This window comes from Hyla sarda, chromosome 6 (genome assembly GCF_029499605.1).
Source record: "Hyla sarda isolate aHylSar1 chromosome 6, aHylSar1.hap1, whole genome shotgun sequence".
NCBI lineage: Eukaryota > Metazoa > Chordata > Amphibia > Anura > Hylidae > Hyla > Hyla sarda.
The window spans coordinates 244,958,958-245,103,136 of NC_079194.1; the positions used below are offsets into that span (position 1 = coordinate 244,958,958).

The window sequence follows — 144,179 nt, forward strand, 5'->3', positions numbered from 1 at the left end:
GGACAATCTGAAGTGCAGGAGCTCTGATGACCGGGGATGTCCCCGCGAAGAGTGTGGAGGCATGCTGGAAAGCATGGAGCATTTCCTGCTTCATTGTCCCTTTAACACAGAGGTTTACACCAGGGTGGGCGCTTCCATTGGTTGGCCTCGGCTGGCCAGTCTCTCCTATGCGGAATGGGCCTATGGGGCATTCAGAAACCTTGGAGGCTGGGACCGGTGCACTTTATTCCTAGTCAGCTCAGTGATCAGGTACTACACGTGGAATGCACGGTGTTTAGTGTCGACGCAGCGTAAAATCCTCCCTGTGGATGTGGTGGTTAGGAACATTCTCGGTGACCTGGTGAAGGTGCGTTCTCTGGAGTACGAGAGGCTGGGTGCTGGCAGGGCCTCTCGTCTGTGGAGGGGCTCTGCCTTTAAAGTGCCTTAGCCCATTGTCTCCCCCTGGTGGTGGGCTGATGCTGGCACATTAGTCTTTTTGTTTTGAGCAGTTGGTTTATGGTAATATAGGGCTTGCAGGCGCTGAACTTGAGCTTTAGGGGTTTGTTGTTTGGCTTATAGTGTTATATGTATTTGTTATTGTATTTATTGTTGTAGTCTATTTGTATACTTATGTATTGTATATATTGTTAGTCTGTGTATATTTTATGTAATGTATATACTGTATATATTGTGTGATGCCACCTGGGGTTTGGGTTTAGTTTAGGTTGGGTGGTGGGTTAAAAGGGGGGAGGGGGTTTGTATGGGACTTTTATATATACAGAAAATCCTGGACTGGTTCATGGACGTCTGGTAACATGTACTGGGGGCATGGGATGCGGGACCAGCTCAGGGCCAAAAAAAAAAATAAAAAAAAAGTGGTGTTATTTTGTTTGTGTTGGTTTTTTATTATTTTGTATATATTATTATTGTTGTTGTTGTTATTCTTTTTGGTATATTACTGGTATTGGGTTTTTGGTATTGCAACTGGGCCAGGAAATTCACATTTAGTATTAGTGTATATTAGTGTATATAGTTTATTAGTATGGTATGGGTATAATGGGTATTATAGGAATATGTCTTTTGTAAATATTGTATATATTTGTTTGTGTGCAGGAATGAGTGTGGGGTGGACCGGTGTTGTATTTTATGCTATGGTGTTTGGTTTTACGATACGATATATTGATATGTTCTGTCGGATATGGTATGTTTATGTTTTGTAATTTTTTTTATTGTTATGTTTGAAATTTTAATAAAAGATCTACAGAATATAACTCAGGATCAGTACAGGATAAGTAATGTAATGTATGTACACAGTGACCTCATCCGCAGAATAGTGAGTACAGCTCTGGAGTATAATACAGAATATAACTCAGGATCAGTACAGGATAAGTAATGTAATGTATGTACACAGTGACCTCATCCGCAGAATAGTGAGTACAGCTCTGGAGTATAATACAGGATATAACTCAGGATCAGTACAGGATAAGTAATGTAATGTATGTACACAGTGACCTCACCAGCAGAATAGTGAGTGCAGCTCTGGAGTATAATACAGGATATAACTCAGGATCAGTACAGGATAAGTAATGTAATATGTGTACATAGTGATCTCACCAGCAGAATAGTGAGTACAGCTCTGGAGTATAATACAGGATATAACTCAGGATCAGTACAGGATAAGTAATGTATGTACACAGTGACCTCACCAGCAGAGTAGTGAGTACAGCTCTGGAGTCTGGCCACTAGAGGGAGCATCTTCCTGTGAGTCTGCTGAGTGTGGAGGAAGTCGTTTGCTGGATTGTTTGGTGTGTGTGCGCTCTGACCTCTGCCGTGTCATCTGTGCCGGACAGCGTTCTTCCTTCCCCAGAGGGAGAGCGTGTGTTCAGGCATGAGCGAGGAGAGGAGAACCCCAACACCTGCCCCCCGAATCAGGTCCGCGGGGGGCAGGGGGAGCCAGCGACCAGGTGTGGAGGGACCAGCGTCAGGAAGTGCATCAGAGGTCTCCGGGTTGAGGCGCTCTGCCAGGAGGTGCAGCGATGCATCTCCAGCCACCCCTGAACCCGTAGAGACAAAGAGCAGCCACAAGGCTGGCCCTGCAAGTTGTGGGACTACAAGTGCAAGAAGTTCCGGAAGCACAGGTACTGTGACAACAAGGCCTGACAATGTGGACTGTGATACTCCTCCTGGAGCAAAGCTAAATGCCCACGGATGTGTGGAGGAGGATTGGGGGATGCCTAGGGCCCGGGAGTCTGGAGTCCCCCATAACTCTCGTGTGGCAGAACACATCCGTGGATATGAGGAAGCAAGGGGCAGCTTGTATAGGCTCCAGGAGGAGGTACGGGAAGCAAAAGCCCTGATGGAAACTGCGGCGAAACAACAGAAAGCTGAGCTGTCAGCCCGGATTAAACAGCTGAAAAATGAAATAAGGATACTGGAGAAGAAGAGAACTTTTATTTTAGAGAACAGCGGGCCATTTAGGGAAAAACTTTTAAATGAAGACCGCTTTCATACAATGGAGAGAGAGAAGCAGAGACGGCTGAGGGGGCTTCAGCCACGGGTGGAGGAGGAAGGAGACGCTGCGGAGGCCGATAATGTTGAGCCAAATCCACCCGGGGGTTGGCAACATCTGACCCCATACAGTGGGCTCCCTGCAGGGCAAGTGGCGATGTCATCTGGCCGTGGCTCTGGCGGTTCGGGGGATGAGAGCAGCACCAGTCACCAGGGAGGGGCGCTGATGGCCCAGATCCAGCTCCTGGAGTCCCCAGGTCGCCTCCAGGACTTCACGTTTGGGGATGAGTTACCAGAGGAGGCACCTGGGGGAAGGAAAAAGAAGCTAAAGAAGACCAAGCTCCAGGAGCAGGTAACATTTGTATATACCCCCCTCCCTGAGCCCCCCGGACTGGCCGTAGGGTCAGCTCACTGTGTGAACCCCATTTCTCAGCCCAGCCTGAGTTCTGCTGTGGACTCAGTGCAGGAGAGTGGGGAGAGTATGGAGTCTAGTGTGGCGGTGAGCTCCATCGCTGTTTGTAGTAACAGTGGTGGAGCAGACAATGTATCGGCTGTGAGGTCGGACAGTGATATTTGCCCAGCGATGGGCATGGATGGCTCTGGCACATTGGGCTGCTCCCTAACGGGAGGGGGGGCGGCTTTGTGCCAGAGTCAGCTGCGGGAGCTCCGGTGGCTCTGAGCGTTGGCACTGCTGTTCCTTTGGAGCAGCGGTGTCATGGTGAAAGAGCTGCTGGGGCCAAGATGTCTTCGCCTCCCAGAAAGACTGGACTAAAACCTTTATTTTGTATTGGCGCCGCTTATCCAGAACAGCGGCGCCCAGGAGCAGAAAACTCCAGTACTGATGAGGCGGAGGGTACCAGTAAAAACAGGGCTGGGGCCACTAATAAACAGGCTAGGCAGGCTTCCCGGTCCTTGTATAAAGGACCGGTGACCTGTCCTGTGGTGGTGGCTCCAGCTCTGGTACCCAGTGATGCTGATGGTACACTATCTGCACCAGAACGCACCGGTCCAGCCAGTATGAATGAGGAGGTTAATGATCTAAAGTTGTTGAGCTTCTGCTGAAGTTGGGCTTTAAGGCAGCTGACATCTACGCCTTGATACATCCTCATGGTACCCCTGAGTTCGATATCAGCTTTGTTCGGCCAGAGGGGCTTGAGCTCTTCTGGTCGAATTATGAGCTGCTAAAGAATGAGCCCGGCTGGCGAGACTTTGCCATTCAGGTGGTGTCTCGCCAAAACAATGTCAAGAAAGTGACCGTTTTAACCCGTAACGAATCACTTTCTTGTATTGACATCATGACGTGGCTAGGTCGGTATGGAGAGGTGGTGGAGGTCCCAAAAAAGAACAGGGATGAATATGGCATCTGGTCAGGGACCTGAACGTTTATGGTCAAGCTTAAGCTTTCAGGAAACACCGTTACCCATATACCATCTGCGACCTTCCTCGGAAGGGATCGTATCCAGATCTTCTACCAGGGTCAGCCGAAGCTCTGTCACAGATGTGGTGACCCCACACATTTTAGTGCCAATTGCACTGTGCAGAAGTGCACTCTGTGTGGGGAAATAGGCCATCTCGCTGCATCTTGTGCAGAGATTAGGTGTCACCTGTGTGGTGACTTAGGTCACCCATTCAGTCGCTGCCCTCGTTCCTTTGTCAACGCGGTTGTTGCCCCAGTGGGGGTAAGCCATGAGGTGAACTCTGCTGGGGGGATGGCTGGTGGGGATGAAGGGGTGCAGGGGCCAGGGAAGAAAAGTAAGCAGAAGACGCCTGCCCAACTGAGGCGTCTCAAGAAGCGTCAAAGGGATAGGGAGATTCGGGAGTCACAGGAGCATCAGCCAGCTGAGGTGGCTTCTGATCCTGTCCCTGCGACCAGTGTTACTGCTGAGGCCCTGGGGGATAGTGAACTGGATGAGGAGACTGGAAGGATCCACAAAGAGGAGGATACTGTCTCCTCGCTGTCCTCCCATGGTGAGAGCGCGGATGAGGACAGAGGGAGATGGGCAGAAACAAAGCGGGGTACTCGGAGGAATAAGAAAAAGGGAGATTTAAAATCTTCTCCCACCCGCCAGATGCCAAAGGAAGGTACAACTGACCCCCCTCTGATTGGTCTCTCCAACCGGTTCCGAGCCCTCCGCGACATTTCCTCTTCGGAGAAGGAGGCTGGGGGTGAGGTTCCGGATGTTGCGGTGGGGCCCACAGGGGACCCTGAGTCCTCTCTCCCTGGGGAACCTATGTCTTCAGGGGGGGGGGACTGGCTCAGAGTCAGGGGACGAGGAAAATGTAAATAAAGGGAAAATGGACACATCCATCTCACTAAAAAGGGGTAAACCATCATCTGATGAGGAGGGTGGTGGGGTGGATGGGAAGGATGGTGGGAAAAAGAAAGCTGTCTAACTCAATCACCCTTGATGGCGGCACCCTCTCCGTTGACTCTGGCATCCATTAATGTTGCCAGCATAAAGTCAGATACGGCTCGATTTGCGGCCTATGATTTTTTTGCCCATATTAATGCTGATATTTTATTTTTGCAAGAGACCAGGCTAACAGATATGTCATCTATCTACAAGGCTAAAAGAGAGTGGAGGAATGGGCCCTCCTACTGGTCTCTTGGGGCCGAGCCGTATAGCGGAGTGGCGGTCCTTTTTACCGCAGCGGTAGAATGCCGACGGGTTATCGAGTTAGAAATGGGGAGGTGCCTGATCTTAGATGTCCTCATGAAGGGACAAGAACTTCTCCTTATTAACATCTACGGCCCACAGTCTAAGTGGGACCGGAAGTGTCTCTTTATGAGGATCAAGCCCTATCTTTTTACAAGTCGGCAGGTGGTCTTTGGAGGGGACTTTAATGCTGTCACGAGGCCCCAAGACAGGGGAGGTGCCAGAGACAAGCTGACTTATGATAGTGTCGCCCTAAATAGCATAGCGAGTGAGGCTCGCCTGGTGGATGTCCACATCCGGCACACCCCAGGCCACGCGGGATTCACCTATCATAGGGGTAGTTGTAGGTCTAGGATAGATAGGTTTTATTTAAAGGAGGAGGCCGTCTCTTGTTGTGTCTGTTGTTGAGGTGGAGTTCTCCGATCACTGTTTAATTTTGTTTTCTCTGAATGTTACAGAGACCCCCCGGATGGGCAGAGGCTATTGGAAGCTGAATTCGTCTCTCTTGGAAGAAGCGTAGATAAGACAGTCCTTTGAGGATTTTCTTCAGAGCCAGGTACCATTGCTGGGCCTTTGTAGCAGTAAGTCAGAGTGGTGGGAGATCTTCAAAAAAAGGGTTGCGAGATTCTTCCGCCAGCTCTCAGGCCTCAGAAGCCTAAACAGGTACCGTTTGTACCAGGGCCTGAGGAAGAAACTTGAGCACCTTGTCTCGACTGGAGGTAGTCGTGATGATATCTCCAGAGTGAAATCCTTGCTGATGAGGTGTCAGTACGATAGGCACGCATCTTTGGTTTTTGAGAGGGATTACGGGAAGTACCGCTCGCCCGACCCTTACAGAAACTGCAAGATGTCAGTGAATAGTAAGGTAGTCTCAGGACTGATTGATAGTACGGGATCCTTGAAAAGGTCCAGATCAGGGATCTTGGAGGTCGTCAGATCCTTTTACTCGCACCTCTTGGGAAGGAAGGATCTAGATCGGGATAAGGTGTCAGCTTTCTTGGCTGAAACCATCCCTGAACTAGGAGTAGACCCCTCTCTTGACGTTTTGACAGAGATGATCCGGGAAGAGGAAGTCAGGATGGCTATTGATGGGCTTGCCCTCAAGAAGTCACCCGGTCCAGATGGCTTAACATCTGAGTTCTATAAGACCTTTAAGGACACTTTGGTTCCCCTGTTGACTGAGGTATTTAATGAGTGTCTATCCTCGGGAACTCTGCCAAAGTCAATGAGGAGGTCAGCGCTGATCATCCTGTCAAAGGGTAAAGACCCGTTCCACATTGAGAATTGGCGTCCCATAGCGCTTCTCAATGTGGACCGAAAGATTCTGGCAAAAGTGCTGTTTAACCGGCTGGTGGAGTTTGCACCCCGGCTCCTTTCGGGGGCTCAGCATTGCTCTGTTCCGGGCCGCAGTACATTTAGTGCTGTGCTCAGTGTCCGAGAGGCTGTGGAGCAGGGTAGGGCTGGCCACTGGAAGGGGTACTTGCTGTCCTTGGATCAGGCAAAAGCGTTTGATCGGGTTAACCATGAGTACCTCTGGTCTGTTCTTCTGAGATATGGCCTGCCGGGGGGGTTTGTTGATTGGCTTAAGACCTTGTACGCAGGGGCAGAGAGTTTCCCGCTTGTGAATGGTTGGATTGGCCGCTCTTTTGAGGTTGGGTCTGGTGTCCGTCAGGGTTGTCCTTTTAGCCCGTTGCTGTACGTGTTTGCAATTGATCCTTTCCTAGGAGGATTGATTGTGGACCGTTGGCGGGGGTGAGAATGGACCTGGCGGTGCCGGATTTGGCTCTGAGGGCGGTAGCGTATGCTGATGATGTCACCGTGTTTGTCTCCTCACAAGAGGAAGGCCAATGGGTGATGTCAGAGGTGGACCGCTACTCGGAGGCATCCGGGTCCAAGATCAACCGGGATAAGTGCGAGAGTCTCTGGCTGGGAGGGGGAGATCCTAATTTTGATCTCCCAGACGCCCTTCCAGAGCCCCAGGAATCTGCAAAAGTTCTCGGCATCGAATTTGGCCAAGGGGATTACCCCAAACAAAACTGGGACAGCAGGCTTAAGAGCGCCGCTCAGAAGGTGGATCAGTGGAAGGGTTGGTCTTTGACCCTCCGGGAAAGGGTTAACCTGATCAAAACATTCCTGCTCCCTTTACTGATATACCTGGGCAGTGTATGCATGTTGCCAGAACCTCTTTGGACCCGGGTCTACAGTGTGTTCTTCCAAATGTTATGGGGGAACAGACTGAACCTAGTGAAGAGGGAGGTTACTTACCGTACAAGGAGACTAGGGGGGTTGTGTATGGTCAACCCTGTGGTATTCCTAGTGAATACCTTTCTTAAGACCAATATAGCAAACCTCTGGTCAGAGAGGGCTCCTCCGTGGGTATCCTCCTGTAGGGGATGGTTTTGGCCTTTCTTCCAGGAATGGGAGACAGGAGGGCAAGTAAAGGATCTTCGCACACCACACGGGCATCTCCCGGCTTACGCTACCCCGGTTCTGAAGGTTATTCGTCGGTGGGGTCTGGGGATGGGGGAGATTAGGACTCTGTCGAGGAAATTCCTTGACAAGAGGGTCCTGTCTTCTCATTTCCAGAGGCCATTGGCGCTCAAGGACTGCCCAAGTCGGGATCTGGAGGTGGGTTTAGAGCTTTTGAATTCTATCAGGATCCCCTTGAAGTTTTGGGACTTGACTTGGCGCTGCTTCCATGGGAAACTGTGTGTGAGGGACAATCTGAAGTGCAGGAGCTCTGATGACCGGGGATGTCCCCGCGAAGAGTGTGGAGGCATGCTGGAAAGCATGGAGCATTTTCTGCTTCATTGTCCCTTTAACACAGAGGTTGACACCAGGGTGGGCGCTTCCATTGGTTGGCCTCGGCTGGCCAGTCTCTCCTATGCGGAATGGGCCTATGGGGCATTCAGAAACCTTGGAGGCTGGGACCGGTGCACTTTATTCCTAGTCAGCTCAGTGATCAGGTACTACACGTGGAATGCACGGTGTTTAGTGTCGACGCAGCGTAAAATCCTCCCTGTGGATGTGGTGGTTAGGAACATTCTCGGTGACCTGGTGAAGGTGCGTTCTCTGGAGTACGAGAGGCTGGGTGCTGGCAGGGCCTCTCGTCTGTGGAGGGGCTCTGCCTTTAAAGTGCCTTAGCCCGTTGTCTCCCCCTGGTGGTGGGCTGATGCTGGCACATTAGTCTTTTGTTTTGAGAAGTCGGTTTATGGTAATATAGGGCTTGCAGGCACTGAACTTGAGCTTTAGGGGTTTGTTGTTTGGCTTATAGTGTTATATGTATTTGTTATTGTATTTATTGTTGTAGTCTATTTGTATACTTATGTATTGTATATATTGTTAGTCTGTGTATATTTTATGTAATGTATATATTGTATATATTGTGTGATGCCACCTGGGGATTGGGTTTAGTTTAGGTTGGGTAGTGGGTTAAAAAGGGGGGAGGGGGTTTGTATGGGACTTTTATATATACAGAAAATCCTGGACTGGTTCATGGACGTCTGGTAACATGTACTGGGGGCATGGGATGCGGGACCAGCTCAGGGCCAAAAAAAAAAAAAATAGAAAAATAAAAAAAAGTGGTGTTATTTTGTTTGTGTTGGTTTTTATTATTTTGTATATATTATTATTGTTGTTGTTGTTATTCTTTTGGTATATTACTGGTATTGGGTTTTTGGTATTGCAACTGGGCCAGGAAAATCACATTTAGTATTAGTGTATATTAGTGTATATAGTTTATTAGTATGGTATGGGTATTATGGGTATTATAGGAATATGTCTTTTGTAAATATTGTATATATTTGTTTGTGTGCAGGAATGAGTGTGGGGTGGACCGGTGTTGTATTTTATGCTATGGTGTTGGTTTTATGATCGTTATATTGATATGTTCTGTCGGATATGATATGTTTATGTTTTGTAATTTTTTTATTGTTATGTTTGAAATTTTAATAAAAGATCTACAGGATATAACTCAGGATCAGTACAGGATCAGTAATGTAATGTATGTACACAGTGACCTCACCAGCAGAATAGTGAGTACAGCTCTGGAGAGAGGTTGGGTGTGTCTGAGCTCCTGTTACTTCCAGACTCTTCCAGTGAAGCAGTGATTTCCATCCGCCCCTCCCCAGGTGTGTGGCAGATACCTGGGTAGAGGGTTTTCCTGCTATGGAGCCCCATGAGGCTTCATCTTGCACTCCCCGTACCCGGCCGGCGGGGGGTGCAAAGGAAAATGCGACGGCCAGCAGCCAGGATGGGGTGAGACGATCCACTAGGGCCCATCGCCATGTGGGGCCCCCTCCCCCATCCCCAGCTGGGAGCTGCAAGGCTTCCAGCAAAAGTTCCTCTGGGAAAAGAAGCTCATCCAGGCAGAGGAGTGGAGTGAAGGCTTCTACCTCAGGCTCCTCAGAACCCCAGCAATGGGGGGTAAAGGAGCCAAGGGAATCCCTGGAGACTTTCGGATCTAGAATCCAGGCAAAGATGGCCCAATATGAACAGCTTGGGAAACAGCTACGAGGTCTAAGAGAAGACATTAAGTTTGCAACTTACCAGGCGGATACAGCAGCCAAGGGTAAGAGAGCAGCGTTCACTGCAAAGGTGAGAGCACTAAAGAAAGAGGTGGAGGAGATTGTTCAGCTGAGAGCAGACATTGTGGCTGGAGCCGGCTTCTTCAGTGAGAAGATTCTAAATGAAGAGAGGTTCCCCAAAAAGGGGGTCTCCAGAGGTGCAGAAAAAGAAAGTCACCAAGATGAGAGTGAGGAGGAGGAGGAGATGGAGGAAGGTGAGGAGGGGGATGTGAGTGAGGGGGATATGTACACGGGTTCTGTTTGTACCACCACCACTGTTACCCCAGACCCCCCACTTACCCTGAGTGCGGACTACATAAACCCGGCTCAGGTGGCCTTACCTCCCTCCAGTGAGGACGATGAGGATGGCAGTGACTGTAGTGATTGCAGCGGCTTGGCAGATGGGGGTCTCCTGCGGGCAATTGTTATGCAGGAGTCCCCCACTCGTCTAGAAAATTTTTCTTTCGGGGATGATTTGGGCCCAGAGGAGAAGAAAAAAGCGAAGGGCAAGAAGAGGAAGAAGACACAGGCAGTGAAGTTTGTCTTTGCTCCCTTCCAGCAGCCTGGGTCGGCTGAAAAGTCGGTTCAGGGTGCTGGGTCCCCCAATCTGCCAGACCCCGTTTCTGTAGTGGAGCGGGGCCAGCATGTAGTGCACCCAAAATGGCCGCGGGTGCTATAGAAAAAAAAGGGCACCCTCCTGTGAGGGGGGAGGGTGTCCAGGCACCAGAAAATAGCGGCAGATTTACCAATTTGGGGGGCGGTCCCCCGATTGAAGCTGGCAGTATAGGTCCTGGCACTGCGGGGCACTCCCCTGTGAGGGGGGGGAGTGTCCGGGTGCCGGACCTTGTTGGTTCGGGGGGCGGTCCCCTAGGTTACACAGTTGGTACCAGTTCTGGCGCGTCGGGACTCTCCCCTGTGAAGGGGGAGGTTCTGCGCCCGTCAGCTGCAGTAAGCGGGGCGGGAGTGCATCCGGTGGGACAGCTCTCGCCAAAATCTATGGCGCTGTGCGAGGGGGCGGAGCCTGTGTCCGTGCCCCAGAAGACTGAACGGAGGAGCTGTGCAGCGCTGATCCTTAAGCCAGCAACCCTTGTACACGGAGCTATAGACCAAGCCAGCCCGGCCTCTAATACATCAAGGGACAGTGTAGGCAAGAGTGAAAGTGAGGGAAAAAATGTGACTAAAAATGGTAATGTGCAGAATGTGAGTTATAGTGTGCATGGGAGGAGTTGTGGTAGCAGTGTGGATGAGGGGGGAACTTGTGGGGTGCAAGAGAAGGGTGCAAGTGGAGTGCAAGAGAGGGGTGCAAGTGGAGTGCAAGAGAGGGGTGGTAGTGGAATGCCAGAGAGAGGATTGGTGGCAGACACCTCTGTTAAGAATAAGGGTGCTGGTTTGGGGTCTGGATCAGGTTCTGGTTCGACTGCCCCCCCGGTAGTGGCTGCTTCTCCCAGAAGCTATGCCAGCGTCACTGCCGGGGGATCAGGGGGATCCCCATCTCCGTCTGGCTCTGGTGGTCACTTGCAACAGCGCCTACTGGAGGCTCTACGTAGGGGAGACAGGTCAATCCATGTAGAGGGGAGGGGTGAGGTTGACCTGTCTTTTTGGATAGAAAGACATGGCTTAGGCGCATTCCGAGAACATAATGGGGAGGTGGTCTGGTCCCTCCCGACATCCGGGCAGGAAAGTGGCCGTAGGAATGTGGTCCGTTTAGTGTGGAGGGGCGAAGATGTGTGTCCGCCACGGGGTAAGGTGGTTGAACTCCTCCTCCAAATGGAATTCAGGGCAAGTGACATCTTTGCCCTGATCCACCCCTACGCTACTTCTGAGTTTGACATCAGCTTTGTTCGGCCGGAGGGTCTTGAACTCTTCTGGTCGAACTATGAGGTGGTGAAAAACGAGCCCGGCTGGCGGGATTTTGCCGTAAAGGCGATATCCCGTCAGAATTTGACCAAGAAAGTGACCGTTTTGACACGTAACGAGTCACTATCTTGCTATGATATCATGACCTGGCTCAGCCGATATGGTGATGTGACGGACATGCCAAAAAAGAACTATGACGAACATGGGATCTGGTCTGGGGCCTGGACGTTTTCCGTCAAACTGAAGCGTTCGGGGAGCACTGTTGCCCACATCCCATCAGCTGCTTTTCTTGGGAGAGACAGAATCCAAATTTTCTACCAGGGGCAGCCCAAGGTCTGTCACAGGTGCGTCAGCCCCACTCACTTTAGCGCAGCCTGTACTGTGCAGGTCTGTGCTCTGTGTGGTGGGGTAGGTCATCTTGCCGCATCCTGTAGGCAGATCAGGTGTCATCTGTGTGGTGTCTTAGGACACCCTTTCAGCCGTTGTCCTAGCGCCTTTGCCCGTGCGACGGTCACCTTGGCTGGAGACAGCAGTAATGTTGCTTCAGCTGGGGAGGGCACGAGTGCGGGTGAAGGTGCAACAGGGTCAGTGAAGAGGAAAAGTCCCGCCAAGCTGAGGCGGGAGGCTAATCGCAGAAGGAGCAGGGAACTGGAGAGTTCCCATGTGGCAGGGGTAGCTTCTGGCTCTGCTCCAGAGGTTAGTCCTGAAACTGCTGAGGCCCTGGAGGAGAATGTGCTGGATGAGGAAATGGGGAGAATCTGTAAAGAAGAGGGCAGCAAGGCCGATCTTTCCGATTCCTCCCACTGTGAAAGTGTGGATGAGGAGGGTGAAGAGAGGCCAAAAAAGAAGGGCAGTAAAGGGAGAAAGAAGAGGTCAGAGCCCTCTAGGCCCCGTGCTACGGATCAGGTCCCAAGCGGAAGCTTACCTGCCCCCCCTCTGATTGATCTGTCTAACCGGTACTCTGTCCTTGAAGACATCTCCTCCCTCTCCATGGAGGGGGGGGTCAAGGATGGGGTGCCTGAAGTGGGGGAGCCTCCAGGGGGAACTGGGCCCTGTCCACATGGGGCAATTTCCTCAGGGGATGGGGCCAAACCAGAGCCAGGCGGAGATGGCGATTTAAAAATGGACCAGTCTGAGTCCAAAAAAAGGTTTAAAGAGAAAGAAGCCTCCTCTTCCGGGGATGAGGGGGTAAAGAAAAAACAGAAATGAGGGGGTTAGGGCTATCTAACTCAATCACCCATGATGGCGGCACTCACCCCATTGACGCTGGCATCTATTAACTGTGCCAGCATAAAGTCTGATAGGGCTAGATTCGCAGCCTTTGATTTTCTCGGCCATGTTGAAGCCGATATTTTGTATCTGCAGGAGACCAGGTTGTCAGATCTTGCCTCTCTGGTAAAAGCCAGGAGAGAGTGGAGGCGTGGCCCCTCCCACTGGTCTCTTGCGGCTGAGCCGTATAGTGGGGTGGCGGTCCTTTTTACCGCTCCTGTTGAATGCAGACGGGTTATTGAGTTAGAAATGGGGAGGTGCCTGATCTTAGATGTCCTCATGAAGGGGCAAGAGCTCCGACTCATTAACATCTACGCCCCGCAAACCAAGTGGGGACGAAAAGATCTCTTTATGAGGATTAAGCCCTTTCTTTTTACAAGCCGACAGGTGATCTTTGGAGGGGATTTCAATACTGTCACGAGATCCCAAGATAGGAGAGGCTCCAATGATCGGTTGGCTTATGATAGCATAGCTCTCAATAGTATAGTTAGGGAAGCTCGCCTAGAGGACGCCCACATCCGGAGCCCCTCAGGCCACGCGGGTTTCACCTATCATCGAGGTAGCTGCAGGTCTAGGATAGATAGGTTTTATTTGAAGGAGGAAGCTGTCTCTTCTGCAGTGTCCGTGGTTGAGGTGGAGTTCTCCGATCACTGTATGATTTTGTTTTCCCTGAATGTTTCAGAGACCCCTCGGATGGGTAAAGGTTATTGGAAGCTGAATTCGGCGCTCCTGGAGGAAGCGGAGGTAAGACAGTCCTTTCAGGATTTTCTTCAGAGTCAGGTACCTTTACTGGGCCTATGTAGTAGTAAGTCAGAGTGGTGGGAGATGTTCAAGAAGCGGGTTGCGGGGTTCTTCCGCCAGCTCTCGAGCCTCAGGTCCCTGAATAGGTATCGCCTGTATCAGGGACTGAGGAGGAAACTCGAGCTTCTCGTCTCGACTGGAGGTAGCCGGGAGGATATCTCCAGAGTGAAGTCCTTGCTGATGAGGTGTCAGTACGATAGGCACGCATCTTTGGTTTTTGAGAGGGATTTCGGGAAGTACCGCTCGCCCGACCCTTACAGAAACTGTAAGATGTCAGTGAGTAGTAAAGTCATTTCAGGACTGATTGATAGTACGGGATCTCTGAATCGGTCCAGATCAGGGATCTTGGAGGTCGTCAGATCCTTCTACTCGCACCTCTTGGGAAGGAAGGATCTAGATCGAGACGGGATGTCGGCTTTCCTGGCTGAAACCATTCCTGAGCCAGGGGTAGACCCCTCTCTTGATGTTTTGGCAGAAAAAATCAGGGAAGAGGAAGTGAGACTGGCGATCGAGGGGCTTGCCCCCAAGAAGTCACCAGGTCCGGATGGCTTAACATCCGAGTGGTACAAGACCTTTAAGGAGTCTTTAGCTCCCCTCTTGACTGAGGTATTCAATGAGTGTCTCTCCTCGGGCACTCTGCCGAAGTCAATGAGGATGTCAGCCCTGATTCTTCTCTCAAAGGGTAAAGATCCCAGCCGTATTGAGAATTGGAGGCCCATAGCTCTTCTCAATACGGACAGGAAGCTTCTGGCCAAGATACTGTTTAATCGGCTGGTGAAGTTTGCACCCCGGCTCCTTTCTGGGGCCCAGCACTGCTCTGTTCCAGGCCGAAGCACCTTAAGTGCTGTTCTCGGTGTCCGGGAGGCAGTGGAGCGGAGTAGTGCAGGTCTCTGGAAGGGGTACTTGCTGTCCCTGGATCAGGCCAAAGCATTTGATCGGGTGAACCACGAGTACCTCTGGTCCGTCCTCCTGAGATATGGCTTACTGTGTGCTTTTATTAATTGGCTTAAGACCTTATATGCAGGGGCAGAGAGTTTCCCGCTGGTGAACGGTTGGTCTGGCCGCTCTTTTGAGGTGGGGTCCGGAGTTCGTCAGGGTTGTCCTTTGAGCCCGCTTTTATACGTGTTCGCAATCGATCCCTTCGTCCGGAGGGTAGATTGTGGGCCGTTGGCGGGAGTCGGGATGAGTCTGGCGGAGCTGGATGTCGCCCAGAGAGTGGTGGCGTACGCTGATGATGTCACCATTTTCGAGGGGGAGATCCCACTTTTGATCTCCCGGACACCCTCCCAGGGCCCCAAGACTCAGCAAAAATTCTGGGCATCACATTCGGCCAGGATGATTATCCCACCAAAAACTGGGACGGTAAGCTACAGGATGCCACTCATAGGGTGGATCAGTGGAAGGGTTGGTCTATGACCCTCAGGGAAAGGGTACACCTGATCAAATCGTACCTGCTCCCCTTGTTTATCTATCTGGGCAGTGTATGTATCTTGCCAGAGGCCTACTAAACTAGGATCTACAGCCTGTTTTTCCAACTGTTATGGGGGAACAGGATGAACCTAGTCAAGAGAGAGGTTACGTACCGCACAAGGAGACTAGGGGGTTTATCTATGGTAAACCCTGTGGTGTTCTTAACAAACACCTTCTTGAAAGCCAACATCGCAAACCTCTGGTCAGAGAGGGCTCCTCAGTGGGTACTCTCCTGCAGGGAATGGTTTTGGCCTTTCTTCCAGGAATGGGAGACAGGAGGGCAAGTGAAGGACCTCCGTACGCCCCATGGGCATCTTCCGGCTTATGCTACCCCGACTCTGAAGGCGATACGTCGGTGGGGTCTGGGAGTGTGGGAGATCAGGACCCAGTCAAGGCAGTTCCTTGACAAACGGGTTCTGTTGACCCACTTCCAGAAGCCTCTGGAGCTCAGGGACTGCCCAGGTCGGGATCTGAGGGTGGGGTTGTATCTCTTAAATATGAAAAGGATCCCCCAGAAGTTTTGGGACTTGGCCTGGCGCTGCTTTCAGGGGAAGCTATATGTGAGGGACAATTTGAAGTGCAGGAGATCTGATGACGGGGGATGTCCCCGAGAAGAGTGCGGGGACATGCTGGAAAGCATGGACCATTTCCTGCTTCATTGTCCCTTTAATATAAGGGTCTACAACCGGGTGGGCGCTTCCATCGGCTGGAGTCAACTTGCCGGCCTTACCTATCCAGAGTGGGCTTATGGGGCATTCAGGAACCTGGGTGGCCGAGATCGGGGCACTTTGTTTTTAGTCAGCTTAGTGGTTAGGTACTACACGTGGAATGCACGGTGTTTAGTGTCTAATCAGCGCAAAGTTCTCTCCGAGGTGGAGGTCTGTAGGAACATCACCGGTGACCTCGGGAAGATCAGGTCTTTGGAGTATGGCAGTCTTGGTACCAGTAGGGCTTCTCTTCTATGGAGAGGGTTTTGTTTTGATGTGCCCTAGGTACTAGACCTTTTGGGTAGAGTACCCTTGTTTTTGTTAGGGACAGTGATGCAGGGACAGGGTTAGGGTGATAGTAGGGTCAGTTTATCTTTAGGGATAATGGTAGGGTGAGAGGTAGGGTGCAGTTAGGGAAAGAATATACATTTTGTATGTATCAGGATTGCCATCCTTCTTCCTGGTGGTGGGCTAATGCATGTGCACCCTAGCTTTTTGTTTTGTTTTCAGATGCTATGGTTATGAAGGGCTTACAGGCACCGAACTTGGGCCTAAAGTGGGTTGTATTGTTTGCTTATGTATGTTAAAGCTGGTTATGGTTAAGTTGGTTGGGAGGAGTTCTAGGTTGGGAGGGTATATTTGTGGGTGGTGGTGGTCTTTTCTTTTGGTGGACCTGGCATGGGTCAGTTGTGGACTGGACATTGAGGACTATGAACTGTATGGAAAAAAACTCTGACCCATGTACAGGAGGGCGGGTGGTGTGGGTGAAGGGTCAGTTTAGTGTAGAATGTTCTTTTATATTTGTAGGTGTGTTTTCTATTTATTTATAGGTGTATATAGTTTGTGTATAGTATTGTACATAGTAGTGTATATAGTTAGTTATGTATATAGTATGTATAATGTATGTAATGTTATTATTTAAAATTATTATTATTTTTTTTTTTTTTTTTTTTAAGTATATAGTATTTATAGTAGAGATAGACATGGCAGTCAAACCAGTTTTGTTTTTGTAGTAATGTTTCTTTAGTATCCCGTTGTGGATTTATTTTCTTTGGTTTATATATGTAGTATGTAGTAAAGATGTGTGTAAGCATGTGTGTATTGTGTTTTCTGAGAAATTTTCCCGAGTTTGGGTATTTTGAGTTGAATTTAATTTATTTATTTATTTATTTTTGGTTTCTTGGGTAAATGTAGTTAATATATGGATATATATGTGTGCATGTGTGAGTGTGGTATAGTGTTATTATTATTATTATTATTATTATTATTAATATTATTATTTTAAAAAAAAACATGGTGTGCAGTGTGAGTGCTTGTTGTGTTTTTTATGTATGATTTTTCCCGAGTTTGGGTGTTTTGAGTTAAAGCAAAATAGTGCTATTTTTATGTTTCTTATGAGTGTGTTGTTTGGCTATGAAAGGTGTAGTTATAATATTTCTAGTTCTAGTAGGAAAGCTGGGCTGGCCGGTTAGGCAGGATTTTTGTTCTTTTATTTAAATGTAAAGTTTGGGTTTATGTTATTTCATGTTGTTGTTTTCCGTTATGGCAAAGTTGTGCTGATTTATGTTTTGTTATGATTTATATTTTTCTAATAAAAGATTTACAGTATACAACTCAGGATCAGTACAGGATAAGTAATGTAATGTATGTACACAGTGACCTCACCAGCAGAATAGTGAGTACAGCTCTGGAGTATAATACAGGATATAACTCAGGATCAGTACAGGATAAGTACAGGGGAGGGAATTATCAGATTATACATGTGAGTGGAGGATAATAATGATTATTATAATCCTCCCCTCACATATAAGTAACATCTCCCGCTCACATGTATAATCTGATAATCCCCTCCTCACATTGTTAATCCCCTCACATATATAATATCATAATCAGATTATATGTGAGGGGATAATCAATGTGAGGAGGGGATTATCAGATTATACATGTGAGGGGGAGATGTTACTTATATGTGTGGGGAGGATTATAATAATCATTATTATCCTCCCCTCACATACATAATTTCCTCCCTTCTCACATTATATAATAAATACCCCCTCACATTACATAATAAATACCCCCTCACATTATATAATAAATCCCCCCACCCCCCACACTATATAATAAATACCCCCCAACACACACACACACACACACGCACACACACTATATAATAAATACCCCCCCACACACACACACTATATAATAAATACCCCCCACACACAAACACACTATATAATAAATACCCCCCCCTCACACACACACACACACTATATAATAAATACCCCCCCACACACACACACACTATATAATAAATACCCCCCCACACACACACACACACTATATAATAAATACCCCCCCACACACACACTATATAATAAATACCCCCCCTCACACACACACACACTATATAATAAATACCCCCCCCACACACACACACACTATATAATAAATACCCCCCTCACACACACACTATATAATAAATACCCCCACACACACACACACTATATAATAAATACCCCCCTCACACACACACACTATATAATAAATACCCCCCCCACACACACACACACTATATAATAAATACCCCCCCCACACACACACTATATAATAAATACCCCCCCCTCACACACACACACTATATAATAAATCCCCCCACACACACACACTATATAATAAATACTCCCCCCCCTCACACACACACTATATAATAAATACCCCCCACACACACACACTATATAATAAATACCCCCCCCCACACACACACACACACACACACTACATAATAAATACCCCCCCTCACACACACACACTATATAATAAATATCCCCCCACACACACACACACACTATATAATAAATATCCCCCCACACACACACACTATATAATAAATACCCCCCCCCACACACACACACACTATATAATAAATACCCCCCCCCTCACACACACACACACACTATATAATAAATACCCCCCCCCACACACACACTATATAATAAATACCCCCCCTCACACACTATATAATAAATACCCCCCCCCCCACACACACACACCTACACACTATATAATAAATACCCCCCCCACACACACTATATAATAATAAATACCCCCCCACACACACACACACTATATAATAAATACCCCCCCACACACACACTATATAATAAATACCCCCCCTCACACACACACACACACACTATATAATAAATACCCCCCACACACACACTATATAATAATAAATACCCCCCCCCACACACACACACACTATATAATAAATACCCCCCACACACACACTATATAATAAATACCCCCCCTCACACACACACACACACACTATATAATAAATACCCCCCCTCACACACTATATAATAAATACCCCCCCCCTCACACCCACACACTATATAATAAATACCCCCCACACACACACTATATAATAATAAATACCCCCCCCACACACACACACACTATATAATAAATACCCCCCCACACACACACTATATAATAAATACCCCCCCCACACACACACTATATAATAAATACCCCCCCCTCACACACTATATAATAAATACCCCCCCCTCACACACTATATAATAAATACCCCCCCCTCACACACACACACACACACACACACACACACTATATAATAAATACCCCCCCACACACACACTATATAATAAATACCACCCCACCCCCCCTCACACACACACACACACACACACACTATATAATAAATACCCCCCACACACACACTATATAATAATAAATACCCCCCCACACACACACTATATAATAAATACCCCCCCACACACACACTATGTAATAAATACCCCCCCCTCACACACACACACACACACACACACACACACTATATAATAAATACCCCCCCCCTCACACACTATATAATAAATACCCCCCCCTCACACACACACACACACTATATAATAAATACCCCCCCACACACACACTATATAATAAATACCACCCCCCCCCTCACACACACACACACTATATCATAAATACCCCCCCCCCACACACACACACGCACACTATATACTAAATACCCCCCCTCACACACTATATAATACATACCCCCCCCCCTCACACACACACACACACACACTATATAATAAATACCCCCCCCACACACACACTATATAATAAATACCACCCCCCTCACACACACACACGCACACTATATAATAAATACCCCCCTCACACACTATATAATAAATACCCCCCCCTCACACACACACACACACACACACTATATAATAAATACCGCCCACACACACACTATATAATAATAAATACCCCCCCCACACACACACACACTATATAATAAATACCCCCCCCCACACACACACTATATAATAAATACCCCCCACACACACACTATATAATAATAAATACCCCCCCACACACACACACACTATATAATAAATACCCCCCCACACACACTATATAATAAATACCCCCCCTCCTCACACACACACACACTATATAATAAATACCCCCCCTCACACACTATATAATAAATACCCCCCCATCACACACTATATAATAAATACCCCCCCTCACACACACACACACTATATAATAAATACCCCCCCACACACACACTATATAATAAATACCACCCCCCCTCACACACACACACACACTATATAATAAATACCCCCCACACACACACTATATAATAATAAATACCCCCCCACACACACACACTATATAATAAATACCCCCCCCACACACACTATGTAATAAATACCCCCCCTCACACACACACACTATATAATAAATACCCCCCCCCTCACACACTATATAATAAATACCCCCCCCCCTCACACACTATATAATAAATACCCCCCCCTCACTCACACACACACACACACACTATATAATAAATACCCCCCCACACACACACTATATAATAAATACCCCCCCACACACACACACACACTATATAATAAATACCCCCCCACACACACTATATAATAAATACCCCCCCCTCACACACACTATATAATAAATACCCCCCCCCCACACACACACGCACACTATATAATAAATACCCCCCCTCACACACTATATAATAAATGCCCCCCCCCCCCTCACAGACACACACACACACACACACACACACACACTATATAATAAATACCCCCCACACACACACTATATAATAATAAATACCCCCCACACACACACACTATATAATAAATACCCCCCCACACACACTATATAATAAATACCCCCCCCACACACACACACACACACTATATAATAAATACCCCCCCACACACACACACACACGCACACTATATAATAAATACCCCCCCTCACACACTATATAATAAATACCCCCCCCTCACACACACACTATATAATAAATACCCCCCCACACACACACTATATAATAAATACCACCCCCCCCCCTCACACACACACACACTATATAATAAATACCCCCACACACACACTATATAATAATAAATAGCCCCCCACACACACACACACACACTATATAATAAATACCCCCCCCCCACACACACTATATAATAAATACCCCCCCTCACACACACACACACACACACTATATAATAAATACCACCCCCTCACACACTATATAATAAATACCCCCCCTCACACACTATATAATAAATACCCCCCTCCTCACACACACACACTATATAATAAATACCCCCCCACACACACACTATATAATAAATACCCTCCCCTCACACACTATATAATAAATACCCCCCCTCACACACACACACTATATAATAAATACCCCCCCCTCACACACTATATAATAAATCCCCCCCTCACACACACACACACACACACACTATATAATAAATACCCCCCCACACACACACTATATAAAAAATACCACCCCCCCTCACACACACACACACACACTATATAATAAATACCCCCCCCTCACACACACACACTATATAATAAATACCCCCCCCCACACACACTATATAATAAATACCCCCCCACACACACACACTATATAATAAATACCCCCCCTCACACACACACACTATATAATAAATACCCCCCCCCCACACACACACTATATAATAAATACCCCCCACACACACACTATATAATAAATACCCCCCCCTCACACACACACACTATATAATAAATACCCCCCCTCACACACTATATAATAAATACCCACCCCCCTCACACACACACACACACACACTATATAATAAATACCCCCCCTCACACACTATATAATAAATACCCCCCCTCACACACTATATAATAAATACCCCCCTCCTCACACACACACACACACACTATATAATAAATACCCCCCCACACACACTATATTATAAATACCCCCCCCTCACACACTATATAATAAATACCCCCCCCTCACACACACACACTATATAATAAATACCCCCCCCTCACACACTATATAATAAATACCCCCCCCTCTCACACACACACACACTATATAATAAATACCCCCCCACACACACACTATATAATAAATACCACCCCCCCTCACACACACACACACACTATATAATAAATACCCCCCCCCCTCACACACACACACTATATAATAAATACCCCCCACACACACACTATATAATAATAAATACCCCCCCCACACACACACACTATATAATAAATACCCCCCACACACACACACTATATAATAAATACCCCCCCCCTCACACACACACACACACACACTATATAATAAATACCCCCCCCTCACACACTATATAATAAATACCCCCCCCCCTCACACACTATATAATAAATACCCCCCCCCTCACACACACACACACACACACACTATATAATAAATACCCCCCCCCCCCACACACACTATATAATAAATACCCCCCCCCTCACACACACACACACACACACACTATATAATAAATACCCCCCCCCCACACACACTATATAATAAATACCCCCCCCCCCCACACACACTATATAATAAATACCCCACACACACACACACACACACACACACACACGCACACTATATAATAAATACCCCCCACACACACACTATACATACTCACATATCCGGCGGTGGGTCCCCTGCTGCGGCCTGGATCCCGGAAGCGGCCGTGTGGGGACTGAGAGGAGCTGGAGACTCTCTCTGCTCCGCTCCTCTCTATGATGCCGCCCGTGACGTCGCACGTCACGTCACGTGACCATCTCCCAGACAGCCATTGCGGTACTGGCTGCCTGGGGATGAGTGACGGCGGCGGCGAACATAAAAAGTTAGCGTGTGGCGCAAAACGCCCCCCCCCCCCGGGCCCCCTCCCACTAACATGTTGGCCGGGCCCCTGATGCCTAGCCCGCCAGGCTTTATCAGGGCCCATGGGGCAAAAGGGGCGAGCTGCTTTTGGGCCCCCAGGAATTACAGGGCCCGGGGCAGCAGCCCCTTTTGCTCCACGGCCGCGGTGATTAGGGTGTGCCTGGGCACACCCGGCACACCCTGTGCGCACGCCTATGGTGACGGACCTGAATCTCCCAAGGTCTCTGAAGATTTGTCTACCTGGAAGATGCTTCAGGATGAGAGCAGAGTTATCGGGGACCTCCTCGACTATTGCCTCCACAAGAAAGTGCATACTCGGGTGCGCAAGGCCCATGGAGATTTCGAATTGAAGCCACTGTGGTGGCAGAGAAACCGCCTGTTCCTGCACAAGGGGTTGGTCTACCAAAATTCCCTAGACCCAGTCTCTGGAGACCGCATACACCAGATTGTGGTTCCCCGGAGGGATGCAGCCATGGTTCTGAATGAAGGAGATTTTACTGGATTGGAATGCGGGGTGACATCGAGAAATGGTGTGCCGAGTGCTCCGTGTGCAACGTGATAAAGAACCCCCAGAGGGAAGCAAGGGCCCCTTTGCATCCCATCTGTACAGAAAGACCGAATCAAATTGTTGCCTTGGACCATGTGAAGCTGGCCCCCACTCGATCTGGCTATTGTCATGCTCTAACAATGGTGGATCATTACTCCAAGTGGGGGGTCGTGGTCCCTGTCAAGGATCTTAACGCCAAGACTGCTGCTCAACTCTTCTATCGGCATTGGATCCAACCGTTGGAGTGTCCCGAATCGGCCCTCACGGATCGGGGAACCGCCTTTGAAGCCCAGTTGTTCCAGGAACTTTGCCGGTTGCATGATTGCAAGAAGCTCCGGACAACGGCCTACCATCCCCAAGGGAATGGACTCTGTGAGAGGATCAATCAAGTGTTCAGAGCAGCCTCTGTCTCAAAGCACGAAGAGTGGCCTCAGCTGCTTCCAGAACTCCTGGAAATCTACAACAACACTGTTCACTGCTCTACGGGGTATACGCCCTTTTTCTTGATGATGGGCCGACACGGCCAATTGCCAAAGGATCGAACCTTTGGCCTACAGGAACCTTTCAACAATTCTCCTCAGGCTTCCCAAGGTTGGGTGTCAGAGCATCGACGAAGAACTGAGGAAGCCAAGGACATCGTTGAGAAGAAAATGGGTGAAGTTCATGAGCGCCAGCAGAAAGATTATAATCGACGGCTCAGCCCTTGCAGCTTGGAGATAAAGTGTGGCTCAGAAAATTTCCTAGAACCCATAAATTGGACTCCCTGTGGGAAACGGAGCCATATACCATCACTGCAGTTCCTTACCCTGAACGTATATGAGATACAAAAAAATGGGTTCGAGCCACAGGTGGTTCACCGGAATAGGATAAAAGTGTGCCGGAAAGAAGATACGCTTAGCCCATCGCCTCCTACTCCTCCTGATCCACCTGCTACTTCTACTCCACCTCCGACAAGGCCTGTGAGAGAGTATGTGCCGGGAGAAGGAATTCATCCCACTATGGATGTTCCTTTGTTCCCATCTCATCAGCCTACCAAGTATTGGGGCATACCGTTCCCAGCTCCATCCAGTCAGCCGACACTGGTCAGTTGCCATTAGCTGTTGCCCCATGTCAACCACCATTGATCGCTACACCCAACCTCAGCCCTGCTCCAGTGACCGCTCCGGACATTGAAGCCACTACTCCATCTGTCTTAAGAGAACCCCTCAGTTGTACCGAAGGAATTGCACCCGTTTCCAGCCCTCCAGCTGGTCCCTCGGCGACTGAAGTTCTCGAAGAATCCTCAAGTGAAGGAACTCCTGATGACTCGGAGGTGGTGTTGGGGCGGTCTCAAAGGATTACACAGGGCAAACTACCCATAAGGTACCAGGACTCCCATTTAGTACCTGCACACATGGTACCTTTGATAACCCACTGCAATGTTCCGCCAATCACTTTCCAGTACCCTAGATTACTCACTTAATGTACTATCTCAAAATTTCTCTAGTACATACACAAAAATAAATAAACATCTCACTTAAGTAGCACTTAAGGAATTGTAGCATATTGATACCCAATTCTTGACACTGTTAGGTACACTTCTCTTCTTTATTCATTGCATGTGTGAGATGCTCTGCCTGACCAGTAGATGTTCTTGCAAATACAGAAAATAAACAGGTAATATTTAGAATAACCTGGATAGGTTGTTTTGAAAGTGCTCTAGGGGTAAGTAGCGTGTAGTCGATAGACCCTAGCAGCCACCCTTACTGTGAACTAGCTTCCGGCTAGCCAGTATACATTTTGTGTACTAACTAACAGGTAACTTATTGATGGCATATAGAATATGTGAGATAATATAAAATGTCTAGTCAGCTTGATGCAAAAGGTAAATAGAGCTGTACTAATGTCTAGTTAGCCTTATATATAGAGGCATATGCTAATGTTCAGTTTAGCCTCAAAATGTATCAAAAGTTTTATAGAGTTGTATAGGAAGCTATAAACTAAGGGATAGATAGCTTCTTTAATTGTCTAGATAGCATTCAATTGTCTAGATAGCATCAAAATATGTTTAGTCTACCTAGGATGTATAGCAAATGTATAGTTCATCCTGTTCTATAGCATCCTGGTTTAGTCCTAGTCCCTCTGTCTTAGGGGACAGACGTTGAGGCCGACTTATCTTTAGTAAGGGGGTTTGTGAGTCCCAGTACCTCATTCTATACGGTACTTATTTCCTTATGGGTCCCCATAGCCAGAGTCCCTAGGACGTAGGGATTCCTGTAACCTAGTCTACCCCTTGTCGCCTCTATTCTAATGTATAATCAGTAATTTATGCATAGGTTAATGTAAATAGCATAATAGATGTAAATAAATGGTTAATTACTTGTTTCCATTGGCGATGCAGGACCTGCGGGTCATGTGACAAGGTGAACTCTATGGTATTTGGCTTAAGGACCTTAGGAGGCCCTGTGATGTAAGCAATCCCATCACACCATGTAAGGTGAATGGCAGACGTTCGGACCAATCAGATTCGCCACGCCCCCTGCCCATATAAGGGAGAGGCGGCCATGTTTCTCTCTCTTACCTCGTGGGCTGTCAAGCCCCAAGACCTGTACAGCAGTAATCGGAGTGAGTTAGGCCCGAGCCTTGCGGCAACGGCTAAACAATTATAATTATAGAGTGTATCACCTCCCAAACACTCTGCAGCATCTCCGGACCTAATACCTCCCCTAAATCCGGACGGATCTGCAAATCTCTTCCTAAATTAAGAGACTTATTGTCTAGCTCAAGGTCCGCAACTACTGCCAGTTGCTAAGTAACCAAAGGACTGTTTGTATGAGACTGTGACTGTGCCGTAAATATTGCAAGCACTTCAGTAAACGTTATTCAAGTTCAAGTTCAAATCTCCTCGTGGACCTTCCGTTATTTTATGCACCTATCGTTGCTGGGAAGGGCGGCGATAAGCCGGAACACTGATTCAGCATACCAGCCCTCAGCCTGGCTTCACGGACTCTAGGGTTAACATTAACCCCTTATATACCTATACCATACCACCACTACCATACACCCCCCAAGGGCTACCACAATTGCTTATATGTTCCAGTCACTAAAAGGATATAAAAGGCAAGGAAATTTATTAAAGGGGTTGCACGAGACTATAAATTTAGTTTTTGTTTTTTTTCCAGTAACAGTGTCACTCTGTTCATGAGCCATGTCTAGTACTACAGTTCAGCCTTATTCAAATGAATGGGGTTGTGTTGCTAGAACAAATGCTGCCTGTGGACAGAAGGGGTGCTGTATCTGGGGAAAAAAAGCATTTTTTAATCTTATACAACCACTAGCTGAATACCCGGCGTTGCCCGGTTTTTCCTTCCTAATCCTTGTTGGACAAATTCACTGATGTGGTCTAATCCTTGTTGGGGAGGAAAATAAACAAAGGAGGAAGCTTTTGATTTCTTATCCAGTCCTCATATATTGTTGTCATATCCCAACCCCACATCCCGACCTCCTATCCCGTCCTCCTGTCCCGACCTCCTATCCTGTCCTCCTATCCCATCCTCCTATCCCATCCTCCTATCCCGACCTCCTATCCCGATCTCCTATCCCATCCTCCTATCCTGACCTCCTATCTCGACCTCCCATTCCGTCCTCCTATCACATCTTCCTATCTCGACCTCCTATCCCGTCCTCCTTTCCAGTCCTCCTATCTCGACCTCCTATCCTGACCTCCTATCCCGTCCTCCAATCTCGAGCTCCTATCCCGACCTCCTATCCTGACCTCCTATCCCGTCCTCCAATCTCGAGCTCCTATCCCGACCTCCTATCCTGACCTCCTATCCTGACCTCCTATCCCGACCTCCTATCCTGACCTCCTATCCTGACCTCCTATCCCGACCTCCTATCCCGACCTCCTATCCCGACCTCCTATCCTGTCCTCCTATCCCGTCCTCCTTTCCCGTCCTCCTAACTCGACCTCCTTTCCCGTCCTCATATCTCGACCTCCTATCCCAACCTCCTATCTCGACCTCCTATCTCGACCTTCTATCCCGACCTCCTATCCAGACCTCCTATCCCGTCCTCCTATCCCGACCTCATATCTCGTCCTCATATCCCGTCCTCCTATCCCATCCTCCTATCCCGACCTCCTATCTCGACCTCCTATCCCGACCTCCCATCCTGTCCTGCTATCCCGACCTCCTATCTCGACCTCCTATCCCGACCTCCTATCCCGACCTCCCATCCTGACCTCCTATCCTGACCTCCTATCCCCGTCCTCCTATCCCGACCTCCAAACCCTTCCTTATATCCCGTCCTCATATCTCGACCTCCTATCCCGACCTCCTATCCCGACCCGTAATATGCGACCAGGTATTATTGAAATCGCTCCAGCCCAACAGAAATTATATGGGAACATACATTTCCCATTGATTTGCATGGGACATCTGCTGCAATCTGCCCCTCTGTCATTGGACTACTATTCCCATCATGGACAGAGTCTGTCCTATGATGGGAGTAGTTGTAGTACAGCAGCGCTGCTGAGGGATTGCACTTGCGCATCCCCCGGCTGTGGGACTTTTAGAACTACTACTCCCATAATGGACAGACTCTGCCCATGATGGGAGTTGTAGTCCAGGGGCTGAGGTGCAGATCGCACCGAGTCATTCTGCAGAGACCCGCTGCGATCCGCATTTATTAACTAAGCCGGCGGTACATGCGTCTACACTGTGCTGCCACTGGCTTCTATATAGACTGTCATAATTCATAATCCCCGCCACCGGGAGAGGGGAGCTGATTGTTCAATAGCTATTCTCCAATCAGAGCTACCGTGTTCCAGCGGGGATTATGAATTATGACAGCTGTATATAGAAGCCGACAGCGCAGTGGAGACGCATGTACCGCCGGTGTAATGAAGTAAACTATGCCCTGTAGCGGAATGTGACCCTCCGCATAGGGACACAGTTTTCTTCTTACAGCCCACTCCCTCTCACTCCACCCCCGATACCCTCCATCAGGGGGATGGGGAGAAACACTTGTATAGATTATAAATTTGGGCCTTAACCCCTTCCCGCTATATGACGTATGCATATGTCTTGAGCGGGATCCCGCGATAGAACGCGGGGTCATGCGCTGACCCCACGTCATATCGGGTCGGTCCCAGCGGCCATCAACGGGCGGGACCCACGACTAATACCGAGCATCATCGATCGCGGTGAAGTCCGGTATTAACCCTTCAGACGCGGCAATCAAAGTTGATTGCCGCGTCTAAAGCGAAAGTAAACTGTGCCGGTAAACTCAGTGGAGCTGTTCGGGACTGCCGTAATGAAATTGCGGTGTCCCGAACAGCTTGCTGAACAGCTGGAGGGTCCTTACCTGCCTCCTCGCTGTCCAATCGGCGAATTACTGCTCCATGCCTGAGATCCAGGCAGGAGCAGTCGAGCGGCGATAACAATGATAAATGTCCGGCTATTGCCAGGCAGTGATCAGTGTGAAAGATCAGTGTGTGCAGTGTTATAGCATCCTATGGGAGGGAAAATAAAGTGTTAATAAAGATCATTTAACCCCTTCCATAATAAAAGTTTGAATCACCCCCCTTTTCCCATAAAAAAAAAACAGTGTAAAGAAAAATAAACATTTGTGGTATCGACGCGTGCGAAAATGTCCGAACTATAAAACTATATCATTAATTAGACCGCACGGTTAATGGAATTTGCGCAGAAAAATTCCAAAGTCCAAAATAGGGTATTATTGGTCATTTTTTATACCATAAAAAAGTGAATGAAAAGCGATCAAAAAGTCCAATCAAAACTAAAATGATACCAATAAAAACATCAGATTACGGCGCAGAAAATGAGCCCTCATACATTCCCATATGCGGAAAAATAAAGAAGTTATAGGGGTCAGAAGAGGACATTTTTAAAAGTATACATTTTCTTGTATGTAGTTATGATTTTTTCCAAAAGTACGACAAAATCAAACCTATATAAGTAGGGTATCTTTTTAACCGCATGGACCTACAGATTAAAGAGAAGGTGTAATTTTTAGCAGAAAATGCACTGCGTAGAAACGGAAGCCCCAAAAAGTTATAAAAGGGCATTTTTTCTTAAATTTTGTCGCACAATGATTTTTTTTTTCGTTTTGCCATGGATTTATGGGTGAAATGACTAATCTCACAGCAAAGTAGAATTGGTGGCGCAAAAAACAAGCCATAATATGGATTTTTAGGTGCAAAATTGAAAGCGTTATGATTTTTAGAATGTGATGAGGAACAAATGAAAATGCAAAAGCGGAAAATACCCTGCATCATTAAGGGGTTAAGGACTCAGACAAATTTATTTTTATGTTTTCGTTTTTTCCTTCCCTTCTTCAAAAAACCATAACTCTTTTATATGTTCTTCCACAGACTAGTATAAGGGCTTGTTTTTTGCACGACCAGTTGTCCGTTGTAATGCCATCACTAACTTTACCAAAAAATTTATGGAGCAAATTAAAAAGAAAACCTCAATTTGGCAAATTTTGGAAGGTTTCGTTTTCACGCCGTACAAATTACGGTAAAAAAGACATGTGTTCTTTATTCTTTGAGTCAATATGATTAAAATGATACCCATGATTACATACTTTTCTATTGCTGTTGCGCAAAAAAAAAAAAAATTGCTTACTTTTTAACCAAATTAGTACGTTTAAAATCCCACTATTTTGAAGACCTATAACTTATTCATTTTTCCGTAAAAGTGGTGGTATGAGGGGTCATTTTTTGGCGCCGTGATCTGTAATTTTTATTGATACCATGTTAGCTTATATAAAACTTTTAATTCACTTTTTATAAATTTTTGGGGAATAAAATGTAATAAAAAAGCAGCAGTTTTAACATTATATTTTAATAGTTCAGATATTTACGCATGCGGTGATGCCAAATATGTACACTAATAATTTTTTTTTTACACTTTTTGGGGATGAAATAGGGAAAATGAGACAATTTACATCTTTATTGGGGGAGGGGTTTTTCGAAGTTTTTCTACTTTTTTGTTTTTACTTTTGTAACTTTTCTTTTTACACTTAAATAGTCCCCATAGGGGACTATTTATAGCAATTATTCGATTGCTAATATTGTTCAGTGCTATTCATAGGGCATAGCACTGATAAGTGTTATTGGTCATCTTCTGCTCTGGTCGACCCGTGGAAGGCAGCAGAGGCAGGTGAGGGAACCTCCATCTGCCGTTCTGGATGGTTGGATCGCCGCAGCAACGCTGCGAGCAATCCGATCATCCATTTCAGTGACCCCCAATTCTGCAGATGCCGTGATCTGTATTGATCACGGCATCTGAGGGGTTAATGGCGGACATCCGTGCTATCAGCAGCCGGGAACTGCAGCGCATGATCCAGGCATCGCTCTGATGCTTGAGGTTATGTATAGGACATAAATGTACATCCTGGTGCTTTAAGTACCACCTCCCCAGGATGTTCATTTACGTCCTGCGTCGTTAAGGGTTTAAACAAAAACCCTGACCCTGGCAAATGGGGGGTTGGGGGGGGGAAGGGTTAAATCACCTATCCTATATTTGTTGTTGACATATAAGTAACATGTGTGCTAAATTTCATGTTAATATCTTTAGCCGTTTGGACATGATGCTGGAACATACACACACACACACATACATACATACATACACACACATTACGTTTTACATATGAAGATGTCAATTTGTCTGACAGCATTCCTCTGTGCTCTCTCCAGTCTGATAGTACTCCTCTGTGCTCTCTCCTGTCTGATAGTACTCCTCTGTGCTCTCTCCAGTCTGATAGTACTCCTCTGTGCTCTCTCCTGTCTGATAGCACTCCTCTGTGCTCTCTCCTGTCTGATAGTACTCCTCTGTGCTCTCTCCAGTTTGATAGTACTCCTCTGTGCTCACTCCTGTCTGATAGTACTCCTCTGTGCTCTCTCCAGTCTGATAGTACTCCTCTGTGCTCTCTCCTGTCTGATAGCATTCCTCTGTGCTCTCTCTGGTCTGATATCCTTCCTCTGTGCTCTCTCCTGTCTGATAGCACTCCTCTTTGCTCTCTCCTGTCTGATAGCACTCCTCTGTGCTCTCTCCTGTCTGACAGTACTCCTCTGGGCTCTCTCCTGTCTGATAAGATTCCTCTGTGCTCTCTCCTGTCTGATAGCACTCCTCCATGCTTTCTCCTGCCTGATAGCACTCCTCTGTGGTCTCTCCTGTCAGATAGCACTCCTCTTTGCTTTCTCCTGTCTGATAGTACTCCTCTGTGCTCTCTCCTGTCTGATAGCACTCCTCTGTGCTCTCTCCTATCTGATAGCACTCCTCTGTGCTCTCTCCTGCCTGACAGTACTCCTCTGGGCTCTCTCCTGTCTGATAAGATTCCTCTGTGCTCTCTCCTGTCTGATAGCACTCCTCCATGCTTTCTCCTGCCTGATAGCACTCCTCTGTGCTCTCTCCTGTCTGATAGTACTCCTCTGTGGTCTCTCCTGTCAGATAGCACTCCTCTGTGCTCTCTCTGGTCTGATATCCTTCCTCTGTGCTCTCTCCTGTCTGATAGCACTCCTCTTTGCTCTCTCCTGTCTGATAGCACTCCTCTGTGCTCTCTCCTGTCTGACAGTACTCCTCTGGGCTCTCTCCTGTCTGATAAGATTCCTCTGTGCTCTCTCCTGTCTGATAGCACTCCTCCATGCTTTCTCCTGCCTGATAGCACTCCTCTGTGGTCTCTCCTGTCAGATAGCACTCCTCTTTGCTTTCTCCTGTCTGATAGTACTCCTCTGTGCTCTCTCCTGTCTGATAGCACTCCTCTGTGCTCTCTCCTATCTGATAGCACTCCTCTGTGCTCTCTCCTGCCTGACAGTACTCCTCTGGGCTCTCTCCTGTCTGATAAGATTCCTCTGTGCTCTCTCCTGTCTGATAGTACTCCTCTGTGCTCTCTCCTGTCTGATAGCACTCCTCTGTACTCTCTCCTGTCTGATAGCACTCCTCTGTGCTATCTCCTGCCTGATAGTACTCCTCTGTGCTCTCTCCTGTCTGATAAGATTCCTCTGTGCTCTCTCCTGTCTGATAGCACTCCTTTATGCTCTCTCCTGTTTGATAGCACTCCTCTGTGCTCTCTCCTGTCTGATAGCACTCCTCTGTGCTCTCTCCTGTGTGATAGCACTCCTTTGTGCTCTCTCCTGATAGTGTAATAGATTTATCTATGTAAAAAATGTTCATATAGGAGGCCCCCCTTCCCCATCTATTTTCCCCCTCTGCTCCTTCCGGTATCTTGGCCCCCACCATCTTGGCCCCCACCATAGTGTGAAGACTGAACAAAAGAGACTTGTGAAACAGTTACAGGAAGTGGAGTGCCATGAGGACAAGGCACATTCCTCATGATATTTGCACACTCCCTAAATGCTAGAACATCCCCTAGCAGGTGCTGGGAACTTATGTTAATGACAAAGGTGATATAAGCTTGAACGATTTGAAATAAAGCCAGTGGACAGCACACAGGGAACGCTAAAGCACAATGGCTCTGTCTGATTTATTTCTCTATGCTTCGGTATATACATTCTGTATACGAATTTGGCGTAAGATGGTTACAAGAACGCTGAGTTAATCTACCACAGATGTCGCCCAATGTCGTGGGGCTGGATTATAGGCCTCATGTGCAGGTCGCAATACCCAGACCAGACGATTGAACAGAGACGGACGCAGATGGGATTTGATCAACTCCAGGCGTACGGTAGGACATACTTGTACCTAGCCAAAAGCACCCATGTCTCCCCTTTGTTTTGTCATGCTGATCTAGCTGACTTACATGTGAACTAACAGAGAAAGACAGAGAAATTCTCGGCCAGCCAATTACCCATGTATAAGTGTTACGCCGAGCGCTCCGGGTCCCCGCTCCTCCCCGGAGCGCTCGCAGCGTTCTCTCATTCGCAGCGCCCCGGTCAGACCTGCTGACCGGGTGCGCTGCGATATTACTCCCAGCCGGGATGCGATTCGCGATGCGGGACGCGCCCGCTCGCGATGCGCATCTCGGCTCCCGTACCTGACCCGTTCCCCGTCTGTGTTGTCCCGGCGCGCGGCCCCGCTCCTTAGGGCGCGCGCGCGCCGGGTCTCTGCCATTTAAAGGGCCGCTGCGCCACTGATTGGCGCAGCAGGCCTAATCAGTATTCTCACCTGTGCACTCCCTATTTATACCTCACTTCCCCTGCACTCCCTCGCCGGATCTTGTTGCCATTGTGCCAGTGAAAGCGTTTCCTTGTGTGTTCCTAGCCTGTGTTCCAGACCTCCTGCCGTTGCCCCTGACTACGATCCTTGCTGCCTGCCCTGACCTTCTGCTACGTCCGACCTTGCTCTTGTCTACTCCCTTGTACCGCGCCTATCTTCAGCAGTCAGAGAGGTTGAGCCGTTGCTGGTGGACGACCTGGTTGCTACCGCCGCTGCAAGACCATCCCGCTTTGCGGCGGGCTCTGGTGAATACCAGTAGCAACTTAGAACCGGTCCACCAGCAAGAAAATTGGTCTGTATAATATTATTATTATTATGGAGCTAAGAATCCCTTATGGAGTGACACCCTAATACTAATCCCTAAAGTTATAACCCAGATCTTACCTTTCTTCATTCCATGCTTTTTTTTCTCTCTCTCTCTCTTTCCATGAGGCTGCTAGTCTCTGCCACATGCTTATTCTGTATGGGGGCAGCCATATTATCACTCCCAGAAGTGAAGTTCCTCCCCCAGCAGCCATTTTAACACACCTAGTCAAGTGAAACATATATGATAAATTAAGAATACACGGAGTATGACCAGTGAATGGATTTAGGTGAAACTGTGTATGTACATGATTATGTCATAATGAAAATACTTGATGATATTTTATTAATCTCTTAATAAGTTTGTTTTCGCACTAGTGCAAGATGGATAAAAAAAAAAAAAGGAAATTTATAAGGAAATGCAATTAACTGCCTGATTATATTATAGGAGTAACGAGAGAAGTTTGGCCAAAGAGAATAAAATAAAACGTTAAATAAATGAAAAAGTGATCACTGTTTAATTAATGAATATTACTTTAAATGGGCACTCTCATTAAAACTATATTTTTGCTATTGCACTCCTTATGGTAAATGAAAAATATTTCTAATATACTTTGTTAAAAAAAATGAAGTTTTCTATGTTTTATTTGTGCTTAAAAAAGCTCAAGAGCACATTTTCCCCCAACTCATACACAGACTTTGGACCAAAGTCCAAACACAGGAAGTGCCGCCTGGAGTGCGCCGAGGGGGGGGGGGGGTGTCCTGCCTCATCCAATCATAGCTCCTCTCACACATAACTGCCATATGCTGTTGGCTGGACCCCCCCCCCCCCTCAGCACTCCAGGCGGCACTTCCTGTGTTTGGACTTTGGTCCAAAGTCCGTGTATGAGTTGGGGGAAAATGTGCTCTTGAGCTTTTTTAAGCACAAATAAAACATAGAAAACTTCATTTTTTTTAAACAAAGTATATTAGAAATATTTTTCATTTACCATAAGGAGTGCAATAGCAAAAATTTGTTTTAATGAGAGTGCCCATTTAACCCCTTAAGGACTAGGCCATTTTATACCTTAAGGACCGGAGCGTTTTTTGCAATTCTGACCACTGTCACTTTAAACATTAATAACTCTGGAATGCTTTTAGTTATCATTCTGATTCCGAGATTGTTTTTTCGTGACATATTCTACTTTAACATAGTGGTAAAATTTTATGGTAACTTGCATCATTTCTTGGTGAAAAATCCCAAAATTTGACGAAAAAATTGAAAATTTTGCATTTTTCTAACTTTGAAGCTCTCTGCTTGTAAGGAAAATGGATATTCAAAATAAATTTATTTTTTATTCACATATACAATATGTCTACTTTATGATTGCATCATAAAATTGACGAGTTTTTACTTTTGGAAGACACCAGAGGGCTTCAAAGTTCAGCAGCAATTTTCCAAATTTTCACAAAATTTTCAAACTCAATATTTTTCAGGGACCAGTTCAGGTTTGAAGTGGATTTGAAGGGTCTTCATATTAGAAATACACCATAAATGACCCCATTATAAAAACTGCACCCCCCAAAGTATTCAAAATGACATTCAGTAAGTGTGTTAACCCTTTAGGTGTTTCACAGGAATAGCAGCAAAGTGAAGGAGAAAATTCAAAATCTTCATTTTTTACACTCGCATGTTCTTGTAGACCCAATTTTTTTATGTTTGCAAGGGGTAAAAGGAGAAAATTTTTACTTGTGTTTGTAGCCCAATTCCTCTCGAGTAAGCACATACCTCATATGTCTATGTTAATTGTTCGGCGGGCGCAGTAGAAGGCTCAGAAGCGAAGGAGCGACAAGGGGATTTTGGAGAGTATATTTTTCTGAAATGGTTTTTGGGGGGCATGTTGCATTTAGGAAGCCCCTATGGTGCCAGAACAGCTAAAACCGCCCACATGCCATACCATTTTGGAAACTAGACCCCTTGAGGAACGTAACAAGGAATTAAGTGAGCCTTAATACCCCACAGGGGTTTCACAACTTTTGCAAATGTAAAAAAAAAAAAAAAAAAATATCTAAAATGCTTGGTTTCCCAAAAATTTGACATTTTTACAAAGGGTTAAATCCGAAAATACCCCCCAAAATTTGAAGCCCAATTTCTCCCGATTCAGAAAACACCCCATATGGGGGTGAAAAGTGCTCTGCTGGCGCACTACAGGTCCCAAAAGAGAAGGAGTCACATTTGGCTTTTTTGAAGCAAATTTTGCTCTGGGGGCATGCCTCATTTAGGAAGCCCCTATGGTGCCAGGACAGCAAAAAAAAACCACATGGCATACCATTTTGGAAACTAGACCCCTTGGGGAACGTAACAAGGGGTAAAGTGAACCTTAATACCCCACAGGGGTTTCACGACTTTGGCATATGCAAAAAAAAAAGAATAAATTTTACCAAAAATGCTTGATTTCCCAAAAATTTGACATTTTTACAAAGGGTTAAAGCAGAAAATACCCCCCAAAATTTGAAGCCCAATTTCTCCCGATTCAGAAAACACCCCATATGGGGGTGAAAAGTGCTCTGTTGGCGCACTACAGGTCCCAGAAGAGAAGGAGACACATTTCACTTTTTTGAAGCAAATTTTTCTCTGGGGGCATGCCTCTTTTAGGAAGCCCCTATGGTGCCAGGACAGCAAAAAAAAACCACATGGCATACCATTTTGGAAACTAGACCCCTTGGGGAACGTAACAAGGGGTAAAGTGAACCTTAATACCCCACAGGGGTTTCACGACTTTGGCATATGCAAAAAAAAAAGAATAAATTTTACCAAAAATGCTTGATTTCCCAAAAATTTTACATTTTTACAAAGGGTTAAAGCAGAAAATACCCCCCAAAATTTGAAGCCCAATTTCTCCCGATTCAGAAAACACCCCATATGGGGGTGAAAAGTGCTCTGCTGGCGCACTACAGGTCCCAGAAGAGAAGGAGTCACATTTGGCTTTTTTGAAGCAAATTTTGCTCTGGGGGCATGCCTCATTTAGGAAGCCCCTATGGTGCCAGGACAGCAAAAAAAAAACACATGGCATACCATTTTGGAAACTAGACCCCTTGGGGAACGTAACAAGGGGTAAAGTGAACCTTAATACCCCACAGGGGTTTCACGACTTTGGCATATGCAAAAAAAAAAGAATAAATTTTACCAAAAATGCTTGATTTCCCAAAAATTTTACATTTTTACAAAGGGTTAAAGCAGAAAATACCCCCCAAAATTTGAAGCCCAATTTCTCCCGATTCAGAAAACACCCCATATGGGGGTGAAAAGTGCTCTGCTGGCGCACTACAGGTCCCAGAAGAGAAGGAGTCACATTTGGCTTTTTTGAAGCAAATTTTGCTCTGGGGGCATGCCTCATTTAGGAAGCCCCTATGGTGCCAGGACAGCAAAAAAAAAACACATGGCATACCATTTTGGAAACTAGACCCCTTGGGGAACGTAACAAGGGGTAAAGTGAACCTTAATACCCCACAGGGGTTTCACGACTTTGGCATATGCAAAAAAAAAAGAATAAATTTTACCAAAAATGCTTGGTTTCCCAAAAATTTTACATTTTTACAAAGGGTTAAAGCAGAAAATACCCACCAAAATTTGAAGCCCAATTTCTCCCGATTCAGAAAACACCCCATATGGGGGTGAAAAGTGCTCTGCTGGCGCACTACAGGTCCCAGAAGAGAAGGAGTCATATTTGGCTTTTTTGAAGCAAATTTTGCTCTGGGAGCATGCCTCTTTTAGGAAGCCCCTATGGTGCCAGGACAGCAAAAAAAAAACACATGGCATACCATTTTGGAAACTAGACCCCTTGGGGAACGTAACAAGGGGTAAAGTGAACCTTAATACCCCACAAGGGTTTCACGACTTTGGCATATGCAAAAAAAAAAGAATAAATTTTACCAAAAATGCTTGATTTCCCAAAAATTTTACATTTTTACAAAGGGTTAAAGCAGAAAATACCCCCCAAAATTTGAAGCCCAATTTCTCCCGATTCAGAAAACACCCCATATGGGGGTGAAAAGTGCTCTGCTGGCGCACTACAGGTCCCAGAAGAGAAGGAGTCATATTTGGCTTTTTTGAAGCAAATTTTGCTCTGGGAGCATGCCTCTTTTAGGAAGCCCCTATGGTGCCAGGACAGCAAAAAAAAAACACATGGCATACCATTTTGGAAACTAGACCCCTTGGGGAACGTAACAAGGGGTAAAGTGAACCTTAATACCCCACAAGGGTTTCACGACTTTGGCATATGCAAAAAAAAAAGAATAAATTTTACCAAAAATGCTTGATTTCCCAAAAATTTTACATTTTTACAAAGGGTTAAAGCAGAAAATACCCCCCAAAATTTGAAGCCCAATTTCTCCCGATTCAGAAAACACCCCATATGGGGGTGAAAAGTGCTCTGCTGGCGCACTACAGGTCCCAGAAGAGAAGGAGTCACATTTGGCTTTTTTGAAGCAAATTTTGCTCTGGGGGCATGCCTCATTTAGGAAGCCCCTATGGTGCCAGGACAGCAAAAAAAAAAACACATGGCATACCATTTTGGAAACTAGACCCCTTGGGGAACGTAACAAGGGGTAAAGTGAACCTTAATACCCCACAGGGGTTTCACGACTTTGGCATATGCAAAAAAAAAAGAAAAAATTTTACCAAAAATGCTTGGTTTCCCAAAAATTTTACATTTTTACAAAGGGTTAAAGCAGAAAATACCCACCAAAATTTGAAGCCCAATTTCTCCCGATTCAGAAAACACCCCATATGGGGGTGAAAAGTGCTCTGCTGGCGCACTACAGGTCCCAGAAGAGAAGGAGTCACATTTGGCTTTTTTGAAGCAAATTTTGCTCTGGGGGCATGCCTCATTTAGGAAGCCCCTATGGTGCCAGGACAGCAAAAAAAAAACACATGGCATACCATTTTGGAAACTAGACCCCTTGGGGAACGTAACAAGGGGTAAAGTGAACCTTACACCTCACAGGTTTTTTGAAAAGTGGGCCATAAATTGAAAAATTAGATTTTTTTACAGTAAAATGCTGGGGTTACCCAATTATTAACATTTTCACAAGGGGTAATATGAGGAATTGGGTTACACATTTTCGAGGGCTTTTCCCCCTGACTATAAAAATACATCCACATATGGGGTAACGTCCTGGACGGGCGCACAACAAGGCTCAGAAGTCATAGAGGTCACTTTGTATTTGTGACCTTTGGCATATCAGTAGCTGACGGTTACATACATTCCGAGGAAAATACAAAAATGAAACACCCACATGTGACACCATTACAGAAAGTACCCACCCTGAGGAATGGGTATAGGGGTAAAGAGGACATTTTTAATGCACAGGTGTTTCCTAAATTTATTTTCCAGGAATGGATGAAGGGTAGCTTTTGAATATTGCAATTTTCAACCTATACTCTGCTTCATTTTTCTGGGAACAACTAACATGTGACTCCGAATTGTCGCCTGGAAATACGACAGAGCTCAGCGAGAACTCTTTGCATTTGAGGCGGATGTTTGTTACGGACCTAACAGTTACATACATTCAGAGGAAAATACAAGAAAGGAACACCCACATGTGAGCCTATTACAAACAGTACACCCCCTAAGGAAGGTGTATAGGGTGAAGTGGAGATTTGGAACAGACGGGTGTTCCCTTCATTTATTTTCCAGGAATGGATGAAGTGTACTATGGGGGGGAAAAAAATTGCAATTTTAGAACTGATATGCCAATTATTTTCCCAGAATGATGACCCAGAGTACAGCCAAAAGTAAAAATGATGCCCGCCCCAAACCCTATACTCTGAATCATCATTCTGGGAAGGGGATATGTGGGGCCGTCCCTATTCTGTTACCTCAAATGCGCAACCCGCTCAGGTGGAGAGAGAGAGCGTTGCGCATTTGAGGCAACTGCAAACCTCCAATGCTGTTGACTCTGTGTCCCATGACCCATTTTTGGGGGACAAAGATATTATGAGGGGCATTGGGAAAGAGGTTTTGGGTTTGATTTTTTGGGGGTAGGGTATTTTGGTATAAAATTTGGAAGATAATGTACCCTGGACTGGTACATTGGAGCCGAATTCTGGGGAATGAAATTTAGGGCAAAGGATGGAAAATTTAGTACTCCATGGAAGTGTGATACTCCCTGAAGCAGCCTATGCAGAGGCCCGGATGATCGGGGCAAGTGTCACACTGAATGGTGGTGTCCCTCCGTCTCCCCTTCCTGTGACACACTCTGCATCTTTTCTGGGTTCGTCCCGACCTTCCAGTGTTGGGGATCACACATGGAAAGTGTTGGCCGGGGACGATCCGGGGACCTAAAGTTCCAGAGGTGCTCTGACCCGCTCTTTGGCGATCACCATAGATGAGGGCCTTTAGAACTACCTCTTGGTACTCCAGGTATGTCCCTGTGTTGCCAGCGTTCTGGTACAGTATAAAAGAGTTGTACATGGCAACCTGTACCATGTAGACCGCAACCTTTTTATACCATACGCGTGTTTTCCGCATGGCATTATATGGCTTGAGGACTTGATCAGAAAGATCAACTCCCCCCATATACCGATTGTAGTCCAGAATACAATCGGGCTTGAGGACCGGTCCCGCGGTACCTCGCACAGGGACAGGGGTGCTGCCATTCCCATGAATTGTGGTGAGCATAAGGACATCCCTCTTGTCCTTATACCGGACCAACAACAGGTTCTCATGGGAAAAGGCACGGGACTCACCCCGGGGGATAGGAGCATGTAGGGAATGATGGGGCGGAAGGCCTCTTTGATTCTTCCGGACTGTCCCACAAGCGACCGTGGATCTGGCGGCGAGGGACGTGAAGAGAGGGATACTAGTATAAAAGTTATCCACGTAAAGGTGGTAACCTTTATCTAGCAATGGGTGCAAAAGGCCCCAAACGATTTTCCCGCTAACACCCAGAGTGGGGGAACAATCTGGGGGTTCAATGCGGGAATCTCGTCCCTCATACACCATAAACTTGCAAGTGTACCCGGAGGTACTCTCGCAAAGTTTATACATCTTCACGCCATACCGCGCTCGCTTGGTCGGGATGTATTGCCGGAAGCTGAGTCTCCCCTTGAAGCTGATGAGCGACTCATCAATAGAGACCTCCCGCCCCGGGACATAGGCCTCCCAAAATCTGGCCCCGAAGTGATTGATGACCGGCCTGATTTTATACAGGCGGTCATACGCGGGATCAGTTCGGGGGGGACATGCCGCATTATCAGCATAATGCAAACATCTCCGAATGGCCTCGAACCGGGAACGTGTCATGGCCATACTGTAGAGGGGTGTCTGGTAAAAGACGTCCCCACTCCAATATTGCCTGACACAGGGTTTTTTAACTATACCCATATGCAGCGCAAGGCCCCAAAAGGTCCTCATTTCGGCTGCATCGACTGGAGTCCAGCCGCCGGGTCTAGCTAAAAGTGAGCCCGGGTTAGCGGCGACGAACTGTTGGGCGTACAGATTCGTCTGTGTAACCATCAAATTAACAAAGTCGTCACTGAAAAAATGACCGAAAAAGTCCTTTTCAGTGAACCCGGCAATGTTAATTTTGATTCCTGAGTCGCCAACAAACTCAGGAATCACGGGCTCGTGGTCCGCTGGCTCAGCCCAGTCAAGTTCTCCGGTACGAGGTACCAGTGACCTTGGCAGGGGGGCTTCACTAGTATGAGCGCCAGGGGGACTCATACTAGCATGGGGCACAGGCTCAAGGACAGAGGAGGTTTGCGGCACCGCATGGCGGCGAGTTCGCCGCCTTGGTGGCTCATCATCTGAACTAGATGATGAGGAGGACGATGAAATAAGGAAGGTGGGGTCTTCATCGTCCTCTGAGATGCTTTCAGAGTCGGAGGCAATTAGGTCATATGCCTCCTCCGCCGAAAACACTCTGCGGGCCATTTCCCTACTCTAATGGGGATACGGGTATGTGTGTGTGTGGGGGGGAAAACTTTATTGGTGTGTGTGCTGCGTGTGGTGTGGTGCGATACTACCTCCCTAACCCGCCCTAACCCGCCCTAGCCTAACCTAACTAAACTAACCCGCCCTAACAGAAAAAAATATAAAATAAAAAGGGGACTTTTAAAAAAAAGGGGGACTTCTAGCGCAAAAAAAAACCCTGCACCAAAAAAATAAGCGTTTATCTAATCAGTGGTGTGCGCACTGATTAGCGCTTGTGGCGGCAGGGGGCGCAGAAGTCAGTGGGGGGTCCAGCCACTCAGCCCAGGACAGTGGCTGGTGGCTTGTTCACAGACCCCCACACAAAAAACCCGAAAAAATAAATAAAAAAACGCTTTACCCCGAAAAAAATGCACCCGCCTGAACCAAAAAAAAAACGCTGATCAGTGATAAATCACCGACAGCGGTGGGACAGGCTGCACACACAGGTACGGTCCGTCCACACAGTACACGCCTGCTACTGGTGGCACGGACCGCCTATGGGTGCAAAAAAAAATCCGCGTTAACCGAAAAAGGTGCCTTTACCACAAAAAAAAAGCTGATCAGTGATAAATCACTGACAGCGGTGAGGCACGCCGCACACACAGGTACGGTCCGGCCACACAGTACACGCCTGCTACTGGTGGCACGGACCGCCTATGGGGGCAAAAACACGCTAGAAAACCCGAAAAAAAGCGCCGGCACCACAAAAAAAAACGCTGATCAGTACTACGGGACTGATCAGCGGCGGGTGGGCTTTAACAAACGGTGGCGGACCGCTCTTTTATAACTAAGAGGGTCCGCACACACGCTTAGTGAAAAAAAAAAAAAAAAAAAGATCTGCGCCAAAAAAAAAGGCTGACGGCAGACCGCAGCGACCCAGCAGGGCCGGGGTCACGCAGCTAAAGGTGCTACGGACCCACGGACACCCACTGAGGTACGCCAAAAAAAAAAAAATTAAAAACTATTTTTTTTTTTTAACCCTAACCTGTCCCTACCTAATCTAAAGCTATCCCTGGGGATTTCTGTGCCAAGGGGCCACAGAAAGGGGGCAAGGGGCACTTTTTTTTTACTGAGGGGATGGTGGGCAGCACGGGGCTCCGTCCTGCACACCAGATCTCTGTGGAATGGTGGGCAGAACGGAGCAACGTGCTCCTAGCCCACCAGATCCCCTCCCATTACATTGTGATTGGTGTGGCCACTTTGGCCACCCAATCACAACTGTACTGAGGGGGTGGCCACAATGCCAGCCCCCAGTACAGTACGGATGGTGATTGGTGGTGTATACTACACCACCAGTCACCATCTATATCCAGGTCACAGGGTCACACGTGACCCTGATGACCTGGAACCGCTGCAGAACGCCGGTTAGTAGTTACCGGCGTCCTGCAGCGATCGCCGGTAAAGGAGGTCCTCCGGACCTCCTCCGGCACACTGCCAGGATGTCTGCTGATAGAAATCAGCAGACATCCGGCTCCGATCCCCGCCCGGCGAGCGGCGGGGAACGGAATCGCAGCGCATCGCTCGTCTGAATTGACGAGCGATGCGCCGCGATCGCCGACATGGGGGGTCATCATGACCTCCCTGGGCGATATGCCCCGATGCCTGCTGATCGATTTCAGCAGGCATCGGGCGCCGGCTCCGCTCCAGATGGTTGCGGGGGGCCGGCAAAACACATGACGTTCTCATACGTCATGTGTCCTTAAGGACTCGGACATGGAGACGTATGAGAACGTCATGTGTCCTTAAGGGGTTAAGCATTTAAAATCAGCTAATGGTTTATTAATTATAAATAATGTGCATTGAAGATGATTTTTTTCCCAATTTTTGAAAGAGCTCTGTATATATTTTTATTCTTCTGTCTGCGTGTGTATACTGTCTGCGTGTGTTGTATGTTGAGTATTTGTAAATGTTGGTATTGAGAAAAAATATATGTTGTCCCTACCAGGGACTGAGGTGCCTTCTAAAATGTAACTTTTAATAGTGTATTTTAAAAATACCGATCCACAAACAAAAAATAATAAATAATAATAATAAATCTTCAAGAAGTGATATTATCACACTGTTGCGACTATTGAGACCAATGACGCGGTAGGTATAGCACCAGTGGTTAGGTACACATCATGCTATAATATTGTAATCCTAGATATGATGTTGACACTATCATATATAGTAATCAAACAATATTTATCAATATATTTTCCCTTCTCCCAACGCGTTTCCATGTAGGGGTTAGAGTATATAGTTATCCCCCACACTTCTTCAGGGGATTAGGTCTATGGTTATAGCAGACTCTGGAGTCAAGTATCTCGTTAGTATGTCACTGTATATGTCTCTTTAAATGGGCAGATTTATCAACCAATGACACCCAGAGGATAACCACCATAAAGTAAACTGCGTCAATAGAGGTCCGGCTCTGTGATTAGCTATCGCGTCCAGAGACCAGGCAGGGCGTTTCTCACCATCCCGGTTAGTGCCTATAATGATGAGAAATCATGGACATCTCCCTTAGTAACCACTAGATGACTTACCCCTCTTTGCTGTTTTTCGTGCATTAGCAAGTGGGTACTTACTGTCTACTGGATCAAATAAAGTGAGAGAGCCGGGCACTGAAAATAATAATAATATGCCCTTATTTAGAATCTCATTCAAGCAGAGTGTGTGGAGCATATACAGAGTAGCCGCATAATAACTAACAAAAAGTAGGTAATAAAATGTTGTCTGAATTACTTACATACAGTTGTTCAAGACAAAGTGCGCATGAATCGCTGCTGTGGCAGCGAGTACCGGAGCGGTGTCCGGGCTGTCTGCGTGTCAGGTGAACACGCCGGCGTCTCCATCAAGCCGAGGCGCACCCTATTTACGTCATTGGAGGCCCGTCCCCATGACGCCGCTCAAGGGGGCGTGGTCCCCGCTCTAGTCCCGATATCGGGATAGATCGGGTTTGGCAGTATTCACATGTTGGATGCGCTATCGGCTAAGTTGTGAACATATAAATAAACAAACACTGACTTAGGCTAAAGACATGGAACAGGTATTAACTTATAAAATAAGATAACTATGCCCAGTATCAAGTCCGTTATGTCTCCATCTGTACAATGTGACAGGCATCTTTATTGATCCAATCCTGGATGTCAGTATGCCTACTCAAAATTGTGACCTTCTCTCTGCATAACACATTGGTTATCAGTATATCTACATGCAGTTAATAATCACATAATAAACCGCCATAAACCAGATTTTTAGTCCTGTATTGATCAGGTAAGTAATAGATACAATCCTGACCTTGATCCAAATTTTTAATTTTTTTTAATTTTTTTTCCATCCTACCCATATTTTGAATGGTGCATTAGAATATTTCATAGAAGTCGGTACTGGAGGACATAGTGATGTCCAAAGTTAGAATATCGATACATCATTTCCAGATCATTGGTAAAGATGGGTACAAGCAAGTATATATAGTATAGTATAAATAAAGTATAGTATAAAGATAGTATATATAGTAATAATACATATTAGTAAATAAATCAACTATAGTATGGAGAGGGGAAAGATTTTATTTATATAAATATATAAGTATATAGAGGGGAGAATGGTAGAAAAGAATTATTTTTGGTTGTTTGGGGGGGGGATAGAACATGTCTCCCTAGGTCCATCTTAATCCCCCCCTCCCCCCCCCCCCCCTTTTTTTCCAAATAGGGTTATCCAGTCCAACAATCATTCCGTGGGTCTCATATTCCCCCCCCCCCCCCCACAAACAACCAAAAATAATTATTTTCTACCATTCTCCCCTCTATATACTTATATATTTATATAAATAAAATCTTTCTCCTCTCCATACTATAGTTGATTTATTTACTAATATGTATTATTACTATATATACTATCTTTATCTTTTTGCTTGTACCCATCTTTACCAATGATCTGGAAATGATGTATCGATATTCTAACTTTGGACATCACTATGTCCTCCAGTACAGACTTCTATGAAATATTCTATTGCACCATTCAAACTATGGGTAGGATGGAAAAAATTAAAAAAAAAAAAATTGGGATCATGGTCAGGATTGTATCTATTACTTACCTGATCAATACAGGACTAAAAATCTGGTTTATGGCGGTTTATTGTGTGATTATTAACTGCATGTAGATATACTGATAACCAATGTGTTATGCAGAGAGAAGGTCACAATTTTGAGTAGGCATACTGACATCCAGGATTGGATCAATAAAGATGCCTGTCACATTGTACAGATGGAGACATAACGGACTCGATACTGGGCATAGTTATCTTATTTTATAAGTTAATACCTGTTCCATGTCTTTAGCCTAAGTCAGTGTTTGTTTATTTATATGTTCACAACTTAGCCGATAGCGCATCCAACATGTGAATACTGCCAAACCCGATCTATCCCGATATCGGGACTAGAGCGGGGACCACGCCCCCTTGAGCGGCGTCATGGGGACGGGCCTCCAATGACGTAAATAGGGTGCGCCTCGGCTTGATGGAGACGCCGGCGTGTTCACCTGACACGCAGACAGCCCGGACACCGCTCCGGTACTCGCTGCCACAGCAGCGATTCATGCGCACTTTGTCTTGAACAACTGTATGTAAGTAATTCAGACAACATTTTATTACCTACTTTTTGTTAGTTATTATGCGGATACTCTGTATATGTTCCACACACTCTGCTTGAATGAGATTCTAAATAAGGGCATATTATTATTATTTTCAGTGCCCGGCTCTCTCACTTTATTTGATCTAGTAGACAGTAAGTACCCACTTGCTAATGCACGAAAAACAGCAAAGAGGGGTAAGTCATCTACTGGTTACTAAGGGAGATGTCCATGATTTCTTATCCTTATAGGCACTAACCGGGATGGTGAGAAACGCCCTGCCTGGTCTCTGGATGCGATAGCTAATCACAGAGCCGGAGCTCTATTGACGCAGTTTACTTTATGGTGGTTATCCTCTGGGTGTCATTGGTTGATAAATCTGCCCATTAAAAGAGACATATACAGTGACATACTAACGAGATACTTGACTCCAGAGTCTGCTATAACCATAGACCTAATCCCCTGAAGAAGTGTGGGGGATAACTATATACTCTAACCCCTACATGGAAACGCGTTGGGAGAAAGGAAAATATATTGATAAATATTGTTTGATTATTATATATGATAGTGTCAACATCATATCTAGGATTACAATATTATAGCATGATGGGTACCTAACCACTGGTGCTATACCTACCGCGTTATTGGTCTCAATAGTCGCAACAGTGTGATAATATCACTTCTTGAAGATTTATTATTATTATTTATTATTTTTTGTTTGTGGATCAGTATTTTTAAAATACACTATTAAAAGATACATTTTAGAAGGCACCTCAGTCCCTGGTAGGGACAACATATATTTTTTCTTGATCTATTGCCGAGAGGTATTATGTATTAAACCTGGGTATATGTATGGCCAAACTTTTCATACACTAATATTTCCAGCCTAAATGTTGGTATTGTTACATGTTACATGTGTGTGGTATGTCTCCATGTAGGCACTGATTGCTCAAGAATTTTTGAGGAATGAACAAACTTAAAGAAAGACAAAAAGCCAGACTCATAGTTACATAGTTAGTATGGTTGAAAAAAGACATACGTCCATCAAGTTCAACCAGGGAATTGAAGGGAAGGGTGTAAGTGGATAAGGGGAAGGGATGCTGTTTTATAATTCTGCATAAGCATTAATGTTATTTTGTTCCAGGAATGTATCTAACCCTGTTTTAAAGCTATTAATTGTTCCTGCTGTGACCAGTTCCTGAGGTAGACTGTTCCATAAATTCACAGTTCTTATGGTAAAGAAGGCGTGTCGCCCCTTTAGACTAAACCTTTTCTTCTCCAGACGGAGGGAGTGCCCCCTTGTCCTTTGGGGGGGGGGGGGGGGTTAACCTGGAACAGTTTTTCTCCATATTTTTTGTATGGGCCATTTATATACTTATATATGTTTATCATATCCCCCTTAAACGACTCTTCTCAAGACTAAACAATTGTAACTCCTTTAATTGTTCCTCATAGCTAAAGTGTTCCATGTCCCATATTAGTTTAGTCGCACGTCTCTGCACCCTTTCCAGCTCCGCAGTGTCCCTTTTATGGACTGGTGCCCAAAACTGAACAGCATATTCCAGTTGAGGCCGTACCAATGCTTTATAAAGGGGGAGTATTATGTCCCTGTCCCTCAAGTCCATGCCTCTTTTGATACACGACAATATCCTGCTGGCTTTGGAAGCAGCAGCATGACATTGCATGCTATTCTGAAGTCTGTGATCCACAAGTACACCCAGGTCCTTCTCTACCAATGATTCTGCCAGTTTAATCCCCCCTAAGACATATGACGCATGCATGTTATTTGTACCCAGATGCATAACTTTACATTTATCCACATTAAACCTCATTTGCCAAGTGGATGCCTAGACATTTAGTCTATCCAAGTCATCTTGTAACTTATGCACATCCTCTACAGACTGTACTGTGCTACAAAGCTTAGTGTCATCTGCAAAGATAGAAACAGAGCTGTTAATACCATCCTCTATATCATTGATAAATAAATTAAACAACAGGGGGCTCAGTTCTTAACCTTGGGGTACACCACTAATAACCGGGGACCAATCAGAGTACGAATTATTGACCACCACTCTCTGGGTACGATCCATGAGCCAGTGTTCAATCCAGTTGCAAACTAAAGTTTCCAAGCCCAAAGACCTTAACTTACCTGTCAGAGGTCTATGAGGGACAGTATCAAATGCTTTAGCAAAATCCAGAAATACTTTGTGGTCGTGGCTCGAAGAGCCGTGAATGAATAACCTAAGGAGAAAACATGATTAGGATGACTTACCGACCTAACCTTGAATTCCTATGGAACCTGGAACATAAGAAGAAGTAAGGAACAGCGGTTGAAGTGTGCCCAAAGTATCGCGACCGTGGGTACGCCTATAGAGGGCAAAAGGTCAGAAATAGGGTGCAACTTGATTTTATTTAGTTTACAGAGCCAGTATCTTAAATACATTTGCCATTTCCATTGAAGGGTCAGGCACATAACGGTCAAAGCAAGCAGAACTCCAACGACCCAGCTTCTTGATCACGTGAGCTGGAACGTTGTGTCTAGAAGCAGCCGAGGCCACGCCAATTCTGAATGAGTGCCCTGTGATGCCCGCAGAGTCTTTACCCAACATGGTGATGAGTGACCGGACATGTTTGATGAACTGTGATGACGTTAAAGCCTGGCCACCAAGAGGTAGAAGAGCACCGTCCGCCGCTCGCCCCGACTACATGGCCAGTAAGGCCGATAGGCCAGCTACCAACGATGTGGCATGGGAAAGTAGCGGACGGACGCTCCCCACCTGCAGGTCTTGGTGGCCAGCAGAGAGAGGGTGAAACCTGAGCCACTAGGCGACCGCTGGCCCAGGGTCAGGCCCAGTGATCTGTGCCCGAGACGCGTGAACTCACCGGGCCTGAGAAAGCCATAGAAAGCGAGGTGAATGGCCGCTTTGATGACGGTACTTAGGTGGTAACCGAACGGGTGAGTGTCTAGCAGGGTGCACATGGCCCTGAAGAGGTCCCCGGTGACCGGTGCGCGGGAAGGGGACCTGTGAAGTGAAGAAAGTGACACACCTCTGAGAGCAGCCTTGATGGCATGTGCGGAAAGCAGGGACGGTGCGTAAGGGTGCAACAAGGACCTGTGGTGCTGAAGACCCGTGAGGTGCAGCTTGATGGTATTGTGGGACAAGTGTAAGGAGGAGTGGCAAAAACCAATGAACACTAGGGAAGAATGCACCGAGATTGTGGCAGGCAGACCTAAGTTGTGCATGAAGGTAGTGAAAGACGCCAGAGCAGAATCGTTAGGCCCGAATCGTGCTGGGTGCTATGGAACCTCAGATTAGAGCGATAGCCACTGCTGAGTAGGAGGCTAGGCCGTCAGTTGCTGGAGCGGGGGGACCGTGGTTCCGGTTCGATCTGCTCCTGGTAGTACCTGAAAGAACAGCCTCAGGTTAGCTCGGGACAATGCGTCAGCTGCAACATTTAACCTGCCCTCAATATGTTCGACTGAGAAGTGGAAGTTGTGCTCTAATGCTAGCAACACAAAGTTCCTCACGAAGCGCATGATGTGGGGGGACTTAGAGCGCCCTTTGTTTAGTATATCGACCGTGGCCGTGTTATCGCATATGAAGCAAACAGTCGTGTTACTCCAAGACCGTCCCCACACTGCAGCGGCCGCTACAATGGGATATATCTCGAACAGTGCAGAGGTTTCTTTGAAACCGGGAATGTTGCCGATCTCTGGAGGCCAATGACCTGCCAGCCACTGATTCTCATGTATAGCTGCGAACCCGAGAGCAGAAGCATCGGACCGCACAGTGGGGGACAGTTCTGATGCTCCAGGAGTAAAGAAATACACCCCATTCCATTTGTCTAAAAACTGGTCCCACATAAGTAGATCTGCCATGGCTTCATTGTCAATGTGAATAGTCTGCCTCTGGCCAGAGACTGAGGGGAGAAGTCCAGGAGCCTGGAAATGAATGCTCTCCCCTGAGGGATAATCCTCATGGCGAAAGCCATCATTCCCAGGAGGCTTTGAAGCTTGACCTTGGAGGCCGTACGACACCTGGAGAGGCTGTGTAGTCGCTCCCGGATTCTGGCAAGTTTGTCCTGTGGTAGTCTCGCTTGCATGTTCCCGGTATCCAGGATGATACCCAAAAAGACAAGCTGGGTGGAGGGACCCTCTGTTTTGTGTGGAGCGACAGGGACGCCAATCTCTTTGAACAAAGCCAGCAGTGAGGAAAGGTTACTTGGAGTATGTTTGGGGTGTTCAAGCAGCAAGAAATCGTCCAAGTAATGTATGGTGTCTTGGCAGTTGGTGACGTTTTGGAGTGCCCAGTGAAGGGCTGTGGCCAACTGATCGAAAAGCCACGGGCTACACTTCGCGCCAAAAGTGAGTTTGGTGGTGAAGTAATATTTGTTTAGCCATTTAACCATAAAACGTAGTGCCCCCGTATTTATGAGCCATCTGGATAACTCTGTGCAGATACAGGTCTAACTCGACCCAGCGGTTAGGGCTGACCGAGCAGATGACATCCCTAAAGAGGCCAAATGCAAGGACGAATTCCGTGACGTTCAAGGACCTGTTGAGCCTGGCGTCCTTGCTTTTGAATGTCACCGCCAGCTCACCACAGGCGACAGTCTTGGCGTCCTTGATGTCTGTCGTAGCGATCAGGAGGGACGCAAGGTTGACATCCTTGCCCTCTAGGATCTCTTTTTTAATGGGCGCCGGGATGAGATGCACTGGGGTGATGTTGGGTGGGAGTTGTGGCGTACCTGTAGGCGTAGCCTGTGAGGTAGAAGCCGTGGGAGCTGCCGTAGTGGGAGAAGATTCGTTACTCTTGGAGGTGTCCATAAGGTCCAGTCTGGCCTGGAAGCCACTGACACTAGGACGTCTGCCATCATAGTATGAAGCTGGGACAGCGAGGCGCTTGACGCCTGAGCCTGGACAGCTTCCTGATTGCCCCTGGGGGCTTGGTCGGCAGTGAGCAGGTTATACAGTTCGCCCTTCCTGGCAGAGGCTGGGAAGGGGATGTCCCTTCTCCTTAACTCCTCCATCAACCTGGGAATGGTCCATACTCGGTATGACGGCATACTGCCTCGGTCCAAAGCCCTGGTGGGGGTCTCCGGAAGGGAGAGGGCATCCTCAATGTCCGAGCGATGGGACATACCTCTAGCCAAACCTATCCGGGCCAGTGAAGGGTGCCGGTGGGGAAAAGAAAAATGACTGATGAATTTGCAACTAACTCAACTTCACCTAGCTACTAGACACGGGAACTGACCTGCTGCTGTCCTGAGCTGTAGGGACAACGCGAGAGCCTTGGCGGCATGACCTGATACAGCTGTGAATATTATATGAGACAATTAGCGTGGTGTACTGAGTAACAACTAGAGGGTGTGGGTGGCGAAGAGAGTAATTACTGTAGTGACTATGTGTATGCTGTTTGCGCTGAAGAAGAGTCAGAAACGGCACACGCAGAGGACCCCGCTGAAGACGTGTCAGACAAAAGGTGATCCTCCGCCTAGTTTAATGACATGTTGCGCTGAATGCGTCAGGTACAACATGAGTGCCATGCCCCGACTGAAGCAGAGTCAGATCGAGAGCCGAGTGGCAGGTGTGTGTGAGGACGTGCGTGGCTGTGACGGAATGTCAGTAGCAGCGTCATGCGTGACATCGGGGAGTATACCCGTGGATGTCAGAAACGTGGATCACGGGACGTGAGTTTGTGGGTTTGCACGTGTGTATATAATATGTATTTCCCCCCCCCCCTTTTTTTTTATTTTATTCATTTATTTATTTATTTTTATTTTTTTGTACCTTGAGCTGCAAGCTGAGAGGAAAACGTTGGAGGGACTCTCTGTTTTGTGTGGAGCGACAGGGACGCCAATCTCTTTGAACAAAGTCAGCAGTGAGGAAAGGTTACTTGGAGTATGTTTGGGGTGTTCAAGCAGCAAGAAATCGTCCAAGTAATGTATGGTGTCTTGGCAGTTGGTGACGTTTTGGAGTGCCCAGTGAAGGGCTGTGGCCAACTGATCGAAAAGCCACGGGCTACTCTTCGCGCCAAAAGTGAGTTTGGTGGCGAAGTAATATTTGTTTAGCCATTTAACGCCATGCCACTGCCAGAGGTCTGGCCTAATAGAGAGTAATTTAAAAGCATCGGTTATGTCTGCTTTTGACAACCAGGTGTTCCTCCCTAACTGCAGGATGATTTGTATGGCCTGGTCAATGGATGAATACTTCATTGAGAATTCCTCTGACGGAATTAAAGCATTGATGCTGGGTATGACAGACGAATAAGGAGCGGAGAGATCATTTATTAACCTCTTTTTATTATTGAACTTCCCGGTAGCGAGCCCCAGCGGGCTGACTCTCCAAGTGCAGAAAGGAGGCGTGTCAAAAGGACCGATCAGGAATCCTTTTTCCAGCTCTGACATGATCAAACTGGACACCGCCTCTGTGACACCAAATTGTGACATTCATAAGTACACTGTGGGAGGGCGACCAAGCCTGTGTTGAATCCGTCACAGAACCCAGCCACCAACCAACTGACCCAGTTGGGATCAGGGTGACAGGCGAGGACCCCGGCCAGGACCTGCACCTGGACCATGCCTAGTCACACCTGAGAGCCCTTCTGGGAGCAGATTGAGCTGGGGTGAGCTCTGTAACAGGTGAGACATATGTGTAGGAGTCTGCAGTTGCTGTATTGACAGGAGGAGAGATTGAAGTTGTTGCAGATCGGGGATTTGCCCAGGAACCTCACCGGCCTGCCCAGCCTGTCTAGAGCGCCTGAGTTCCTCTGAGGAGCAGAGGCGTGGGGGCTGGGGCCCCTGCTGGAGCTAGGCTCCCCTGGGTCGCTGCTCCTAGGACACCAGTTGGCTGAGTGGGAGGTGAGTCCGCACACAGCGCAGGACGGAGCTTTCATGCCTGCGAAGTGATCGCAATAGAGCTCCATATCAACGACCCCCCAGTTAGTTGTATAGTTGAATTTGGCATAAGCTGCCGCTGCTTTGGCCGATTAGGATTTATGGTAATCATAAAACGTAGTGCCCCCGTATTTATGAGCCATCTGGATAACTCTGTGCAGATACAGGTCTAACTCGACCCAGCGGTTAGGGCTGACCGAGCAGATGACGTCCCTAAAGAGGCCGAATGCAAGGACGAATTCGGTGATGTTCAAGGACCTGTTGAGCCTGGCGTCCTTGCTTTTGAATGTCACTTCCAGCTCACCACAGGCGACAGTCTTGTCGTCCTTGATGTCTGTCGTAGCGATCAGGAGGGACGCAAGGTTGACATCCTTGCCCTCTAGGATCTCTTTTTTAATGGGCGCCGGGATGAGATGCACCGGGGTGATGTTGGGTGGGAGTTGTGGCGTACCTGTAGGCGTAGCCTGTGAGGTAGAAGCCGTGGGAGCTGCCGAAGTGGGAGCAGATTCGCTACTCTTGGAGGTGTCCATAAGGTCCAGTCTGGCCTGGAAGCCAGCGACTGACACTAGGACGTCTGCCATCATAGTATGAAGCTGGGACAGCGAGGCGCTTGACGCCTGAGCCTGGACAGCTTCCTGACTGCCCCTGGGAGCTTGGTCGGCAATGAGCAGGTTATACAGTTCGCCCTTCCTGGCAGAGGCTGGGAAGGGGATGTCCCTTCTCCTTAACTCCTCCATCAACCTGGGAATGGTCCATACTCGGTATGACGGCATGCTGCCTCGGTCCAAAGCCCTGGTGGGGGTCTCCGGAACGGAGAGGGCATCCTCAATGTCCGAGCGATGAGACATACCTCTAGCCAAACCTCTATGGGACATACCTCTAGCCAGTGAAGTGTGTCGGTGGGGAAAAGAAAAATGACTGATGAATTTGCAACTAACTCAACTTCACCTAGCTACTAGACACGGGAACTGACCTGCTGCTGTCCTGAGCTGTAGGGACAACGCGAGAGCCTTGGCGGCATGACCTGATACAGCTGTGAATATTATATGAGACAATTAGCGTGGTGTACGGAGTAACAACTAGAGGGTTTGGGTGGCGAAGAGAGTAATTACTGTAGTTTAATGACATGTTGCGCTGAATGAGTCAGGTACAACATGAATGCCATGCCCCGACTGAAGCAGAGTCAGATCGAGAGCCGAGTGGCAGGTGTGTGTAAGGACGCGCGTGGCTGTGACGGAATGTCAGTAGCAGCGTCATGCGTGACATCGGGGAGTATACCCGTGGATGTCAGAAACGTAGACCACGGGACGTGAGTTTGTGGATTTGCACGTGTGTATGTGTATATAATATGTATTCCCCCCCCCCTTTTTTTTTCCATTCATTTATTTATTTATTTTTATTTTTTTGTACCTTGAGCTGCAAGCTGAGAGGAAAACATCTAGAAGGGAACCTAATCACCGACCACCAACTAGACAAACCTGAGGGGGGGAAAGAAATCACAGAAATGACATTTTGGAAGCATAGTAGATAGCACGGTCTCCAGTAGCGACCGTGAAAATGGAAATTACGAGTGGTACAGTGTGAGTACGCAATTCTCTCCCTGCCTTGAGCTGAAGGGAGCCACTGGTGAGGTCTGGTAGCCATGGGAACTGAGCAACAACGTGGAGCATGCATGAGTTGTGTGCCCGTTGCTACAGAGACCATGGAGGCCGGTGTTTTGAGTGGGCATGAAGCCCTGCGCTCACTGAACTCACTGAGGCCCTGTGCAGGTGGCCAAGGTGAGAAGTGGCACCCTGGATTTTTTATGTGCTGCCCCAGGAGAGCGCATGCATGCCTTTTACCCTCTTGTTTTATAGTCTTTTACAAGCCCTGTCTCCCAGGGGAGACCCGCATATGCAGCAATACCCTAAAACAAAACAAAAACTCCTATTTTTTCCCTGGGCCCGGCGGCGAACGCCAGCCACCGCCAGGCCTGAAGACCGGCGTGAGGGAAAGGAGCAGCGGGACCAGCACGAGGACGCCTCCCCGCCCCGGGCCGGCGGCGCCACCAGGCCAAAGGAGAACCAGGTAGGGGCGGAGCCCTGCTGTTGACCGGGGAAACCCGGACTCCCGGGAGCGGCAGCAAAGCCGGCGGGAGGGCCTGGGAACATGGGGGGAGGGCGGCCCTGGCGAGGAAAGCAGTACCCTGCCCCAGGACAATGTAGACAGGGAGCAGTGGGGTTGGGGATAAACAGGACACATAGAGGCCGGGAACCGGCGCTTACCTGAAAAACCTCCTAGAGGACGGGGGATAGGACCGACACAGAAACCACCAACTAACTCTCCAGGAACGTGAGACCTAATACAGTAGCCTACAAGAGAACTACTGCCAACTATACACACGCCCCTACCTGTGGGAGAGGGGTGGTTTTATACCCCACGCAACTCCCACAAATGCAGCCAATTAGGCTTTCAACATATCCACAGCCATTCCTCTGTCAAGGCTTCTAGTCACATCTTCATAAAAGCAAATTTGATTGGTTTGACAACTTCTGTCCTTAGTAAACCCATGCTGGTTATCACTTATAATACTATTATCCCCTATGTATTCCTGTATGTAATCCCTTATAAGTCCTTCAAACAATTTACCCACAATGCACGTTAAACTTACCGGTCTATAATTGCCTGGCGAAGACCTAGAGCCCTTCTTGAATATTGGTACCACATTCGCCTTGCGCAAGTCCCTTGGCACAATACCAGACACCATAGAATCTCTAAATATCAAGAACAAGGGTACAGATATTACTAAACTTACCTCTCTAAGAACTCTTGGGTGTAGTCCATCCCGTTCTGGAGATTTGCTTACATTTACTTTACTTAACTTACCTTGTACCATTTCTACATTAAGCCAGTTCAGTACATTACATGATGTGTTACCAGCACTGACCTGTCCAATGTCAGCTCCTTCTTCCCTAGTATATACAGAACTAAAGAACCCATTCAGTAGCTCCGCCTTCTCTTGATCACCCGTGACAACCTCCCCATTATCATTATTAAGGGGTCCTACATGCTCTGTCCTTGTTTTTTTTTGTATTTATATATCTAAAAAATATTTAGGATTAGTTTTGCTTTCTTTGGCCATTTTGGCCGTTTTTATTACATTTTTACAAATTTTTTTTTTTAAAGGGGTGGTGACCAGTGACATAGAGGAGTGGGAGAAGGAAGGCGGGGCTAATAGGAAGATTGACAGAACAGCCTTGGTCTAATGAAACAAAGTCACATTAAGTTGAAGGAACTACAAATCTACTGTTTAAACTTGAATGTGTTATAGTACCTGCATACACAAAGTGATATACCTAGACATTCTACATTATATTTATTTGAATAACATCAATTTTAAGTGGATAACTTTATAATGATATTTAGTGTAATATGAAGATGCTGATTGTCTTGAACTTATAAGATAAAAAAAAAAAAAAAAAAAATTCAAGAGCCATGATAGGATATTGGAGAATCCATGGTTAATGCTGAGTCATAAATGTAAGTTTGTTCTAAGTAATGTAAAGATGTAATACATAATGCAGGATATATGGTGACCATACGCAGAATGAAGTTCTACTGCAATAAACCACTCGATCTGAGCTGGTGGTTCAGAGAAGCAGAGTTGAAGGTATTCACTGAGATGTGTAAGATATCTAAAGGTATGACACAATGAGTACGGGTACACTTTAATTATCGCCCACAAGTATGGGCCTATTGACGTAAGAGTGTTCTTGAATCCCTGAGCAAACCAATCTGTAGTTTGTAATTCAAGTATTCAAAGTCCGAGAGCTGCCAGAGAAAGTGGCCATCGTAAAGATCAGAGACACATGAAGGAAACAGCCCCAGAATCCAAGGGGATTGAATGGTGAATGATGCTGCAGCGCTCCTGTTCCCCCACAATGATGGTACAAAGTGTACAGGTGGATGGGCAATGTGGAATTTTCTGGTTAGGTCTCTTGCAGGAACCAGCTATGCATGCTGAGAGAGACCAACGGAAGAAGAAAGGTGGTACAGGGCAAAGACGGCATTCGAAAGAGTTGGTAAGAAAATGTATGCGCCAGCAGCCTTGTACCCCATGGTATCATATATGACCCCATACACTGATGGGAGCTATATGCATAGTAATGTCAGTACATTGGGTCGCCTCAGGATTCAACAATGCAGAAAGAAGGTTTGTACAGACGTCATCATTTACATCTCATATATGACCTATGTAAAAACAATAAAGGTACCTAACCAACACGCTCCATAAACATCTTACCTGTTTCAGAGAATATGAGTAACTTCATCTAACTGCCTGTGGTAGGTCAATATCAGTATCTCCTTGTCTAATTGTACTGATCCCTAACCATATATACAGTAAAGTATACAATTAAGAACCTTTTGTGAAACTGTACCTAGTTCAGATTCTGTAATTGTCACCCATTTCTTCAAAACCTATGCAGGAAATAAGTGAGGAAAGAGATGATTGCATATAATGATCCCGTATAGATGTATCTCTGATAACTGTTAAATCTATGTCTGTGCATGACCATGGTTGTTCCAAAGGGAAAGATAATCACAACGGATTGTTAGGATGTGACATGAATCCAAACCACACTTTAGAGGAAAACGTACAGCCCCTGCTGGGAGTTTTGATCCCTTTGTGTATATTGATGTTAAAGGAGTCCTAAGGGGGGCCCCAGATGAGTTTTATAGCTAGAGGTCAAATAAAAAGATGGAGTTGAGTCAATAATATCCCAGATTTCCGTGAGTAAAATTGATTATATCTCTTATAACCAACTAAGATTAATACATTTCTTGTAAATGCTCTTCAAGGTTAGACCAAACAACTAAGAGTCACATCCGCTATAATATTCCAAAATGGTACGGCATTAGATATGATGTATGGTGTAAAAGGAAAAAGGGGGGTATACAAGATGTTTGGGAGACTTGTTGCGCATATATCTAAGCCAATATAGAACCGGTAAAATAACCATACTCATAATTCTAATAATCTTTCTTTGTTGTGTGTTGTGTTTTGCCTTGCAAAAAGAAGAAGAATTGTGAGACGACCAACAAGAATGCCACGCCAGTGATGACAAATGTGGACTTTGAGATTACAGAGCTTCAATGCTATCTATAACACTAGTGACCCATAGAGACAGCAGCTGACTCCATATGTGTAAAGTCTGAGGCTAAGGGGGTCCGTGGATAAACCATGGGTCGTCTAAAGTACAGTGAAACATTCGAGAAAACACATTGGGGCAGATGAGTTACATAGTTACATAGTTAGTACGGTCGAAAAAAGACATATGTCCATCAAGTTCAACCAGGGAATTAAAAGGTAGGGGTGTGGCGCGATATTGGGAAGGGATGAGATTTTATATTTCTTCATAAGCATTAATGTTATTTTGTTCCAGGAATGTATCTAATCCTGTTTTAAAGCTGTAAATTGTTCCAGCTGTGACCAGTTCCTGAGGTAGACCGTTCCATAAATTCACAGTCCTCACGGTAAAGAAGGCGTGTCGCCCCTTGAGACTAAACTTTTTCTTCTCCAGACGGAGGGAGTGCCCCCTCGTCCTTTGGGGGGGGTTTAACCTGGAACAGTTTTTCTCCATATTTTTGGTATGGGCCATTAATATACTTATATACGTTTATCATATCCCCCCTTAAACGTCTCTTCTCAAGACTAAACAATTGTAACTCCTTTAATCGCTCATCATAGCTAAGATGTTCCATGCCCCATATTAGTTTAGTCGCGCGTCTCTGCACCATTTCAAACTCCGCAGTGTCCCTTTTATGGACAGGTGCCCAAAACTGAACAGCATATTCCAGGTGAGGCCGTACCAATGATTTATAAAGGGGGAGTATTATGTCCCTGTCCCTTGAGTCCATGCCTCTTTTGATACATGACAATATCCTGCCGGCTTTGGAAGCAGCAGCCTGACATTGCATGCTATTCTGTAGTCTGTGATCTACAAGTACACCCAGATCCTTCTCTACCAGTGACTCTGCCAGTTTAATCCCCCCTAAGACATACGATGCATGCAGGTTATTAGTACCCAGATGCATAACTTTACATTTATCCACATTGAACCTCATTTGCCAAGTGGATGCCCAGACAATTAGTTTATCCAAGTCATCTAGTTAGGATGATGGAAATTAGGGAAAGGGAAAATTGGTCATTTTAGGGGGGACTGGGATAGATTTATATGTGTGTATACATACATTTTATATACTGTATATGTAAAATGCCCATTTAGGATGAAGACTCCACATTTCTGTTACTTGTCCACTCCTCCCCTATCTGCTCTCCCCATCTGCTCTCTCTCATATCACCCTTCCCATCGTGTTAAGACTTTGAACAAAGAAAGCCCTGGATAGTTACAGGAAGTGAAGTGCCATGAGGACAAGGCACATTCCTCATGATATTTGCACACTCCCTAAATGCTAGAACATACCCTAGCAGGGGATGGGAATGTTACGCCGAGCGCTCCGGGTCCCCGCTCCTCCCCGGAGCGCTCGCAACATCCTCGCAATTGCAGCGCCCCGGTCAGACCTGCTGACCGGGTGTGCTGCAATACCTCTCTCAGCCGGGATGCGATTCGCGATGCGGGAGGCGCCCGCTCGCGATGCGCATCCCGGCTCCCGTACCTGACTCGCTCTCCGTCGGTCGTGTCCCGGCGCGCGCGGCCCCGCTCCTTAGGGCGCGCGCGCGCCGGGTCTCTGCAATTTAAAGGGCCACTGCGCCACTGATTGGCACAGTTGGCTTAATTAGTGTGTTCACCTGTGCACTCCCTATTTATACCTCACTTCCCCTGCACTCCCTCGCCGGATCTTGTTGCCATTGTGCCAGTGAAAGCGTTTCCTTGTGTGTTCCTAGCCTGTGTTCCAGACCTCCTGCCGTTGCCCCTGACTACGATCCTTGCTGCCTGCCCCGACCTTCTGCTACGTCCGACCTTGCTCTTGTCTACTCCCTTGTACCGCGCCTATCTTCAGCAGTCAGAGAGGTTGAGCCGTTGCTGGTGGATACGACCTGGTTGCTACCGCCGCTGCAAGACCATCCCGCTTTGCGGCGGGCTCTGGTGAATACCAGTAGCAACTTAGAACCGGTCCACCAGCACGGTCCACGCCAATCCCTCTCTGGCACAGAGGATCCACCTCCTGCCAGCCGGAGTGTGACAGCCCTCCTGCCAGCCGGAGCGTGACAGTAGATCCGGCCATGGATCCCGCTGAAGTCCCACTGCCAGTTGTCGCCGACCTCACCACGGTGGTCGCCCAGCAGTCGCAACAGATAGCGCAACAAGGCCAACAGCTGTCTCAACTGACCGTGATGCTACAGCAGCTACTACCTCAGCTTCAGCAATCATCTCCTCCGCCAGCTCCTGCACCTCCTCCGCAGCGAGTGGCCGCTTCCGGCCTACGATTATCCTTGCCGGATAAATTTGATGGGGACTCTAAGTTTTGCCGTGGCTTTCTTTCGCAATGTTCCCTGCACTTGGAGATGATGTCGGACCAGTTTCCTACTGAAAGGTCTAAGGTGGCTTTCGTAGTCAGCCTTCTGTCTGGGAAAGCTCTGTCATGGGCCACACCGCTCTGGGACCGCAATGACCCCGTCACTGCCTCTGTACACTCCTTCTTCACGGAGATTCGAAGTGTCTTTGAGGAACCTGCCCGAGCCTCTTCTGCTGAGACTGCCCTGCTGAACCTGGTCCAGGGTAATTCTTCTGTTGGCGAGTACGCCATCCAATTCCGTACTCTTGACTCCGAATTATCCTGGAATAATGAGGCCCTCTGCGCGACCTTTAAAAAAGGCCTATCCAGCAACATTAAAGATGTTCTGGCCGCACGAGAAATTCCTGCTAACCTTCATGAACTTATTCATCTGGCCACCCACATTGACATGCGTTTTTCCGAAAGGCGTCAGGAGCTCCGCCAGGATATGGACTTTGTTCGCACGAGGCATTTTTTCTCCCCGGCTCCTCTCTCCTCTGGTCCTCTGCAATCCGTTCCTGTGCCTCCCGCCGTGGAGGCTATGCAAGTTGACCGGTCTCGCTTGACCCCTCAAGAGAGGACACGACGCCGCATGGAGAATCTGTGCCTGTACTGTGCCGGTACCGAACACTTCTTGAAGGATTGTCCTATCCGTCCTCCCCGCCTGGAAAGACGTACGCTGACTCCGCACAAAGGTGAGACAGTTCTTGATGTCAACTCTGCTTCTCCACGCCTTACTGTGCCTGTGCGGATATCTTCCTCTACCTTCTCCTTCTCTATTATGGCCTTCTTGGATTCCGGATCTGCAGGAAATTTTATTTTGGCCTCTCTCATCAACAGGTTCAACATCCCGGTGACCAGTCTCGCCAGACCCCTCTACATCAATTCTGTTAACAATGAAAGATTGGACTGTACCGTGCGTTACCGCACGGAACCTCTCCTAATGTGCATCGGACCTCATCACGAAAAAATTGAGTTTTTGGTCCTCTCCAACTGCACTTCCGAAATTCTTCTTGGATTACCGTGGCTTCAACGCCATTCCCCAACCCTTGATTGGTCCACAGGAGAAATCAAGAGCTGGGGTACTTCTTGTTTCAAGGACTGTCTTAAACCGGTTCCCAGTACTCCCTGCCGTGACCCTGTGGTTCCTCCTGTAACCGGTCTTCCTAAGGCTTATATGGACTACGCTGACGTGTTTTGCAAAAAGCAAGCTGAGACTTTTACCTCCTCACAGGCCTTATGACTGTCCTATTGACCTCCTCCCGGGTACTACTCCACCCCGGGGCAGAATTTATCCTCTGTCTGCTCCAGAGACTCTTGCCATGTCTGAATACATGCAGGAAAATTTAAAAAAGGGGTTTATCCGCAAATCCTCCTCTCCTGCCGGAGCTGGATTTTTTTTTGTGTCCAAAAAAGATGGCTCCCTACGTCCTTGCATTGATTACCACGGACTTAATAAAATCACGGTAAAGAACCGCTACCCCCTTCCTCTTATCTCGGAACTCTTTGATCGCCTACAAGGTGCCCACATCTTTACCAAACTGGACTTAAGAGGTGCTTATAATCTCATCCGCATCAGGGAGGGGGACGAATGGAAGACTGCATTTAACACCAGAGATGGACACTTTGAGTATCTGGTCATGCCCTTTGGCCTGTGCAACGCCCCTGCCGTCTTCCAAGACTTTGTTAATGAAATTTTTCGTGATCTCTTATATTCCTGTGTTGTGGTTTATCTGGACGATATTCTGATTTTTTCTGCCAACTTAGAAGAACACCGCCAGCATGTCCGCATGGTTCTTCAGAGACTTCGAGACAATTAACTTTATGCCAAAATGGAGAAATGTCTGTTTGAATGTCAATCTCTTCCTTTCCTAGGATACTTGGTCTCTGGCCAGGGATTACAAATGGACCCAGATAAACTCTCTGCCATCTTAGATTGGCCACGCCCCTCCGGACTCCGTGCTATCCAACGTTTTTTGGGGTTCGCCAATTATTACAGACAATTTATTCCACACTTTTCCACTATTGTGGCTCCTATCGTGGCTTTAACCAAGAAAAATGCCAATCCCAAGTCCTGGTCTCCCCAAGCGGAAGACGCATTTAAACGTCTGCCTTTTCTTCTGCTCCCGTGCTCTCCAGACCTGACCCATCTAAACCCTTCCTATTGGAGGTAGATGCCTCCTCTGTGGGAGCTGGAGCTGTCCTTCTACAAAAAAATTCTTCCGGGCATGCTGTTACTTGTGGGTTTTTTTCTAGGACCTTCTCTCCAGCGGAGAGAAACTACTCCATCGGTGATCGAGAACTACTGGCCATTAAATTGGTGCTTGAGGAATGGAGGCATCTGCTGGAGGGATCAAAATTTCCAGTTATCATATACACCGATCACAAGAATCTCTCCTATCTCCAGTCTGCCCAACGGCTGAACCCTCGCCAGGCCAGGTGGTCGTTGTTCTTTGCCCGTTTTAACTTTGAAATTCATTTTCGTCCTGCCGACAAGAACATTAGGGCCGATGCCCTCTCTCGTTCCTTGGATGCCTCGGAAGTAGAGGTCTCTCCGCAACACATTATTCCTCCTGACTGTCTGATCTCCACTTCTCCAGCCTCCATCAGGCAAACTCCTCCAGGGAAGACCTTCGTTTCTCCACGCCAACGTCTCGGGATTCTCAAATGGGGACACTCCTCCCACCTCGCAGGCCATGCGGGCATCAAAAAATCCTTGCAACTCATCTCTCGTTTCTATTGGTGGCCGACTCTGGAGACGGATGTTGTTGATTTTGTGCGGGCCTGTACTGTCTGTGCCCGGGATAAGACTCCTCGCCAGAAGCCTGCTGGTCTCCTTCATCCTCTGCCTGTCCCCGAACAGCCTTGGTCACTGATTGGTATGGACTTTATTACAGACTTACCCCCATCCCGTGGCAACACTGTTGTTTGGGTGGTCGTTGATCGATTTTCCAAGATGGCACATTTTATTCCTCTTCCTGGTCTTCCTTCAGCGCCTCAGTTGGCAAAACAATTTTTTGTACACATTTTTCGTCTTCACGGTTTGCCCACGCAGATCGTCTCGGATAGAGGCGTCCAGTTCGTGTCTAAATTCTGGAGGGCCCTCTGTAAACAGCTCAAGATTAAATTAAACTTCTCTTCTTCTTATCATCCCCAATCCAATGGGCAAGTAAAAAGAATTAACCAGGTCCTGGGTGACTATTTACGGCATTTTGTTTCCTCCCGCCAGGATGACTGGGCAGATCTTCTACCATGGGCCGAATTCTCATACAACTTCAGAGTCTCAGAATCTTCTGCTAAGTCCCCATTTTTCGTGGTGTACGGCCGTCACCCTCTTCCCCCCCCTCCCTACTCCCTTGCCCTCTGGTTTGCCCGCTGTGGATGAAGTGACTCGTGATCTTTCCACCATATGGAAAGAGACCCAAAATTCTCTTTTACAGGCTTCATCCCGCATGAAAAGGTTTGCCGATAAGAAAAGAAGAACTCCCCCCATTTTTGCTCCCGGAGACAAGGTATGGCTCTCCGCTAAATATGTCCGCTTTCGTGTCCCCAGTTACAAACTGGGACCACGCTATCTTGGTCCTTTCAAAGTCTTGTGCCAGATTAACCCTGTCTCTTACAAACTCCTTCTTCCTCCTTCTCTTCGTATTCCCAATGCCTTCCATGTCTCTCTCCTTAAACCACTCATCATTAACCGCTTCTCTCCCAAACTTGTTTCTCCCACTCCTGTTTCCGGTTCTTCTGACATCTTCTCCGTGAAGGAGATTCTGGCCTCCAAGACGGTCAGAGGGAAAAAATTTTTCTTGGTGGATTGGGAGGGCTGTGGCCCAGAAGAGAGATCCTGGGAACCTGAGGACAACATCCTAGACAAAAGTCTTGTCCTCAGGTTCTCAGGCTCCAAGAAGAGGGGGAGACCCAAGGGGGGGGTACTGTTACGCCGAGCGCTCCGGGTCCCCGCTCCTCCCCGGAGCGCTCGCAACATCCTCGCAATTGGAGCGCCCCGGTCAGACCTGCTGACCGGGTGCGCTGCAATACCTCTCTCAGCCGGGATGCGATTCGCGATGCGGGAGGCGCCCGCTCGCGATGCGCATCCCGGCTCCCGTACCTGACTCGCTCTCCGTCGGTCTTGTCCCAGGTCTCTGCAATTTAAAGGGCCACTGCGCCACTGATTGGCACAGTTGGCTTAATTAGTGTGTTCACCTGTGCACTCCCTATTTATACCTCACTTCCCCTGCACTCCCTTGCCGGATCTTGTTGCCATTGTGCCAGTGAAAGCGTTTCCTTGTGTGTTCCTAGCCTGTGTTCCAGACCTCCTGCCGTTGCCCCTGACTACGATCCTTGCTGCCTGCCCCGACCTTCTGCTACGTCCGACCTTGCTCTTGTCTACTCCCTTGTACCGCGCCTATCTTCAGCAGTCAGAGAGGTTGAGCCGTTGCTGGTGGATACGACCTGGTTGCTACCGCCGCTGCAAGACCATCCCGCTTTGCGGCGGGCTCTGGTGAATACCAGTAGCAACTTAGAACCGGTCCACCAGCACGGTCCACGCCAATCCCTCTCTGGCACAGAGGATCCACCTCCTGCCAGCCGGAGCGTGACAGCCCTCCTGCCAGCCGGAGCGTGACAGGGAACTTATGTTAATGGCAAAGGTGATATAACCTTGAACGATTTGAAATAAAGCCAGTGGACAGCACACAGGGAACGCTAAAGCACAATGGCTCTGTCTGATTTATTTCTCTATGCTTCGGTATATACATTCTGTATACGGATTTGGCCGAGAGTGAGATAGTTACAAGAACGCTGAGTTAATCTACCACAGCGGTCAGGCACAGGGAGCTGGAGAAGGGAGATTGTGATTTTTTGCTTGGGGATGGGGTTCATCTCAACGATATGGGGATGGACCTGTGGGCATTGGACATCCGCGAGGCAGGGGAGGGCGCTGTGGTGGAGTGGCGGAAAGGAGGCACATAAGGAGGTAACTTGCTCCGTTGTGGAGGTAGGAGGATAGGGACTTGGAGGCATGTATGGACATTATGGCAACTGAAAGGCGGTTTTCAGTTAAGGCTGGGGACGGTACCCAGTCTGGTGGTAAATTCCCTGCAGGGTTGGGGGTCTCCGATAGTTGGTGCCCTTGGGCCTGGTGATACACGGCTGTGGGTAAATTAGAGGCCCTCTTTTAATTAGTGGTGCCTTCAAGTCCTTGTCCTGGGGGGCAGGTAAATTAAAGTTGGTATGTTATGATGGTTGTATGATGTTCATATGGGAGGGGGTCAATATTTTGTAAATAATGTTGTTAATAGTTTGTATAATCAAAGTGGGTCTGCTGTGGCCCTTATACCCAATCTAAGTGTCTGTCGTTCTTGGTAAGGTTGGGGGATTGGGTTATTTAGGGCAAGCAATTAGGATATCCCCTAGTCATGTAAATATATGTCCTGGTGTGTTAAGTCCAATGGCATCAGGATGTACATTTGCATCCATTGTCCTTAACCCCTTAAGGACTCAGGGTTTTTCAGTTTTTGCACGTTAGTTTTTTCCTCCTTACCTTTTAAAAATCATAACCCTTTCAATTTTCCACCTAAAAATCCATATTATGGCTTATTTTTTGCGTCGCCAATTCTACTTTGCAGTGACATTAGTCATTTTACCCAAAAATGCACGGCAAAACAAAAAAAAATCATTGTGCGACAAAATCGAAGAAAAAAACGCCATTCTGTAAATTTTGGGGGCTTCCGTTTCTACGCAGTGCATATTTCGGTAAAAATTACACCTTATCATTATTCTGTAGGTCCATACGGTTAAAATGATACCCTACTTATGTAGGTTTGATTTTGTCGCACTTCTTGAAAAAATCATAACTACATGCAGGAAAATGTATACGTTTGAAAATGTCATCTTCTGACCCCTATAATTTTTTTATTTTTCCACGTACAGGGTGGTATGAGGACTCATTTTTTGCCCCATGATCTGAAGTTTTTATCGGTATGATTTTTGTTTTGAACTGACTTTTTGATCACTTTTTATTAATTTTTTAATGGTATAAAAAGTGACCAAAAATGCGCTTTTTTTGACTTTGGAATTTTTTTGCGCGTACGCCATTGACCGTGCGGTTTAATTAATGATATATTTTTATAGTTCGGACATTTACGCACGCGGAGATACCACATATGTTTATTTTTATTTTTTTACACTGTTTAATTTTTTTTATGGGAAAAGGGGAGTGATTCAAACTTTTATTAGGGAAGGGGATAAATGACCTTTATTAACACTTTTTTTTTACTTTTTTTTTGCAGTGTTATAGCTCCCATAGGGACCTATAACACTGCACACACTGATCTCTTGCAGAGATCACTGGCGTGTATTAACACGCCTGTGATCAGTGTTATTGGAGCTTGACTGCTCCTGCCTGGATCTCAGGCACGGAGCAGTCATTCGCCGATTGGACACCGAGGAGTCAGGTAAGGGCCCTCCCGGTGTCCTGTAAGCTGTTCGGGACGCCGCGATTTCACCGCGGCGGTCCCGAACAGCCCGACTGAGCAGCCGGGTCACTTTCACTTTAGGGTTAATACCGCACATCGCCACGATCGGCGATGTGTGGTATTAGCCGCGGGTCCCGACCGTTGATGAGTGCCGGGACCGACGCGATATGATGCGGGATCGCGGGAGACGGCGCAGGACGTAAATATACGTCCTGCGTCGTTAAGGGGTTAAGGGGTTAAAAGGCTTGCCTGGCAATGGAAGTCGCAGACAGTCCCTCTCTCTCAAAGTCTCCCACAATCTGAGTCAGCCTGTCTGTAGGGGGCACCTACTCATTGCTGACTGTAAGGCTATGTTCACATGGCCGATTGTTCGCACAGAAAATATTTGTGCGGATATTCTGCAGGTAGTGGAGAATTTGCAGGTAGTGGTCAGAAATTCGCCATCTCATAGACAGCAATGTATTTCTGAGAAGAACGCGCAGGAGGAACAGACATGTCTATTCTTTCTGTAGATTTGAATTTCTGTGTCAGACATTTCCTCTGCGGCTGCGGAATATTCCTGCGGAATTCTGCACGGATATCCTGCCGTGTTAACATAGCCTAACAATTATTAAAAAGGTGGGCGGTGCAAAGACGTGGGGAGACCAAAGGACGGGGCAAAAGGAGGTTTTGCCTAGGGTGACAAAAATCCTTGCACCAGCCCTCGTGGCCGCGGCCCGAGCTGCTGAACCGGTAGGGTCCCTGTGCCATTTCAATCTCCTGCACATAAATTGTATCTCTTCTATCACTTCCTGTGATGTCACGCATATATAATTAATTATGCAAATTAGCATGGCTGTTTTTTTGGGGGGGGCAAGAAAGGTGGCAACCCTAGCAGACATCCCATTGCATTCTGTCAGTGACCGTCTGTTGCTTTCAATGGACATGATGGGTGTGTGGTGCCACGGGTGTAGTGTAAGGTAGATGCGGGGCAGATGTTATTAACCCCTTCTTGTTGTGACGCCAGGGCGTGGTTTAGACTATAAACAACCGAAGGTTGTACCGCTTATCCTAGGTTAGGCAGAGGCAAGAAGGAGTCCAAGGCCAGGTTAAGGGTAACGGTAGCTTTACTGAGGTAAGACAGATGGTACAGTCTATACAGTTCAGCCAATATCCCAGAGAGGTGACCAGTGACACAGGGGACCTCGCAGGCTTGCTGGGACTTGTAGTGACTTGACAGACTATGATGGAGGCCGCGTTTACTACAGGTGACTTGATTTGAGATGGTGGCAGACAATTGAGATGACTTGACTTGAGATGGTGACAGACAATTGAGATGACTTTCTCAGGACCGACTGGTGGCTGCAGTAATTTAGGCTTGAGGTCTCCAATGCTCTTTACACAGACACTCAGGGCCGGATTAAGAGCATTATGGGCCTGGTGCTGAAGATTGTGATGGGCCTTTTTATTGAAGTATATAAAATGAAAACGCAACACAAAGCTATTTTGTCATGTTTTATGCACACTAAATTACCAGGATAGCTGAATATATGATAGTGTATGGAAACTTTGCATATCTTTATAGAATCTGTTCTTTAGCTTTAAAAAAAAAAAAAAAAGAAAAAAAAAAGAAACAACTTACTTTTATGGGGACCCAGAGTGTCAAAGAGGTGTGGTAGAGGGTCCGCTAATCCCCCCCCCCCCCCAGACTGTAACACCTATCCCATGTGACGTCACATCCACTGCTTCTTTGGTTAGCACGCAGGGGTTGCTTGCCAGCGACATATTGACATTCTGTGCATGCTCCATGAATAGGGATTGTGGTTCACAAGTGGTAAGTCTGAGTTCACACCTGTCAGACTGCTCATCCATCACAATCCCCATTCACAGCGCATAGGGGATGCATGTGTCAAAGAAGGTGCGGAGAAGTGTTGCAGCCCTGTAGCCACACCTCTTTCACACTCAATGCACCCCTAAAAAAATGTATTTTTGTTTAGTGAACTAAAGGATCAAACAACATCTATGAAGATATGTAAAGTATCATACACCAACATCTTTTTTGGCTATCCTAGCAATTTCATATGCATAAGGCTTCTTTCACACTGCTATTAGGACACTGCAGTATGACGGCCCCCGGGGGAGAAAAATTACTGCTTGCGCCGACTTTTTCTCCTGCTAGTCTCACTACAAAATAACGGCGCCCGACTGACCCCATTATAGTAAATGGCAAGGTGACAATTTCTCACCTAGCTTTTTCATGCTCCTGAATGGCATATCTGCTTATCATAGCTCAGCTATTACAGATAGATTTACCTATAACTTTTAGTCTAATCTGTCTATAATAGCTGAGCTATGATAAGCAGATATGCCATTCAGGAGCATGATAAAGCTAGGTGAGAAATTGTCATCTAGCTTTTCTGGGCTCCTGAATGGCATATCTGCTTATCATATCATAGACAGCTTTGACTATATATTATAGGCAAATCTGTCTATAATAGCTGAGCTATTATAAGCAGATATGCCATTCAGGAGCCCAGAAAAGCTAGGTGACAATGTCTCACCTAGATTTTTCAAGCTCCTGAATGGCATATCTGCTTATAATAGCTCAGCTACTATAAGCAAACATGTCATTCAGGAGCAAGAAAAAGCTAGGTGAGACATTGTCACCTAGCTTTTCTGTGCACCTGAATGGCAAGTCAGTTCATGCCTGGTGGACTAGTGGTACCTTTGGGGGAAACTCCAGAGGCAGAGAGGAATGTGCGCCGGCAGCGGGACCTCAGGCAGGTGGCAGCTACAGCACACGCAGTAGTTTTTTAAACTTAGCGGGCGCTGGCCGAATTGGGGGGGGGGGGGGGGGGGAAGAGGAGTCTCCAGGGTTGCCATCAGAAATTTCGGAGCCCCTTACACAGCTTCAGGCCTGGGACCCTCATCACCGCCCCCCCCCCTCCCGATGCCCTACTCTCAGTGCCCCTAATAATGCTCCTCCTTAGTGCCCTAGTGAGTAGGTTAGTGTGTTAGGGAAAGGGTAGGCGGATGGGTGGTGGTGGGTAGGTAGTTTCCCTTCCCCTATTAGTGTTAATGTCCCCATTAGGTAGGTAGTAGGTTATGCCCCTGGTAGGTGGCAGGTAATGCCCCCAGTAGGTAGTGCCCCCTGTAGATAGATACATAGATAGATAGGTAATGCCCCCAGTAGATAGTGCCCCTAGTAGGTAGGTATCAGGTAATGCCTCCAGTAGGTAGTGCCCCCCCCAGCTGAGTGGTGCCCCCAGTAGATAGTGGCCCTAGTAGGTAGTGGTCCCTGGTTGGTTGTGCCCTCAGGTAGGTAATGCCCCCAGTATACAGTGAGTGACCCCAGTAGATAGTTCTCCCATATAGGTCATGCAGGTAGGTAGTGTCCCCCAGGTAGGTAATGCCCCCAGTTGAGTAATAATGCCCCCAGCTAGTTAATAATACCCCCAGTTAGGTAATAATTCCCCTCACATAAGTAATGCCCCCAGTTATGTAATAAAGCCCCCCACATAGGTAATGCTCCAGTAGGCTAAAAATGCACTAGTTAGTAAAAATTGCCCCCACGTAGATTTAAAAAAAAAAAAAAAAAAACATCATAAAAATCCACTGCGCTGAGGCCAGGCTGTCAGCAGCCTCTGGAGCGGCGCAGGACTACTCTGGCCGGCTGCGTAATGTACGTACAGGAGCCGGAAAATGCTACAGCCTGTACGTACATTGGGGAAGATTTATCAAAACCTGTTCCGAGGAAAAGTTGCTGAGTTGCCCCTAGCAACCAATCAGATTACTTCTTTCATTTTTAAAGAGACCTGTGAAAAATGAAAGAAGCGATCTGATTGGTTGCTATGGGCAACTCAGCAACTTTACCTCTGCACAGGTTTTTATTAATCACCCCCATTATGTACGCAATTTGGGAAAGCTGGGTCACTGGCAGTACACAGTGCAGGGCTCACAGTACTTCCCCAGCTTTATGGACTGCCTGTCACTCAGCTTTCCCAGTCTCCTGAACGGAATGTCTGTATGGTGAAGCAGCCATATTGGAGAGATGAAGTAACAGATGTCACACTAGTATTCTGCCATTCAGGAGTCATATAAAGCTAGGGAATGCTAAGAGTACTAGTGTGACATCTGGTACTTCACTACATAAAAACATGTTTTCTTTCCAATGTGGCTACTTTACCAGACAGATATTCTCTTCAGAAGTCTGGGAAAGCTGGGTGACAGGCGGTACACATAAAGCTGGGGAAGTACTGTGAGCCCTGCACTGTCACCTAGCTTCTCCAGTCTCCTGAAGAGAGCCCCCATACACCCATATAGTGCCCCACACAGGGAATACACTGATACATACACATTACACAGATACAGACACATCTACTTTACATGTGTACAATTTCAACACTAACAGACATACACACAGGTGATACATGACATATATACACACACAGGTGATACATGACATATATACACATACATACACACACACGTGATACATAACATATATACACATACATACACACACAGGTGATACATAACATATATACACATACATACACACACAGGTGATACATGACATATATACACATACATACACACACAGGTGATACATGACATATATACACAGACATACACACACAGGTGATACATGACATATATACACACACAGGTGATACATGACATATATACACATACATACACACACAGGTGATACATGACATATATACACATACATACACACACAGGTGATACATGACATATATACACATACATACACACACAGGTGATACATGACATATATACACATACATGTGATACATGACATATACACACATACATACACACACACACAGGTGATACATGACATATACACATACATGTAATACATGACATATATACACATACATACACACAGGTGATACATGACATATATACACATACATACACACACAGGTGATACATGACATATATACACATACATGTGATACATTACATATATACACATACATACACACAGGTGATACATGACATATCCATATACATGTGATACATGACATATATACACATACATACACACACAGGTGATACATGACCTATATACACATACATACACACAGGTGATACATGACATATATACACATACATACACACACAGGTGATACATGACATATATACACATACATACACACACAGGTGATACATGACATATATACACATACATGTGATACATGACATATATACACATACATACACACACACAGGTGATACATGACATATACACATACATGTGATACATGACATATATACACATACATACACACAGGTGATACATGACATATATACACATACATACACACAGGTGATACATGACATATATACACATACATATACACACAGGTGATACATGACATATATACACATACAGGTGATACATGACATATATACACATACATGTGATACATGACATATATACACATACATACACACACAGGTGATACATGACATATATACACATACATACACACACAGGTGATACATGACATATATACACATACATACACACACAGGTGATACATGACATATATACACATACATACAGACACACATGATACATGACATACATACACATACATACATACATACATACACACAGGTGATACATGACATATATACACATACAAAGTTAGGTGATACATGACATATATACACATACATACACACATACATACACACACAGTTAGGTGATACATGACATATACACACATATATACACACACAGTTAGGTGATACATGACATATACACATACACAGACAGTTAGATGATACATGACATATACACACATACACAAACACACACACACACACACTTACTTTTAGGCAGGATTAGACAGCTCCAGGGGGTTCCACATCTGCAGACTCCTTACTTCACCTCTGCTCCTAGCTCCACTGTGCAGCCTGCAGCCCTCCCCTCCTCCTATTCCCCGACTGCCGACCCGTATACAGCAGGAGGCCGGGGATCTTACTGAGGGATGGGGGAGGGGTCCGGGAGAGAGGAGAGGGGCCCAGATCTTCCTGCCTGTACGTGTGGGGAAGTGCTGAGCCCCAGTGCAGAGACCAGGGAGGGCAGAGGGAGGTTACAGGCCTCACGATCAGTGGAGCATAAGGGGAAAGTGACAGCCGGCAGCCACAGCCCCTGTATATAGTAAACCTGGTCCGGGCCTGTACTGCCCTGATGGCGGCCCCTACGCTACCCTGACGTCACGTGGGGCACGCAGGTCACGCAACCAAGTCACCACCAGGGCCGTAGGTAAGCCTGTGGGCCGGTCTGGGACATCGCAGGGCCAGCCTTCTTTCACTGTTAATATTGTTGTCGCAGGCTGCCGGGCCTATTTTAACGTAGGGGCCTGGAGCTGCCACTCCATCCGCCCCTACGTTAATCCGGCCCTGCAGACACTGGAACACTGGACTGCACTGGACCTCAGCAGGAGATAAGAGATTGCAGCCCCTCCCCCTATTATATAAGGGGCTGTTCAAGGAGCCCATAGGTCACTTGGGGGGGTCACCTGGTTACTGGAGGGGTTCTCTGGGTAACAATCATGTGATAAAAACTCTTAAGGGTACATTACACTTATAACACATAACTACACAATACAATGGGGTTTGCTGCAGGAGAGCCCCGGGGACATGCAGGGACTCACAGGGCAGAAGGACAGTACGGGGGCACATCCTGTAATGGGACATGACAGGTGTCACAGAAAGAAAGCCGTTCACTGCGTCATCTTGGTCATTAGATCGGTCAGCCTGGTCCCAGCCGGAGTGGCTGTGGTGCAAAACTGTGCAGCTAGGAAACCACCCCCAGTAAGTGCCCGCTGCATTCACCAGCACAAAAAGCCATATATGCCAGCGGAAAGCCTCCACATAAATGCTGAACGTGTTGTACGCCTCAACTATGCAAATATATATAGCACAGCCTGCAGCCTGTTCACACCTATTGTGAAAACATTCATTTCGGCTGGGATTACACTTGGCGTGTTTGTCATAAAAAACACCATGCTCGCTGCGGGCACATGTTAGGTTGGAATCAATAGGGTAATATGAAACACCAGACACTAATGGGGGTTTCTTCATCCTTTTATGGTGTTTTTAGGCTATCAAATCTGTGGGATGCCGAGATCATGTTTTATTATTATTATTATTATTTTTTTGGGTGTTTTGGGGTGTTTTCTATTTTTTTTATAGAAATCCTTCAGTCACATGATGAAAGAATCACATGACTTGTAATGAGAAAAGCCAGAGGAGAAAAAAAAAACACCAAAGAAAAAACACTTCCTATAATAATAATAATAATGATGATGATGATGATGATGATGATGATGATGATGATGATGATGATAATAATAATAATACACTTTGGGACAGATGTATGAAAACCTGTGCAGAGGTAAAGTTGACCAGTTGCCCATAGCAACCAATCAGATCGCTTCTTTCACTTTTCAGAGGCCTTTTTAAAAATGAAAGAAACTACCTGATTGGTTGCTATGGGCAACTGGTCCACTTCTCCTCTTCCCAGGTTTTGATAAATCTCTAAGAACCCCCCCCCCCACCACCACCACCACCCCAGTGTTTTTAGCAAAAATATCACAAAAATAGCTGAGAAGAGAAATGAGGGGGAAGATTTTGGTGTTTTAAAAAAAAAAAAAAAAAAACATCAATCAAGAATTGTGTCTGTTCCTAGGCTTAGGCTGTGATTAAAAACAACATATAAATGGCGTTTTTCAAAGTGTTTTTTTCCCCCCTTTCGACAGACGTCTGTCCAGCTATTGCAAAGCTACAACTCCCAGCATGCCCTGACAGCCGAAGGCTGAGAGTTGTAGTTTTGCAACAGGTGGGCAGCCACAAGGGATCGGTGTTGCAGTATGTCAATCTAGGGCCATGGTGTCTGATCTTGAACTGGCAGCCTGAGCCACCACCACTTTAAATTAATGGCTTCCGGGACGTCTGACTAGTGAAATCCTTCGCTCCAGACCGCAACGTCAGAGACGTCACTCGTCAGACGTCCCGGCGGCCAGCGCTGCTCATTGAGCCTGCCGGAGCAGCACTGGTCTATGTCAGAAACCTATGGGCCCAGGCTGTTGGGGCCACCAAATGGTATTACATATACAGAATGTCTGGTTAGGAGAAACAAATATAATGCACCCACAGGGAGTAGCGCCATTTTAAAAAAAATTGTCAGAAACCTTAGATAACAGTCATACAGAATATATTAGAAAACTTTTTTGATTTTCAGCCAATCAGAGAGCAGCACTACTGAAATAGAACTCCCAGGAGGTAACAGCGTGTCACACATGTGATGTCATAACCATTGTCCACCAGAGAGCAGCACTGAGCAGAAATAACACTGCTTCTGTTCATTCTTCATCAGTGAGGGGCCGGTGCTGGACACTGCAAAGACGCGGGAATGCAAAGTCATGCACATGACTGTGACTGGTAAGTGTTACATTGTTTTGTCCAAAAGGTCTTTAGTGCAGTTCCATGTGTATTTCTATGATAAACATGTAAATAATTTATCTTTTTTTTTCTTATCTTAGATGCACTATCTCCAGGACATGGAGTAGCATTTCCGGACCTACAGCAAGACATTGGATGAAGGCACAGCCCCAGAAATAACACTGGTCCTGTTCATTCTTCATCAGTGAGGGGCCGGTGCTGGACACTGTGTAGGGACGCGGGAATGCAAAGTCATGCACATGACTGTGACTGGTAAGTGTTACATTGTTGTGTCCAAAAGGTCTTTAGTGCAGTTCCATGTGTATTTCTATGATAAACATGTAAATAATCTATCTTTTTTTCCCCTATCTTAGATGCACTATCTCCAGGACATGGAGTAGCATTTCCGGACCTACAGCAAGACGTTGGATGAAGGCACAGCCCTAGGAATCACACACATACACAGACACATTTGCCCAAATTATAGAGGTAACCTCCTTTAGTATGCCCAGAGGAAGGGCAATACAGTAGCCATGGATTCCCTACAGGTTTCCTCCCCTCTGGAGGTTTTTCCTGTCCTGAGTATTAGTTACTGTACGCTCTTTGTGAGTGATGGGAGGTTACAAAAAATCCCCTACACAAACATTTTCATAAATTATAAATAAAGTTCCCCTTTTTTTAAACTGTTCTTGACTTGTTCGACTCATTTATTTATTTCTGTGTGTGAAAATAGAGTTAGCAAAACATGGATGACCAAAGCTGCTCTCCTGCACGATCTGCATAATGTGGTGCAGAGAGGTAACTGGTGCTGGGTGGTGCAGCTTATGAGGCAAGCGTAGAACACCCAGCAAGTTCCATGCACAAGCCTTTTTCTGATGAATGGGACTCATGCAGGGAACTTGCTAGGGGTCATACGGTTGCAAAGGATCAACTTTTGGGTACATGACTGTCCTTTAAAGGGGTACTCCGCCTCTAGATATCTTATACCCTATCTAAATGATAGGGAATAAGATGTCTGATCAAGGGGATCCTGCTGCTGGGACCCCAGCAATCTCCATGCAGCAACCAAAATTCTAAATAGTATGTTTAGATCACTGGTTCCTGTGGTGGGATTCGTGACATCATGCCACACCTTCTTGTGACATCACACCACCTCCCATAGACATAAATGGAAGGGGCGTGGCGTGACGTCTCGAGAACCCAGAGTTCTAAATATATTATTCAGAACGCCGGGTGCTGCATGAAGATCGTGGGGGTCCCAGTGATCAGTCATCTTATGTCCTATCCTTAAGGTAGGGGATAAGATATCTAAGGGCGGAGTACCCCTTTAAGGAATTAGAGAGTGTAGGCATGCCTTACAAGTAGGTAGAAAAAGAACAGCTGGGAGAAATGGCAGGATACAAAGCAATGTGTGTCTGGGACCGATTTTGGGTGTGTTCTGGCCGATTAAAGGAGAACAGTGGCAAAAATGTACATATCCCCTATCCATGGGTTATGGGATAAGTAGCTGATCGTGGGGGGTCCCCCTGCAATACCTGGGATGAGACCCGTCGCTCAGTGAGAAGCGCGCGCTGCAGACGTCAAATCTAAATTTCCCTGGACCCCCCCTCCTTCATATCCACCACAGACGCCCCCAGACTGCTGTCTCTTACAGAGTTTTATGCCCAAAAATGGTTGGCTACTCACTTTGTCAGTAGATTCTCATCCTAAATATGAAGACAATCAGGTAAATGTACCTGTGGAGAGGAAATGTTGTCCAGTTGCCCGTAGCAACCAATCAGATCACTTCTTTTATTTTTCAGAGGTCTTCTCAAGAATGAAAGAAGCGATCTGATTGGTTGCTATGGGCAACCTGATGAAAACATCTTATTTTTCTACAGTACTACAACTCCAATTGACGGATCACAGTGGGGGTTGTAGTACTTTAATTTTTACAGTTCCCCTATAACTCTGCAGCTTCTGTAGAAGTATGAGGCTCAGCCTTAGAGTCAGTGTATCTGGCTGCTCCGGTGTTCTTCTATTTTACAGCCTGGACCCTGTTCTCCTCCACACTGGTCCCTGTGGTCGGGTCAGATGGTTCTGGACTGGGGCTGAACGGTTGCTTGAGGGATTTAGTGGCAGATTTTTGGGGGACTTCAGTTGTTGGATGACCTCTCTCTTCAGTGGCTGGTGATATTCGTAGTGCAGAATTCACAGGTGTTATGTAAAAGGGGTACTCCGGGGGAAAACATTTTTTTTTTTAAATCAACTGGTGCCAGAAAGTTAAACAGATTTGTAAATTACTTCTTAAAAATCTTAATCCTTACAGTACTTATCAGCTGCCGTATGCTACAGAGGATGTTGTGTAGTTCTTTTCGGTCTGACTACAGTGCTCTCTGTGTATAGGAGCAAATCTACATAGTAAATTTCTCCTACTCCGGACAGTTCCTGACATGGACAGAGGTGTTAGCAGAGAGCACATCCTGTGAAACACAGCTGTTCAGCGTGAGAAGCGTGCGGGTGTTTCCCTGTTATAGCTCTCCAGGACTTCCAAGAAGACTACAGAGGCTTTTCTAACAGCTTTTCCCAGGAGGGTGGCAGACTCCTGGGGAGAGCCTCCCCTGCATGGAGCCCCGGAAATCTCGAGCCTCCACTCCCCGTTCTTCCAGTCTGGCGGGGGGTGGAGAGAAAACTGCAACAGCCATTGTTCCGGCCGGAGGAAGAAAATCTGGCAGAGTCTGCAGCAATACAGGCTCTGCTTCCACGGCGACGGGTGCCAACCAGAGATCTGGAGAAATGCAAGGCGAGGAGGAAAAGAGTGGAGATGTGGGCAGAGAGAGGGCCCAAGGAGTCGAGCGATACATACTGCTCCCGCATGGCCGCACACTTTGCGTAATATGACCAGTGCGGTAAGGAGCTGAGGATGGCCAGGGAGGATCTACGTGTGACTCAGAATCTGGTGAGCACGGGGTCCAAAAAGAACAGGCCAGAGCTAAGAAAGAGGATCACAGCACTGAAAAGCGAGATTATGAAGCTGGAGGAGAGGAGAGACGAGATCCTGGAGGGAAGCGGTCTTTTCCAGGAAAAGCTGATTAATGAAGACCGGTTTGCCGCCACCAAATCCCCAGGTAAGGTGGATGATGGGGAGAGTAGTGGCGGTGAAGGAAGTGAGGATCGTGGTGATGAGGAAAAGGATGAGAAGGTGGAGGAAGACGCTGTGCCTGTGGCTGCTCCCTGTGACACCCAGGCCACCCAGTACAGCTATAGTGAACCAGCCCAGGTGGCTCTTCCTTCAAGTGAGAGCGAGGAGGATGATGTGGAGAGTGAGGCTGGGGGAATGCTAAGGGCGATAGTCATGCAGGAGTCCCCAGACCACCTCCAGCATTTCACCTTTGGTGATGATCTCTGTGATGATGTGGCAGTTAAGAGGAAAAAGCAAAAGACACAAGAATCTGTGCAGTATGTGTTTGTTCCTTTCCAGCAGTCTGGGCCAGCTGCAAAGCTGGTTCAGGCTGCTGGGCCCCCCAGACTGCCATACTCAGTTTCTGTGGTGGAACGGAGCCAGCATGGGGGATACAGCATTGGGTCAGGAAAGGATGTGGACGCAATAGATGTGAAGCCCACCCATCCTGCCGGTAGGGAGGGGCAGGATGGGTTCATGGTGGGCAGTGGCGAGGCAAGCTATGCTGCCGTGTGCTCGGGGGAGGTTCCCTGAGTGCTGTGGGCATCGCCCTGTGAGGGGGGGAGTGTCCGGGCGCTGGTGGCAGAGAGCGGTGGGTCCATGTGCTCGGCGGCAGTCCACCGAGTACTGTGTGTTCTGTGGGGCACTCCTCTGTGAGGGGGGGGGGGAGTGTCCAGGCGCCAGGATCAGAGGCAGAGCCCATGCAGCCGGGCAAACTAAGTTCAGGCACTGTGGGAGGAGCTGGGGTGCGCTCGGAGGGGCAGCCCCAGACTTCGGAAGTCACATCACCCATGGAGAAGGAGCCATTAGCGTCGACCCCAGCAGCTAAGCCAGAACAGAAAATCTATTTAAAGCCAGCAATACTACAAGTCCCAGCCAGCCCAGAATTTGTTAGGCAGGATGCTATGAGTGCAAGATGTGAGAATGATGGGTGTAGTAGTGTTGTGGATGAGAGGAGTGTATGTGGGAGTGTCAGTGGAATGAATGTTGGTGGTAGTAGTAGAGGTATAAATGGGAAGTCTAGCATGAAAGGAAATAAAGATGATGAGAGTAGTGGTGTGAATGGTGGTATTAATGGTTCTGGGTCTGGTTCTGGGTCTAGGTGTGTGTCTGGTCCGGCTGCCCCCCGGTAGTGACTGCTCCTAGGAGCTATGCCAATGTCACTGCCGGGGGTTCAGGGGGGTCCCCGTCTCCATCCGGCTCTGGAGGCTCTACGCAGGGGCGACAGGTCGATCCAGGTAGAGGGAAGGGGTGAGGTCAATCTGTCTTTCTGGATAGAGAGGCACGGTTTGGGGGCTTTCCGAGAGCAGAATGGGGAGGTGGTCTGGTCCCTCCCGACACCCGGGCAGGACAATAACCGTAGGAATGTGGTCCGTCTGATTTGGAGGGGCGAGGATGCGTGTCCACCTCGCGCTAAAGTGGTTGAGCTCCTCCTTCAGATGGAATTCAGGGCGAGTGACATCTTTGCCCTGATTCACCCCTACAGTTCATTTTAGTTTGACGTCAGTTTCGTTCAGCCAGAGGTGATTTCCCGTCAGAACTCTGTCAAGAAAGTGACCGTTTTGACCCGTAACGAGTCGCTTTCTTGTTATGACATCATGACCTGGCTCGAATGGTATGGGGATGTGACAGACATGCCCAAGAAAAACTTGATGAGCACTGGATCTGGTCCGGGGCCTAGACGTTTTCCGTCAAACTCAAATGTTTAGGGAGTATGGTTGCCCACATTCCGTCAGCCGCCTTCCTTGGACGTGATAGGATTCAGGTCTTCTATCAGAGGCAACCTAAGGTCTGTCACAGGTGTGGCAGCCCCACCCACTTTAGCACAGCCTGTACTGTGCAGGTCTGCGCTTTGTGTGATGGGGTGGGTCATCTGGCCGCATCCTGTCGGCAGATCCGGTGCCACCTCTGTGGTGTCCTCGGGCACCCTTTTAGCCGTTGTTCTAGCGCCTTCGCCCATGCAGCGGCCGCTCCGGCTGAGGAGAGCTGTGAAGTTGCCTCGGCTGGGGAGGGTACGGGCAGGGATGGGGGCGCAACAGGGCTAGTGAGGAGGAAAAAGGGCTCCGCCAAACAAAGGCGGGAGGAAAATCGTAGAAGGAGTAGGGAGCTGGAGAGTGCCCAGGTGTCGGGGGTAGCTTCAGCCCCTGCTCCTGAAGCTGGCCCTGTAACTGCTGAAGCCCTGGAGGAGAACGTGCTAGATGAGGAGATCGGGAGACTTTACAGAGAGGAAGGCAATATGGCCGACCCTTCCAATTCCTCCCACTATGAAAGTGTGGATGAGGATAGTGGGGAAAGGCCCAAAAAGAAAGACAAGGGCAAAAAGAAAGGGAGAAAGAAGAGGTCAGAGCCCTCTGTTCCTTGTACTGCGGGCCAAATCCAAAACGGAAGCCTGACTGCCCCCCCTCTGATTGACCTGTCAAACCGGTACCTCGTCCTCCATACCATCTCCTCCCCCTCCTTGGAGGGGGAAGATTAGGGCAGGGTGCCTCGGGAGAAAGAGCCTCTGGGGGGAACTGGGCCCTGTCCTGTCGAGGCACCTTCCTCGGATGGCAGGGCTTGACCGGGGCCGGACGGAGATGGGGACCTTATGGACCAATCAGAGTTGAAAAAAAGATGTAAGAGTGGTCCTGCCCTCTCGTCGTCTTCGGGGGATGAGGGGGCTAAAAAGAAGGGGAAAAAGAAATAAAGGGTGAGGCCATCTAATTCAATCACCCTGTATGGCGGCACTCACCCCATTGACGCTGGCATCTATTAACTGTGCCAGCATTAAGTCGGATACGGCTAGATTTGCAGCCTTTGATTTTCTCGGCCGCGTTGAAGCCGACATTTTCTTTTTACAGGAGACCAGGTTGTCAGATCTAGCCTCTCTGGTAAAAGCCAGAAGAGAGTGGAGGCGTGGGCCCTCCCACTGGTCTCTTGCGGCTGAGCCGTATAGTGGGGTGGCGGTCCTTTTTACCGATCCTGTTGAATGCAGACGGGTTATTGAATTAGAAATGGGGAAGTGCCTGATCTTAGATGTCTTCATGAAGGGACAAGAGCTCCGGCTCATTAACATCTATGCCCCACAAACAAAGCTGGGCCGTAAAGATCTCTTTATGAGGATTAAGCCCTTTCTTTTTACGAGTCGGCAAGTGATCTTTGGAGGGGACTTCAATAATGTCACGAGGTCCCAAGATAGGAGAGGCTCCAATGGTCCACTGACTTGCGATAGTGTGGCACTGATTAGCATAGCTATAGAAGCTAGCCTGAAGGATGCCCACATCTGGAGCCCCTCGGGCCACGCGGGTTTCACCTACCATCAAGGTAGTCGCAGGTCTAGGATAGATAGGTTTTATTTAAAGGAGGAATCCGTCTTTTCCGCAGTGTCCGTGGTTGAGGTGGAGTTCTCCGATCACTGTATGATTTTGTTTTCCCTGAATGTTTCAGAGACCCCCTGGATGGGAAAAGGTTATTGGAAGCTGAATTCGTCCCTCCTGGAGGAAGCGGAGATAAGACAGTCCATTGATGATTTTCTTTAGAGTCAGGTACCTTTACTTGACCTATGTAGTAGTAAGTCAGAGTGGTGGGAGATATTCAAGAAGCGGGTTGCAGGGTTCTTCCGCCAGCTCTCGAGCCTACGGTCCCTGAACAGGTATCGCCTGTATCAGGGTCTGAGGAGGAAACTCGAACTTCTCGTCTCGACTGGAAGTAGCCGAGAGGATATCTCCAGAGTGAAGTCCTTGCTGATGAGGTGTCAGTACAATAGGCACGCATCTTTGGTTTTTGAGAGGGATTACGGGAGGTACCTCTCGCCCGACCCTTACAGAAACTGTAAGATGTCAGTGAGTAGTAAAGTCATTTCAGGACTGATTGATAGTACGGGACCTCTGAATCGGTCCAGATCAGGGAACTTGGAGATCGTCAGATCCTTCTACTCTCACCTCTTGGGAAGGAAGGATCTGGATCGGGATGTGATGTCGGGTTTCCTGGCAGAAACCATTCCTGAGCCAGGAGTAGACCCCTCTCTTGGCATTTGGCAGAAGAGATCAGGGAAGAGGAAGTGAGACTGGCGATCGAGGGGCTTGCCCCCAAGAAGTCGCCAGGTCCAGATGGCTTAACATCTGAGTGGTACAGGACCTTTAAGGAGTCTTTAGCTCCCCTCTTGACTGGGGTATTCAATGAGTGTCTCTCCTCGGGCACTCTGCCGAAGTCAATGAGGAGGTCAGCCCTGATTCTTCTCTCAAAGGGTAAAGATCCCAGCCGTATTGAGAATTGGAGACCCATAGCTCTTCTCAATACGGACAGGAAGCTTCTGGCCAAGATACTGTTTAATCGGCTGGTGAAGTTTGCACCCCGGCTCCTTTCGGAGGCCCAGCACTGCACTGTTCCAGGCCGAAGCCCCTTAAGTGCTGTCCTTAGTGTCAGGGAGGCAGTGGAGCGGAGTAGTGCGGGTTTCTGGAAGGGGTACTTGCTGTCCTTGGATCAGGCCAAAGCATTTGATCGGGGGAACCACGAGTACCTCTGGTCCGTCCTCCTGAGATATGGCTTACCAAGTACTTTTGTTAATTGGCTTAAGATCTTGTATGACGGGGGAAGAGAGTTTCCCACTGGTGAACGGGTGGTCTGGCCACTCTTTTGGAGTGGGGTCCGGAGTCCGTCAGGGTTGTCCTTTGAGCCCGCTGTTATATGTGTTCGCGATCGATCCCTTCCTTAGGAGGGTGAGTCGTGAATCATTGGCGGGAGTCGGGATGAGTCTGGCGGAGCCGGAGGCCATCCAGAGGGTAGTGGCGTACGCTGAAGATGTCACTATTTTTGTCTCCTTGAGAGAGGAGGTTGATGTGGTGATGTCGGAGGTGGAACGCTATTCGGAGGCATCCGGGTCTAAGTGTGAGAGTCTCTGGCTGGGAGGGGGGATCCCACGTTTGATCTCCCGGACACCCTTCCAGGGCCCTAAGAATCAGCAAAAGTCTTAGGCATCACATTTGGCCAGGATGATTATCCCACCAAAAACTGGGATGGTAAGCTCCAGGATGCCACTCAGAAGGTGGACCAGTGGAAGGGTTGGTCTTTGACCCTCAGGGAAAGGGTACACCTGATCAAATCGTACCTGCTCCCCTTGTTTATCTATCTGGGCAGTGTATGTATCTTGCCAGAGGCCTACCACACTAGGATCTACAGCCTGTTTTTCCAACTGTTATGGGGGAAGAGGATGAACCTAGTCAAGAGGGAGGTTACCTACCGCACGAGGAGACTAGGGGGTTTATCTATGGTAAACCCTGTGGTGTTCTTAACGAACACCTTTTAAAAGCTAACATCTCAAACCTCTGGTCAGAGAGGGCTCCTCCGTGGGTACTCTCCTGCAGGGAATGGTTTAGGCTTTTCTTCCAGGAATGGGAGAGAGGAGGGCGAGTGAAGGACCTCCGTACGCCCCATGGATATCTTCCGTCTTACACTACCCCGACTCTGAAGGCGATACGTCGTGGGGTCTGGGAGTGTGGGAGATCAGGACCCAGTCAGGGCAGTTCCTTGACAAACGGGTTCTGCTGACCCACTTCCAGAAGCCTCTGGCGCTCAGGGACTGCCCAGGTCGGCATCTGAGGGTGGGGTTGTACCTTTTAAACATGAAAAGGATCTCCCAGAAGTTTTGGGACTTGGCCTGGCTCTGCTTTCAGGTGAAGCTATATGTAAGGGACAACCTGAAGTGCAGGAACTCTGATGACCGGGGATGTCCCCGAGAAAAGTGTGGGGACACGCTGGAAAGCATGGACCACTTCCTGCTTCATTGTCCCTTTAATATAGGGGTTTACAACCGGGTGGGTGCTTCCATCGGCTGGAGTCAACTTGCTGGCCTTACTTACCCGGACTGGGCTTATGGGGCATTTAGGAACTTGGGTCGCCGAGACCGGGGCACTTTATTCTTAGTTAGTTTAGTGGTTAGGTGCTACACGTGGAACGCACTGTGTTTAGTGTCGACCCAAGGTGGAGGTCTGTAGGAATATCACCGGTGACCTCGGGAAGATCAGGTCTTTGGAGTATGGCAGTCTTGGTACCAGTAGGACTTCTCTCCTGTGGAGAGGGTTTTCTTTTGATGTACCCTAGGTACTAGATCTTTTGGGTAGAGTACCTTTATTTTGGAATAGGGGAAGTGTTATAGGGATAGAGATAGAGTGAGAGTAGGGTTAGTTTTAATGGAGGGATAGAATTAGGGAGAATTGTAGGGGGAGTTAGGAAAAGAGTAAAAAATTATTTTGATGTATCAAGTCTGCCATCCTTCTTCCTGGTGGTGGGCTAATGCATGTGCACGCTAGCTTTTTTGTTTTGTTTTAAGCTGATAAGGCATGAAGGGCTTACAGGCGACAAAACTTGGGCCTAAAGTAGGTTGTGGTTCAGTGTTTGTTAGTTAGTATGTATAAGTTTGTGTATAAGTTGGTTGGGTGGAGTGCTAGGTGGGGAGGGTGTATTTGTAGGTGGTGGTGTGTTTTCGTGTTTTTGGGGGACCTTACATGAGTCAGTTAACCCCTTAAGGACCAATACAAATAAACCTGTACGCCCCTGAAAGACCAGGCCTGTTTTTTCAAATCGGGGATGTCTGTCTTTATTAGAGAATAACTCTGGTAACGTTTTGCCAATCACGATAATTCTGACATTGTTTTTTTGTCACAAGTTGTCCTTCATGTACATAGTAAAAGTAAGCCGATATCATTTGTAGTTTTTTTTACAACGTAAAAAATCATGAAATTTTTACCAAAAATTAAGATTTTTTGCTATTTTAAACACTAATAGGTTGCATATATTTATACATACTGACCAAATAGTTTATGAAACTTATACTTTCAGACGTCTACTTTATTTTGACGTCATTTTTTGTTTTTCCTTAACATTTTAAATTAGTTAGAAGCCTAACAATTTAACTTGAAATTTAGAAAATTTGAAAAGTACATCTTTTTTTGTGTGCTATGTAAGGTTTGCAGAAATTAAAAGGTAGTAGAACATAGGAACACCCCCCCCCCCAAATGACCCCATTTTAAAAACTAGACCCCTCAAGGTATTCGCTAGGGGGTACAGGGAGTATTTTAACACAATAGTTTTTTGGCAGGACTTTTTACAAAGTAAGTGTTAAAAATTCTCACAAATGCCGAAGTCAATGAAGTCAACGAAGTCAAATTTTTCACAAATGCATCATTTGGGGGGGGGGGGGGGCATATTTTTTGTACATCACTTCTGATATTGAAAGAAATGCACCCTATATTTTATTTAGCTGCTTGTCCCATGTTCGGAAATACCCCCGCTTTGGCCATATATGGTTCCTTGGCCGCGTGGTAGGACTCAGAAGGAGAGGAGCGCCATTTGCTTTCAGGGCAGAACAGTACCCCCACCCCCACAAGTGACCCCATTTATATACCGCACCCCTAGAAGTTATTGGCTGGACCAGGGACCTCTCTGATTGGTCCTTTGTCGGCTGGCAGTATAACGCGTCTGTCTGTGACAGTTAAGGCTCCTGATGGATATATCCTCCATGTTGTGGGAATAAGCACCCGCTCATGGTGAATATATCCATCACTGCTGCGGCTGGGTAGCTCAGTGTGTCTGCTCATGACTGCTGGCGGGAAATCCGCCGCTATGAGTGGACACACACAGCTACAAAGCCGCAGGAGGGAGCTCATAACCGTGACTGCTGCATAATGTCTAGGATAACATGGTGGACATCCGCTGCATATTACATGCTGCGGATGTCCGCCAATGCGATTCTACACATTATGCATTTTTTTTATTAGATTAATTTAATAAATGTATTTTTAATATATATATATATATATATATATATATATATATATATATATACCGTATTTATCGGCGTATAACACGCACTTTTTAGGCTAAAATTTTTAGCCTAAAGTCTATGTGCGTGTTATACGCCGATACACCCCCAGGAAAGGCAAGGGGAGAGAGGCCGTCCCTGCCCGCTTCTCTCCGCCTGCCTTTCCTGGGGTCTAGAGCCCTGATGCCGGCCCTTCTCTCCCCCTGGCTATCGGCGCCGCTGCCCGTTCTGTCCCCCTGACTATCGGTGCCGGCGCCCCATTGCCGGCGCCGATAGCCAGGTGGAGAGAAGCGGCGCCTCTGCCCCGTTGCCTCCCCCCATCCCCGGTGGCATAATTACCTGGGTCGGGTCCGCGCTGCTGCAGGCCTCCGGCGTGCGTCCCCGGCGTCGTTGCTATGCGCTGCACGGCGCGGCGCATGACGTCAGTGCGCCGCGCCGTGCATAGCAACGACGCAGGGGACGCGTGCCGGAGGCCTGCGCAGCACGGACCCGACCCAGGTAATTATGCCAACGGGGATGAGGGGAGGCAACGGGGCAGCGGCTCCGGCAATGGGTGCCGCTGCCTTTTCTCTCCCCCTGGCTGTCGGCGCCGCTTCTCTCCCCCTGGCTATCGGCGCCGGTACCGATAGTCAGGGGGACAGAACGGGCAGTGGCACCAATAGCCAGGGGGAGAGAAGGGCCGGCAGCAGGGCTTTAGAACCCAGGAAAGGCAGGGGGAGAGAAGCGGGCAGCGACGGCCTCTCTCCCCCTGCCTTTCCTGGGGGTGTATCGGGGTATACACGCACACACACGCACCCTCATTTTACCATGGATATTTGGGTAAAAAACTTTTATTACCCAAATCTCCTTGGTAAAATTAGGGTGCGTGTTATAGGCCGGTGCGTGGTATACCCCGATAAATACGGTATATATATATATATATATATATATATATATATATATATATATATATATTTATACATTTTTTTTACACTTTTATTAAATTTTTTATTTATTTTTACACTTTTATTTTATTTTATTTATTTTTACACTTTTTAATGCTTTGGAATACTTAGTATTCCAAAGCATTGCAGTTATATGCTGCCTGCCAGTTTTCACTAGCAGGCAGCATATCAGGACGTGCCTCTGGCACGTCCTACAGGCAATACCCAGGGCAGACCTGGGGGTCTTTGTAGGACCCCCGGCTGCCCAGGTGTGCAGCAGCACCCCGCGATGCTCCGGGGTGCTGCAGGAGAGACAGAGGGAGCCCCCTCCCTCTGTCAGAACTCCTTACAGTGCGCAGTCACTTCTGACCGCGGCTGTAAGGGTTAAACTGTCAGGAGTGAAGTGAACTTCACTCCCGGCAATGCGGCAGATCCCGACCAGCCGCGGCCGCACACAGCACCCTGCGATCGCGATGCGGGGTGCTGCAGAGGAGACAGAGGGAGCTCCCTCCCTCTGTCATAACACTTACAGCCCGCTGTCACTTCCGACTGTGGCAGTAAGGGTTAAAACTGCCGGGACCGAAGTTTACTTCGGTCCTGGCAGTGCAACAGGGTCCCGGCTGTGTGATGCACTGGGCAGCACCCATGAGAATAATGGACGAGTATAGACGTCCAGGTGCGGGAATGGCCGCCAACCTGGACGGACGTCTATACTCGTCCATGGTCGTTATCGGGTTAAGGACAGGACTTTGTAAACTGTAGAGGAACGGTATGGACTCTGACCCATGTGCAGGAGGGGTGGTGTGCAGGAGGGGTGGTGTGGGTGAGGGCACAGTTCTAGTGTAGGGATTTCCTGTTTTTTTTTTTTTGTATGTTTCTGTAAATAGGGTGCATATATTTATGTTTATATACTATATTTTATTTCTATTAATGTAATTTTGTATCTATTTGGTTTTGTATCTACATTGTTTTTTATTGTCTCATATTATAGTTATGGCAGTCGGACCAGTTGTTGTGTTATGTGTTTTTGTTTGTTTATTTATTTATATTTTTAGTTTTTTATTTACTTATTTATTTTCCCCTTTTCTTTTGTTTCCCGAGTATGGATGGTTTTGAGTCACAGCCGGGTAGTGCTAATTTTATGTTTTGATGAGCCAAATTGTGCTGTTTATTTTTATTTATTTATTTTTATTTATTTTAATTCTTTTTATTTTTTTCCCCGAGTATGGATGGTTTGAGTTACAGCCAGGTAGTGCTAATTTTATGTTTATGTTTAAGCCAAGTTGTGCTGTTTTTGTGTTAATTTTTGGTATGTGTGTCAGTGTGTTTTTGTTTGTTTTCTTTTTGCTTTGTAAAGCTGGGCTGGCCATTTAGGCAGGGGTTTGTTTTTGATTTATATCATAGCTGGTTAAGCTTGTTTTTTTTTTTTTTGTTTTTTTTTTTGTTGTATTGGATAAGTTTTGTATTTTTATAATAAAAAGAGTGTCAGCAGAGAGCACTGTGGTCAGACTGGAAAGAAATCCAAAAAGAAAATAACGTCCTATGTAGAATACAGCAGCTGATAAGTATTGGAAGGATTATATATATATATATTATATTTTTAAATAGAAGTAATTTACAAATCTGGCAAATTTCCCCAACCTCAAGATTAGTGTTTAAATAAAATTACAATAAGACCGTGCTTCAATTATTCTATTGGTTTATTGAAAACATATAATAACAAATTCCACTCTCACAGGGCCCTTGTGGGAGAGAAAAATTACTAATTAAAAATACAAATAAATGTAACTGGCAATTTTTTGTTTACCTTGAAAACTTTGAAAAAAGACAATATAAAAAAAACAATAAAAAAAAATACAAATAAAGTATTATACAATCAATACGCCACTGAATTGCTATGATAATTACTGGTTATAATGCAAAGTGATGTTCATTGAAAAATAGCAAGGCTTTGCTGGATAAAACAGTCCTTGATAGTGTAATAATAATAGTCGCAGCACTGCTATAATGTCTCTGGTTGGATCCTTCTACATCAATTGTAACAAATGATATTATAAACAGAATTAATTATTTTACCAGTTCCTTTTATGCTCCGTTACATTCGGCAATTTTTCGCTTAACTGCAGATGTACTTGCAGAGAGTAGGTGCTGGCGTGCACAAACAGCGGCTGGTCCTGACGGCGCGGGGCCCGGGTGATGCCGCCCGATGGAATCGAGGGGATGTATGCAGAGCCTCATGGTTTCAGCATCTGATGTCAGAGCTGATGTGGACTGTAGGAGCTAGGACTGGTTGGATCAAGACTTGGATGTAGGTTAGTGCTGGAGATGGATCGCTCGTTCAGAGCTGTAGATGCAATCCAGATGATAACTGTCCAGAGTCATTCACCAGTGGGTATATGGCAGTAAAAGTCCTTCTAGCAATAAGTAGCGTAAATTTAAAAGCAACTAGACGCGTTTCAGGGTACTAGTAATATCTGACCCTTTCTTCAGCAGTCATATTTTCTAATGACAGCAATGGTCTTTTTATACACAACACTTTTCAATTAACTAGATTAAAGGAGCAAGAAGCAGTAAAAATGTGACATGGATTTTTTTGTTGTTTAACTGTCTCTTCCAATAATTGGGTAATACGGCAGGTAAACGCTTAGTGTGAATATCATATAGGTATAGTTAATGGCCACATAGGATTCAATGAAGAAATATATAGTATAAACATGACACAGTTCTAATGGATATCCATTGATACATATATCTTTAAACCATGGGATAATATAGTGACAGTACGTCGGGGCGGTGTCCACATCCAAAGTGAACACTGCTCGAACGCAAGGCCAGCACTCAGGAAATTTCAAATCAGAAGCCCTACAGACCAGAGCGCAGAAATCACGTGTTCACACCAAATGTGCGGTTGCCGCCGCAGTCATGCACCTGCTGTGAGAACATGTGGTTTCTGCGCTCTGGTCTGTAGGGCTTCTGATTTGAAATTTCCTGAGTGCAGGCCTTGCGTTCAGGTGGTGTTCACATTGGATGTTGACACCGCCCCAACGTACTGTCACTATATGATCCCTTGGTTTAAAGATATATGTATCAATAGATATCCATTAGAACTGTGTCATGTTTATACTATATATTTCTTCATTGAATCCTATGTGGCCATTACGGTAACTATACCTATATGATATTCACACTAAGCATTTACCTGCCGTATTACCCAATTATTGGTAGAGACAGTTAAACAACCAAAAAATCCATGTCACATTTTTACTGCTTCTTGCTCCTTTAATCTAGTAAACTGAAAAGAGTTGTGTATAAAAAGACCACTGCTGTTATTTGAAAATATGACTGCTGAAGAAAAGGTCAGATAACACTAATACCCTGAAACGCGTCTAGTTGCTTTTAACCCCTTAAGGACTGAGCCCTTTTTCACCTTAAGGACTCAGCCGTTTTTTTGCAATTCTGACCACTCTCACTTTAAACATTAATAACTCTGGAATGCTTTCACTTATCATTCTGATTCCATTTTTGTGACATATTCTACTTTAACTTAGTGGTAAAATTTTATGGTAACTTGCATCCTTTCTTGGTGAAAAATCCCCAAATTTGATGAAAAAATAGAAAATTTTGCATTTTTCTAACTTTGAAGCTCTCTGCTTGTAAGGAAAATGGATATTCAAAATAAAAAAAAATTTAGATTCACATATACAATATGTCTACTTTATATTGACATCATAAAATTTATGAATTTTTACTTTTGGAAGACACCAGAGGGCTTCAAAGTTCAGCAGCAATTTTCAAATTTTTCACAAAATTTTCAAACTCTATATTTTTCAGGGACCAGTTCAGATTTGAAGAGGATTTGAAGGGTCTTCATATTAGAAATACCCCACAAATGACCCCATTATAAAAACTGCACCCCCCAAAGTATTCAAAATGACATTCAGTCAGTGTTTTAACCCTTTAGGTGTTTCACAGGAATAGCAGCAAAGTGAAGGAGAAAATTCAAAATATTCATTTTTTACACTCGCATGTTCTTGTAGATCCAATTTTTGAATTTTTGCATGTGGTAAATGTTACGCCGAGCGCTCCGGGTCCCCGCTCCTCCCCGGAGCGCTCGCTACACTCTCGCTACTGCAGCGCTCCGGTCAGATCCGCTGACCCGGGGCGCTGCGATACCACCTCCAGCCGGGATGCGATTCGCGATGCGGGTGGCGCCCGCTCGCGATGCGCACCCCGGCTCCCGTACCTGACTCGCTCTCCGTCGGTCCTGTCCCGGCGCGCGCGGCCCCGCTCCCTAGGGCGCGCGCGCGCCGGGTCTCTGCGATTTAAAGGGCCACTGCGCCACTGATTGGCGCAGTGGTTCCAATTAGTGTTTTCACCTGTGCACTCCCTATGTATACCTCACTTCCCCTGCACTCCCTCGCCGGATCTTGTTGCCATTGTGCCAGTGAAAGCGTCTCCTTGTGTGTTCTTAGCCTGTGTTCCAGACCTCCTGCCGTTGCCCCTGACTACGATCCTTGCTGCCTGCCCCGACCTTCTGCTACGTCCAACCTTGCTTCTGTCTACTCCCATGTACCGCGCCTATCTTCAGCAGTCAGAGAGGTTGAGCCGTTGCTAGTGGATACGACCTGGTCACTACCGCCGCAGAAAGACCATCCCGCTTTGCGGCGGGCTCTGGTGAAAACCAGTAGTGACTTAGAACCGATCCACTAGCACGGTCCACGCCAATCCCTCTCTGGCACAGAGGATCCACCTCCTGCCAGGCGGCATCGTGACAGTAGATCCGGCCATGGATCCCGCTGAAGTTCCTCTGCCAGTTGTCGCCGACCTCACCACGGTGGTCGCCCAGCAGTCACAACAGATAGCGCAACAAGGCCAACAGCTGTCTCAACTGACCGTGATGCTACAGCAGCTACTATCACAGCTTCAGCAATCATCTCCTCCTCCAGCTCCTGCACCTCCTCCGCAGCGAGTGGCCGCTTCTGGCCTACGACTATCCTTGCCGGATAAATTTGATGGGGACTCTAAATTTTGCCGTGGCTTTCTTTCCCAATGTTCCCTGCACTTGGAGATGATGTCGGACCAGTTTCCTACTGAAAGGTCTAAGGTGGCTTTCGTAGTCAGCCTTCTGTCTGGAAAAGCTCTGTCATGGGCCACACCGCTCTGGGACCGCAATGACCCCGTCACTGCCTCTATACACTCCTTCTTCTCGGAAATTCGAAGTGTCTTTGAGGAACCTGCCCGAGCCTCTTCTGCTGAGACTGCCCTGTTGAACCTGGTCCAGGGTAATTCTTCCGTTGGCGAATACGCCGTACAATTCCGTACCCTTGCTTCAGAACTATCCTGGAATAATGAGGCCCTCTGCGCGACCTTTAAAAAAGGCCTATCCAGCAACATTAAAGATGTTCTGGCCGCACGAGAAATCCCTGCTAACCTACATGAACTCATTCATCTAGCCACTCGCATTGACATGCGTTTTTCCGAAAGGCGTCAGGAGCTCCGCCAGGATATGGACTTTGTTCGCACGAGGCGTTTTTTCTCCCTGGCTCCTCTCTCCTCTGGTCCCCTGCAATCCGTTCCTGTGCCTCCCGCCGTGGAGGCTATGCAGGTCGACCGGTCTCGCCTGACACCTCAAGAGATGACAAGACGCCGCATGGAGAATCTCCGCCTGTACTGTGCCGGTACCGAACACTTCCTGAAGGATTGTCCTATCCGTCCTCCCCGCCTGGAAAGACGTACGCTGACTCCGCACAAAGGTGAGACAGTCCTTGATGTCAACTCTGCTTCTCCACGTCTTACTGTGCCTGTGCGGATATCTGCCTCTACCTTCTCCTTCTCTACTATGGCCTTCTTGGATTCCGGATCTGCAGGAAATTTTATTTTGGCCTCTCTCGTCAACAGGTTCAACATCCCGGTGACCAGTCTCGCCAGACCCCTCTACATCAATTGTGTTAACAATGAAAGATTGGACTGTACCATACGTTTCCGCACGGAGCCCCTTCTAATGTGCATCGGACCTCATCACGAGAAAATTGAATTTTTGGTCCTCCCCAATTGCACTTCCGAAATTCTCCTCGGACTACCCTGGCTTCAACACCATTCCCCAACCCTGGATTGGTCCACTGGGGAGATCAAGAGTTGGGGTTCCTCTTGTTTCAAGGACTGCCTTAAACCGGTTCCCAGTACCCCTTGCCGTGACTCTGTGGTTCCCCCTGTAACCGGTCTCCCTAAGGCCTATATGGACTTTGCGGATGTTTTTTGCAAAAAACAAGCTGAGACTCTACCTCCTCACAGGCCTTATGATTGTCCTATTGACCTCCTCCCGGGCACTACTCAACCCCGGGGCAGAATTTATCCTCTCTCTGCCCCAGAGACTCTTGCTATGTCTGAGTACATCCAGGAAAATTTAAAAAAGGGCTTTATCCGCAAATCCTCCTCTCCTGCCGGAGCCGGATTTTTCTTTGTGTCCAAAAAAGATGGCTCCCTACGTCCTTGCATTGACTACCGCGGTCTTAATAAAATCACGGTAAAGAACCGCTACCCCCTACTTCTCATCTCTGAACTCTTTGATCGCCTCCAAGGTGCCCACATCTTTACCAAACTGGACTTAAGAGGTGCTTATAATCTCATCCGCATCAGAGAGGGGGATGAATGGAAAACGGCATTTAACACTAGAGATGGACACTTTGAGTATCTGGTCATGCCCTTTGGCCTGTGCAACGCCCCTGCCGTCTTCCAAGACTTTGTTAATGAAATTTTTCGTGATCTCTTATACTCCTGTGTTGTTGTATATCTGGACGATATCCTGATTTTTTCTGCCAATCTAGAAGAACACCGCCAGCATGTCCGTATGGTTCTTCAGAGACTCCGTGACAATCAACTTTATGCCAAGATGGAGAAATGTCTGTTTGAATGCCAATCTCTTCCTTTCCTAGGATACTTGGTCTCTGTCTGGATCCATTTGTAGTCCCTGGCCAAACTCTCTGCCGTCTTAGATTGGCCACGCCCCTCCGGACTCCGTGCTATCCAACGTTTTTTGGGGTTCGCCAATTATTACAGACAATTTATTCCACATTTTTCTACCATTGTGGCTCCTATCGTGGCGTTAACCAAAAAAAATGCCAATCCTAAGTCATGGCCTCCTCAAGCGGAAGACGCCTTTAAACAGCTCAAGTCTGCCTTTTCTTCTGCTCCCGTGCTCTCCAGACCTGACCCATCTAAACCCTTCCTATTGGAGGTTGATGCCTCCTCAGTAGGAGCTGGAGCGGTTCTTCTACAAAAAAATTCTTCTGGGCATGCTGTTACTTGTGGTTTTTTTTCTAGGACCTTCTCTCCGGCGGAGAGGAACTACTCCATCGGGGATCGAGAGCTTCTAGCCATTAAATTAGCACTTGAGGAATGGAGGCATCTGCTGGAGGGATCAAAATTTCCAGTTATTATTTACACCGATCACAAAAACCTCTCCTATCTCCAGTCTGCCCAACGGCTGAATCCTCGCCAGGCCAGGTGGTCTCTGTTCTTCGCCCGATTTAATTTTGAAATTCACTTTCGGCCTGCCGATAAGAACATTAGGGCCGATGCCCTCTCTCGTTCCTCGGATGCCTCGGAAGTAGAACTCTCTCCGCAACACATCATTCCTCCTGACTGCCTGATCTCCACTTCTCCAGCCTCCATCAGGCAAACTCCTCCAGGGAAGACCTTCGTCTCTCCACGCCAACGCCTCGGAATCCTCAAATGGGGTCACTCCTCCCATCTCGCAGGTCATGCGGGCATCAAGAAATCCGTGCAACTCATCTCTCGCTTCTATTGGTGGCCGACTCTGGAGACGGATGTCGTGGACTTTGTGCGAGCCTGCACTGTCTGTGCCCGGGATAAGACTCCTCGCCAGAAGCCCGCTGGTCTTCTTCATCCTCTGCCTGTCCCCGAACAGCCTTGGTCTCTGATTGGTATGGACTTTATTACAGACTTACCCCCACCCCGTGGCAACACTGTTGTTTGGGTGGTCGTTGATCGATTCTCCAAAATGGCACATTTCATCCCTCTTCCTGGTCTTCCTTCAGCGCCTCAGTTGGCAAAACAATTTTTTGTACACATTTTTCGTCTTCACGGGTTGCCCACGCAGATCATCTCGGATAGAGGCGTCCAATTTGTGTCAAAATTCTGGAGGGCTCTCTGTAAACAACTCAAGATTAAATTAAACTTTTCTTCTGCATATCATCCTCAATCCAATGGGCAAGTAGAAAGAATTAACCAGGTCTTGGGTGATTATTTACAACATTTTGTTTCCTCCCGCCAGGATGACTGGGCAGATCTTCTACCATGGGCCGAATTCTCGTATAACTTCAGAGTCTCTGAATCTTCCTCCAAATCCCCATTTTTCGTGGTGTACGGCCGTCACCCTCTTCCCCCCCTCCCTACTCCCTTGCCCTCTGGTTTGCCCGCTGTGGATGAAATATCTCGTGATCTTTCCACCATATGGAAAGAGACCCAAAATTCTCTCTTACAGGCTTCATCACGCATGAAGAAGTTTGCTGATAAGAAAAGAAGAGCTCCCCCCATTTTTTCTCCTGGAGACAAGGTATGGCTCTCCGCTAAATATGTCCGCTTCCGTGTCCCTAGCTACAAGTTGGGACCACGCTATCTTGGTCCTTTCAAAATTTTGTGCCAGATTAATCCTGTCTCTTACAAACTTCTTCTTCCTCCTTCTCTTCGTATTCCTAATGCCTTTCACGTTTCTCTTCTTAAACCACTCATCATCAACCGTTTCTCTCCCAAACTTGTCTCCCCCACTCCTGTTTCCGGCTCCTCGGACATCTTCTCCGTTAAAGAGATACTGGCATCCAAGAAGGTCAGAGGGAAAACCTTTTTTTTAGTTGATTGGGAGGGTTGTGGTCCAAAAGAGAGATCCTGGGAACCTGAGGACAATATCCTAGACAAAAGTCTGCTCCTCAGGTTCTCAGGCTCTAAGAAGAGGGGGAGACCCAAAGGGGGGGGTACTGTTACGCCGAGCGCTCCGGGTCCCCGCTCCTCCCCGGAGCGCTCGCTACACTCTCGCTACTGCAGCGCTCCGGTCAGATCCGCTGACCCGGGGCGCTGCGATACCACCTCCAGCCGGGATGCGATTCGCGATGCGGGTGGCGCCCGCTCGCGATGCGCACCCCGGCTCCCGTACCTGACTCGCTCTCCGTCGGTCCTGTCCCGGCGCGCGCGGCCCCCGCTCCCTAGGGCGCGCGCGCGCCGGGTCTCTGCGATTTAAAGGGCCACTGCGCCACTGATTGGCGCAGTGGTTCCAATTAGTGTTTTCACCTGTGCACTCCCTATGTATACCTCACTTCCCCTGCACTCCCTCGCCGGATCTTGTTGCCATTGTGCCAGTGAAAGCGTCTCCTTGTGTGTTCTTAGCCTTTGTTCCAGACCTCCTGCCGTTGCCCCTGACTACGATCCTTGCTGCCTGCCCCGACCTTCTTCTACGTCCGACCTTGCTTCTGTCTACTCCCTTGTACCGCGCCTATCTTCAGCAGTCAGAGAGGTTGAGCCGTTGCTAGTGGATACGACCTGGTCACTACCGCCGCAGCAAGACCATCCCGCTTTGCGGCGGGCTCTGGTGAAAACCAGTAGTGACTTAGAACCGATCCACTAGCACGGTCCACGCCAATCCCTCTCTGGCACAGAGGATCCACCTCCTGCCAGCCGGCATCGTGACAGTAAAAGGAGAAAATTTTTACTTGTATTTGTAGCCCAATTTTTCTCGAGTAAGCACATACCTCATATGTCTATGTAAAGTGTTCGGCGGGCGCAGTAGAGGGCTCAGAAGGGAAGGAGCGACAAGGGGATTTTGGAGAGAACATTTTTCTGAAATGGTTTTTGGGGGGCATGCCACCTTTAGGAAGCCCCTAGGGTGTCAAAACAGCAAAAAAAAACACATGGCATACCATTTTGGAAACTAGACCCCTTGAGGAACGTAACAAGGAATTAAGTGAGCCTTAATACCCCACAGGTGTTTCATGACTTTTGCAAATGTAAAAAAAAAAAAAAAAAAAATTGCCAAAATGCTTGGTTTCCCAAAAATTTTACATTTTTACAAAGGGTCAAAGCACAAAATACCCCCCAAAATTTGAAGCCCAATTTCTCCCAATTCAGAAAACACCCCATATGGGGGTGAAAAGTGCTCTGCTGGCGCACTACAGGTCTCAGAAGGGAAGTAGTCACATTTGGCTTTTTGGAAGCAAATTTTGCTCTGGAGGCATGCTGCATTTGGAAGCCCCTATGGTGCCAGGACAGCAAAAAAAAAAAACACATGGCATACCATTTTGGAAACTAGACCCCTTGGGGAATGTAACAAGGGGTAAAGTGAACCTTAATACCCCACAAGGGTTTCACGAATTTTGCATATGTAAAAAAAAATAATAATTTTTACCTAAAATGCTTGGTTTCCCCAAATTTTTACATTTTTACAAAGGGTTGAAGCAGAAAATACCCCCCAAAATTTGAAGCCCAATTTCTCCCGATTCAGAAAACACCCCATATGGGGGTGAAAAGTGCTCTGCTGGCGCACTACAGGTCTCAGAAGAGGAGTACTCACATTTGGCTTTTTGGAAGGAAATTTTGCTCTGGGGGCATGCCGCATTTAGGAAGCCCCTATGGTGCCAGGACAGCAAAAAAAAAACATGGCATACCATTTTGGAAACTAGACCCCTTGGGGAATGTAACAAGGGGTAAAGTGAACCTTAATACCCCACAGGGGTTTCACAACTTTTGCATATGTAAAAAAAAAAAAAATTTACCTAAAATGCTTGGTTTCCCCAAAATTTCACATTTTTACAAAGGGTTAAAGCAGAAAATACCCCCCAAAATTTGAATCCCAATTTATCCCGATTCAGAAAACACCCCATATGGGGGTGAAAAGTGCTCTGCTGGCGCACTACAGGTCTCAGAAGAGAAGTAGTCACAATTGGCTTTTTGGAAGCAAATTTTGCTCTGGGGGCATGCCGCATTTAGGAAGCCCCTATGGTGCCAGGACAGCAAAAAAAAAACATGGCATACCATTTTGGAAACTAGACCCCTTGGGGAACGTAACAGTGTTACAGTGAGTACTTACACCTCACAGTTTTTTTGAACAATGGGCCGTAAAAGTGAAAAATTTTATTTTTTTGCACTATATTGATAGTGTTAGCCCAAATATTTCATTTTCACATTGGGTAATAGGGCAAAAGGCCCCCAAAATTTGTAGAACAACTTTGTCTGAGAAAAAAAAATACCCCATATGTGGATGTAAATTGCTCTGTGGACGCACTACAATGCTCAAAATAGAAGGAGGGAAATTTTGTTGAAATCGAAGTCGGGGGTCATGTGCATTTATAAAGCCCCCAACAGAAAAAAAAACCACATGTGACACAATTTTAGAAACTACACCCCTCAATGAACGTAACAAGGGGTACAGTGGAAAATAACACCTCACAGGTTTTTTGAAAAATGGGCCATAAATTGAAAAATAAGATGTTTTTACACTAAAATGCTGGGGTTACTCAATTTTTAACATTTTCACATGGGGTAATATGAGGAATTGGGTTACAAATTTTGGAGGGCTTTTTCCCCTGACTATGAAAATACATCCACATATGGGGTAACGTGCTGGACGGGCGCACAACAAGGCTCAGAAGTCATAGAGGTCACTTTGTATTTGTGACCTATGGCATATCAGTAGCTGACGGTTACATATATTCCGAGGGAAATACAAAAATGAAACACCCAAATGTGACACCATTACAGAAAGTACCCACCCTGAGGAATGGGTATAGGGGTAAAGAGGAAATTTTTAATGCACAGGTGTTTCCTAAATTTATTTTCCAGGAATGGATGAAGGGTAGCTTTTGAAAATTGTAATTTTCAACCTATACTTTGCTTCATCTTTCTGGGAACAACTAACATGTGACTCCGAATTGTCGCCTGGAAATACGACAGAGCTCAGCGAGAACTCTTCGCATTTTAGGCGGATGTTTGTTACGGACCTAACAGTTACATACATTCAGAGGAAAATACAAGAAAGGAATACCCACATGTGAGAATACTATAAACAGTACACCCCCCTAGGGAAGGTGTATAGGGTGAAGTGGAGATTTGGAACAGACGGGTGTTCCCTTCATTTATTTTCCAGGAATGGATGAAGTGTACTATGGGGGGAAGAAAATTGCAATTTTAGTACTGATATGCCAATTATTTTCCCAGAATGATGACCCAGAGTACAGCCAAAAGTAAAAATGATGCCCGCCCCAAACCCTATACTCTGAATCATCATTCTGGGAAGGGGATGTGTGGGGCCGTCCCTATTCTGTTACCTCAAATGCGCAACCCGCTCAGGTGGAGAGAGAGAGCGTTGCGCATTTGAGGCAACTGCAAACCTCCAAAGCTGTTGACTCTGTGACCCATGACCCATTTTTTAAAGGGAAGATGAAAAAAAATATTGGAGTATTGGGAAAAAGTTTTTTTTTTGTGGGCGGGGGGGGGGGGGGGGATAGGGTATTTTGGTATAAAATTTGGAAGTCAATGTACCCTGGACTGGTACATTGGAGCCGAATTCTGGGGAATGAAAATTAGGGCAAAGGATGGAAAATTTAGTACTCCATGGAAGTGTGATACTCCCTGAAGCAGCCTATGCAGAGGCCCGGATTATCTGGGCAAGTGTCACACTGAATGGTGGTGTCCCTCCGTCTCCCCTTCCTGTGACACACTCTGCATTTCTTCTGGGTTCGTCCCGACCTTCTAGTGTTGGGGATCACACCAGGAAAGTGTTAGCCCGGGACGATCCGGGGATCTAAAGTTCCAGAGGTGCTCTGACCCGCTCCTTGGCGGTCACCAAAGATGAGGGCCTTTAGAACTACCTCTTGGAACTCCAGGTATGTCCCTGTGTTGCCAGCGTTCTGGTACAGTATAAAAGGCTTGTACATGGCAACCTGTACCATGTAGACCGCAACCTTTTTACACCATACACGTGTTTTCCGCATGGCATTATATGGCTTGAGGACTTGATCAGAAAGATCAACTCCCCCCATATACCGATTGTAGTCCAGAATACAATCGGGCTTGAGGACCGGTCCCGCGGTACCTCGCACAGGGACAGGGGTGCTGCCATTCCCATGAATTGTGGTGAGCATAAGGACATCCCCCTTGTCCTTATACCGGACCAACAACAGGTTCTCATGGGAAAAGGCACGGGACTCACCCCGGGGGATAGGAGCATGTAGGGGATGGGGCGGAAGGCCTCTTTGATTCTTCCGGACTGTCCCACAAGCGACCGTGGATCTGGCGGCGAGGGATGTGAAGAGAGGGATACTAGTATAAAAATTATCCACGTAAAGGTGGTAACCTTTATCTAGCAATGGGTGCAAAAGGCCCCAAACGATTTTCCCGCTAACACCCAGAGTGGGGGGACATTCTGGGGGTTCAAAACGGGAATCTCGTCCCTCATACACTATAAACTTGCAAGTGTACCCGGAGGTACTCTCGCAAAGTTTATACATCTTCACGCCATACCGCGCTCGCTTGGTCGGGATGTATTGCCGGAAGCTGAGTCTCCCCTTGAAGCTGATGAGCGACTCATCAATAGAGACCTCCCGCCCCGGGACATAGGCCTCCCAAAATCTGGCCCCGAAGTGATTGATGACCGGCCTGATTTTACACAGGTGGTCATACGCAGGATCAGTTCGGGGGGGACATGCCGCATTATCAGCATAATGCAAACATCTCCGAATGGCCTCGAACCGGGGACGTGGAGTCCAGCCGCCGGGTCTAGCTAAAAATGAGCCCGGGTTAGCGGCGACGAACTGTTGGGCATACAGATTCGTCTGTGTAACCATCAAATTAACAAAGTCGTCACTGAAAAAATGACCGAAAAAGTCCTTTTCAGTGAACCCGACAATGTTAATTTTGATTCCTGAGTCGCCAACAAACTCAGGAATCACGGGCTCGTGGTCCGCTGGCTCAGCCCAGTCAAGTTCTCCGGTACGAGGTACCAGTGATCTTTGCAGGGGGGCTTCACTAGTATGAGCACCAGGGGGACTCATACTAGCATGGGGCACAGGGTCAAGGGCAGAGGAGGTTTGCGGCACCGCACGGTGGCTCATCATCTGAACTAGATGATGAGGAGGACGATGAAATAAGGAAGGTGGGGTCTTCATCGTCCTCTGAGCCGCTCTCGGTGTCGGAGGCAGAGAACACTCTGCGGGCCATTTCCCTACTCTAATGTGGATACGGGGGAGGGGGGGGGGTGTTTGTGTGTGTGTGTGTGTGGGGGGAAAAACTTTATTGGTGTGTGTGCTGTGTGTGGTGTGGTGCGATATTACCTCCCTAACCCTCCCTAGCCTAACCTAACTAAACTAAACTAACCCGCCCTAACAGAAAGAAAAAAAATATAAAAAAGGGGACTTTTATTTTTTTTTTAGAAAGGGGACTTCTAACGCAAAAAAAGCCCTGCGCCAAAAAAAAGCGTTTATCTAATCAGTGGTGTGCGCACTGATTAGCACTTGTGGCGGCAGGGGGCGCAGAAGTCAGTGGGGGGTCCGGCCACTCAGCCCAGAACAGTGGCTGGTGGCTTGTACACAGACCCCCACACAAAAAAAACGAAAAATAAAATTAAAAAAACACTTAACCCCGAAAAAAATGCACCCGCCTGAACCCCCCAAAAAAACGCTGATCAGTGATAAATCACCGACAGCGGTGGGACAGGCTGCACACACAGGTACGGTCCGTCCACACAGTACACGCCTGCTACTGGTGGCACGGAACACCTATGGGTGCAAAAAAAGAACGCGGTAACCGAAAAAAGTGCCTTTACCACCCAAAAAAACGCTGATCAGTGATAAATCACTGACAGAGGTGAGGCACGCCGCAAACACAGGTAAGATCCGGCCACACAGTACACACCTGCTACTGGTGGCACGGACCACCTATGGGTGCAAAAAAAGCGCTAGAAAACGCATAAAAAAGCGCCGGCACCACAAAAAAAAAGCTGATCAGTACTACGGGACTGATCAGCGGCGGGTGGGCTTTAACAAACGGTGGCGGACCGCTCTTTTATAACTAAGAGGGTCCGCACACACGCTTAGGGGAAAAAAAAAAAAAAAAAGATATGCGCCCAAAACAAACGCTGGCGGCAGACCGCAGCGACCCAGCAGGGCCTGGGTCGCGCAGCTAAAGGTGCTACGGACCCACAGACACCCACTGAGGTACGCTGGAAAAAATAAAAAAATAAAAAAGACTTTTTTTTTTTAACCCTAACCTGTCCCTACCTAATCTAAAGCTATCCCTGGGGATTTCTGTGCCAAGGGGCCACAGAAAGGGGGCAAAGGGCACTTTTTTTAACTGAGGGGATGGTGGGCAGCACGGGGCTCCGTCCTGCACATTAGATCTCTCTGAAATGGCGGGCAGAACGGAGCAACATGCTCCTAGCCCACCAGATCCCCTCCCATTACATTGTGATTGGTATGGCCACTTTGGCCACCCAATCACAGCTGTACTGAGGGGGGTGGCCACAATGCCAGCCCCCAGTACAGCATGGATGGTGATTGGTGGTGTATACTACACCACCAGTCACCATCTATATCCAGGTCATCAGGGTCACACGTGACCCTGATGACCTGGAACCGCTGCAGAACGCCGGTTAGTAGTTACCGGCGTCCTGCAGCGATCGCCGGTATAGGAGGTCCTCCGGACCTCCTCCGGCACACTGCCGGGATGTCTGCTGATAGAAATCAGCAGACATCCGGCTCCGATCCCCGCCCGGCGAGCGGCGGGGAACGGAATCGCAGCGCATCGCTCGTCTGAATTGGCGAGCGATGCGCTGCGATCGCCGACATGGGGGGTCATCATGACCCCCCTAGGCGATATGCCGGGATGCCTGCTGAACGATTTCAGCAGGCATCCGGCTCCGACGCCCCTCTGGCTAGCGGCGGGGGGCCGGGATATGACAGGACGTACTCAAACGTCCTGAGTCCTTAAGGACTCGGAAAAGGGGCCGTTTGAGTACGTCCTGCGTCCTTAAGGGGTTAAATGTACGCTACGGACGTCAGGTTGCAGGGTGCAGATGGTATTACATGGACAGTATGGGGCAGAGTGAGAGGATGCAGTGTAACCCCTTGGGAGCCCTGTTACCTTGCTGGGACTTGTGGTGCTTTCACCCAATACATTGATACTGACTTGAAAGACAGGTAGATTGATTCTGGTAGCTAGGGTTCTGTCAAGGTCTTGTACCTTTCTCCGCCAGGGCATGAACTTCCTCCGTGTGGGTGATCCTTGCAGAATGACCGGAGTGAATACATTTGATCTGGGCCTTCCCTTGAGGTTTCTACACACAGCACACCTTAACCACACTGTGGATCAGCAGAAACTGTTCTGGGGCAACTCTTCCCCCCACTACACTATATGGGAAATAATTAGGGGTTCCCATTGGCAGGCAGGGTCACATGAGGTTTACACTGCTCCTCTCGTAAGGCACAGTAACACAAAAGCAACAAACATAAGAACAACAAAATATATAAAGATATATTAACCCCTCAAGGACCAGGCCAATTTTATTTTTGCATTTTCGTTTCTTCCTCCTCGCCTTCTAAAAATCATAACTCTTTTATATTTTCATCCACAGACGAGTATGAGGCATGTTTTCTGTGCGACCAGTTGTCCTTTGTAATGACATCACTCATTTTACCATAAAATGTATGGCAAAATTAAAGAAAATACCATTTGTTTGGGGAAATTGAAAATTAAAGCAATTTAGCTAATTTTGGAAGGTTCCGTTTTCACGCTGTACAATTTACGGTAAAAATGACCTGTTTTCTTTATTCTGTGGTTCTATATGATTAAAGTGATACCCATGATTACATACTTTTCTATTATTGTGGGTCTCAGGATTAATGACTTCAAAACCAATCCCCTTATTGGAGGGTCGCCCCTCCGGGGAATAATACCCTAAACTAAAGACTCACCTAAAATATAACTTTTATTATTTAATTTAAAAGTCTCAGCTTCTGATGCCTATTCACATCCAGTTATCGGCATATGCAGTTTACTGCTGAGACTGAATTGCCCACACTCCCTGTCTAAAAACCAGCGTACCCCGCCTTAAAGTTTCGCTAGACCCCCTAGCTTTGTCAAAAGGACATCGAGTATACCCATCAGAACAGTAGGAAGGGCCGTAAGACCACCGCCTGGCCAGATGGTTGTAAGACCTAGAAGCAGACAGAGCACATTCCTGCAGCATGTAAACATCACCCCTCTGAGAATCTAAGAATGTAAGGACAGTCTGAAATCTAAACCTATCTCTAATACTCCTCACATTAATACAGAAGATGTCGAGATCAGCCATGAGAATAAAAAGAGATGTTAGTTCAGATACTAGTTACCACTCCGGTTGGGCGGGTCCTCTTCTCTGGTAGCTGTCAGCTCCTGTGGCTTCTTATAGCGCCCTTCCAAAAACTCGTTGTAGACCGGGTTGGCCGGTGTGTCTAAGATTTCTACGGGGGGCAGGGGTGGGGCGGGAGTGGCAGGGGAGGGACGGGATGGGGCAGGGGAGGGGCGGGACGGGGCAGGGGTTGTGGCTTTTGCCTCGACTGCCCAGGCATTCTGGGAGTTGTAGTTCTGTAACATCTGTCCCTTCAGAATTAGCAATTTTCATGAAATTTTTGAAAATTGCTGCTCTACTTTGAAGCCCTCTAATTTTTTCAAAAAGCTAAAATATGTCCATTTTATGATGCCAACATAAAGTGGACATATTGTATTTGTGAAGAAAAATTTTATTTATTGTGAATATCCATTTTCCTTACAAGTAGAGAGCTTCAAAGTTAGAAACATGCAAAATTTTCAAAATTTCCATGACATTTTGGGATTTTTCACCAAAAAAGGATGCAAGTAACACCGAAAATTTACCACCAAAATAAAGTAGAATATGTCACGAAAAAACAGTCTCAGAATCAAATTATTCGGTAAAAGCGTTTACGCGTTATTCATTCGTAAAGTGACAGTGGTCAGAATTGCGAAAAAGGGCTCAGTCCTTAAGGTAAAAAAGGGCTGCGTCCTTAAGGGGTTCAGGCCCGTCGCTACAGGACAGCCAAACCAAGCAATTGCTTGGGGCCCCGAGCTGGCTGGGGGCCCCCGAGCACAGCCAGTGCTTGCCCGTCCTGTAGCGATTAACAATCCTGGTCTTGGAGTTTGTGCTCCGGGCCCCAGGCACCCAAACAAGAGGGCCCCCGAATGTCTGACATGTTTTGAAAATAAACTAATTTGCAGCTTTGGAGTTTGTTTCACCTCACCACAATCCTGCTCCCCCCACCCCTGCTGCACTTGGTATCTTCCCTCAGCCTGGACTCTTCTTTCAGCCTTCAGCCGTCTGAGGAGGAGGGGGGAGGAGAGAGCTGTGAGGAAAGGAGACGTCAGAGGCTGTTCAACATGGGGCCTGACTACAGTAGGTGTCCCTGCCTGTATGTATATATATATATATATATATATATATATATATATATGTGTTTGTGGTTGGTGCTCAATCGTATAGCGAGCCTACCTAACTGAACCTCTTACTAAACTCCTATTCCCTACTAAACCCTGTAACCTATCTAGGCAGTTAGAGTTATGCCATATACTGCCGCGTAGGAGTACACCTGAAAAATAGAGGGCAAAACTCATAATGAGAACAAAGCGCTATTAATATGCGTAATAACCACGTGACCAAAGACTGAAATGCATCGCACAATACTGACTATGGAATAGGGGTACAGTGCACGTAGCACTGAACTCCCAACACCCCGATTTCCTAACCACGTATGCTGGCCACCACGATGTGACGTCGGTGCAGCAGCCCCAATGCTTAGAGAATGACTGGATATAATGGACGAATCATGACAAAAAGATTTGACAAGAATACGTACATGTTTGACAAACAACGTAGTAGTGAGCACCGCCCCCTAAAGAATAGTAACGGCAGATCTCGATGGATGGTAAAACATGCGGAAGCAAAAGATAGCCAACTCGAGCTGAGCATCACTCATGGGACTTGGGAAATGCTGTATGATGATAACCTGACCGGACAATGACATTCTTCTGCTATACAATTTCCATGCATAAAACCTGCATCCTAACGAAATTAATGTAACTACGGCCATGCACCTACATGTAATTCCCCTGAACCTTAGGAAAGCTCGACAACTCAAGAACAGTGTGGCTACTAATATTAAGCTGTCCTAATGAGGAATACCTAAAGCGCCAGCTAACCAACAAACTAAGCCAGCTGCCAGGGCTGATGGCTAGAGGACTTGCGAACCTCCCTCTTTGCGCACACTTCAGAGCAGATTCGATGGCATGGGACACAAACAATGACGCCCCGTCAGAGCAAGACAAAGTGATATTATGCTGGCTACCTGACAGATACACTTTGATAGTATTATGCTAGATGTAAAGAAGAGTGGCAAAACCCGATGAATGCCAATATGAATAAAATGGCGTGTGAGACATCCCCTGGGTCTCTAATGTAAAATATTGTGTAAGTATTCCAGGCTGCGTGTTGGAAGCTCATTGTGAGCTGTAGACGTGGAAAGACTCGGTGAACGACCCTATGCCTGTATGCACACCTAAAAGTACCAACAATGTATATACAAATGACTACCTAATCGCCAACCTAAACCTGTGTGAGGTTATCAATATAACCAACAGGTGGATGTGTCCAGCAATGAAACCACTTATGCAGCAAACGTGACAATGAAACTCAACCAACATGTGATTACTATCATCGTCAATCTAAGCCGAGACAAACAAACCCAATCACCCAGAACGTGATGCCAAACTGAAGTTGTGACAGGTTGTAACTGAACCGACCTGTAGACGTGACAGGCCGAAATAAATAAAAGGATAGACCAAATCTGTAACTAATAGTATGACCGTCAACCTGAACCAAAACAGGTTGTAACCATAATAGACCTATTAACAATGAATATATAAACTATCCCTGTGGCCTAACCCAACTGCTGAATAACACAACATATACAAAGACGTTGTCGCCAACCTGAAGTCGTGTCAGGTTGCATCCGGACTGACCTGTAGACGTGACTGGTCTAGCCAAATTAAAAGCTTCAACCAACATGTATGACTACTAGTATTGACTTAAACCTAAGTCGAGACAGGTTGTAACCATGATTGACCTATAGACGTGTCAATTCACAATGGAAAAGTAAAGCTATGTCGCTGTGCATAGCCCAACAGCTGAATAACACCACGTATAAGATGACATTGTCGCCAACCTGAAGTCCTGTCAGGTTGTATCCGGGCTGACCTGTAAATGTGACTGGTCTGGCCGAATTTAAAGCTGAAACAAGTCATAACCATGCTAGACCTGTCGACTTGGCAAGTAATAAACCGAACCCCAGCTATTCACGTATGCACAACTCAATATTTACAAAAATGGTGACCCACCGGATTATTCGTGCACAGATTCGCCCAATGAAATAAAAACCTGCACAATGTCAAAGACATGGGTGTAAGGTCTAAACACCATAACATAGCACAGCAAGACATCATGAAGCGTTTGTGCCTAATGAATCTATGAATGTGTACCGAAAATGAACAATCTAAATGTGTGTCTAGCATGACTCCTAGACCCATATGCAGACCATGACAGTATGAACGAGGGCCCGGCATGACCGTCAAGGCCATATGTACCTCACTAACACCACGACCGCATGCACAAACAACCCACGACCGTATACACAGACAAACTATATAGGTATATGTACAAAACATTAAGCGTGTGCATCGAACAAACTGAACGCATGGCTAGAATAAACTGTATGAGCAAGCATGCACTGAACAAACTATATGAGCAGATGCACAGAGCAACTTTTCCACGCATATGCCCAGCACAACTATATAATTGCATTAAGCACTGATGTATGATACAACACATGAATTTATACATTCGATGTCTGTCCTACTGTAGAATAACTAGAAAGCACTGATCTGAAGCAACTTTTTCCTTTTCTTTATTTATTTATTGCGGACATGGCAGGTATAATGGGTATACACCACCTATGTGTCATGATATTGTTGTTCTGAAAGCGTGTCAGTAACAACAATTATGCAATGTACCCCCCTGCAGACGTGGCAGGCATAATGGGCATACACCGCCTATGTGTCGTGATATTGTTCTGAAACCGCATCAATAACAGCAACTACACCATGTATCTCCCTGCAGGAGTGACAGGTATAAAAGGTATAAACCACCTATGGGTCGTGAGGCTGTAACTCTGAATACGTGTCAGAAAACTACTGAGTACCACCCCCTGCTGACATGGTAGGTATGATGCCCCGACTGCAACAGCTGTTAAAATACTAAAGTGAGGAACGCATGAGCCCCAATGCTATGCAACTATATGCAGTGCGGACGCTAAAATGAATTTACAAAAGTGCACTGTAAACACTATAAAGTGTGAGAACTAAATAAACTGACATTAGCATAAAACCCTGAGTGTATAGACCAAATGAACTATGTGTGTGTATATACAAATGAACTATATGAACGAATGCCCACTGAAAATACTACCAAGGCAATAAACACTTACCCACAGTATCAAAGTAACAAGCCGATGTAACACATAACACAAGCGTAAGAACGGTATACTGTAATTAATACCAGCATAAATAATTACAAACATAAGTACAACCTGAATCTTTGAGCGTATGTATGTGTGTGTTATGTACAGTATAATTCCTACAAGCGTATGTATGACATGAAACCTACAAGCGTGTGTACAGTATAAATACTACCAGCGAGTGTACAGTATAAACCCTCTGAGCGTATGTACAACATAAACCTGCGAACGTATATACCGCATAAACCCTACGAGCGTGTATACTGTATAAACCCTACGAGCGTGTATACTGTATAAATCCTACCAGCGTATGTACAATACGAATCCTAGGAGCGTATGTACCATATGAATACTAGCAGCGAGTGTACCGTATGAATACTAGCAGTGAGTGTACCGTATGAACCCTCTGAGCATATGTGCAATATAAATCCTACGAGCGTGTGTACAGTATAAATACTACCAGCGAGTGTACAGTATAAACCCTCTGAGCGTATGTACAGCATAAACTTGCGAGCGTGTATACCGCATAAACCTTACGAGCGAGTATAATGTATAAATCCAAGAGCAAGTATACTGTATAAATCCTACGAGTGAGTATACTGTATGAATCCTACCAACATATGTACAATATGAATCCTACGAGTGTATGTACAATATGAATACTAGCAGCGTGTGTACAGCATGAACCCTCTGAGCTCATGTACAATATAAATCCCAAGAGCGTGTGTACAGTATAAATACTACCAGCGAGTGTACAGTATAAACCCTCTGAGTGTATATACAATATAAATCCTACGAGCGTGTATACTGTAAAAACCTATGAATATGTGTACAGTATAAATCCTGCGAGCGTGAATACAGTACAAATCCCACGAGCGTGAGTACAGTATAAACTCTACAGACATGTGTACAGTATATATCCTGCGAGCATGAGGACAATATACACGTACCCTTGAGTGACCCATCAAGTACCATGGACCAACCTGAGAGGCAGCGGGAGATCAGGGAGGTAAACAAGTGGCTCAGAAGCTGGTGTAGGAAGGAAGGGTTTGGGTTCATGGAGAACTGGGCTGACTTCGCTGTCGGTTACCGGCTCTACCGTAGGGACGGGCTGCACCTCAATGGGGAGGGTGCAGCTGTGCTTGGGGAGAAGATGGCTAGAAGGGTGGAGGAGTGTTTAAACTAGGGACTTGGGGGGAGGGAACCTACAGCAAAGAGGGGGAAGATAGTGTAGATAGAGAGGTGAGAATTATAAATGTACCTGGGGGTGGAGCGGAGGGAGGGGTTAGAATAGTTAATAGGAATAGGCTTCATAGGAAAATAAAACTTACACCCTCGAATCCCATTAACCCCAATAACATAAAGGATGGAAATGTAAAGTGTATGTTCACAAATGCCAGAAGCCTAGCAAATAAAATTGGGGAGCTTGAGGCCTTGATACTGGGGGAACATATTGATATAGTTGGGGTCACTGAGATATGGCTGGACTCCTCGCATGACTGGGCTGTCAATCTGCAGGGGTTTACATTGTTTCGCAAAGATAGAATGAACAGAAAAGGTGGTGGAGTCTGTCTGTATGTAAGAAGTGGTATGAAAGTCAGTGTGAACGATGCCATAGTGTGTGATGATTCTGAGGAGGTGAAATCACTGTGGGTAGAATTACAAAAGGAGGGAAATACTGAAAAAATAATATTTGGTGTAATCTACAGACCCCCTAATATCACTGAAGAGATAGAAGTTCGGCTTCATAAACAAATAGAGAGGGCCGCCCGGGCAGGTACAGTGGTAATAATGGGAGATTTTAACTATCCAGATATAGATTGGGGTCCGGGGTTGGCTAAAACTACAAAGGGGCGACAATTCCTAAATATATTGCAGGATAATTTTATGGGCCAGTTTGTGGAGGACCCAACAAGAAGTGATGCCTTGTTGGATCTGATCATTTCCAACAACGCAGAGCTGGTTGGTAATGTAACTGTGCGGGAAAACCTTTGTAATAGCGACCACAATATAGTTACTTTTGACTTAAAATGTAGAAAACAAAGACAGGCGGGGAAGGCAAAAACATATAACTTTAAAAAGGCAAATTTCCCTGGGCTGAGGGCTGCACTACAGGACATAGACTGGGGGAAGGTGTTGTCAAATACTGATACAGAAGGTAAATGGGACATCTTTAAATCAACTCTAAATAACTATACAGCTAAATATATACCAAAGGGGAACAAATATAAACGATTAAAACTAAATCCTACATGGCTGACAAATTATGTTAAAAGAGCAATAAACAACAAAAAAATAGCCTTCAAAAAATACAAATCTGATGGGTCAGCTATAACATTAAAACAGTACAAAGAGCTTAATAAAATCTGTAAAAATGTAATAAAAACAGCAAAAAATTCAAAACGAGAGACAGGTGGCCAAAGAAAGCAAAACTAATCCTAAATATTTATTTAGATATATAAATGCAAAAAAACCAAGGACAGAGCATGTAGGACCCCTCAATAATGATAATGGGGAGGTTGTCACAGGCGATCAATAGAAGGCGGAGCTACTGAATGGGTTCTTTAGTTCTGTATATACTATGGAAGAAGGAGCTGACATTGGACAGGTCAGTGCTGGTAACACATCATGTAATGTACTGAACTGGCTTAATGTAGACATGGTACAAGGTAAGTTAAGTGATATAAATGTAAGCAAATCCCCAGGGCCGGATGGACTACACCCAAGAGTTCTTAGAGAGGTAAGTTCAGTAATATCTGTACCCTTGTTCTTGATATTTAGAGATTCACTGGTGTCTGGTATTGTGCCAAGGGACTGGCGCAAGGCGAATGTGGTGCCAATCTTCAAAAAGGGCTCTAGGTCTTCCCCCAGGAAACTATAGACCGGTAAGTTTAACGTGCATTGTGGGTAAATTGTTTGAAGGACTTATAAGGGATTACATACAGGAATACATAGGGGATAATTGTATTATAAGTGATAACCAGCATGGGTTTACTAAGGATAGAAGTTGTCAAACCAATCTAATTTGCTTTTATGAAGAGGTGAGTAGAAGCCTTGACAGAGGAATGGCTGTGGATATAGTGTTTCTGGATTTTGCTAAAGCATTTGATACTGTCCCTCATAGACGTCTGACAGGTAAGTTAAGGTCTTTGGGTTTGGAAACTTTAGTTTGTAACTGGATTGAACACTGGCTCATGGATCGTACCCAGAGAGTGGTGGTCAATGATTCGTACTCTGATTGGTCCCCGGTTATTAGTGGTGTACCCCAAGGTTCAGTACTGGGACCGCTGTTGTTTAATTTATTTATCAATGATATAGAGGATGGTATTAACAGCTCTGTTTCTATCTTTGCAGATGACACCAAGCTTTGTAGCACGGTACAGTCTATAGAGGATGTGTATAGGTTACAAGATGACTTGGATAGACTAAGTGTCTGTGCATCCACTTGGCGAATGAGGTTCAATGTGGATAAATGTAAAGTTATGCATCTGGGTAGTAATAACCTGCATGCGTCGTATATCTTAGGGGGGATTAAACTGTCAGAGTCACTGGTAGAGAAGGATCTGGGTGTACTTGTAGATCACAGACTACAGAATAGAATGCAATGTCAGGCTGCTGCTTCCAAAGCCGGCAGGATATTGTCATGTATCAAAAGAGGCATGGACTCGAGGGACAGGGATATAATACTCCCCCTTTATAAAGCATTGGTACGGCCTCACATGGAATATGCTGGTCAGTTTTGGTCGCCTGTACATAAAAGGGACACTGTGGAGCTGGAAAGGGTGCAGAGACTAAACTAATATGGGGCATGGAACATCTTAGCTATGAGGAGCGATTAAAGGAGTTACAATTGTTTAGTCTTGAGAAGAGATGTTTAAGGGGGGATATGATAAACGTATATAAGTATATAAATGGCCCATACAAAAAATATGGAGAAAAACTGTTCCAGGTTAAACCCCCCCAAAGGACGAGGGGGCACTCCCTCCGTCTGGAGAAGAAAAAGTTTAGTCTCAAGGGGCGACACGCCTTCTTTACCATGAGAACTGTGAACTTATGGAACAGTCTACCTCAGGAACTGGTCACAGCAGGAAAAATTAACAGCTTTAAAACAGGATTAGATACATTCCTGGAACAAAATAACATTAATGCTTATGAAGAAATATAAAATCCCATCCCTTCCCCAATATCGCGCCACACCCCTACCCTTCAATTCCCTGGTTGAACTTGATGGACATATGTCTTTTTCCGACCGTACTAACTATGTAACTATGTAACCTTGCTGACAAAGTGTTTGTCACAGAGGATCGATCAAAAGCCTAAATAGGGACCGTAGCACCATACCTGAAAAGAGAACATATATGTCACAAAACTTTCATAACGTAGCCATGCATGCGCTGCATGTATGTGACAAAGCCCCTGCACCGTGTAAGAGCGGAGCGGAGCTGCCAGAGAGCGTGCCGGCATAATTATGTGCTGGCATATAATTAACCCCTTACTGTAATGTGCAGAGCGGAACAGACAGAAAGCGTGCAGGCATATAATTAACCCACGCCGCTAACTAATGTGCAGAGCGGAGCAGCCAGAAATTGTGCCGGCATATGATTAACCCCTACTGTAATATGCTGGACGGAACCGCCAGAGAGCGCGCTGGCATATAATTAACCCCTTACTGTAATGAGCAGAGCGGAACAGCCAGAGCGCGTACTGGCATACAATTAACCCCTACTGTAATGTGTCGAGCGAAGCAGTCAGAGCGTGCTGGCATCTAATTAACCCCTTACTGTAATGTGCAGAGCAGAACAGTCAGAAAGCGTATAAAGCATATAATTAACCCCTTACTATAATGAGCAGAGCGGGACAGCCAGAGCACGTACTGGCATGTAATTAACCCCTACTTTAATGTGCTGAGCAAAGCAGTCAGAGCGTGCTGGCATCTAATTAACCCCTTACTGTAATGTGCAGAGCGGAGCAGTCAGAGAGCGTGCTGGCCTATAATTAACCCATTACTGTAATGAGCAGAGCGGAACAGTCAGAGCGCGTACTGGCATATAATTAACCCCTACTTTAATGTGCAGAGTGAAGCAGTCAGAGCGTACTGGCATAGAATTAACCCCTACTGTAATGTGCAGAGCGGAGCAGTCAGAGAGCGTGCTGGCATAGAATTAACCCCTAACTGTAATGTGCAGAGCGGAGCAGTCAGAGAGCATGCAGGCATATAATTAACCCCTACTGTAATATGAAGAGTGGAACAGCCACAGAGCGTACCGGCATATAATTAACCCCTACTGTAATGTGCGGAGCAGTCAAGAGCGTGTTGACATATAATTAACCCCTTATAGTAAAGTGCAGAGCTGAGCAGCCAGAGAACGTGCCGACATATAATTAACCCCTTATAGTAAAGTGCAGAGCTGAGCAGCCAGAGAACGTGCTGACATATAATTAACCCCTTAAGGTAAAGTGCAGAGCTGAGCAGCCAGAGAACGTGCCGACATATAATTAACCCCTTATAGTAAAGAGCAGAGCTGAGCAGCCAGAGAACGAGTTGGCAATTAACCCCTTATAGTAAAATGCACAGCAGAGCAGCCAGAGAACGTGCCGACATATAATTAACCCCTTAAAGCCAGAGAGCGTACTGGCATATAATTAACCCCTACTGTAATGTGCGGAGCAGTCGAGAGCGTGTTGACATATAATTAACCCCTTTTAGTAAAGTGCAGAGCTGAGCAGCTAGAGAACGTGCCGACATATAATTAACCCCTTATAGTAAAGTTCAGAGTTGAGCAGCCAGAGAACGTGCTGACATATAATTAACCCCTTATAGTAAAGTGCAGAGCTGAGCAGCCAGAGAACGTGCTGACATACAATTAACCCCTCATAGTAAAATGCACAGCTGAGGAGCCAGAGAACATGCCAGCATGGGAATAACCCCCCCCCCCCCCCCCCCCACACCGTTGTGGACGAACCAGGTAACTGACACACACAATATACACTACATAACAATGACAGGCGCCGGGGGTATGATGATAGCTTATAAGCTCCCCCAGTACAACAAGCATGGGCCAGTACCCCGGTAGAAACCCAGAGGTGACAGCACTGACCCGGCTGTAGAAATGCCGGTTCCGTATTGCCACGGGGGTTCGTGGGGAAGCGAGGACTGGTGCCGCCATCCCCAGACAACAGCAGCATGCCCCCGCCACGGGTCCCACTGCCGGTGGGGACTCGCTATGCACTGCCGTGCCAGACCGGCCGGAAGAAGAGAACGGGCCACGTGGGACGCGTGTCCCCCTGTCGCTGAAACCGGGGCAGGGGCCTGGCCGAGGGTACACCCCCGGACTCCGGCTTACCTCCGGAGAGGTGGTTGCAGAGAAACGCCGCCATCCAGGCCAGCCCTGGCCACTTACCCGTACCGCACGGCTGGAAACAGCTTCCGGTCAGCTGACTCGGCGTATCAGCTGACCTCTCATTAAGTGACGAACCCACGGCATCAGGAACAGGTAAGGCCGCAGGTTCTTATAGGGAATCCCCGCCCCTCTCACAAATACAGGCTAATGAATTAGCCTTAATACATATATATATATATGTGTTACACTGACCGGTTATATATAACCTTAGTACTGTTGAGGTCTCCCAGATTGGTCACAAATTCTTATGTAGAGTAAGGGAACCTTTTAAAACACTCAAATTTATTTCAACACTGTTAAAAATCACACATGTTTATTTCTAAGTGCCCCATCAGTGTCACAGGTGCAGTTTCTTCATGCGTATAGTGTCTTATACTGGCAAACTCTTCAACCTATTTTGTGTCTGCTGCGGTGTCCAGTATTACAATAGCTGTGGATAAAGTGGAATGTGCTTAGTAGTGTCTCTGTGCAAAGATTGCTCCAGTCCAGTTTGGCAGTATTGGTGTGCATGTGCGTCTTTTGTTATGGCGTTGTTCACATTCATAGGCCTTTATTCAGACTGTAGCCTTGAGTCGGTGCGGTTTTGTAGGTAACCAGTGCTATATTGTTTTTGAAGTCGGGATGTAGATATAATGTCTTAACGATAGTCTCCTATGTAATAGTGATCCTCCTGTTTATACATATCCCGTGACTGTTTATAATATTGCACTGTCCGTACTTATTGCATTTAATGTTTATTGCACCAGTTTTTATTGCACATTAGTCCTTATTGTGCTAAACTAAATGTATATTGCACCTTATTAGATTGCACATATATATTGCACACTATAATATTGTATGATGTCCTTATTGCACTTCTATAACTTCATACATTGCACACAGTCTCTATTTTGGTATATTGCACATATTCCACAAGCGTAATATCCACTTAGCTTATCCTGCTGTGAAGAACGCTGCATTCGGTCTGATGGATAGTCACACGTCTTTGCCCATTATCCTACGCGTTTCCTCCATTCGGATTCTTCAGGGATGTTTTAGAGCTTTCCTTGCGGGTACGTGTCCTCATCACTCCTTTAAGTGCGTGTGGCTCTGATGGCGGCCATACTAATTAGATTTTTCACGCATGCTTTTATACAGCTAAGCTCCGCCGTCTCTTTACTACGTTCACCTGTTCTGCCTATCAAACTTTCCCGTGTGTTATGACAAGGCTGGCTGTTACAGGTTAGTTTCGGAGGGTTTTGTTGCACGCGCGAAAAATCAAATGAGTATGGCCGCCATCAGAGCCACACGCACTTAAAGGAGTGATGAGGACACGTACCCGCAAGGAAAGCTCTAAAACATGTGAATACCCATCAGACCGAATGCAGCGTTCTTCACAGCAGGATAAGCTAAGTGGATATTACGCTTGTGGAATATGTGCAATATACCAAAATAGAGACTGTGTGCAATGTATGAAGTTATAGAAGTGCAATAAGGACAGCATGCAATATTACAGTGTGCAATATATATGTGCAATCTAATAAGGTTCAATATACATTTAGTTTAGTACAATAAGGACTAATGTGCAATAACAACTGGTGCAATAAACATTAAATGCAATAAGTACGGACAGTGCAATATTATAAACAGTTACGGGATATGTATAAACAGGAGGATCACTATTGCATAGAAGACTATCCTTAAGACACTATATCTACATCCCAACTTCAAAAACAATATAGCACTGGTTACCTACAAAACCGCACCGACTCAAGGCTACAGTCTGAATAAAGGCCTATGAATGTGAAATACGCCATAACAAAAGACGCACATGCACACCAATACTGCCAAACTGGACTGTAGCAATCTTTGCACAAAGACACTACTAAGCACATTCCACTTTATCCACAGCTATTGTAATACTGGACACCGCAGCAGACACGAAATAGGTTGAACAGTTTGCCAGTACAAGACACTATACGCATGAAGAAACTGCACCTGTGACACTGATGGGACACTTATTATATAACCGGTCAGTGTAATACCTAATACCCCTCAGAAGAGGGAATGGCAAAACTACTATCCGGCAAAGTGGACAATAATAGGTGGCTGGAAGAATTCCAGGAGGTATTTTCCGAAAAAGAAGTTAGTTTTTTTTAGCCAAAGTACATCAATCAAATTGGCCTTTAAAAATGTGACGAAACTGTATAAAGATCATGCTCGCTCGAACTGGGAAGTATATAGCCTAGAAAACTATCTGTCCAACAAAATTGTTCCAAGAGGATTGAGGATTCCGCTGATACCATCTAAAAGAATACAAACAACACATATAAAGGAAAGGTGGGAACAGGAGGCAACATAGAGCTCTCTTAGATTAATGAGAATACTCTTGGAGGAACAAAAAATTAAATTGGAAACCATTACAGTAAATCTAAATAAAGCCATTGAACATAGATATCAACACCTTCAAAGGAGATCCAACCTTTCAAAAGAAGGAACAGCTATTAGAGGATACAGTGGCTAAATTTGTATCCTACATTAAAGAAAAGAAACATCAACAATTTAAAAGAGATCTGACAGACTTTAGGAACAAACAAGAGTACGAGATATTGAAACAAACAACAATAGTTGCAGAAACAGACATATCGTCCTCTGAGTGTGAAGACACAGATACAGAAAAAGCCACCTACACTCCAAACTATCAAAATTCCAGAGGGAACAGAGGGAGGGGAGCCAGGAGTAGCAGGAGACCTAGGGGTCCAAGAAGAGGACAGAAAGGATTTTTAGAGAGACCACACACCCCATCCTCATACCCACTGAGAAGTGCGAAGAACTAGGGCACACATCACAATTAGAAAGTGAAACCGAGGAGGATTCGCTTCAAATTATAAATCTAATAGCAAAATCATGAAAACCAGCAGAAATTAGTCTTCTTGCTAGAGGTCTGTCATACGTCCCCACTGTGAAATTCAGTTCCTTCATATGGGTGAAGGATGTTAACCTCTATGCAAGAAAACTTAAATGGAGGAATTATTATGCCCTAAAGGACAAAAAAATTGGACAGGAGATACAAGTAGATCTAGAAGACATGAATCTACTTAGAAACATGGAGGCATTGGCGGGGGAAGGTATACATATACAAGAGGGAGAAGGGCCCTTTACCACCCTAGCCAATAAAAGTAAAAAAGCACCCCCCAGTTGGAGATTAAACTAACATAGACATGTTTGTAGAGCTAGTCACAAAAGATTTAAAAATACTAGAACAAAAAACAGTTGAATCACAAAACATAAATTTCAGTGAGAGAAGAGCACTACAAATGCTGGCCGAAGATTCCTCCCTGGTCATAAAACCCTCGGACAAAGGAGGGAATATTGTACTTATGACCAGGGAGGAATACAAATCAATGTGTCTCAACATTTTGAAGGATAGGGAGTGTTATACCAGGTTACGTAAGGACCCTACACAGGAGTTTAGGCAAGAATTAATAAAAATCCTAGAAGAAGGGCTAGCAAATAAACTATTTAGCAAGTCAGATTTCGAATACATGAAACCCACTACTCCAAGAGTGGCTTGCTTCTATTCAGTCCCAAAGATCCACAAAGGCTACCCTCCGTTGAGAGGAAGACCAATAGTCTCTGGAATAGGCAACTTAACGGAGGGAGCCAGTCAGTATGTGGATCATATACTCAGGCCCTTTGTTTACTCTCTCCCCTCCTATGTCCTTGACACCATGGATGTCCTAAAAGTATTGGAGGACATAAAATTGGAGGGGGGAGAGTACCTAGCTACCTTGGATGTGGAGGCTCTCTACTCCTCCATCCCCTACACCAAGGGGATGGAGGCAGTGGAGAGCTTTCTACAGACCAGAGGCACACAATATTACCAACACAATGCACTGGTCATGAAACTCCTAGAAATAGTCCTCACCAAAAATTATTTTCAGTTTGAAGGGGAGTCCTACCATCAATGCCGAGGTACAGCGATGGGGAGCCCTTGCGCCCCCAGTTACGTTAATCTGTACCTCGGCAGATGGGAGGACCAGGTGGTCTTCACTGATTGGATGTCGTCTTGGTCTGACCATATTCAATTATGGCTCAGATACATAGACGACGTCCTGATCGTCTGGACATCCACCATTGAGGACTTTGAAGCATTTGTAAACTCCCTAAATCAAAATGAATTAGGTCTAAAATTCACAAGTACAATCAGTACAACAGTTTGGTGTTCTTAAATTTGGAAATCACATTATTGAGGGATGTAGTATAAACACTAGGACACACCGTAAGACAACAGCTCCGAATTCCCTGCTTCGATGAGACAGCTGTCACCCACGTCCCTTGAAGCAGGGAATTCCTACGGGCCAATACCTGCGTTTACGCAGGAACTGCTCTAGTATTGCAGAATTCCAAATTCAAGCGAATGAATTACGCCAGAGACTTAGAAGCAGAGGCTACCCCAATAAATACTTAAAAGAGCATATCATAGGGCTATGGGGTCATGTAGGTCACAACTGCTCACCCCCAAACAACCTATAGAGGAAGACAATATGTCCAGGATAATTGGCACATACGATGAGCAATAGGAAGCTGTCAGAAACATATTTCTGAAATATTGGGACGTAATCAAAATGGACTCTGTCATATCGGAGATTGCCCCAGCATTACCCCAAATTACGTATAGGAGGGGGAAAATTTGAAGGATAAACTTACATCAAGTTCCTTTGAATCAGAAATATCAGGGAGTGCCTGGCTGACAACAAAACCAAGAGGAATGTTTACCTGTGGTAAATGCACTGTATGCAGACATGTTAAAAAAAGCAAAACATTTACAAGTGCGCACACAGGAGAGGAATTTGAAATGAGGAACTTTGCCAATTGTGAAACAAAAGGGGTGGTGTACCTTTTGGAATGCTCCTGCCCAAAGAACTACATAGGAAAGACATTTCGGACATTCCGAAAACGCCTGCAAGAACATATTGGTGATATAATAAATGCAAGAGAAACACCAGTAGGGATACACTTTGCTAATTACCATCAAAGTGAAACCCTATGTCTGAGAGCACAGGTGATTGAAGCAATCCCACCCCCAAAAAGAGGGGGAAATTGGGACAGAGCCCTTTTACAGAGGGAAGCATATTGGACTTTCAGACTGAAAGCACTGTGACCGAAAGGACTGAATGACTTTATATCCTATACCAGCTACATAGAATAATTATAGTATACAAAATACACTAGTACACAAGATGCACTAAACAACAATATCCACAACAAATGGGGAATAGGTATGCATCAACAATGATAGATACAAAATACAAAGCTTTGCCAAGAATGATAAAACGATATGATTATTGTAATAACATCTTCAAAAAAGAGCTCTTCAAACAAGCATGTAAGAATGGCAAAAAACTAGCCAACATAGAAAGGGTTAACCCAAAAGGATTTGTACCTGTAGGATGCATCAGCAACTGGGATTGTATCACGTGATACGGAGCTCAAAACAAGGCGTGGACCTACCTGAGTTGAACCGCAATAAACCCTCCGAAACTAACCTGTAACAGCCAGCCTTGTCATAACACACGGGAAAGTTTGATAGGCAGAACAGGTGAACGTAGTAAAGAGAGGGCGGAGCTTAGCTGTATAAAAGCATGCGCGAAAACTCAAATGAGTATGGCCGCCATCAGAGCCACACGCACTTAAAGGAGTGATGAGGACACGTACCCGCAAGGAAAGCTCTAAAACTTCCCTGAAGAATCCGAATGGAAGAAACGCGTAGGATAATGGGCAAAGACGTGTGAATACCCATCAGACCGAATGCAGCGTTCTTCACAGCAGGATAAGCTAAGTGGATATTACGCTTGTGGAATATGTGCAATGTATGAAGTTATAGAAGTGCTATAAGGACAGCATGCAATATTACAGTGTGCAATATATATGTGCAATTTAATAAGGTGCAATATACATTTAGTTTAGCACAATAAGGACTAATGTGCAATAAAAACTGGTGCAATAAACATTAAATGCAATAAGTACGGACATTGCAATATTATCAACAGTTACGGGATATGTATAAACAGGAGGATCACTATTACATAGGAGACTATCCTTAAAGGGGTACTCCGCCCCTGGCATATTATCCCCTATCCAAAGGATAGGGGATAAGATGTTAGTTCGCCGGGGTCCCGCTGCTGCACCCCGCTATCATTAATGCACAGAGCGAGTTCGCTCTGTGCGTAATGACGGGCGATACAGGGGCCGGAGCAGCGTGCTGTCATGGCTCTGCCCCTCATGACATCACGGCCCGTCCCCTTAATGCAAGTCTATGGCAGGGGGCATGGCGGTCATCATGAGGGGCGGAGCCATGATGTAACGATGCTCCGGCCCCTGTATTGCCCGTCATTACGTGCAGAGCAATCTCGCTCTAAGCAGTAATGATAGCGGGGTGCTGCAGCAGCGATCCCCAGGGTCCCCAGCAGCGGGACCCCGGTGATCTGACATCTTATCCCCTATCCTTTGGATAGGGGATAAGATGTCTAGGGGCGGAGTAACCCTTTCAGACATTATATCTACATCCCGACTTCAAAAACAATATAGCACTGGTTACCTACAAAACCGCACTGACTCAAGGCTACAGTCTGAATAAAGGCCTATGAATGTGAAAAACACCATAATAAAAGACGCACATGCACACCAATACTGCCAAACTGGACTGGAGCAATCTTTACACAGAGACACTACTAAGCACATTCCACTTTATCCACAGCTATTGTAATACTGGACACCGCAGCAGACACGAAATAGGTTGAACAGTTTGCCAGTACAAGACACTATACACATGAAGAAACTGCACCTGTGACACTGATGGGACACTTAGAAATAAACATGCGTGATTTTTAACAGTGTTGAAATAAATTTGAGTTTTAAAAGGTTCCCTTACTCTCCATAAGAATTTGTATATATATATATATATATATATATATGTGTGTGTGTGTGTGTGTGTGTATAAGCGTGTGTGTGGATATATGTGTATATGTGTGTGTGTGTGTGTGTACTGTGCCTGTGTGTGTTACTACTGTGGATGACTATATGTAAAGTGCATGTGTGTATCTATACCTGTGTTTTCCAACCAGGGTGCCTCCGGTTGTTGCAAAACTACAACTCTCAGCATGCCCAGACAGCCAACGGCTGTCTGGGCATGCTGGGAGTTGTAGTTTTGCAACCTCTGTAGGCATCCTGGTTGGGAAACACTGATCTATTCTATCTGTGTGTGTATGATGCATGTACAGTATGTAATGTGTACAGTGTGTGTGTGTATGATGCATGTACAGTTTGTAATGTGTACAGTGTGTGTGTATGATGCATGTATAGTATGTAATGTGTACGGTGTGTGTGTGTGTGTGTGTGTGTGTGTGTGTATGATGCATGTACAGTATGTAATGTGTACAGTGTGTGTGTGTGTGTGTGTATGATGCATGTACAGTATGTAATGTGTACAGTATGCATGTGTGTATGATGCATGTACAGTATGTAATGTGTACAGTGTGTGTGTATGGTGCATGTACAGTATGTAATGTGTACAGTGTGTTGTGTGTATGAAGCATGTACGGTATGTAATGATAACAGTATCTGTGTGTGTATGAAGCATTCATGTACAGTATGTAATGTGTACAGTGTGTTGTGTGTGTATGAAGCATGTACAGTATGTAATGTGTACAGTGTGTTGTGTGTATGAAGCATGTTCAGTATGTAATGTGTACAGTATCTGTGTGTGTATGAAGCATGCATGTACAGTATGTAATGTGTACAGTATGTGTGTGTATGATGCATGTACAGCATGTAATGTGTACAGTGTGTGTATGATGCATGTATAGTATGTAATGTGCACAGTATGTTGTGTGTGTATGAAGCATGTACAGTAGGTAATGTGTACAGTGTGTGTGTATGATGCATGTATAGTATGTAATGTGTACAGTATGTGTGTATGATGCATGTACAGTATGTAATGTGTACAGTGTGTGTGTATGAAGCATGTACAGTATGTAATGTGTACTGTGTGTGTATGATGCATGTATAGTATGTAATGTGTACAGTGTGTGTGTATGATGCATGTATAGTATGTAATGTGTACAGTATGTGTGTGTATGATGCATGTTAAGTATGTAATGTGTACAGTATGTGTGTATGATGTATGTACAGTATGTAATATGTACAGTGTGTGTATGATGCATGTATAGTACATAATGTGTATAGTGTGTGTGTATGATGCATGTACAGTATGTAATGTGTACAGTATGTTGTGTGTTTATGAAGCATGTACAGTATGTAATGTGTACAGTATGTGTGTGTATGATGCATGTACAGTATGTAATGTGTACAGTGTGTGTGTGTATGATGCATGTATAGTATGTAATGTGTATAGTGTGTGTGTATGATGCATGTACAGTATGTAATGTGTACAGTATGTGTGTTTGATGCATATACAGTATGTAATGTGTACAGTATGTGTGTGTGTGTGAAGCATGTACAGTATGTAATGTGTACTGTGTGTATGTATGATGCATGGCTGCTCTGACTGAAGTCTAACTGAAGCTGGGGTTTGTATTCTAAAGTGTTGTATTATTAAGTGTTACATCTGAGAAGTTTTATAAGCAGAAGTTTAAAAAGCAGGAGTTGTAAGCAGGACCCACTGTAACTGTAAGTATTACTCTCCCTTGATAAAAGTAGTTTTTCTTAATAGTTAATAACAGCTGTTTGTCACCAAGGATATGGACAGCAGGATTGGAGGTTTTCTTCAGTGCACATTGTGCCACATGTATACATTTCTGGAGCAGCAGCTTCAGGGTGAATACCGCTGTGACAAATGTGAGCATGTTGGCCTCCTGGAAGCTCGTATTAGAGATCTAGAGGAGCAAAATGCAACATTGAGGGCGATTGACAATCTTACAGAGCAAGCAGTTAGTGGGGTAGAAATGGAGGTTGGAGAAACTAGCCAGGAGGCTCAAGTAGGGAGCTGGGTTAATGTAGTTAGAGGGACTGGAAAAGGGGCAAGGAAAAGGAAGGTCACTTCTGCTTCTGATCTCCCAAGTAAAATTGCCAAGTTGGGCAATGATGCGAGGGCCTCAGTATCAGAGATGGCAACCCTAGTGGATACTGGTCTCCCTAACAGCCGGGGGAACAGCTCAACTAGTAGTGTGGGGGATGGTAACGCAGGTAGGCCAAGACAGTTAGTTGTGGTAGGGGATTCTATAATCAGGAAGACGGATAGAATAATTTGTCGCCAAGACCACCTCAACCGAATGGTTTGCTGTCTCCCTGGTGCCAGGGTTCGGCATGTGGTGGAAAGGGTGGACAAATTACTAAGGGGGGCTGGAGATGACCCAGCTGTCGTGGTCCATGTGGGAACCAACGACAGAATACATGGTAGGTGGAGGTCCTTGAAGAATAATTACAAGGAACTAGGTGCCAAGCTGAAGGGAAGGACCTCTAAGGTTGTGTTCTCTGGAATACTTCCTGTGCCATGCGCATCGCAGGAAAGACAGCGGGAGCTTAGGGAGTTAAATGCATGGCTTAAGTCGTGGTGTGAGGGGGAAGGGTTTGGGTTTTTAGAGCACTGGGCTGACTTTTCATTGGGGTACAAACTCTATTCTACGGATAATTTGCACCTGAATGGAAGGGGGTCTGCTGTGCTGGGGGAGAGAATCCTGGAAGGGGTGGCTGAGTATTTAAACTAGGTGAGTGGGGGGAGGATAATAAAGCAAAGAAAGCAGACAGTGGGATGGATAGGTTAGAGAGGGGTCAGGACATAATGGTGGGTGGAGAGGAGTCCTGTTGGGGGAGGTTAAGAGCAGTGGATAAGGAGATTAATGCGTTACAAACCAGCTGTAAAAATAAATGTAGCCCGAAAAATTGTAATCCCAATAATTCAAAAAATTCCATTAGCCCCAATAACTCAATAACTACAATAAGCCCCATTAACTCAAAAAATACTGTTAGCCCCAATAACTTAAATAACAAAGTTAGACGCAATAACGCAAAAAATCCCATTAGCCCCAATAACTTAAATAATAACGTTATACCCAATAACTCAAAAAATCCCATTAGCCCCAATAACTTAAAAAGTACAATTAGCCCTTATAACTCAAATAATAACATTAACCCCAATAACTCTGAAAATCCCATTAGTGAGACTATGGCCCTCATTTACTAAGAAAATCGGGTTGTAAGTCTATCTTGCTTTCTTACCCGACTGCATTTTTTCCCATGGTATTTATTATTATGTCGCATCCTGTTTGTCGCACGTGGGTTTTCTTGGTTTTGGTTTCCAACTCCTCTGAGTTGTCAGGAAAAAATCCACAACAATTCAACAAATTCGGGTTGGAAACCTTTATAAATACGTGGGAAAGCTCAGAAATGTCGGGTTACGCCCCTTTTTCAGGTTTGGGAGAATCCACATTGGGTCCGTCGGGAAAAAATGCTGCATCGTGTCGCAGACTGGCGCATGATGTCTGCGACATGGCGCGGACAAAGATGCACCAAAAAAAACCGACAAAAGAAGTCGGGTTCAAAATAGTAAATGAGGGCCTATATGTGTAAAACTTAATGGAAATGTAAAGTGTATGTTCACAAATGCCAGAAGCCTAGCAAATAAAATTGGGGAGCTTGAGGCCTTGATACTGGAGGAACATATTGATATAGTTGGGGTCACTGAGACATGGCTGGACTCCTCGCATGACTGGGCTGTTAATCTGCAGGGGTTTACATTGTTTCGCAAGGATAGAATGAACAGAAAAGGTGGTGGAGTCTGTCTGTATGTAAGAAGTGGTATGAAAGTCAGTGTGAACGATGCCATAGTGTGTGATGATTCTGAGGATGTGGAATCATTGTGGGTAGAATTACAAAAGGAGGGAAATACTGGAAAAATAATATTTGGTGTAATCTACAGACCCCCTAATATCACTGAAGAGATAGAATGTCGGCTGCATAAACAAATAGAGAGGGCCGCCCGGGCAGGTACGATGGTAATAATTGGAGATTTTAACTATCCAGATATAGATTGGGACCGGGGGCTGGCTAAAACTACAAAGGGGAGAAAATTCCTAAATTTATTGCAGGATAATTTTATGGGCCAGTTTGTGGAGGACCCAACAAGAAGTGATGCCTTGTTGGATCTGATCATTTCCAACAACGCAGAGCTGGTTGGTAATGTAACTGTGCGGGAAAACCTTGGTAATAGCGACCACAATATAGTTACCTTTGACTTAAAATGTAGAAAACAAAGACAGGCGGGGAAGGCAAAAACATATAACTTTAAAAAGGCAAATTTCCCTGGGCTGAGAGCTGCACTACAGGACATAGACCGGGGGGAGGTGTTGTCAAATACTGATACAGAAGGTAAATAGGACATCTTTAAATCAACTCTAAATAACTATACAGCTAAATATATATCAAAGGGGAACAAATATAAACGATTAAAACTAAATCCTACATGGCTGACAAATGAGGTTAAAAGAGCAATAAACAACAAAAAAATAGCCTTCAAAAAATTCAAATCTGATGGGTCAGCTATAACATTTAATTAGTACAAGGAGCCTAATAAAATCTGTAAAAATGTAATAAAACAGCAAAAATTCAAAATGAGAGACAGGTGGCCAAAGAAAGCAAAACTAATCCTAAATATTTTTTTAGATATATAAATACAAAAAAACCAAGGACAGAGCATGTAGAACCCCTTAATAATGATAATGGGGAGGTTGTCACGGGCGATCAAGAGAAGGCGGAGCTACTGAATGGGTTCTTTAGTTCTGTATACACTATGGAAAAAGGAGCTGACATTGGCCAGGTCAGTGCTGGTAACACATCATGTAATGTACTGAACTGGCTTAATGTAGAGATGGTACAAGGTAAGTTAAGTAAAGTAAATGTAAGCAAATCTCCAGGGCCGGACTGACTACACCCAAGAGTTCTTAGAGAGGTAAGTTCAGTAATATCTGTACCCTTGTTCATGATATTTAGAGATTCTCTGGTGTCTGGTATTGTGCCAAGGGACTGGCGCAAGGCGAATGTGGTACCAATCTTCAAGAAGGGCTCTAGGTCTTCGCCAGGCAATTATAGACCGGTAAGTCTAACGTGCATTGTGGGTAAATTGTTTGAAGGACTTATAAGGGATTACATACAGGAATACATAGGGGATAATAGTATTATAAGTGATAGCCAGCATGGGTTTACTAAGGATAGAAGTTGTCAAACCAATCTAATTTGCTTTTATGAAGAGGTGAGTAGAAGCCTTGACAGAGGAATGGCTGTGGATATAGTGTTTCTGGATTTTGCCAAAGCGTTTGATACTGTCCCTCACAGACGTCTGACAGGTAAGTTAAGGTCCTTGGGCTTGGAAACTTTAGTTTGTAACTGGATTGAACACTGGCTCATGGATCGTACCCAGAGAGTGGTGGTCAATGATTCATACTCTGATAGGTCCCCGGTAATTAGTGGTGTACCCCAAGGTTCAGTACTGGGCCCGCTGCTGTTTAATTTATTTATCAATGATATAGAGGATGGTATTAACAGCTCTGTTTCTATCTTTGCAGATGACACCAAGCTTTGTAGCACGGTACAGTCTATAGAGGATGTGCATAAGTTACAAGATGACTTGGATAGACTAAAAGTCTGGGCATCCACTTGGCAAATGAGGTTCAATGTGGATAAATGTAAAGTTATGCATCTGGGTACTAAGAACATGCATGCATCATATGTCTTAGGGGGGATTAAACTGGCAGAGTCACTGGTAGAGAAGGATCTGGGTGTACTTGTAGATCACAGACTACAGAATAGCATGCAATGTCAGGCTGCTGCTTCCAAAGCCGGCAGGATATTGTCATGTATAAAAAGAGGCATGGACTCGAGGGACAGGGACATAATACTCCCCCTTTATGAAACATTGGTACGGGCTCACCTGGAATATGCTGTTCAGTTTTGGTCGCCTGTTCTTAAAAGGGACACTGCGGAGTTGGAAAGGGTGCAGAGACGCGCAACTAAACTAATATGGGGCATGGAACATCTTAGCTATGAGGAGCGATTAAAGGAGTTACAATTGTTTAGTCTTGAGAAGAGACGTTTAAGGGGGGATATGATAAACGTATATAAGTATATAAATGGCCCATACAAAAAATATGGAGAAAAACTGTTCCAGGTTAAAGCCCCCCAAAGGACGAGGGGGCACTCCCTCTGTCTGGAGAAGAAAAGGTTTTGTCTAAAGGGGCGACACGCCTTCTTTACCGTGAGGACTGTGAATTTATGGAACGGTCTACCTCAGGAACTGGTCCCAGCAGGAACAATTAACAGCTTTAAAACAGGGTTAGATACATTCCTGGAACAAAATAACATTACTGCTTATGCAGAATTATAAAACTACATCCCTTTCCCTTATCCCCTTACACCCTTCCCTTCAATTCCCTGGTTGGACTTGATGGACGTATGTCTTTTTTCAACCATACTAACTATGTAACTATGTATGTAATGTGTACAGTGTGTGTGTATGATGCATGTATAGTATGTAATGTGTACAGTATGTGCGTGTATGATGCATGTAAAGTATGTAATGAGTATAGTGTGTGTGTGTGTGTGTGTGTGTATGATGCATGTACAGTATGTAATGTGTACAGTGTGTGTGTATGATGCATGTACAGTATGTAATGTGTACAGTGTGTGTGTATGATGCATGTATAGTATGTAATGTGTACAGTATGCGTGTGTGTGATGCATGTACAGTATGTAATGTGTACAGTGTGTGTGTGTGATTCATGTACAGTATGTAATGTGTACAGTGTGTGTGTGTGATACATGTACAGTATGTAATGCGTACAGTATGTGTGTGTATGAGGCATGTACAGTATGTAATGTGTACAGTGTGTGTGTATAATGCATGTACAGTATGCAATGTGTGCAGTGTGTGTGTGTGTGTGTGTGTGATGCATGTACAGTATGTAATGTGTACAGTGTGTGTATGATGCATGTACAATATGTAATGTGTACAGTGTGTGTGAATGGTGCATGTACAGTATGTAATGTGTACAGTGTGTTGTGTGTATGAAGCATGTACGGTATGTAATGATTACAGTATCTGTGTGTGTATGACGCATGCATGTACAGTATGTAATGTTTACAGTGTGTTGTGTGTGTATGAAGCATGTACAGTATGTAATGTGTACAGTGTGTTGTGTGTATGAAGCATGTACAGTATGTAATGTGTACAGTATCTGTGTGTATGAAGCATGCATGTACAGTATGTAATGTGTACAGTATGTGTGTGTGTGTATGATGCATGTACAGCATGTAATGTGCACAGTATGTTGTGTGTGTATGAAGCATGTACAGTAGGTAATGTGTACAGTGTGTGTGTATGATACATGTGTAGTATGTAATGTGTACAGTATGTGTGTGTATGATGCATGTGCAGTATGTAATGTGTACAGTTTGTGTCTATGAAGCATGTACAGTATGTAATGTGTACAGTGTGTGTGTATGATGCATGTATAGTATGTAATGTGTACAGTGTGTGTGTGTGTGATGCATGTATAGTATGTAATGTGTACAGTATGTGTGTACGATGCATGTTCAGTATGTAATGTGTACAGCATGTGTGTATGATGTATGTACAGTATGTAATATGTACAGTGTGTGTGTATGATGCATGTATATTACATAATGTGTATAGTGTGTGTGTATGATGCATGTACAGTATGTAATGTGTACAGTATGTTGTGTGTATGAAGCATATACAGTATGTAATGTGTACAGTGTATGTATGATGCATGTACAGTATGTAATGTGTACAGTGTATGTATGATGCATGTACAGTATGTAATGTGTACAGTGTGTTGTGTGTGTATGATGCATGTACAGTATGTAATGTGTACAGTGTGTGTGTATGAAGCATGTACAGTATATAATGTGTACAGTGTGTGTGTATGATGCATGTACAGTATGTAATGTGTAGAGTATGTGTGTGTATGATGCATGTACAGTACGTAATGTGTACAGTATGTGTGTGTATGATGCATGCACAGTATGTAATGTGTACAGTGTGTTGTGTGTATGATGCATGTACAGTATGTAATGTGTACAGTGTGTTGTGTGTATGAAGCATGTACAGTATGTAATGTGTACAGTGTGTTGTGTGTATGAAGCATGCATGTACAGTATGTAATGTGTACAGTGTGTTGTGTGTGTATGAAGCATGCATGTACAGTATGTAATGTGTACAGTGTGTTGTGTGTGCATGAAGCATGCATGTACAGTATGTAATTTGTACAGTATCTGTGTGTATGATGCATGTACAGTATGTAATGTGTACAGTATGTAAGTGTATGATGCATGTATAGTATGTAATGTGTACAGTGTGTTGTGTGTGTGTATGATGCATGTACAGTATGCAATGTGTACAGTGTGTTGTGTGTGCATGAAGCATGCATGTACAGTGTGTTGTGTGTGCATGAAGCATGCATGTACAGTATGTAATGTGTACAGTATCTGTGTGTGTATGAAGCATGCATGTACAGTATGTATTGTATACAGTGTGTTGTGTGTGTGTATATAATGCATGCAGTGGCAGATCCGGGGGGGGGGGGAACGGGGCAATTGCACCATCCTGTGCGTGCGCCCATTGGAAAGCAACGCGGAGGAGCGGAGCAGCGAACAGGACATGCGCTGGCCAGCATGGTAAGTGACCAGCGGTACATCAGCTTCCGTGCTCCGACCACCGCTCCTCCAGTCCCGGGACCTACTGCTATGGTGGCCGGACAAAAGGAGCAGTGGTCAGAGCACTGAAGTAGGGCAGTAAACAGGCATACAGCCTCAAGCCATACACTGTATGGCTGGAGGCTGTATGTCTGTGGGGGAATATACTACACCTAATGTGGGGGGACTATACTGCACCTAATGTGGAGAACTATACTGCACCTAATGTGGGGTAAACTATACTGCCAACCTAATGTGAAGAACTATACTGCACCTAATGTGGAGAACTATACTGCAACTAATGTGGGGAACTATACTGCACCTAATGTGGGGGGAAACTATACTGCACCTAATGTGGGGAACTGTACTACATCTAATGTGGAGAACTATACTGCATCTAATGTGGGGAGAACTATACTGCACCTAATGTGGGGAGAACTATACTGCACTTAATGTGGGGGACTATACTGCAGCTAATGTGGGGGAACTGTACTGCACCTAATGTGGGGGACTATACTGCACCTAATGTTGGGGAACTATACTGCACCTAATGTGGGGGAACTATACTGCACCTAATGTGGGGAGAACTATACTGCACCAAATGTGGAGAATTATACTGCACCAAATGTGGAGAACTATACTGCACGTAATGGGGGGGAACTACAGCCTAATGTGGGGGAACTATACTGCACCTAATGTGGGGAACTATACTGCACCTAATGTGGGGAACTATACTGCACCTAATGTGGGGAACTATACTGCCTGATGTGGGGGAACTATACTGCACCTAATGTGGGGAACTATACTGCACCTAATGTGGGGAACTATACTGCACCTAATGTGGGGGAACACTGCTGCACCTAATGTGGGGGGAACTCTGCCGCACCTAATATGGGGGGAACTCTGCTGCACCTAATGTGGGGGAACTCTGCTGCACCTAATTTGGGCGGAACTCTGCCGCACCTAACGTGGGGGGAACTGTGCCACACCTAACGTGGGGGGAACTGTGGCGCACCTAACGTGGGGGGAACTGTGCCGCACCTAACGTGGGGGGGGACTGTGCCGCACCTAGCGTGGGGGCCTCGTATAGACGTTCGCTCACGTCGCGCTCCCAGCATTCAAGGGCCAGCGTTACTACGTCCTGACGCCGGCCCTAGAGCGTGACGTGCGTGAACATCAAGGGGGGGGGGGTCCATGTCCATTTTGCTTGGGGCCCCCAAATTCCTTCAAACGGCCCTAAAGGAGTTAAGGTCAAAATGGTCTGTAAAGGGGGTAAAAAGCAGCGGCCTGGTCTGGGCACTTCTTCATTCACTGGTGGGGACAATGTTAAACCTCTATGATCTGTGATTTGGGACGCAGCATGCAATGATTATCCGCAGTGCCCAGATCCATATGTTCAGCTTCTGTATCACCAATTTTATAACATAATCTGGGGCAAAACAAGAAAATAGAAACTCATTAGTGGGGTAAAATAAAATAAAAAACATAATTTGTAAACTTTTGGGGGCTTCAGTTTCAACTAGAGCTGCACGATATATATCGCAAAAGCAATCGAATCGCGCTTTTTGCGATATGGCGATACGGCCCCCCGGGAAAACATGCGATTATCTGCTCGGGCTCAAAATGGCGGGGGCGGCCAGAGCAGGTAAAAACTAATTGAAATACTAAAAGTCAGTGTTTCCCAACCAGGGGGCCTCCAGTTGTTGCAAAACTACAACTCTTAGTATGCCCGGACCAGCAAAGGCTGTCCGGGCATGCTGAGAGTTGTAGTTTCACAACAGCTGGAGACACCCTGCTAGAAAAACACTAAGCTAAGGGCACAGGGAGAAAAATAAATAAACCTTCAGTTCACCTAGTCCCGGTCCCTGCAGATTCATCTCCGTGCGCTCCGGAGTTTCCTCTCTTCTTAGTACAGTAGGACCTTTCCCTTTTCAGCCAATCACTGGCCGCAGTGGTGTCACGTGTCAAGCCAGTGATTGGCTGATGGGGAAAGGTCTTGTACTGCAGTAATACACTAGGTTTCCCGAGTCCCGCAGAAGAGGAAATGTGACAGAAGGGGGGGGAATGTGAAAAGGGGAGAAATGTGACAAGGGGAGGAATGTGACAAGGGGGGGGGGGGGTGGGATGTGACAAAATTTGCTAAATTGCTGTTTTATTTTCAATTTCCCCAGACAAATATTATTATTATTTTTTTTTTGCCATACATTTTATGATATAATGAGTGATGTCATTACAAAGGACAACTGGTCGTGCAAAAAACAAGTCTCATACTCGTCTGTGGATGGAAATATAAAAGAGTTATAATTTTTAGAAGGCGAGGAGGAAAAAAAAGAAAATGCAAAAATAAAATTGTCCTGGTCCTTGAGGGGTTAATATATCTTTATATATTTTGTTGTTCTTATGTTTGTTTCTTTTGTGTTACTGTGCCCTTAACAGAGGAACAGTGTAAACCTCATGTGACCCTGCCTACCAATGGGAACCCCTTATTCTTTCCCATATAGTCTAGTGGGGGGAAGAGTTTCCCCAGAACAGTTTCTGCTGAGCCACATTGTGGTTAAAGGGGTACTCCACTGGCCAGCGTTCGGAAGTGAATTTTCCGAACGCTGTTTTCAAGCCGCGGGGTCGGCCATGCCCCTTATGACGTCATGAACACGCTCCCTCAATGCAAGTCAATGGGAGGCGGTGTCACGCCCCCTCCCATAGACTTGCATTGAGGGGGCGTGGTCATGATGTCACAAGGGGCTTGGCCGACCTTCGCAGTGCGATAGCAGTGTTCTGAACATTCACTTACGAATGCTGGCCAGTGGTGTACCCCTTTAAGGTGTGCTGTGTGTAGAAACCTCAAGGGAAGGCCCAGATCAAATGTATTCACTCCAGTCATTCTGCAAGGATCACCCACACGGAGGAAGTTCATGTCCTGGCGGAGAAAGGTACAAGACCTTGACAGAACCCTAGCTACCAGGATCAATCTACCTGTCTTTTAAGTCAGTATCAATATATTGGGTGAAGGCACCACAAGTCCCAGCAAGGTAACAGGGCTCCCAAGGGGTTACGTTGCATCCTCTCACTCTGCACCATACTGTCCGTGTAATACCATCTGCACCCTGCTCAGTAATGACAGTTATCTGTAACCTGACGTCCGTGTGTTCCTTTACTCCCCATGTCTGGCCCAGGAGAAGATGTCTCCAACCTCAGACCGTGTATAGGATAACAGTTCCCTGGCGTCACAAAGTGATCAAGTTTTTCCCTCACACCCCCATGGCTGCCACATTATTACCCTGGTCAACCCTGTCTGCGCCATAGTTGTGGGGGCCGCCACCCGCCATAAACTGCCCTTCGGCTAAGTGCTCACTATGTGGACAGTTTAGTTATGTAAAGGACGACTGTACAGGTCCGGTCATCTGTAACCTGTGCTCAGGACCGGGGCATACATTTAGAGGGTGTCCACATGCAGAGCATAATAAACGTAATGAGACCCTCACAGAGGCCATGGAGGAAGGACATCACCACATGTGTGAATACAGCCCCAAAAACTGACTGTCCCTCTGCAGATATCCATCAAAGTACCAGTGACCCTGCTGCAGAGCCAGAGCTAATATCTACTGTACTACAAGTACCAGCAGTCAGTGCAGATCCTAATGGAACATCACTGGATGCTGTGGAAAAAGAATGACCAGCAGCTGCAGAGCCTGAAGTACCACTTATGAATATTCAACTACAAGTACCAGCAACCAAGTACAATCAACTGGTGCCAAAAAGAAAAACATATTTGTAAATTACTTCTATTTAAAAACCTTAATCCTTCCAGTACTTATCAGCTGCTGTATTCTACAGAGGAAGTTATTTTATTTTTGGATTTCTTTCCAGTCTGACCACAGTGCTCTCTGCTGACACCTCTGTCCATGTCCGGAACTGTCCATAGTAGGAGAAGTTTACTATGGAGATTTGCTCCTACTCACAGAGAGCACTGTGGTCAGACCGAAAAGAACTACGCAACTTCCTCTGTAGGATACGATAGCTGATAAGTACTGTAAGGATTAAGATTTTTAAGAAGTAATTTACAAATCTGTTTAACATACTGGCACCAGTTGATTTAAAAAAAATAAAAAAATGTACCCCCCGGAGTACCCCTTTTACATAACACCTGTGAATTCTGCACTACGAATATCACCAGCCACTGAAGAGTGAGGTCATCCAACAACTGAAGTCCCCCAAAAATCTGCCACTAAATCCCTCAAGCAACCCTTCAGCCCCAGTCCAGAACCATCTGACCCGACCACAGGGACCAGTATGGAGGAGAACAGGGTCCAGGCTGTAAAATAGAAGAACACCGGAGCAGCCAGATACACTGACTCTAAGGCTGAGCCTCATACTTCTACAGAAGCTACAGAGTTATAGGGAACAGTAAAAATGAAAGTATTACAACCCCCACTGTGATCCGTCTGTGCCCCCCTAAGGCTCAGGGTTGGAGGAGGCACAGGTTGAACAGGCACACTACAATTGGAGTTGTAGTACTGTAGTTGTTAAAGAAAAATAAGATGTTTTCATCAGGTTGCCCATAGCAACCAATCAGATCGCTTCTTTCATTCTTGAGAAGACCTCTGAAAAATAAAAGAAGTGATCTGATTGGTTGCTAAGAGCAACTGGACAACATTTCCTCTCCACAGGTACATTTCCCCGATTGTCTTCATATTTAGGATGAGAATCTACTGACAAAGTGAGTAGCCAACCATTTCTGGGCATAAAACTCTGTAAGAGACAGCAGACTGGGGGCGTCTGTGGTGGACATGAAGGAGGGGGGGGGTCCAGGGAAATTTAGATTTGACTTCTGCAACACGCGCTTCTCACTGAGCGACAGGTCTCATCCCAGGTATTGCAGGGGGACCCCCCACGATCAGCTACTTATCTCATAACCCATGGATAGGGGATTTGTACATTTTTGCCATAGTTCTCCTTTAATCGGCCAGAACACACCCAAAATCGGTCCCAGACACACATTGCTTTGTATCCTGCCATTTCTCCCAGCTGTTCTTTTTCTACCTGCTTGTAAGGCATGCCTACACTCTCTAATTCCTTAAAGTGGTACTCCGCCCCTATATATCTTATCCCCTACCTTAAGGATAGGACATAAGATGACTGATCACTGGGACCCCCACAATCTTCATGCAGCACCCGGCGTTCTGAATAATATATTTAGAACTCTGGGTTCTCGTGGTTCGGGTTGTGACGTCACGCCACGCCCCTTCCATTTATGTCTATGGGAGGTGGTGTGATGTCACAAGAAGGTGTGGCATGATGTCACGAATCCCACCACAGGAACCAGTGATCTAAACATACTATTTAGAATTTTGGTTGCTGCATGGAGATTGCTGGGGTCCCAGCAGCAGGATCCCCTTGATCAGACATCTTATCCCCTATCATTTAGATAGAGGAAAAGATATCTAGAGGCGGAGTACCCCTTTAAGGGACAGTTCATGTACCCAAAAGTTGATCCTTTGCAACCGTATGACCCCTAGCAAGTTCCCTGCATGAGTCCCATTCATCAGAAAAAGGCTTGTGCATGGAACTTGCTGGGTGTTCTACGCTTGCCTCATAAACTGCACCACCCAGCACCAGTTACCACTCTGCACCGCATTATGCAGATCGTGCAGGAGAGCAGCTTTGGTCATCCATGTATTGCTAACTCTATTTTCACACACAGAAATAAATAAATGAGTCGAACAAGTCAAAGAACAGTTTAAAAAAAGGGGAACTTTATTTATAATTTATGAAAATGTTTGTGTAGGGGATTTTTTGTAACCTCCCATCACTCACAAAGAGCGTACAGTAACTAATACTCAGGACAGGAAAAACCTCCAGAGGGGAGGAAACCTGTAGGGAATCCATGGCTACTGTATTGCCCTTCCTCTGGGCATACTAAAGGAGGTTACCTCTATAATTTGGGCAAATGTGTCTGTGTATGTGTGTGATTCCTAGGGCTGTGCCTTCATCCAACGTCTTGCTGTAGGTCCCGAAATGCTACTCCATGTCCTGGAGATAGTGCATCTAAGATAGGGGGAAAAAAAGATAGATTATTTACATGTTTATCATAGAAATACACATGGAACTGCACTAAAGACCTTTTGGACACAACAATGTAACACTTACCAGTCACAGTCATGTGCATGACTTTGCATTCCCGCGTCCCTACACAGTGTCCAGCACCGGCCCCTCACTGATGAAGAATGAACAGGACCAGTGTTATTTCTGGGGCTGTGCCTTCATCCAACGTCTTGCTGTAGGTCCGGAAATGCTACTCCATGTCCTGGAGATAGTGCATCTAAGATAAGAAAACAAAAGATAAATTATTTACATGTTTATCATAGAAATACACATGGAACTGCACTAAAGACCTTTTGGACAAAACAATGTAACACTTACCAGTCACAGTCATGTGTATGACTTTGCATTCCCGCGTCCCTACACAGTGTCCAGCACCGGCCCCTCACTGATGAAGAATGAACAGGAGCAGTGTTATTTCTGCTCAGTGCTGCTCTCTGGTGGACATTGGTTATGACATCACATGTGTGACACGCTGTTACCTCCTGGGAGTTCTATTTCAGTAGTGCTGCTCTCTGATTGGCTGAAAATAAAAAAAGCTTTCTAATATTTTCTGCATGACTGTTATCTAAGGTTTTTCACAATTTTTTTTTATAAAATGGCGCTACTCCCTGTGGGTACATTATATTTGTTTCTCCTAACCACACATTCTGTATATGTAATATCATTTGGTGGCCCCAACAGCCTGGGCCCATAGGTTTCTTACATAGATCAGTGCTGCTCCGGCAGCCTCAATGAGCAGCGCTGGTTGCCGGGACGTCAGACAAGTGTTGTTCGCGAATATTCGCAATGCAAATTTTATTCGCGAATATAACACTATATATTCGCAATTATGAATATTTTTTTTTTTCACAGTACACATCACAGTGATTATCCCTCTCTGCTTCCAGCTTGTGTGGTGTAAAGAAGGCTCTAATACTACTGTGTGAGACTGGCGTCTGAATTTTCGCATATGCGAAAATTTGCATATGCTAATTTTCGCGAAAATAAACGTGAATATTACGAATGTGCGAATTTAGCGAATATATGATGAATATTCGCCCATATATAATCGCGAAATATCGCAAATTCGAATATGGCCTATGCCGTTCAACACTATAACTTGTATGCAGCATTTTCAGAAGATTTCTGCTCTGCAGGCTTTATCTAGAATTTGCAGTTCTCTTAGAGCTTAGGGATGCTCCCTCCTCCTCCCTCTATAGACTTGTATTGCTTGTCTTGCAGACACAGGACAAGTGGAGGAGGAAGTTTAATAACAGGAGAAAAAAGCATTTTTGTCTGATCATATATATTACAAACTTTTTTATATTTGTTTGTACTCTATGCAAAGTGAGTTTAATTGACAGGGCCTGTTTTATGCATATTGGCATGCTATTTTTTTTTCTTGTGCTATTGGATATATCAGTCCAACCACCGAGCACCACTATCCACTTAGCCAGTGTGCAGCACCATTACAGTTTTCCACATCTCTCTGACTGCCCTACTAGCTTCTTGCACCAAGTGGGGTTTATCTGCACCCAGTAACTAATGTGGTGCCAACAGAAACTGATGAAGAGGCAGAGCCCTATAGTCTGTAGATAGGAAACTAACCAGCTGTAGGACATTGTGTGTAACATGGCTTTCGCTCACAAGGGCCTGACACTGGCCAACGTCAGGAGCACCTCAGTAATCGAATGAAGACAGACAGTCGGCCCGACGGTGTCATGAAGGTAGGCATCCCACAGTGAATTTCTCTACTAGAGAAGTTTCAGATGATAAATAACGATCCTCCTGGTGCTCTCCCGATGGTAGTTTGTAGAAACCGAGTTGAACAATTAGAATTATTTAAAAAAAAAGGATTACTTATTCATAGCGCTGTGGACTACGCGTTTCAAGGGGTGGGACCCCCACTTCCTCAGGTTCTGAGGACCTGAGGAAGAGGGGGTCCTACCCCTTGAAACACGTAGTCCACAGCGCTATGAATAAATAATCCTTTTTTTATCTGAAATTTTCATCTGAAATTCTTCTGACCGTACTGAGGATTCCAGCGACGGGCATGATCCAGGCAGCACCCCGGCTACACACCCAGAGATTGGGTAATCAAACTCCAGTAGATGCTGTACTCTGAGAATAACACCATCAGGTTAGCAGAACCTATTGTTGCTAATGGTAACCTCATGTATATCGTGTAATGGCACATGCTTGTGCTTTTGTCTGTTTTTTTTTCTTTTTCATATATTACAAGTTACTAGAGCAGTTTGTCAATCTGGGTATGATACCGACACATTTACTACAGTTTTATTAGAATAAAAGAAGCACCAAAGAAGCACCCCTGCCTGAGTGTTTGTCTGTCTCGTACCTGTATGTGTCACTTGGATCTTCAATAAACTACACCTAGCGGCAGTAGTGAGTGCCATGATCATTCTTTCTTATGGACAGTTTTCGTAAAGTTGCCTTTACATTGTGATCAGTGAAGCACCCTAGGCTGCAGAGTTGTGGTATCCAGGATGTGGAAGTGGTTGTGTCGGTCATCCGTGGTAAATCTGTGCACACAACATAGCAGTGCCAAGTGTGTTCTATTGAGAGACTTTATTATAATAATTCCTGCTTCTTGACAATCGTGTATGAAGAAGAAAAACTATGGAATCTCTCAAGTATAAATCTCACTGCTAAATAATATACTAATGGAAATGAAGGAAAGCAAAGTTTGTTCCATTGTTTATAAAGCCACAGTTGAGTATTGATGGTACTGCAGCCAAAAACAGGAGCCAAAGTATTGCTTATATGTTCCAGTCACTAAAAGGATATAAAAGGCAAGGAAATTTATTAAAGGGGTAGCACGAGACTATAAATTTAGTTTTTGTTTTTTTTTCCAGTAACAGTGTCACTCTGTTCATGAGCCATGTCTAGTACTGCAGTTCAGCCTTATTCAAATGAATGGGGTTGTGTTGCTAGAACAAATGCTGCCTGTGGACAGAAGGGGTGCTGTTTCTGGGGGAAAAAAAGCCTTTTTTAATCTTATACAACCATTTAAAAGGCAAAATAGAGCCTGGTATGCCTCCTTACTCATCCTCATCTCCCAGACCCCCCTTGACTGCCAAACAGGGCTCTGTACATTAGTCAAGGAGGGGCTTAAAGGTGAGGATGAGTAAGGAAGCATACCAGACTGACATTTAAACAACTCGGCTCCACCTTATTGACTCTTGGCTGGGAAATAAAAAGCCATTTTTTTAAGTTTGACAACTAGGAGCAGCTCTAGAAGAGGTGAAATAAAAGTGTGTGTTTGTATCCTAATAGCTATTAAACAACGTCACAAGCTCTAAGCATCGAATAGACATAACAAAACAAGCATAACATATTCCATTTCTTTAGGTCCTAATATACACTGATCACAACTGCAACATCAAGAAGGAAAAGATAGACATGTTAACGATTTGTATATTATAAAAACACTATAAAAAAAATCTTGGTTTATTCAGTATTGAGTATGAGCGTCACAGACAAAAATACATGCCTTGGCCTGCTATCAATGAGGTTATTAATGGCTGTGTGGTGTGAGGAAACTTCCCCCTTGGGGTCACAAGTGATCAAGGTTTGCGGCTGGCAGCTCCCTTTGCAAATGCCGATCAATGATGTTCTAGATGTGCTCGATGGGAGACAAGTCTGGAGATGCTGCAGGCCATGGTAGCACATTTACGCAGGCTGCTCACAATAGTACAAGCACCCTGCGGCCTAGCATTGTTGTGTTTAAAAATGGCTACAGAGAAATTTCAAAGAGATGGCCATACCACTGGTTCCACAACCAAATACAGTAAATGTAATGCCAAGCTATGAGTGTGCCTGAAATAAAGACTAGAGGGGTTCAGATACTGTACATTAAGCCACATCACAACATAATTTAGGTAGTAGGACTAGTGTAATGTTCCCTTGTGAAGGTAAGGTCTCCAGATCAATCTTTGCCTATTATAGTGTCAAGATAAAAGCGAACTCAAAGCTGAAGAGAATAAACTTTAATAACATGTCATGTTAGCGCGATGTGCCATAGGAGATTGGCGGCAGGACCAGGCAATCAATCAAAGCCGAGATCCCACCACAGCTGCAGAGACCAGGATCGGCAGCATTTAACCCCATTTATGCCATGATCAATTCTGATCACGGCATCTATGGGATTGACAGGGGGAAGGGGCTCCCCCTGTTCCAAAACGGCAACCCAGTGATGTGATCGCAGGGTCCAGTTTGTTGCCATGGCAACAGGAGGCCAGTTGATTGCCTTCTTTCTGCCTAGTGGGGCAGCCTGTGAGGTGCAGTCATGGGCTGGATCGCACAGTTATACTGTGCTGCACTACACATGTACTGCAGCTTAGTATAACAGTAAAAAAGTATAAAAATAAAAGTTTTTTCAACAAATAAATAAAGTGTAAAAAAAATGTAATAGAGGCCATTTTCCAATAAAGTTGTCATATCACCAAAACAAAAAATAAAAACCCTGAATCTATACATAATAGGTATTTCAACATTTGTAATGATTTTACAATAAATTGATAATGTTATTTATCTCGCACAGTGAACGCTGGAAAAAAAAAAAAAGTGCAAAAATCGCTAATTTTATTCCAAAATGTGGAATAAAAAAGATCAAAAGGTAGCATGCATCGCAAAAAATGTGCCAATAAAAAGTACAGCTCATACAATGGCGTTGGACGAAAAATCTAAAAGTCAGAACATGGCAACACTAAAAAGGGAAAAAAAAGATTTTGTTGTGAAAAGAACATAAAAAGCTTCAAAAATTGGGTATAGTTATACCGACCAACAGAATAAAAATGACAAAATTTTTACCGCACAGTGATTGACATGAAAAGAGTTAATAATATTTTAGAGTTCTTCACAAAAATCGCTTCATGTATCAACAAAGATTTACCACTAATATAAAATATAAAAGTACAATATGTCACGAAAAAAACTATCTCAGATTTACATCGTTCAGTAAAAGCATGTAAAAGTTATTACAACCTTATTACAACAAAATGACACATGCCAGATTTGAAAAATTTGGCTTGGTGGCAGATGTGCTTTGGGGTCCCCTAAGGCAGTGGCGTTGCGACCGGGGCGCGCGGGGTGCGGGCCGCCAGCACCCCCCTCCCCCCCGGAAATCATTTGTAGAGAGTGAGCAACAGCAGTGAGTGACATCTTCACCAGCAAGCCCCCCAAACCCAGCCCTCCCCCCCCCCCATGTGTGCAGCAGAACATGGATGGCTCCGGACCTGCAGAGAGACTCACACAATAGCATTGCAACCAGGGTGACACCACGTCCGCCAGCACGCCCCCCCCCCCCCCCCCCATAAATCACTTGCAGAGTAAGAGTGACATCTTCAGCAGCAAAAGCACCAACCCACACCCCCCCCACCCCCCCGGCCACATCGTGTCCTCACCAGCGGCGCCACTACACAACCACATTCGCCACTACACAACCACATTCCTCCTCCCCCGACAGAACGTGTGCACCTTCGAGGCTGCTACCTAGGATATCAGGCGGCGCGCTGAGTCCCGACTCCCTCCAGCCCTGGTCCTCCTCACAAGTCCGGCAGCACCACAGACAACGTGACTGCCACCACCGCTCCTCCGCTGTTGTCCGGCGACTGGGGTGCATCTGACCCCTGTAAGGTACTAACAGGGATAATGGGGTTGCTGAGAGGCACTGGGGGGTACCACTGGCAGGAGGATGATCCTCCTTATGTATGATGAGGATGCTACTGATCAATGATGGGGGTGCTGCACCCCTATTATCCATCAGCGGAATCATCCTCCTGCCAGTAGCACCCCCATCATCCATCAGCAGATCATCCTCCTGCCAATGGCACCCCCCATCATCCAGGATGATGGAGGTGCTGCACCCCCATCATCCATCAGCAGATCATCCTCCTGGATGATGGGGGTGCTACTGGCAGGAGGATTATCCTGCGAATGTATGATGGGGGTGCTACAGCCGGAGGGGGCAGTAGCACCCTCATCATCCATTGGGAGGATCATCCTTCTGCCAGTAGCACCTCCTCCATCCCGGATGATGGGGGTGCCACTGCCAGGAGTATTATCCTGCTGATGTATGATGGGGGTGCTACTGATGTATGATGATGGTGCTACTAATGTATGATGGAGGTGCCACTGGCAGGAGGATGATCCTCCTTATGTATGATGAGGGTGCTACTGATGTATGATAGGGGTGCTGCACCCCCATCATCCATGAGCAGGATCATCCTCCTGCCAGTAGTACCCCATCATCCATCGGCAGGACCATCAGAGGGTGCAGTTTTTGGCAGTATTTTATTCATTGGGGTATAGTATGTGGCAGTATTTTATTCTGGGTGTTCAGTGTGTGGTAGTATATTCATAGGGTGCAGTATGTGGCAGAATTATAATGGGGGGCAGTGTG

The 144,179-nt window shown here is 46.1% G+C and overlaps 2 long non-coding RNA genes across 2 annotated transcripts; both read right to left on the reverse strand.

The window, feature by feature from the left end:
* Window positions 1-1,343: 1,343 nt before the first annotated feature.
* Window positions 1,344-77,822, reverse strand: LOC130276892 (uncharacterized). Its single transcript, XR_008845284.1, has 3 exons — window positions 77,754-77,822; window positions 34,247-34,390; window positions 1,344-1,421 (listed from the first exon to the last, which is right to left on the reverse strand). It is a non-coding gene; the product is annotated as an uncharacterized LOC130276892 (long non-coding RNA).
* Window positions 77,823-137,410: 59,588 nt separating this feature from the next.
* LOC130276890 (uncharacterized) lies at window positions 137,411-138,277 on the reverse strand. The gene is made up of 4 exons (XR_008845282.1): window positions 138,259-138,277; window positions 138,098-138,164; window positions 137,825-137,996; window positions 137,411-137,722 (listed from the first exon to the last, which is right to left on the reverse strand). It is a non-coding gene; the product is annotated as an uncharacterized LOC130276890 (long non-coding RNA).
* Between the last annotated feature and the right edge of the window lie 5,902 nt (window positions 138,278-144,179).